The 141895-nt window shown below is 48.2% G+C and overlaps 2 protein-coding genes and 1 long non-coding RNA gene across 5 annotated transcripts; 2 read left to right on the top strand and 1 right to left on the bottom strand.

Annotated features, from left to right (window-relative positions):
- Positions 1-69025: 69025 nt before the first annotated feature.
- Positions 69026-82664, top strand: RNF11 (ring finger protein 11; the record flags this gene model as incomplete). The annotated part of the gene is made up of 6 exons (XM_074220849.1): positions 69026-69201; positions 71788-72153; positions 74845-74967; positions 77180-77345; positions 81789-82019; positions 82521-82664. Coding segments are annotated over 2 exons (348 nt in total), but the record flags the coding sequence as incomplete, so codon positions are not given.
- A 6974-nt stretch (positions 82665-89638) lies between these two features.
- On the bottom strand, positions 89639-134280 carry TTC39A (tetratricopeptide repeat domain 39A). 3 transcript variants are annotated; one of them, XM_074221476.1, is made up of 18 exons: positions 134163-134280; positions 128798-128902; positions 116989-117120; positions 110404-110480; positions 108486-108553; positions 107911-107975; positions 105857-105956; positions 104393-104458; positions 102758-102866; positions 101954-102021; positions 101525-101584; positions 97754-97915; positions 95939-96030; positions 94422-94542; positions 94086-94197; positions 93061-93175; positions 91824-91940; positions 89639-90577 (listed from the first exon to the last, which is right to left on the bottom strand). In XM_074221476.1, exons 1-18 carry the CDS (start codon positions 134198-134200, stop codon positions 90457-90459), a joined length of 1728 nt encoding a protein of 575 aa, XP_074077577.1. In that variant the 5' UTR covers positions 134201-134280; the 3' UTR covers positions 89639-90456. The 3 variants fall into 3 exon arrangements, with proteins under 3 accessions (XP_074077577.1, XP_074077578.1, XP_074077576.1); XM_074221477.1 differs by lacking the exon at positions 134163-134280 and adding an exon at positions 131941-132193; XM_074221475.1 differs by lacking the exon at positions 134163-134280 and adding an exon at positions 130709-130890.
- On the top strand, positions 130504-141559 carry LOC141512482 (uncharacterized). Its single transcript, XR_012475507.1, has 3 exons — positions 130504-130678; positions 131963-132105; positions 141021-141559. It is a non-coding gene; the product is annotated as an uncharacterized LOC141512482 (long non-coding RNA).
- The last annotated feature ends 336 nt before the right edge of the window (positions 141560-141895 follow it).

The raw sequence follows: 141895 nt of genomic DNA, 5'->3' as shown, positions 1-141895 counted from the left end.
CCTTGCCTTGCCGTGCATTGCCTAGCCCTGCATTGTCGTGCCTTAGCTTTGTTTCCCCTTACCGTGCCGTTCCTTTCGTTGCCCTTGCCTTCCCTTGCTTTCCCTTGCCTTCCTTGCCTTCCGTTACTCTTTGCTTTCCTTCCGTTCATTGCCTAGCCTTGCGTTGTCGTGCCTTAGACTTGCCTCGCCTGACCGTGCCTTGCCTTGCGTTACCCTTTCCTTGCCTTGCCGTGCATTGCCTAGCCGTGCGTTGTCGTGCATTTGCCTTGCCTTGCCTCACCGTGCCTTGCCTTGCCTTACCCTTTCCTTGCCTGGCCGTGCATTGCCTAGCCGTGCGTTGTCGTGCATTAGCCTTGTCTTGCCTTACCGTGCCTTGCCTTGCGTTACCCTTTCCTTGCCTGGCCGTGCATTGCGTAGCCGTGCGTTGCCGTTCCTTAGCCTTGTTTCCCCTTGCCGTGCCTTGCCTTTTGTTACACTTGCCTTGCCTTGCTTTGCCTTGCCTTCCTTTCCTTCCGTTACTCTTTCCTTGCCTAGCCGTGCACTGCCTAGCCTTGCGTTGTCGTGCATTAGCTTTGCCTCCCCAAACCGTGCCTTGCCTTGCGTTACCATTTCCTTGCCTTGCCCTGCATTGCCTAGCCCTGTGTTGTCGTGCCTTAGTCTTGTTTGCCCTTACCGTGCCGTTCCTTCCGTTACCCTTGCCTTTCCCTGCTTTCCCTAGCCTTCCTTGCCTTCCGTTCCTCTTTGCTTGCCTTCCGTGCATTGCCGAGCCTTGCGTTGTCGTGCCTTAGCCTTGCCTCGCCTGACCGTGCCTTCCCTTGCGTTACCCTTTCCTTGCCTTGCCGTGAATTGACTAGCCGTGCGTTGTCGTGCATCAACCTTGCCTTGCCTCACCGTGCCTTGCCTTGCGTTACCCTTACCTTGCCTTGCTTTCCCTTCCTTTCATTTCTTTCCGTTACTCTTTGCTTTCCTTCCGTGCATTGCCTAGCCTTGCGTTGTCGTGCCTTAGCCTTGCCTCGCCTGACAGTGCCTTGCCTTGCGTTACCCTTTCCTTGCCTTGCCGTGCATTGCCTAGCCGTGCGTTGCCGTGCCTTAGCCTTGTTTCCCCTTGCCGTGCCGTTCCTTCCGTTACCCTTGCCTTGCCTTGCTTTCCCTTGCCTTCCTTGCCTACCGTTACTCTTTGCTTGCCTTCCGTGCATTGCCTAGCCTTGCGTTGTCGTGCCTTAGCCTTGCCTCGCGTAACGGTGCCTTGCCTTGCGTTACCCTTTCCTTTCCTTGCCGTGCATTGGCTAGCCCTGCGTTGTCGTGCCTTAGCCTTGTTTCCCCTTACCGTGCCGTTCCTTCCGTTACCCTTGCCTTCCCCTGCTTTCCCTTGCCTTCCTTGCCTTCCGTTACTCTTTGCTTGCCTTCCGTTTATTGCCTAGCCTTGCGTTGTCGTGCCTTAGCCTTGCCGCGCCTTACCGTGCCTTGCCTTGCGTTACCCTTTCCTTGCCTTGCCGTGCATTGCCTAGCCTTGCGTTGTCGTGCCTTAGCCTTGCCTCGCCTGACCGTGCCTTGCCTTGCGTTACCCTTTCCTTGCCTTGCCGTGCATTGCCTAGCCGTGCGTTGTCGTGCATCAGCCTTGCCTTGCCTCACCGTGCCTTGCCTTGCGTTACCCTTTCCTTGCCTTGCCTGCATTGCCTAGCCGTGCGTTGCCGTGCCTTAGCCTTGTTTCCCCTTGCCGTGCCGTTCCTTCTGTTACCCTTGCCTTGCCTTGCTTTCCCTTGCCTTCCTTGCCTTCCGTTACTCTTTGCTTGCCTTCCGTGCATTGCCTAGCCTTGCGTTTTCGTGCATTCGCCTTCCTCCCCGAACCGTGCCTTGCCTTGCGTTACCCTTTCCTTGCCTTGCCCTGCATTGCCTAGCCCTGTGTTGTCGTGCCTTAGCCTTGTTTCCCCTTACCGTGCCGTTCCTTTCGTTACCCTTGCCTTCCCCTGCTTTCCCTTGCCTTCCTTGCCTTCCGTTACTCTTTGCTTGCCTTCCGTGCATTGCCTAGCCTTGCGTTGTCGTGCCTTAGCCTTGCCTCGCCTGACCGTGCCTTGCCTTGAGTTACCCTTTCCTTGCCTTGCCGTGCATTGCCTAGCCGTGCGTTGTCGTGCATTTGCCTTGTCTTGCCTCACCGTACTTTGCCTTGCGTTACCCTTTCCTTGCCTTGCCGTGCATTGCCTAGCCCTGCGTTGTCGTGCCTTAGCCTTGTTTCCACTTACCGTGCCGTTCCTTCCGTTACCCTTGCCTTTCCCTGCTTTCCCTAGCCTTCCTTGCCTTCCGTTCCTCTTTGCTTGCCTTCCGTGCATTGCCTAGCCTTGCGTTGTCGTGCATTAGCTTTGCCTCCCCAAACCGTGCCTTGCCTTGCGTTACCATTTCCTTGCCTTGCCCTGCATTGCCTAGCCCTGTGTTGTCGTGCCTTAATCTTCTTTGCCCTTACCGTGCCGTTCCTTCCGTTACCCTTGCCTTTCCCTGCTTTCCCTAGCCTTCCTTGCCTTCCGTTCCTCTTTGCTTCCCTTCCGTGCATTGCCTAGCCTTGCGGTGTCGTGCTTTGGCCTTGCCTCGCCTGACCGTGCCTTGCCTTGCGTTACCCTTTCCTTGCCTTGCCGTGAATTGCCTAGCCGTGCGTTGTCGTGCATCAGCCTTGCCTTGCCTCACCGTGCCTTGCCTTGCGTTACCCTTTCCTTGCCGTGCCGTGCAATTCCTAGCCTTGCGTTGTCTTGCCTTAGCCTTGCCTCGCCTGACCGTGCCTTGCCTTGCGTTACCCTTTCCTTGCCTTGCCGTGCATTGCCTAGCCGTGCGTTGTCGTGCATCAGCCTTGCCTTGCCTCACCGTGCCTTGCCTTGCGTTACCCTTTCCTTGCCTTGCCGTGCATTTCGTAGCCGTGCGTTGCCGTTCCTTAGCCTTGTTTCCCCTTGCCATGCCGTTCCTTCTGTTACCCTTGCCTTGCCTTGCTTTGCCTTGCCTTCCTTGCCTTCCGTTACTCTTTCCTTGCCTAGCCGTGCACTGCCTAGCCTTGCGTTGTCGTGCCTTAGCCTTGCCTCGCCTGACCGTGCCTTGCCGTGAGTTACCCTTTCCTTGCCTTGCCGTGCATTGCCTAGCCGTGCGTTGTCGTGCATTTTCCTTGTCTTGCCTCACCGTACTTTGCCTTGCGTTACCCTTTCCTTGCCTTGCCGTGCATTGCCTAGCCCTGCATTGTCGTGCCTTAGCTTTGTTTCCCCTTACCGTGCCGTTCCTTTCGTTGCCCTTGCCTTCCGCTGCTTTCCCTTGCCTTCCTTGCCTTCCGTTACTCTTTGCTTGCCTTCCGTTTATTGCCTAGCCTTGCGTTGTCGTGCCTTAGCCTTGCCGCGCCTTACCGTGCCTTGCCTTGCGTTACCCTTTCCTTGCCTTGCCGTGCATTGCCTAGCCTTGCGTTGTCGTGCCTTAGCCTTGCCTCGCCTGACCGTGCCTTGCCTTGCGTTACCCTTTCCTTGCCTTGCCGTGCTTTGCCTAGCCGTGCGTTGTCGTGCATCAGCCTTGCCTTGCCTCACCGTGCCTTGCCTTGCGTTACCCTTTCCTTGCCTTGCCGTGCATTGCCTAGCCGTGCGTTGCCGTGCCTTAGCCTTGTTTCCCCTTGCCGTGCCTTGCCTTTTGTTACACTTGCCTTGCCTTGCTTTGCCTTGCCTTCCTTTCATTCCGTTACTCTTTCCTTGCCTAGCCGTGCACTGCCTAGCCTTGCGTTGTCGTGCATTAGCTTTGCCTCCCCAAACCGTGCCTTGCCTTGCGTTACCATTTCCTTGCCTTGCCCTGCATTGCCTAGCCCTGTGTTGTCGTGCCTTAGTCTTGTTTGCCCTTACCGTGCCGTTCCTTCCGTTACCCTTTCCTTTCCCTGCTTTCCCTAGCCTTCCTTGCCTTCCGTTCCTCTTTGCTTGCCTTCCGTGCATTGCCTAGCCTTGCGTTGTCGTGCCTTAGCCTTGCCTCGCCTGACCGTGCCTTGCCTTGCGTTACCCTTTCCTTGCCTTGCCGTGAATTGCCTAGCCGTGCGTTGTCGTGCATCAACCTTGCCTTGCCTCACCGTGCCTTGCCTTGCGTTACCCTTACCTTGCCTTGCTTTCCCTTCCTTTCATTTCTTTCCGTTACTCTTTGCTTTCCTTCCGTGCATTGCCTAGCCTTGCGTTGTCGTGCCTTAGCCTTGCCTCGCCTGACAGTGCCTTGCCTTGCGTTACCCTTTCCTTGCCTTGCCGTGCATTGCCTAGCCGTGCGTTGCCGTGCCTTAGCCTTGTTTCCCCTTACCGTGCCGTTCCTTCCGTTACCCTTGCCTTCCCCTGCTTTCCCTTGCCTTCCTTGCCTTCCGTTACTCTTTGCTTGCCTTCCGTTTATTGCCTAGCCTTGCGTTGTCGTGCCTTAGCCTTGCCGCGCCTTACCGTGCCTTGCCTTGCGTTACCCTTTCCTTGCCTTGCCGTGCATTGCCTAGCCTTGCGTTGTCGTGCCTTAGCCTTGCCGCGCCTTACCGTGCCTTGCCTTGCGTTACCCTTTCCTTTCCTTGCCGTGCATTGGCTAGCCCTGCGTTGTCGTGCCTTAGCCTTGTTTCCCCTTACCGTGCCGTTCCTTCCGTTACCCTTGCCTTCCCCTGCTTTCCCTTGCCTTCCTTGCCTTCCGTTACTCTTTGCTTGCCTTCCGTGCATTGCCTAGCCTTGCGTTGTCGTGCCTTAGCCTTGCCTCGCCTGACCGTGCCTTGCCTTGAGTTACCCTTTCCTTGCCTTGCCGTGCATTGCCTAGCCGTGCGTTGTCGTGCATTTGCCTTGTCTTGCCTCACCGTGCTTTGCCTTGCGTTACCCTTTCCTTGCCTTGCCGTGCATTGCCTAGCCCTGCATTGTCGTGCCTTAGCTTTGTTTCCCCTTACCGTGCCGTTCCTTTCGTTGCCCTTGCCTTCCCTTGCTTTCCCTTGCCTTCCTTGCCTTCCGTTACTCTTTGCTTTCCTTCCGTTCATTGCCTAGCCTTGCGTTGTCGTGCCTTAGACTTGCCTCGCCTGACCGTGCCTTGCCTTGCGTTACCCTTTCCTTGCCTTGCCGTGCATTGCCTAGCCGTGCGTTGTCGTGCATTTGCCTTGCCTTGCCTCACCGTGCCTTGCCTTGCGTTACCCTTTCCTTGCCTGGCCGTGCATTGCCTAGCCGTGCGTTGTCGTGCATTAGCCTTGTCTTGCCTTACCGTGCCTTGCCTTGCGTTACCCTTTCCTTGCCTGGCCGTGCATTGCGTAGCCGTGCGTTGCCGTTCCTTAGCCTTGTTTCCCCTTGCCGTGCCTTGCCTTTTGTTACACTTGCCTTGCCTTGCTTTGCCTTGCCTTCCTTTCCTTCCGTTACTCTTTCCTTGCCTAGCCGTGCACTGCCTAGCCTTGCGTTGTCGTGCATTAGCTTTGCCTCCCCAAACCGTGCCTTGCCTTGCGTTACCATTTCCTTGCCTTGCCCTGCATTGCCTAGCCCTGTGTTGTCGTGCCTTAGTCTTGTTTGCCCTTACCGTGCCGTTCCTTCCGTTACCCTTGCCTTTCCCTGCTTTCCCTAGCCTTCCTTGCCTTCCGTTCCTCTTTGCTTGCCTTCCGTGCATTGCCTAGCCTTGCGTTGTCGTGCCTTAGCCTTGCCTCGCCTGACCGTGCCTTCCCTTGCGTTACCCTTTCCTTGCCTTGCCGTGAATTGCCTAGCCGTGCGTTGTCGTGCATCAACCTTGCCTTGCCTCACCGTGCCTTGCCTTGCGTTACCCTTACCTTGCCTTGCTTTCCCTTCCTTTCATTTCTTTCCGTTACTCTTTGCTTTCCTTCCGTGCATTGCCTAGCCTTGCGTTGTCGTGCCTTAGCCTTGCCTCGCCTGACAGTGCCTTGCCTTGCGTTACCCTTTCCTTGCCTTGCCGTGCATTGCCTAGCCGTGCGTTGCCGTGCCTTAGCCTTGTTTCCCCTTGCCGTGCCGTTCCTTCCGTTACCCTTGCCTTGCCTTGCTTTCCCTTGCCTTCCTTGCCTACCGTTACTCTTTGCTTGCCTTCCGTGCACTGCCTAGCCTTGCGTTGTCGTGCCTTAGCCTTGCCTCGCGTAACGGTGCCTTGCCTTGCGTTACCCTTTCCTTGCCTTGCCGTGCATTGGCTAGCCCTGCGTTGTCGTGCCTTAGCCTTGTTTCCCCTTACCGTGCCGTTCCTTCCGTTACCCTTGCCTTCCCCTGCTTTCCCTTGCCTTCCTTGCCTTCCGTTACTCTTTGCTTGCCTTCCGTTTATTGCCTAGCCTTGCGTTGTCGTGCCTTAGCCTTGCCGCGCCTTACCGTGCCTTGCCTTGCGTTACCCTTTCCTTGCCTTGCCGTGCATTGCCTAGCCTTGCGTTGTCGTGCCTTAGCCTTGCCTCGCCTGACCGTGCCTTGCCTTGCGTTACCCTTTCCTTGCCTTGCCGTGCATTGCCTAGCCGTGCGTTGTCGTGCATCAGCCTTGCCTTGCCTCACCGTGCCTTGCCTTGCGTTACCCTTTCCTTGCCTTGCCGTGCATTGCCTAGCCGTGCGTTGCCGTGCCTTAGCCTTGTTTCCCCTTGCCGTGCCGTTCCTTCTGTTACCCTTGCCTTGCCTTGCTTTCCCTTGCCTTCCTTGCCTTCCGTTACTCTTTGCTTGCCTTCCGTGCATTGCCTAGCCTTGCGTTTTCGTGCATTCGCCTTCCTCCCCGAACCGTGCCTTGCCTTGCGTTACCCTTTCCTTGCCTTGCCCTGCATTGCCTAGCCCTGTGTTGTCGTGCCTTAGCCTTGTTTCCCCTTACCGTGCCGTTCCTTTCGTTACCCTTGCCTTCCCCTGCTTTCCCTTGCCTTCCTTGCCTTCCGTTACTCTTTGCTTGCCTTCCGTGCATTGCCTAGCCTTGCGTTGTCGTGCCTTAGCCTTGCCTCGCCTGACCGTGCCTTGCCTTGAGTTACCCTTTCCTTGCCTTGCCGTGCATTGCCTAGCCGTGCGTTGTCGTGCATTTGCCTTGTCTTGCCTCACCGTACTTTGCCTTGCGTTACCCTTTCCTTGCCTTGCCGTGCATTGCCTAGCCCTGCGTTGTCGTGCCTTAGCCTTGTTTCCCCTTACCGTGCCGTTCCTTCCGTTACCCTTGCCTTTCCTTGCTTTCCCTTGCCTTCCTTGCCTTCCGTTACTCTTTGCTTGCCTTCCGTGCATTGCCTAGCCTTGCGTTGTCGTGCCTTAGCTTTGCCTCCCCAAACCGTGCCTTGCCTTGCGTTACCATTTCCTTGCCTTGCCCTGCATTGCCTAGCCCTGTGTTGTCGTGCCTTAGCTTGTTTGCCCTTACCGTGCCGTTCCTTCCGTTACCCTTGCCTTTCCCTGCTTTCCCTAGCCTTCCTTGCCTTCCGTTCCTCTTTGCTTCCCTTCCGTGCATTGCCTAGCCTTGCGGTGTCGTGCTTTGCCTTGCCTCGCCTGACCGTGCCTTGCCTTGCGTTACCCTTTCCTTGCCTTGCCGTGAATTGCCTAGCCGTGCGTTGTCGTGCATCAGCCTTGCCTTGCCTCACCGTGCCTTGCCTTGCGTTACCCTTTCCTTGCCGTGCCGTGCAATTGCCTAGCCTTGCGTTGTCTTGCCTTAGCCTTGCCTCGCCTGACCGTGCCTTGCCTTGCGTTACCCTTTCCTTGCCTTGCCGTGCATTGCCTAGCCGTGCGTTGTCGTGCATCAGCCTTGCCTTGCCTCACCGTGCCTTGCCTTGCGTTACCCTTTCCTTGCCTTGCCGTGCATTTCGTAGCCGTGCGTTGCCGTTCCTTAGCCTTGTTTCCCCTTGCCATGCCGTTCCTTCTGTTACCCTTGCCTTGCCTTGCTTTGCCTTGCCTTCCTTGCCTTCCGTTACTCTTTCCTTGCCTTCCGTGCATTGCCTAGCCTTGCGTTGTCGTGCCTTAGCCTTGCCTCGCCTGACCGTGCCTTGCCGTGCGTTACCCTTTCCTTGCCTTGCCGTGCATTGCCTAGCCGTGCGTTGTCGTGCATTTTCCTTGTCTTGCCTCACCGTACTTTGCCTTGCGTTACCCTTTCCTTGCCTTGCCGTGCATTGCCTAGCCCTGCATTGTCGTGCCTTAGCTTTGTTTCCCCTTACCGTGCCGTTCCTTTCGTTGCCCTTGCCTTCCGCTGCTTTCCCTTGCCTTCCTTGCCTTCCGTTACTCTTTGCTTGCCTTCCGTTTATTGCCTAGCCGTGCGTTGTCGTGCATTAGCCTTGTCTTGCCTTACCGTGCCTTGCCTTGCGTTACCCTTTCCTTGCCTGGCCGTGCATTGCCTAGCCGTGCGTTGCCGTGCCTTAGCCTTATTTCCCCTTGCCATGCCGTTCCTTCCGGTACCCTTGCCTGGCCTTGCTTTCCCTTGCCTTCCTTGCCTTCCGTTACTCTTTGCTTGCCTTCCGTGCATTGCCTAGCCTTGCGTTGTCGTGCCTTAGCCTTGCCTCGCGTAACGGTGCCTTGCCTTGCGTTACCCTTTCCTTTCCTTGCCGTGCATTGGCTAGCCCTGCGTTGTCGTGCCTTAGCCTTGTTTCCACTTACCGTGCCGTTCCTTCCGTTACCCTTGCCTTCCCCTGCTTTCCCTTGCCTTCCTTGCCTTCCGTTACTCTTTGCTTGCCTTCCGTTTATTGCCTAGCCTTGCGTTGTCGTGCCTTAGACTTGCCTCGCTTACCGTGCCTTGCCTTGGGTTACCCTTTCCTTGCCTTGCCGTGCATTGCCTAGCCTTGCGTTGTCGTGCCTTAGCTTGCCTCGACTGACCGTGCCTTGCCTTGCGTTACCCTTTCCTTGCCTTGCCGTGCATTGCCTAGCCGTGCGTTGTCGTGCATCAGCCTTGCCTTGCCTCACCGTGCCTTGCCTTGCGTTACCCTTTCCTTGCCTTGCCGTGCATTGCCTAGCCCTGTGTTGTCGTGCCTTAGCCTTGTTTCCCCTTACCGTGCCGTTCCTTTCGTTACCCTTGCCTTCCCCTGCTTTCCCTTGCCTTCCTTGCCTTCCGTTACTCTTTGCTTGCCTTCCGTGCATTGCCTAGCCTTGCGTTGTCGTGCCTTATCCTTGCCTCGCCTGACCGTGCCTTGCCTTGAGTTACCCTTTCCTTGCCTTGCCGTGCATTGCCTAGCCGTGCGTTGTCGTGCATTTGCCTTGTCTTGCCTCACCGTGCTTTGCATTGCGTTACCCTTTCCTTGCCTTGCCGTGCATTGCCTAGCCCTGCATTGTCGTGCCTTACCTTTGTTTCCCCTTACCGTGCCGTTCCTTTCGTTGCCCTTCCCTTCCCTTACTTTCCCTTGCCTTCCTTGCCTTCCGTTACTCTTTGCTTGCCTTCCGTTCATTGCCTAGCCTTGCGTTGTCGTGCCTTAGCCTTGCCTCGCCTGACCGTGCCTTGCCTTGCGTTACCCTTTCCTTGCCTTGCCGTGCATTGCCTAGCCGTGCGTTGTCGTGCATTTGCCTTGCCTTGCCTCACCGTTCCTTGCCTTGCGTTACCCTTTCCTTGCCTGGCCGTGCATTGCCTAGCCGTGCGTTGTCGTGCATTAGCCTTGTCTTGCCTTACCGTGCCTTGCCTTGCGTTACCCTTTCCTTGCCTGGCCGTGCATTGCGTAGCCGTGCGTTGCCGTTCCTTAGCCTTGTTTCCCCTTGCCGTGCCTTGCCTTTTGTTACACTTGCCTTGCCTTGCTTTGCCTTGCCTTCCTTTCCTTCCGTTACTCTTTCCTTGCCTAGCCGTGCACTGCCTAGCCTTGCGTTGTCGTGCATTAACTTTGCCTCCCCAAACCGTGCCTTGCCTTGCGTTACCATTTCCTTGCCTTGCCCTGCAATGCCTAGCCCTGTGTTGTCGTGCCTTAGTCTTGTTTGCCCTTACCGTGCCGTTCCTTCCGTTACCCTTGCCTTTCCCTGCTTTCCCTAGCCTTCCTTGCCTTCCGTTCCTCTTTGCTTGCCTTCCGTGCATTGCCTAGCCTTGCGTTGTCGTGCCTTAGCCTTGCCTCGCCTGACCGTGCCTTGCCTTGCGTTACCCTTTCCTTGCCTTGCCGTGAATTGCCTAGCCGTGCGTTGTCGTGCATCAGCCTTGCCTTGCCTCACCGTGCCTTGCCTTGCGTTACCCTTACCTTGCCTTGCTTTCCCTTCCTTTCATTGCCTTCCGTTACTCTTTGCTTTCCTTCCGTGAATTGCCTAGCCTTGCGTTGTCGTGCCTTAGCCTTGCCTCGCCTGACAGTGCCTTGTCTTGCGTTACCCTTTCCTTGCCTTGCCGTGCATTGCCTAGCCGTGCGTTGCCGTGCCTTAGCCTTGTTTCCCCTTACCGTGCCGTTCCTTCCGTTACCCTTGCCTTCCCCTGCTTTCCCTTGCCTTCCTTGCCTTCCGTTACTCTTTGCTTGCCTTCCGTTTATTGCCTAGCCTTGCGTTGTCGTGCCTTAGCCTTGCCGCGCCTCACCGTGCCTTGCCTTGCGTTACCCTTTCCTTGCCTTGCCGTGCATTGCCTATCCTTGCGTTGTCGTGCCTTAGCCTTGCCTCGCCTGACCGTGCCTTGGCTTGCGTTACCCTTTCCTTGCCTTGCCCTGCATTGCCTAGCCCTGTGTTGTCGTGCCTTAGCCTTGTTTCCCCTTACCGTCCCATTCCTTTCGTTACCCTTGCCTTCCCCTGCTTTCCCTTGCCTTCCTTGCCTTCCGTTACTCTTTGCTTGCCTTCCGTGCATTGCCTAGCCTTGCGTTGTCTTGCCTTAGCCTTGCCTCGCCTGACCGTGCCTTGCCTTGAGTTACCCTTTCCTTGCCTTGCCGTGCATTGCCTAGCCGTGCGTTGTCGTGCATTTGCCTTGTCTTGCCTCACCGTGCTTTGCCTTGCGTTACCCTTTCCTTGCCTTGCCGTGCATTGCCTAGCCCTGCATTGTCGTGCCTTAGCTTTGTTTCCCCTTACCGTGCCGTTCCTTTCGTTGCCCTTGCCTTCCCTTGCTTTCCCTTGCCTTCCTTGCCTTCCGTTACTCTTTGCTTGCCTTCCGTTCATTGCCTAGCCTTGCGTTGTCGTGCCTTAGCCTTGCCTCGCCTGACCGTGCCTTGCCTTGCGTTACCCTTTCCTTTCCTTGCCGTGCATTGCCTAGCCGTGCGTTGTCGTGCATTTGCCTTGCCTTGCCTCACCGTGCCCTGCCTTGGGTTACCCTTTCCTTGCCTGGCCGTGCATTGCGTAGCCGTGCGTTGCCGTTCCTTAGCTTTGTTTCCCCTTGCCGTGCCTTGCCTTTTGTTACACTTGCCTTGCCTTGCTTTGCCTTGCCTTCCATTCCTTCCGTTACTCTTTCCTTGCCAAGCCGTGCACTGCCTAGCCTTGCGTTGTCGTGCATTAGCTTTGCCTCCCCAAACCGTGCCTTGCCTTGCGTTACCATTTCCTTGCCTTGCCCTGCATTGCCTAGCCCTGTGTTGTCGTGCCTTAGTCTTGTTTGCCCTTACCGTGCCGTTCCTTCCGTTACCCTTGCCTTTCCCTGCTTTCCCTAGCCTTCCTTGCCTTCCGTTCCTCTTTGCTTGCCTTCCGTGCATTGCCTAGCCTTGCGTTGTCGTGCCTTAGCCTTGCCTCGCCTGACCGTGCCTTGCCTTGCGTTACCCTTTCCTTGCCTTGCCGTGAATTGCCTAGCCGTGCGTTGTCGTGCATCAGCCTTGCCTTGCCTCACCGTGCCTTGCCTTGCGTTACCCTTACCTTGCCTTGCTTTCCCTTCCTTTCATTGCCTTCCGTTACTCTTTGCTTTCCTTCCGTGCATTGCCTAGCCTTGCGTTGTCGTGCCTTAGCCTTGCCTCGCCTGACAGTGCCTTGTCTTGCGTTACCCTTTCCTTGCCTTGCCGTGCATTGCCTAGCCGTGCGTTGCCGTGCCTTAGCCTTGTTTCCCCTTACCGTGCCGTTCCTTCCGTTACCCTTGCCTTCCCCTGCTTTCCCTTGCCTTCCTTACCTTCCGTTACTCTTTGCTTGCCTTCCGTTTATTGCCTAGCCTTGCGTTGTCGTGCCTTAGCCTTGCCGCGCCTTAACGTGCCTTGCCTTGCGTTACCCTTTCCTTGCCTTGCCGTGCATTGCCTAGCCTTGCGTTGTCGTGCCTTAGCCTTGCCTCGCCTGACCGTGCCTTGGCTTGCGTTACCCTTTCCTTGCCTTGCCGTGCATTGCCTAGCCGTGCGTTGCAGTGCCTTAGCCTTGTTTCCCCTTGCCGTGCCGTTCCTTCTGTTACCCTTGCCTTCCCTTGCTTTCCCTTGCCTTCCTTGCCTTCCATTACTCTTTGCTTGCCTTCCGTGCATTGCCTAGCCTTGCGTTGTCGTGCATTCGCCTTCCTCCCCAAACCGTGCCTTGCCTTGCGTTACCCTTTCCTTGCCTTGCCCTGCATTGCCTAGCCCTGTGTTGTCGTGCCTTAGCCTTGTTTCCCATTACCGTGCCGTTCCTTTCGTTACCCTTGCCTTCCCCTGCTTTCCCTTGCCTTCCTTGCCTTCCGTTACTCTTTGCTTGCCTTCCGTGCATTGCCTAGCCTTGCGTTGTCGTGCCTTAGCCTTGCCTCGCCTGACCGTGCCTTGCCTTGAGTTACCCTTTCCTTGCCTTGCCGTGCATTGCCTAGCCGTGCGTTGTCGTGCATTTGCCTTGTCTTGCCTCACCGTGCTTTGCCTTGCGTTACCCTTTCCTTGCCTTGCCGTGCATTGCCTAGCCCTGCATTGTCGTGCCTTAGCTTTGTTTCCCCTTACCGTGCCGTTCCTTTCGTTGCCCTTGCCTTCCCTTGCTTTCCCTTGCCTTCCTTGCCTTCCGTTACTCTTTCCTTGCCTTGCCGTGCATTGCCTAGCCGTGCGTTGTCGTGCATTAGCCTTGTCTTGCCTTACCGTGCCTTGCCTTGCGTTACCCTTTCCTTGCCTGGCCGTGCATTGCGTAGCCGTGCGTTGCCGTTCCTTACCCTTGTTTCCCCTTGCCGTGCCTTGCCTTTTGTTACACTTGCCTTGCCTTGCTTTGCCTTGCCTTCCTTTCCTTCCGTTACTCTTTCCTTGCCTAGCCGTGCACTGCCTAGCCTTGCGTTGTCGTGCATTAGCTTTGCCTCCCCAAACCGTGCCTTGCCTTGCGTTACCATTTCCTTGCCTTGCCCTGCATTGCCTAGCCCTGTGTTGTCGTGCCTTAGTCTTGTTTGCCCTTACCGTGCCGTTCCTTCCGTTACCCTTGCCTTTCCCTGCTTTCCCTAGCCTTCCTGGCCTTCCGTTCCTCTTTGCTTGCCTTCCGTGCATTGCCTAGCCTTGCGTTGTCGTGCCTTAGCCTTGCCTCGCCTGACCGTGCCTTGCCTTGCGTTACCCTTTCCTTGCCTTGCCGTGAATTGCCTAGCCGTGCGTTGTCGTGCATCAGCCTTGCCTTGCCTCACCGTGCCTTGCCTTGCGTTACCCTTACCTTGCCTTGCTTTCCCTTCCTTTCATTGCCTTCCGTTACTCTTTGCTTTCCTTCCGTGCATTGCCTAGCCTTGCGTTGTCGTGCCTTAGCCTTGCCTCGCCTGACAGTGCCTTGTCTTGCGTTACCCTTTCCTTGCCTTGCCGTGCATTGCCTAGCCGTGCGTTGCCGTGCCTTAGCCTTGTTTCCCCTTACCGTGCCGTTCCTTCCGTTACCCTTGCCTTCCCCTGCTTTCCCTTGCCTTCCTTACCTTCCGTTACTCTTTGCTTGCCTTCCGCTTATTGCCTAGCCTTGCGTTGTCGTGCCTTAGCCTTGCCGCGCCTTAACGTGCCTTGCCTTGCGTTACCCTTTCCTTGCCTTGCCGTGCATTGCCTAGCCTTGCGTTGTCGTGCCTTAGCCTTGCCTCGCCTGACCGTGCCTTGCCTTGCGTTACCCTTTCCTTGCCTTGCCGTGCATTGCCTAGCCGTGCGTTGCAGTGCCTTAGCCTTGTTTCCCCTTGCCGTGCCGTTCCTTCTGTTACCCTTGCCTTGCCTTGCTTTCCCTTGCCTTCCTTGCCTTCCATTACTCTTTGCTTGCCTTCCGTGCATTGCCTAGCCTTGCGTTGTCGTGCATTAGCCTTCCTCCCCAAACCGTGCCTTGCCTTGCGTTACCCTTTCCTTGCCTTGCCCTGCATTGCCTAGCCCTGTGTTGTCGTGCCTTAGCCTTGTTTCCCATTACCGTGCCGTTCCTTTCGTTACCCTTGCCTTCCCCTGCTTTCCCTTGCCTTCCTTGCCTTCCGTTACTCTTTGCTTGCCTTCCGTGCATTGCCTAGCCTTGCGTTGTCGTGCCTTAGCCTTGCCTCGCCTGACCGTGCCTTGCCTTGCGTTACCCTTTCCTTGCCTTGCCGTGCATTGCCTAGCCGTGCGTTGTCGTGCATTTGCCTTGTCTTGCCTCACCGTGCTTTGCCTTGCGTTACCCTTTCCTTGCCTTGCCGTGCATTGCCTAGCCCTGCATTGTCGTGCCTTAGCTTTGTTTCCCCTTACCGTGCCGTTCCTTTCGTTGCCCTTGCCTTCCCTTGCTTTCCCTTGCCTTCCTTGCCTTCCGTTACTCTTTGCATTGCCTAGCCTTGCGTTGTCGTGCCTTAGCCTTGCCTCGCCTGACCGTGCCTTGCCTTGAGTTACCCTAGCCGTGCGTTGTCGTGCATTAGCCTTGCCTTGCCTCACCGTGCCTTGCCTTGCGTTACCCTTTCCTTGCCTTGCCGTGCATTGCCTAGCCGTGCGTTGCCGTGCCTTGCCTTGCTTTGCCTTGCCTTCCTTTCCTTCCGTTACTCTTTCCTTGCCTAGCCGTGCACTGCCTAGCCTTGCGTTGTCGTGCATTAGCTTTGCCTCCCCAAACCGTGCCTTGCCTTGCGTTACCATTTCCTTGCCTTGCCCTGCATTGCCTAGCCCTGTGTTGTCGTGCCTTAGTCTTGTTTGCCCTTACCGTGCCGTTCCTTCCGTTACCCTTGCCTTTCCCTGCTTTCCCTAGCCTTCCTGGCCTTCCGTTCCTCTTTGCTTGCCTTCCGTGCATTGCCTAGCCTTGCGTTGTCGTGCCTTAGCCTTGCCTCGCCTGACCGTGCCTTGCCTTGCGTTACCCTTTCCTTGCCTTGCCGTGAATTGCCTAGCCGTGCGTTGTCGTGCATCAGCCTTGTTTCCCCTTACCGTGCCTTGCCTTGCGTTACCCTTACCTTGCCTTGCTTTCCCTTCCTTTCATTGCCTTCCGTTACTCTTTGCTTTCCTTCCGTGCATTGCCTAGCCTTGCGTTGTCGTGCCTTAGCCTTGCCTCGCCTGACAGTGCCTTGTCTTGCGTTACCCTTTCCTTGCCTTGCCGTGCATTGCCTAGCCGTGCGTTGCCGTGCCTTAGCCTTGTTTCCCCTTACCGTGCCGTTCCTTCCGTTACCCTTGCCTTCCCCTGCTTTCCCTTGCCTTCCTTGCCTTCCGTTACTCTTTGCTTGCCTTCCGTTTATTGCCTAGCCTTGCGTTGTCGTGCCTTAGCCTTGCCGCGCCTTAACGTGCCTTGCCTTGCGTTACCCTTTCCTTGCCTTGCCGTGCATTGCCTAGCCTTGCGTTGTCGTGCCTTAGCCTTGCCTCGCCTGACCGTGCCTTGCCTTGCGTTACCCTTTCCTTGCCTTGCCGTGAATTGCCTAGCCGTGCGTTGTCGTGCATCAGCCTTGCCTTGCCTCACCGTGCCTTGCCTTGCGTTACCCTTACCTTGCCTTGCTTTCCCTTCTTTTCATTGCCTTCCGTTACTCTTTGCTTTCCTTCCGTGCATTGCCTAGCCTTGCGTTGTCGTACCTTAGCCTTGCCTCGCCTGACAGTGCCTTGTCTTGCGTTACCCTTTCCTTGCCTTGCCGTGCATTGCCTAGCCGTGCGTTGCCGTGCCTTAGCCTTGTTTCCCCTTACCGTGCCGTTCCTTCCGTTACCCTTGCCTTCCCCTGCTTTCCCTTGCCTTCCTTGCCTTCCGTTACTCTTTGCTTGCCTTCCGTTTATTGCCTAGCCTTGCGTTGTCGTGCCTTAGCCTTGCCGCGCCTTAACGTGCCTTGCCTTGCGTTACCCTTTCCTTGCCTTGCCGTGCATTGCCTAGCCTTGCGTTGTCGTGCCTTAGCCTTGCCTCGCCTGACCGTGCCTTGGCTTGCGTTACCCTTTCCTTGCCTTGCCGTGCATTGCCTAGCCTTGCGTTGTCGTGCCTTTCCTTTCGTTACCCTTGCCTTCCCCTGCTTTCCCTTGCCTTCCTTGCCTTCCGTTACTCTTTGCTTGCCTTCCGTGCATTGCCTAGCCTTGCGTTGTCGTGCCTTAGCCTTGCCTCGCCTGACCGTGCCTTGCCTTGAGTTACCCTTTCCTTGCCTTGCCGTGCATTGCCTAGCCGTGCGTTGTCGTGCATTTGCCTTGTCTTGCCTCACCGTGCTTTGCCTTGCGTTACCCTTTCCTTGCCTTGCCGTGCATTGCCTAGCCCTGCATTGTCGTGCCTTAGCTTTGTTTCCCCTTACCGTGCCGTTCCTTTCGTTGCCCTTGCCTTCCCTTGCTTTCCCTTGCCTTCCTTGCCTTCCGTTACTCTTTGCTTGCCTTCCGTTCATTGCCTAGCCTTGCGTTGTCGTGCCTTAGCCTTGCCTCGCCTGACCGTGCCTTGCCTTGCGTTACCCTTTCCTTGCCTTGCCGTGCATTGCCTAGCCGTGCGTTGTCGTGCATTTGCCTTGCCTTGCCTCACCGTGCCCTGCCTTGCGTTACCCTTTCCTTGCCTTGCCGTGCATTGCCTAGCCGTGCGTTGTCGTGCCTTAGCCTTGTTTCCCCTTGCCGTGCCTTGCCTTTTGTTACACTTGCCTTGCCTTGCTTTGCCTTGCCTTCCTTTCCTTCCGTTACTCTTTCCTTGCCTAGCCGTGCACTGCCTAGCCTTGCGTTGTCGTGCATTAGCTTGCCTCCCCAAACCGTGCCTTGCCTTGCGTTACCATTTCCTTGCCTTGCCCTGCATTGCCTAGCCCTGTGTTGTCGTGCCTTAGTCTTGTTTGCCCTTACCGTGCCGTTCCTTCCGTTACCCTTGCCTTTCCCTGCTTTCCCTAGCCTTCCTGGCCTTCCGTTCCTCTTTGCTTGCCTTCCGTGCATTGCCTAGCCTTGCGTTGTCGTGCCTTAGCCTTGCCTCGCCTGACCGTGCCTTGCCTTGCGTTACCCTTTCCTTGCCTTGCCGTGAATTGCCTAGCCGTGCGTTGTCGTGCATCAGCCTTGCCTTGCCTCACCGTGCCTTGCCTTGCGTTACCCTTACCTTGCCTTGCTTTCCCTTCCTTTCATTGCCTTCCGTTACTCTTTGCTTTCCTTCCGTGCATTGCCTAGCCTTGCGTTGTCGTGCCTTAGCCTTGCCTCGCCTGACAGTGCCTTGTCTTGCGTTACCCTTTCCTTGCCTTGCCGTGCATTGCCTAGCCGTGCGTTGCCGTGCCTTAGCCTTGTTTCCCCTTACCGTGCCGTTCCTTCCGTTACCCTTGCCTTCCCCTGCTTTCCCTTGCCTTCCTTGCCTTCCGTTACTCTTTGCTTGCCTTCCGTTTATTGCCTAGCCTTGCGTTGTCGTGCCTTAGCCTTGCCGCGCCTTAACGTGCCTTGCCTTGCGTTACCCTTTCCTTGCCTTGCCGTGCATTGCCTAGCCTTGCGTTGTCGTGCCTTAGCCTTGCCTCGCCTGACCGTGCCTTGCCTTGCGTTACCCTTTCCTTGCCTTGCCGTGAATTGCCTAGCCGTGCGTTGTCGTGCATCAGCCTTGCCTTGCCTCACCGTGCCTTGCCTTGCTTTACCTTTGCCTTGCCTTGCTTTCCCTTGCCTTCCTTGCCTTCCATTACCCTTTGCTTGCCTTGCCGTGCATTGCCTAACCTTGCGTTGTCATGCCTTAGCCTTGCCTCGCCTGACAGTGCCTTGTCTTGCGTTACCCTTTCCTTGCCTTGCCGTGCATTGCCTAGCCGTGCGTTGCCGTGCCTTAGCCTTGTTTCCCCTTACCGTGCCGTTCCTTCCGTTACCCTTGCCTTCCCCTGCTTTCCCTTGCCTTCCTTGCCTTCCGTTACTCTTTGCTTGCCTTCCGTTTATTGCCTAGCCTTGCGTTGTCGTGCCTTAGCCTTGCCGCGCCTTAACGTGCCTTGCCTTGCGTTACCCTTTCCTTGCCTTGCCGTGCATTGCCTAGCCTTGCGTTGTCGTGCCTTAGCCTTGCCTCGCCTGACCGTGCCTTGGCTTGCGTTACCCTTTCCTTGCCTTGCCGTGCATTGCCTAGCCGTGCGTTGCAGTGCCTTAGCCTTGTTTCCCCTTGCCGTGCCGTTCCTTCTGTTACCCTTGCCTTGCCTTGCTTTCCCTTGCCTTCCTTGCCTTCCGTTACTCTTTGCTTGCCTTCCGTGCATTGCCTAGCCTTGCGTTGTCGTGCATTCGCCTTCCTCCCCAAACCGTGCCTTGCCTTGCGTTACCCTTTCCTTGCCTTGCCCTGCATTGCCTAGCCCTGTGTTGTCGTGCCTTAGCCTTGTTTCCCCTTACCGTGCCGTTCCTTTCGTTACCCTTGCCTTCCCCTGCTTTCCCTTGCCTTCCTTGCCTTCCGTTACTCTTTGCTTGCCTTCCGTGCATTGCCTAGCCTTGCGTTGTCGTGCCTTAGCCTTGCCTCGCCTGACCGTGCCTTGCCTTGAGTTACCCTTTCCTTGCCTTGCCGTGCATTGCCTAGCCGTGCGTTGTCGTGCCCTTACCGTGCCGTTCCTTCCGTTACCCTTGCCTTCCCCTGCTTTCCCTTGCCTTCCTTGCCTTCCGTTACTCTTTGCTTGCCTTCCGTTCATTGCCTAGCCTTGCGTTGTCGTGCCTTAGCCTTGCCTCGCCTGACCGTGCCTTGCCTTGCGTTACCCTTTCCTTGCCTTGCCGTGCATTGCCTAGCCGTGCGTTGTCGTGCATTTGCCTTGCCTTGCCTCACCGTGCCTTGCCTTGCGTTACCCTTTCCTTGCCTGGCCGTGCATTGCCTAGCCGTGCGTTGTCGTGCCTTAGCCTTGCCTCGCCTGACCGTGCCTTGCCTTGCGTTACCCTTTCCTTGCCTTGCCGTGCATTGCCTAGCCGTGCGTTGCCGTTCCTTAGCCTTGTTTCCCCTTGCCGTGCCTTGCCTTTTGTTACACTTGCCTTGCCTTGCTTTGCCTTGCCTTCCTTTCCTAGGATTTGTGGCCTTGAAGTTTTATTTCTGTTACACAATGTACATGTACACCAAGTCCTGTGTCAGGTAAAATTCATAAAATTGACCCTGTTGTTGCCATTGAACTCATTGAGACAAAACATACTTGCAATACAATTATTATTTAATCTGTATACAAAATTTAAAAATAAACCGGTGCCATTTTGTTTTAAGTTTGCAGGTTGAGCAGTTTTTAAAATCAGTAGATAATATTATAGGGTCATAGATTTAGACCTGGAATGGGATAGGGAGAGGTTATTTTGTTCAGCTCCCTCATTTGACAGTAAAAAAACTCAGAGCCAAAGAAGGTGATTAATTTGCTCTACTTTACACAAGTAGTTAAGCGATGGAGCCAATATTTGAACCTGACCCACTGACTTCCAAATCCATCTGACACTTGCCCCTTGTATTCTCCTGCATTTTCCCAAGATTTGAATGTTTTTGGTCATATAATTGAATTTGCTGTCTTTTAGTCCTTTTTTCTAAGACCTTGTAATACAGAGGTTTTATTCTGAATATTTAAAACTTCAACTGCCCACTCCCTTCCCCCTATCCTCTCAACATCAAACATTTATTTAAATACTATAGTAAATAAGGGTTAGCTATATGGCCCAGTAAAGAGAGCACCAGCCCTGGAGACAGGAGGACCTGAGTTCAAATCCATTCTCAGACAACTTGACTTGTACCAGGTGTGTGACCTTGGGCAAGTCACCTAACTACTTAACTCTACCTTGAATTCAGGGCCATCTCTAGTCATCTGGATTCATATCTGGTCCCTGGACCCAAATGGTTCTGAAGAAGAAAGTAAGGCTGGTCTCCCAGCACATCTCCCCCCCCCCCCCCCCCCCAATCCAATTCACTTGCATGTTGTGGCATCACCTCCCCCACCCCAATGCCATGGTCTCCTTCAAGAACAGAAGGACAAGTAATATGTTATTTTTACGGTCTAGTAAATTAGAAGCTTCTCTCTTCTAGAATCTTGTACAGTCTAGGAGGGGGAGACTGAACATTTAAGCAGATTTTATTTCAGTTCATATGGAAAAGATATAAAGTGCAGTGAGATCAATTATAGAAAGTATTTCCAGGAAGGTTTGTTGCATCCAGTCACCCAGATGAAAGTTTGTTAATGAACATTTATTATCTAGGAATGAATGGTGCTTGGAGCATTCTCATAGGTATACTTACAATCTTCCCATTTGTGTATTGCAACATTGCAATAATTTAAAATTTACAAAAATCATTCTCTGACTAGTTTGTGTTCATATAAGACTGGTGGAGACAGATGTATATTAGAAATAGCAATTCTTGGGACAGCTAGGTGGTGCAGTGGATAAAGCACCAGCCCTGGAGTCAGGAGTACCTGGGTTCAAATCCAGACTCAGACACTTAATAATTACCTAGCTGTGTGGCCTTGGGCAAGCCACTTAACCCAATTTGCCATGCAAAAAAGGAAAAAAGAAAAAGCAATTCTCCTATGTGTTTGCTACAGCAATCAGCCATATCATGCCTTTTAAAGAGGAGAGAGGCCTTTGAAGAGTAGAATTTTGCATTTATGTGCAATCACATTATCTTTCTTCTTTAATCAATTTTATGTAATAAAAATAAATGTTAAATATTTTGTAATTTATGAAGTAATTATAACCCTCTCAACCTGGGAGACCATATATATTTTATAATGCATAGGAAGATTTTGTGACTTGTTCATAATTACATGATTACCAAGTGTTGTACATTTCTCTGATTCCAATACCAACACCAGGCTGCCTCTTAATATGATTTCAGTAAACAATTCAAAGTTTTCTTCTGGAATGTCAGAGGGAAAGATTTTTTTGTTTGTATGCTTTAAAATACTATATTGCTCATGAGGAAGAAGAAAAAAATTTGTTTTAAAAACACCATTCAAATAATGAATAGTCTAGAGTTCACTAGATTTAGGTATGTGGTTTCAGTGGTGAAGTAGAATTTACGACTCTTTTTAAAACTGTTATTTAGAAGTATCTAAACCCCCAGCTGTAAATTTTTAAAGCTGTTTTAAAAATAAAGGTCCTACATCTCAAGACAAAAAGGGACCTCAGAAGCCATCTAGCCTAATGCTTTCAGATTATAGATGAGGAGACCATGGAGGTGAGATGACTTGTCCAGGGTCACACAGTTAGCAGCAGGCAGAATTTAAATTCACATCCTTGGACTTTGGGAACATAAAATCATCTTTTCATTCTACCAAAGGGGGAGTGTTATCTGATCCTTGGATGTTTTTAGGAACTTTTTTTAAAGTAAATAATAAAACATTTCATTTTGAATGTTTTAAACTCTGACTTCCTTCAGCCTTCTTCAAGGACTTTTTTTTAAACATCTCTGCACTGCAGAAGTCTTTGAAGGTAATCGTTTTTCCTTTTCTGATCTCTAATGTATTCAGTAAGCATGCATATTTTTATTAATGCTGTAATTATTCAAAGCTTCCTTTAGCCAGCATATTTAGGGAATGATGAATTCCCCATAAGTGAAAAATCCAACTGAAATTTGCCCCTTTAGTCATCAGTTTCATTTTCTGTCAGTTCTTTCTTAAGTATATTAAACTTTTCCATTAAATAGGAGACTGAGCTGCTTCATTCATCTTTTTCTTACTGTTTCTCATGTCCAGAACACCTGCTACCTCCTATCCCACTTGTCATAAGCCTACTCTTCTTCCAGATATTCACTCCCCTCTATGAACCTTCCTCTCATCTTTTTACTAACAGCTCTTATTGACTCATGTACTGCTTGGTTTGGTTTATCTCTCTTCTGCTTCACTGGCTTTTCAACTTTTCTCGACCTCCCTCCCTACCTCTATTTACTGCTTACTTAACTTACTGTATACATGATAGGAGCTCAGCCATATTGTTTGACCCAGTGAGTTCATAATGAATTTTGGTTGTTGTACTCTGAACAGTACAATGATGCCCGGAGGCACTATTTTGCCCCATTAATAAAGGAATTGGGTGGGTGGGGACTCAGATTGCTGAACTTGAAAAACCCTCTGATTGTTAATAAGTGTGCCTCTTCCCTTGAGTGCCACTGTCTTTGTATCATATTGCTTCTAATGTCATGCCACATTTCACACACATATGTTTGAACAAAAAGCAAAGAGCAAGTCTTGTGGGCTTTTATGACAGCTGGTTGTGAAGCTGTGTTCTGGATGACTAGGGTGCTTGAAAACCCTATTTCTGGATAAGTGGGATGTTATTCTCTATGCTATTCATATTAAAACAACTCTGCTTTCATTGCCTGTGACCCCTTTGATCTTTGAGTGATGAGAATGCTTTTTCCCCTCTAGGATATGTTAAGGTGCAGTTCTGGATCTAGGCAAGAATGGAGAGTTGTTTTCTGCTAAAGGGCCTGAATTCACTTCAATCTTACCAGCATTTATTAAGTTCTTACTGTAGACCAGCCTTGTTTGAGGGGCCAGGGATACAAAGACCAACCCAGGATATCTCCATCAAAGAATTTGCATCATACGTGATAGAAATATACGTGTGTGTGTGTGTGTGTGTGTGTAGTGTAGTGTACACCCAAATAAGTATAAAATTTTTACAAAGTAGTAATGATAAAGAGGTAGCACTAACAAATAGGGAAGTAGCAAGAACTGATCTGACATTTAAAGGGGGCTAAGGATTCCAGGAAGCAAGGGTGAGAAGGGGAGAGCATTTCATCCTTAGGGGACTGTGAAATGAAAAGGCTTGTAGATAGGAAGGGATGTATCACATACAAGTAATAAACAGCAAATTCCAGTTTGGCTAGAATGAAGAATGAATAATTAGCTAATGGCTAGAATAATTAGATAGTTTGGAGAGAGATTGTGAATGGCTTTAAATGCCAACAGATGAATTTGTATTTCAGCCTAGAGGCAGTAGAGAACCAGGAGCTGGAGAGGTTACCTTAAGCTGACTTCCCTATTCCCTAAAAATATTACATTGCCACTTTGTGGAGGATAGAGGGGATGCTTTAGGATTAGATGTTAGGAAAATGGTTAGGTAGTTGTTGTGATAGTCCAGGCCAGTGATGATGAGAACCTGAACTAGGGTGGTTGCTATATGAATGGAGAGACGATCCCATAAGATTCAGAAAATGGTTGATGTGAGATATGAGGGAGGAGGAAGAGTCAATGAAGGAATAATGGAAGGATGGTGATGTCCTGTCATTAATATTACTACTTGACACAGTGGATAGAGAGAGCCTTGACCTTGGAGTCAGGAAGACAGGAGTTTGAATCTGACCTCAGACACGTAGTTCTTAGTAGTATGTGACATTGGACAAGTCAGTTAACCCTTGCATCCAGGACCATCTCCAATTGTCCTGATTCATATTTGACTCTGGAGGAGAAATTGAGGTTGGTGACTTAGCACAGCCCCCTTCACTCAAATTCCCATACAGGCATCACCTCCCTGATGTTGAGAACCTCAAAAATGAAGGGCAAACATTGTTATTAATGCTACTGATGATAAATATATATGCTTTAGGGTTTGTAAGGCACCTTCCTGTATTATCAGATTTGATTCTCATAAAAACCTTGGGAGGTAACCTTTATTATCCCCATTTTATGGATGAGAAAACTGAGGCTGGGAGAGGTTAATTGTCTGAGGTAGACATACCCAGCTGTCTGACTCTAGGAAAATCAGGAAGATGGGCGGTTTCAGAGAATAAAGATAATGAGTTGTGTTTTGAACATTGAGTTTGTGATGCTCTTGCTTCATCCAGTTAGCAGTTGCACAAGAAGGAGATGACTTGGATATCTAGGTTATCTTCCTAGAGATAAAGAAGCTGATGCAATCACCACGGGAAGAAAATAAAATCTTGGACAGAACCTTGGGGTTATATGCAACAGTGAAGGAGCTAATGGAAGAGACTAATAAATCTGTCTTTAGTCTAGATTTATTTCCCATAGCTTCCTCTCATATAATTCTAGATTTTGGTCACACTGACAAAAAAGGTTGAGAACCTCAATCTTGTGGTTGAAAAAGTGGTGCTTGAACTGAGCTTTGAAGTGAACTAGTGATTTTTCAAGAGGCAGAGGTAATGAGGGAGTTCATTCCAGAAATTGGGAAGGGGCCCAGAGACAGGAGATGGGACATCATGTATGAGGAATAGCAGGAAAGTCAGTTTGACAGGTAAAAGTGACTGAGAGAAGAACTACCTCTTACTCTAAGACAGGAACAGAAGAGGGAAGACAGTGGAATGTGATATTGAGGGACCTGAAGCTGTAGAGAAGAGAATTCATGATCTACAACCTGGAGTAAAGAAAAATCTTTTGCGAAGATTTGAGGAGTGAGATAGGGAAGGGATTAGTGAAGATATAGAGGATGACTGATGTTGCACAGTTGAGATGGGGTAACAGATTGCTGTGGACATAGTCGTGTGTGATTGCTTCTTGAGCTATTGGAGCATGGCAGTTTTCAGTCAGAAGTGAAAAAAGCACACCACCAATTTATCCTTTCCTCATCTTTTTTGCATGTTGTCTTCTCCATTTGACTGTTAGCTCCTAGAGAGCAGGACTCAGTTCTGTTTTTCTTTGTGTGCTTAGTGATGAGCATCTGTTGGGTGTAGCATCTTGTTTATAGTAGGTAATAAACAAAGAATTGTTGACATTCTTGTTGACCTTTGTGAGTCTGTGACTGGAGACAAAAATGGTGAGAGATGATGAAACAGAGGCATGTGGGAAAACAGAGGGTGGAGTTGTGGACTGATCCAACCCTTCTGGAGAGCAGTTTGGAAATAGTCTAAAGAGCAATAAAATTATGCATACTCTTTGAGTCAGCAATACCACAACTGGGTTTCTATCCCATTGAAAAGGGAAAAGACCAAATGTACAGAAATATGCTATCTTTGAATGTAATTGAAAATATAAAATAAAATAACACTAAAAAAAGATGTCATGAAACAGAGGATTAGAGGGTAAGGAGATTAGACAGGAATTTGAGTTCCATATTGGGTAGGGGGAAGAGGATCTTTTAGTAATAAGATAAAGAGTATGATCATCCTTGTGTGGCTGTGACTTGCCCAAGGTCATAAAGATAAGTAGCAAAGCTAGGATTAAGAACTAAAAACCTGACTTTTGGCCAGTGTACTTTATTGAAAGATATTTTTGCAAATCAAAGTTTTTGTTAATTGAATCATTCTCAATGTTCTGCAGGAGTTTAATATTTCATTATATGGTGTAAAGTTTATCATTATTTTCAAATTTCTCATTATTTCTTCTGATCTGGTCAAGTCAATAGACCTTGGTGACTTAGTTTGATTTTAGGAGAATGGAATCTTTAAAGTTGGGTTTTAGAAGGATTGCTCCAAAGAGGACAAGAATATTACCATTCATCTAGTCTTGAATTCTCATCTTTACCTGAATTCAAATCATCAATAATCTGAAGATGAAATTGTCCTAAAAACTTTCCCCTCTAATGTTAAAGCCTGCTTTAAAATCCCATTTTTTTTGCCTTAGTTTTTTTTCGGTGAAATGCAGAACATAAATCTGGATTCTATATGATTAACCCACCAGAAATTTCCCCTTCTTTGGCACCTTGCCCCTAGTATCTATCTTGCCCCAATTTTAATCTTTCTCAGGTAATCAACTTCTTTTTTCAGGACATTGTTTAAAATGTTCACTTTACATACAAAGACAGAAATTAATAGAAAATGACAGTTCAGAAAAATACTTTAGAAATCATCCAACTTCCTACAGGTCTTTCCAGGACCCTGTCTTCCATATTCAATTCATCCAAAGGGAATCTACATCCATTGTTGATGTTGAGTTATTTTCAGTTAGTCAGACTCTTCTTGACCCTTTTTAAGAATTACTTGGCAAAGACTAGAGTGATTTGCCATTTCCTTCTCCAGCTCATTGATAGAGGAGGAAACTGAGCCAAACTGGGTTTAGTGACTTGTCCGGGGTCCCACAGCTAGCAAGTGTCTGAGGCTGAATTTGAACCCCAGATCTGGAGTTCTTCTCTACTTGCCACATGGCTGTCCTGCCTGATGCATAGATCTAATCATAATGCCTCTTTCCTCAGAATCCTTCAGTGACTTTCTTACCCCTTGCAGAATCATAGAATTCATGGGCCATCTGGTCCAATCCATACTGACTTCTACTACATCACTGGCATGTAATCTCGCTCCTCCATCAAGATCTCCAACAGTGGAGAACTTTATTTTCAAAGTTAACCCAATTTCACTCTAAAAAGAATTTTAGGTATTAGAAAGATTTTCTCAATCATCATTAGAGTGAGTGCCCCCCCCCCCTCCAACTTTCCTGGCTTCCTACTATCTGCAAGAAGCCTTTCCCAATCTTTTTATCTTAGCACTCTCCAGTATCCTGCCCATGCCTTGTTTGTAGCTCATTTGCACATTTTCTCCCCTATTAGCCTGTGAACTCTTTGGGGGAGGGGCTGTTTTCTGCCTCTCTTTGTGTCCTTTAGCACAGTTCTTCTGCAAAGTAAGTGCTTAATAACTGCTTACTGACAAAACCCAGATTGACTTTGTCTAGGAATAGAAGACTGGATGAGCTAGCTTGAAGGTAAGTTTGAGGGAGCCCTTCATGGGATATGATGGGGCCTTCCAGTTGGGCAGAGAAGTGAGGATCCTAAAGGAGGGTCAGGCAGGTGATAAGCATTTATTAAGTGCCTACTATGTTGCTAGCACTCCATCAGGTGTTAGGGATACAAAAAAAGACAAAATGCCACAGTCCTGATCTCAAGGAGTTCCCAGTCTTAAAAGAATCGTAATGGTACATACAAAATATATGCAGAAATGATACAATGTGAAGTGAGTGGAACCAGGACAACAATGTACACAACATTAATATTATAAAGATAAGCAATTGTGAAAGACTTAGTAACACTGTTAAATACAGTCATTCTCCACTACTTAAAAATTTGACTCATGATTTAAAAAGTTGTCCACCTTCAGAGAGAACTGATGAGCTTGAAGTATATATTGAAGCATTTTTTTCCTTTCTTTTTTAGCTTTTCTAAGGCAGTTGGTTAAGTGATTTGCCCAAGATCACACAGCTAGGTAATCATTAAGTGTCTGAGGTCGGATTTGAATTCAGTCCTCCTGATTCCAGGCCGGTGCTCTATCCACTGCACCAACACCACCCTTTTTTTTTTAAAGCTACTGTGGAAACATTTTGCATGCTTGCATATACATATATAGACATCTTGCCATCACAGTGGTTAGGGTAGGGGATGGTAGAGAAGTTGGAACTGAAAATTTTTTTCTTTTAAAGAAGAGAAAATGCATGAATTGGGAGATAAAGTACGGGGAAATAACAAAGAAACAAAATGTCACGTAGTAAAATGTAAGAAGACTAGAAGATAGGAAGGGACCAGGTTGTGAAGGATTTTGACTGCCAAATAGAAGATTTTATATTTTATCCTCAGGGTGACAGGAAGCCATTAGAAGTTATTAAAGGATAGGTTGGGGTGGGTGAGGGAGGATAGTTAGATCAGTAGTGCTTTAGGAAGATAAATCTGATAAACAAGTAGAGGATGGATTGAAGTGAAGCTTGAGGTAGAGGGATCAGCCAGTAGGCAAGTGCAGCGATCCAAGCGCTACGTGATAGGGGGCCCCCAGACTGGGATAGTGCAGGAGAGAACTGCAGCATGTACTCAGATGTTATGAAAGTATCAATGCCAGACTTGGTAACAGATTGGATAAGAGAGATGTGAAAGAGTGAGCTTAGGATGACACCTAGATTCTCAACCTGGATCACTGGGACAATGGTCGTGCCTTCAACAGTAATAGGAGAGTTCAGAAAGAGGGAGGAGGGTTTGGGGGAAAGACAGGGAGTTCAGTTTTGGATGTGTTGAATTTAAGTTTGTGAATGGGATGTTTAGTTTAAGATGTCTGAAAGGCAGTTGGAAATAAGAATCAAGAGAAATGGTTTAGAGGGAGAAGAGAGAGAGAACAGAATGGAGAATAGTAGACCCAAGACAAGCTTTGGGAAACGCCTACCCAGTATATGAGACTGAAGAGTGGTCGGTCAGGTAGGAGAACCAGACTAGAGTAGTGTCATGGAAACCTTGAGAGAAGATTATCAACAATGTCTTAAGCTTCAGAGAGGTCGAGAAGGATGAGGATAAGAGACCATTATTTTTCAGTAAAGGGTTGAGAGGAAAAGAAGTTTTCCTACCCTGAAAACAGCCTCCTTGAGAAGTGTAGTCACAAAAAGGAGGAGAGATAAGGGATTTGATGACTAGTGGAGTTGGAAGGATCAAGTGAGGGTTTTTTGAGGATGAAGGAGACAAACATGTTTGTGGATAGTTTTGGGAAGCAGTCAGGAGATAAGGAGATTTTAAAAGATAAATGAGAATAGGATTGATAAAGGATTGGTAATCTGAGGATGGGATAGAAATCAAACAGGAGTCTTCACTGAGCAAAGTCCTGGAGGTAGGAAAACATAGGATTTAAAATGAAATTAAAAGGGGAGAGTTCTGGATGTTTTTAAATGTAGGAATCAAATAGGCAAAGAAGATGAAAATAGTATGTTCACATAAAGGTGGGATGGGCAATGAAGCAGCACTGGGTTCTATAGTGTATGGTATGTGGACTAATTTGACAGGAGATTAAGAGGAGAAGCAGAAGGTGCAGAAGCTCCCACTTAGCATTTATGAAGGTTTGCAAAGTAACACACAAATATTATTTATCCTTACAACCATCCTGGGATTTAGGTGCTAAATATTATCCTCATTTTATAAATGAGAAGCCTCAGGCCTGTTAAATTACTTGTCCAAGGTCAGACCACTAACTGACTCCAAGTTTGTATTCTCCACTTTGCCACCTGACTCCCTCTAAGATAAATAAGAGGAGATTGACTAGACATAATAGTTTCCTGATCTTGAAGCCGACATAAGTCTTGTTGAACTTCATGGAAAAGTTCTTGGAGAAGCAGCACATGTAGTGAACTGAGCCCTGGAATTGAAATTAGGAGAGACTGGGTTCAGATTTTATCCTGGACAAACAAGTAGCTTAACCTCAGAGGTTCAATTTACATTCCAAATTATAGATGAGAAACAGCTTAATAAAAGGGCTTAAGGTAAAGAGGTCAGCTTTGGTTTGGAGTCAGGAAGACCGAGAGATTTCACGTCATGTCTTGATACTAGTTATGTAGTCCTGGGCACTTCATTGAACCGCTTTGTGACCTAGGCAAGTCTTCAAAATTTTAGACTTTTTAATGCAATTTTGCAGTTCATGTACAATTCCCATTTTCTAGCCATCTTTGTGTATGGAAATATTCCTGTTGGCTGATGATTTGGGGCAAGTAGATGACCTGGGAAACAGTGTTGGACCTGTAACAAAGATGGAATTCTGTTTCTGCTATTTATTTATACTTGTGTGACTGAGAAAACCATTTAACCACTGTCTGCTACAGTTTCTTCATCAATAAAAATAGAGCATTATTAGCTGCTGCTTTGTATTGATCATAAAATGAGATAATTTATGTAAGACACCTTGCAAACCTCGAAGTGTTATATGTTATTCATAATTTTAAAAACTTGAAGCACTTAAAAACAACTAAAAGTTGGCATATATGCATCTGCAGAGGGAGTTGCCATTTATGAGAGTTACCTATAACAGGGTTCCCATTTAATGATTCGCGATGGTGGTCCAAGAGGTTTTCACTAAAAAAATAAACTCTTTAATGGCACTTAAAGTAGTAAATAATTATCTAGTTATTTTACATATATATTTTTCCTCTGTGACAACAAGCATGTTTTGAAGTATTATAAATTGTCAGGATTATGTTCTCAATGATTTTAGTGTTTGTACAAGTGATTACATTAACTCTAACCACTTCTCAGCACAACATATTTTTGTGGTTTCTTAATCTGTCATCAAATTGTTTCCAAACCAACCCAAGGATTTGATATTAAAAGTGCATATGGTTTTCCAGTGTGTTGAAATGTATGGACAAACCTCATTGTGTTCTATACACTCACCAGAATAGCTCCCTCTTTCTCCTGAGGTCCATATGAGGTACAACTACATATGATCAAATATGTTGTGGATGTTTCACACAGTGTTAGGCTGTTTGAAAATCATGAAATTTGGGAATGTGCTTTTGCAAGCCAACTAGAAAACATTAGAGACAGTTGTAGAAAAAAAAATTATATAATTTATTACAGTATTAAGGCTGTTTACCAGTACTAGTTTGGATTTATCCTCTGCTTATCCTCTGTTTTCTCTGGATTTTCAAGTAGATTGGTTGATAATAATGGTCAATAGAGTAGAGTTTCTGTGAGTGTGTTCCCTGTGTGCCACTGATCGAAGAAATTCTTTCCTTACCAGGGTTAGTTTATATATGAACGATTGTTAGAAACAAGCAGTTTATGTACTTGTACATTTATCACTTAATAAATATAGCACCTTTAATAAGTAGAAACATGTTTTGTATCTTAGCTATTTATTTTTATAAGTTGGTTAGGTGGGTCCAAATTTTTAAAAAAAAGGAATTTAAATCTCAGCAAGAACTTGTAAAATTATATCATTTTCCATCATACTTATGTGAGCAAGAATTTTCTTTTTTTTTGTTTTAAATCAAAATACAGAAATCAATACTAAGCAGAATCAGTTTTAAGATTGTATTTGCCTAGTCTTTCCAAATATTGAAAACTTTCTCCAAATAAAGTCTAAATTTGAAGTTGTTTATATAGGATTATTATTAAACATTTTAACTTGCAACTTATTTCATTAAAAATTCAGCAAAAACAAAATAAGAAATTTTACATGAAGTATATGGAGTCTTGCTAGATTACTTTTAATTCATTCAAAATGTCCCATAATTAGTTTTTAATTTGTATAATTTTCATAACATTTTATATTTGATAATTATATGACATAAATTTAAATTTTGGATATATTTTATTTTTAGAAAAGTTATTGTATTGTAAACACTCACTCAAAAATAAAGAATTATATTAAGTCACTCTAGAAGTTCATAAAACTTTTTATTATTGAAAGTGGTTTGAGGAACAATAAACATTGGAACTCATTGATTGACAATAATAAAATTACAAGTTCATGAAGCAACTGCAGAGGACTTCCTTCCCACTCCTCTACCAAGAGGATATTAATATTTACGCCATTTACCTTACCAAAATGAGGAAAGTACTTTGAAAACCTTAAACTCCTATATAAACGTTAGTATTTTTATTGGGCCTTAACTTGGGGAAAGTGTTTTCGTAAGTGTTTCATGATATGCCAAATGGAAAGCCCTCCTTATCATAGATAACCTGAGAATGTGCTTCATAGTGAAGCTTTTAATTAAGGAACCTAGTCTTTGGGCTAGGGAGATAATCATGTTGGTACTTAATGTGGCTAGGGCCCCAGGACAGCATGTAATAATTCAAGAAAGATATTGGAGCAGAGGTAGAGCTAATGGACCTCCAAACACATGGATATTTTTGTTGTAGAAAACTACTGTTTTGCACAGCAAGACTGTTTTCAGCAGGATGAGGTCTTCAGACAAGAATTGTTTTTGTTTTTGCAAGGCAATGGGGTTAAGTGATTTGCCCAAGGTTGAAAAGCTGGGTAATTGTTAAGTGTCTGATTTGAACTTGGTCCTCCTGACTCCAGGACCAGTGGGTACCCTATCCACTATGCCACCCAGCTGTCCCAATCATAAATTATCTTTTGGAAATAATATGTGACTTTATAAAATATGTTAACATCTCATCTGGTCCTTTGAGGTAAATTCTATAGGTGGGTAATATTGTCCCCATTTGTGAGGTGAAGAAATTGAGGTTCCTAGAAGTTAAATAACTTGCATGGTAATAAACAAGTAGGGGATATTTGGTGCCTGCTTGTGTCATAGAGTAATTATTTGTTTACCTTGGCCCCAGAAAACAGAACTAGTGACAATAGATAGAATTTCCAAAAAGGCACATTTAATCTTGATAGAGGAAATACTTCTTAAAGTTAGGATTTACCATCTCCATGCTGACAATTCTCAAATCTCCCTATCCTTCCCTGACTTCTCTGTTGACTTGCAGATATCTCAAAACTGGGTGACAGGTAGACATTTTAAACTCGGTTTGTCCAAAACGGAACTCATCTTTCCCCTTAAACCCTCTCCACCTCCTAATTTCTCTAATACCATTCACCCTCAGGTCCACAACCTAGGAGTTGTCTTTGACTCCTCATTCTCTCTTACCTCCTTATCCTTTCTATTGCCTAGGCCTCTTGAAGATGTTCCCTTCTGTCCTTTGATAGTACCACCACTGTAGAACAGGCATTCATCACTGCACACTTGAATATGTTGGGATGGCTGGCCAGTGAGTCTGACTACCTTCCTCACTCCAGCCACGAGTCATCTTCCTAAATAAAGTCTTACAGTCTGACCACATACACCCTAGTGACTTCCAGGTCAAATATAGCATCAGTTCTTCATGGCCTCGTCCTCTCTGACCCTTCCAGTCTTAGACTTTCTGCCCTGCTATGTGCTCTTTGATCAAGTGACCAGCTTGCTAGTCATGTGTAGAATACTCTTCTCAATCTGCTATCGGAAGTACTTCCTAATTTCTCTTCAATTCACATGCTTTCTCTTTCTACTTTTTTATATATTATTTTTTTGCTTGTTGTGAACTTCCTGAAGGCAAGAACTGTCTTTTGTCTCTTTTTTGTACCCTCAGTCCTTAGCATAATGCTTGGCACATAGTAGGCACTTAATAAATATTTACTTGACTAACTGAGATTGTGTTGGGAAGTAGTAGTATCTTCTTACCTCCACCCCGCAAAAAATTTTTCAGTAGATGCTGAAGGATCTTTTGTTCACTTGGTGGTGGAGGTTAAATATGTGATTTTTACAGTTGTATTTTAATTAATTTCATCATCTTTGATTTGTTCCAGGGCTCTGTTGTAATCGTTCTGACTCCTGACCCTCTCATCCAGTGTTTTAGTTATCTTTCCTAGCTTTATATTATTTGAGAATCTGGTAGACATGCCATCTGTCCAAGTTTATATTTGAGTCATTGATGAAAATGTTCAGTGGCCCTGGGCTAAGTTTAGATACTTAGGGCATGCCATTGGAGACCTTCCCGTTTGTTATCAAACCATTATTAAGTATAAGTTCAGCCATTCAACCAGTTTCAAATGCACTTAATTCTTCTACTGTCAAGTCTACATAGCCAGAGAAACAGATTGTTTTGCTGAGCTGAAAATAGACTGTAGATCTCCAGTTCTGTTACTTTAGTGACCCCATCAAAAATAAATGAAGTAGCATATACCCCCCTGACCTGTTCCTGAGAAGCCATGGAACCTCTTCTGTTTAATACTTTCTTTTCTTTCTAAATGTTCACCCATCTCTTCAATAATACACTAAAAATCAAATTCATATTCATTGGCCATTATTTGCAGGCATTCTGCTTTTCTCACTAAAAAAAAATATGAACTGAGGTATTCTACTCTCCAGAAAAATCAGAATGAAGTACAACTCAACCATGGTCACCAGCTCTGACAAGTCCACAAAAGTCACCCTGCACTTCCTGAGTCCCATGACTGTGCTCCTTCTTCTAGATGCCAGATGTCTCTGGGAAAAGAATTTTCTTGAAGCAAGGCTTGGGCCAAGTATTCATAAGAGTAAATGGGGCGCCCTACCATGTTAAGCCAGAGTTTATAGGTGACTCAAGCAGGAGAGATGGTTCAAAACCTGGAGTCAGCTTAAAATTGGGGAGCTGGAGACCTAGGCAGCAGTACAGTGATAGTTTAGTCTCAAATTTTCCCTGGGAGGAGCAGTAGCTGACTGTCCTTTGAATAACCTCATTTTTTTAACATTTGTTTTTTAAAATGTGAATTTTAATTTCTCTTCTTCCTTCTTTTCCCCCTCCCTGAAGTGGTAATCAATTTGATGTACAACCATGCAAAACATTTCCATAAAAGAAAATGCCCCCCCCCCCCGAAAAAAGTAAAGAACATGAACAAACATAATGCTTTGATTTGTATTCAATGTTCCATCAGTTCCTTCAATGGAAATACTGTTTTTTCCATCATGAGTCCTTTGGAATTTCTTGATTCACTATTGCTGAAAATAATTAAGTCTTTCACAGTTGATTCTTATATTGTGTTGCTGTTCACTGTGAGCAGTGTCCTGGTTCTGTTCGCTTCACTTTGCTTCAGTTTGTGTGAGTTTTCTAGGTTTTTCTGAAAACATCTCGCTCATATTTTAAATATAATAGTACTATATTACAGTCACATTTCATAACTTGTTCAGCCATTCCCCAATTAATGGGTATTCTTTCTATTTTCTACTCTTTGCCACCAAAAAAGAACTTCTATAAACAATTTTATATAAATAGGTTCTCTACTCCCCCCCCTTTTTTTTTTTTTTGGATCTCTTTGGAATACAGACCTGGTAGTGGTATTTCTTGGTCAGAGGGTACACAGTTTTGCCCATAGTTCCAAATGACTCTCCAGAAAGGTTGGAACTGTTCACAAATCCACCAACAGTTCAGTAGTGTCCCAGTTTTTCCACATCCCCTCCAACATTTGTCAGTTTCACTTTATTATATTGACTGAGATTATCCAACAAATCTAGGGCTCTCTACTTAAAAATGGAGATTTTCTTGTGGGACATAAGTGTCAACAAAAACAGACCTTTAAAAATTGTTTCATAGCTCACATTTATGTGATACTTTAAGATCTGCAAACCTTTAAAACAGAATCTTATTTGGTATAGATAGGATATTTTATTGAAGGTTTCAGAAGTAGTCCTAGAAGAGTACTAACTATAGAGAGATCTTTCATCAGTTTACTTAAAATGCACTTAAATTCATCATCCCAAAGGAGCTAATGAAGAACATGACATGAATAAAACAGAATTTTTTATTGAATTGTAGAGAACAAGGATAAGGTAGTAAATAATGATGGGCTTGATGTCAGAAAGCCCTGAATTCAAACCCCATTTTACTAGCTCTGTGAGCATGGGCAAGTCATTTAATCTCTTAATGCCCCAGTTTCTTCATCCATAAAATGGGATTAATAATAATCTTCTAATTACTGCTCATCCAAACTGCCCTTCCTTATATTAGCCCTCCTCCGTTTTCTTTCCCCCTTCCCATCCTAGTGCCTTATCTGTTAAGATATATTTCTATATCCTGCTGAGTTTTTAATGCTATTCACTCCTTGAACCAAATTCTATGAGAGTGGGGTTCAAACAATGTTGTTGCTGCATCCCCCCCCCCCCCACACACACACACAGTTTTTCTGGCAATGGGATTAAATGACTTGCCCAAGGTCACATAGATAATAAGTATCAAATGTCTGAGGTCACATTTGCACTCAGGTTCTATTGACTCCAGGGCTGGTGATCTATTTACTGTGCTCCCTAGCTTCCATCTTATCTTTTTACATATTCTTTTTTTTAATATACATCCTTCCCCCCACACACCCTTGTTGAAACCTAAACACAGAAAAAAAAAAACTGAAGCAAACTCAACCAGTCCAGCACCTATGCCTGGCATATACACCTCCTTCCACTTCTGTTGCCCAAGGAAGGAAGTGTGTTGTCTCTTCCTGTTGCAGTAACCTCTCAGATTCCAGGTACCTCCTTAGCATATCTATTACTTTTGAAAATATCCTGAGTTGTCTGTGGTTTCAGAAAGGACTCCTCTTCCCCTCAGCCCAGATAGTCTCCAAGCTGTTGTTTTTCTCTTGTTTGCTGCCAAGTGGAAGGACCTTGGCTGCTCTTATTTGCAGCTGACTCCTTCTTCCTCCTGGTGTTTGCCATAGATATATATATATATATATATATATATATATATATATATATATATATATATATATGTATATGTATATGTATATATATACATATATATATGTCTGCATTTTACAACTAGTCCCCCTGTTTTGTAATGAACCAAACTTTTTTCTTAAACATTTTAAAAACAAACTAAGCAGAGAAAGGCTTTTAAAATACACTTAGGAGCAAGCAATCACCATCTAACAGGCTCTGTGGCTTTCAGCCAGTCTGACAGTCGATAGGAAGGAACAAGGTCTTTAATTTAGCTGGTGGCACCATCAGTAATGGGGCAGGATTAGGCACCTCCTATTTGCCAGAAATTGTGCTAAACCCTTTTTATGTAAATCATTTCATTTGATGCTTCTGGTACTTCTCATTTTATTAATCAGAAGGGAATAAGAGGGAATAAGAGACCAAAGAGACTAAGGGGGGACAAAGGAGGAGACCGGGCCCTAGAGCCCTGTGCATTGAACCTAGCTAGTGAACTCTTCATTCTTCTTTTGCTACTTTTGTGAATATATTTGGTATGAGAAGTGATTCAATTTATAAACAAAATATCTCTTCCTACTTGACCTTTAAAAGATGTTTAGTACCTACCCATATTGAAAAAGCTAAAGTTGGAGTTTGAATTCTAGAAATTCAGTTTTTAGTGCTTTCCCTCTGCTGTCTTTTTTTTTGGGGGGGGGGGGAGAAGGCAGTGGGGTTAAGTCACTTGTCCAAGGTCACACAGTAATTATTGAGTGTCTGAGGCTGTATTTGAACTCAGGACCTCCAGGGCTGGTGCTCTATATTTTTGGGACACCACTCTGTCTTGGTTCTCTTTTGATCTGTCTGATCAATCCTCCTTTGCTGAATTCTTCTAGGCCTTACCTTCTAATTGTAGGTGTTTTTCAGGGTTCTATCTTTGTCTCTTCTCCCTAATCTGTACTACTTCATTGAGTGATTTCATTTGTTCCCATGAATTTAATTACTATTACGCTGATTTTTCAAATCTTCCTCTACTGCCTCAGCCTTTCTCCTGACTACCAATCTCCAGCTGTCTTTCAGATCTCTCAAACTGGATGTCCACATCTCCGAAATAGAAATCGTTATCTTTCCCCTTAAATCTCCCACTTCTTACCTTGAGTATTTCTTTCAAGAGTAACACCATTCTCCCATCATTCAAACTTGCAACCTAGGAATTATTGTTGACTTACAATCTCTCACCTCTTATTTCCAAGATGTTGCTGAGGCCTGTCAACTTTACCTTTGCAACATCTCTCAAAATATATGCCCTTTTGTCCTCTGACATTGTCAGCCCCTCGGGTGCAGGCTTTCATTGCCTCAGACCTGAACTATTGCAGCAGCCTGCTAGTACATGGTCTGCCTGCCTCTGGTCTCCCCTCCCTTCATTCCATCATCCATTCAGCCTCCAAAATAATAAAATATTAATGAAAAATACAGAATAACTCATAATTTCCAGCCCTAAAATTCTGATTACTTATTCCTGAATTTGGAAATACTGTACAATCATTCTGGAAAGCAGTTAAGAATTCAGCAAAGAATAAATGAAATATTTATACCCCTTACTCCCAGAAATGTCACCACTGGGTAGGTGATTACTTAGGAGAACCTACTATATCAATGTAAATGAAAAAATAATAGCAACAAAACAAGTGAAACTGAATACTACAACATTATAATGACCAAATATGACCCCAAAGGAGAGATATGAGAAGACATACCCCTCTTTCTTTGCAAAGATGGTAAAAACTTGGGTGTGGAACATTGCATCAGACTTTTTCAATAAATTAACTAGTTTTGCAGAATTTTTCATTTTCTTCATCTTTTTCCATTTTTTATTGTAAAGGGTTAGCATTTGGGGAGTTGTTGGAAGGGATATAATTAAGAAATATAAATTGTGTGAAAACAAAAGAAACCAATTTTAAATTACTTCCATATCATCTTTTATGTGCAGCTATAATGCTGTGTAGTGAATTTTAAAATACATTTCTAAAGATCTAAAATCTTTTTCTTTAAAAATTGTCAGTTTGCCACATAAAGAGCCATTAGAAATGATTCCTTCTAATGATTTCACAAAGTTAAAATTTTTCAGTGCAAACTAAGAATTAATCATAAATTACAGGATTGGATGATGATGATGATGTCCTTGTCCTTTGTTCTTGAAGACCAAACTGACATCATACTGTCTTTTCCAACTACATACATATACTTACACCTTGAAATGATCATTATCATAAAGACAGTTTCGATTTTTTTTTATTTTTTAGTTTTTTTTAGTTTTTGCAAGGCAAACAGGGTTAAGTGGCTTGCCCAAGGCCACACAGATAGGTAGTTATTAAGTATCTGAGACCAGATTTGAACCCAGGTACTCCTAACTCCAGGGCTAGTGCTTTATCCACTACACCACCAAGCCGCCCCAGTTTTGAATTCTTAAGAGAGATTATTAGAAATGTCAAATTCTAAATATTTAAAGGGATATTGAAAATCTGGTTTTTCTACCTGATTTTATACCTTGGAATTTCATTTGTGAAAATCATATTACCTCATTATTTCTCTTCTACATACTATTCATTGAATTTCCAGTGCTTCTTCAACTCATTACATTTCCAATGCTTCAATGGTAATTTTTCTCAATTTTGAATTGGGGAACAGTTCCCTTTAAACTGACTGTAAAATAGACCTCATATAATTTTAATTGAGACCTGCCAGTTTCCTAGAATGGAAATTCAGCAGACTTCCTGTCCTCCACACCTATCACTATTCTGTGGTTCAGGCCTCAAAGGTTTTGTGGTCTCTGGCAGTGCTGGTGGGAACTCCTGACCTGGAACTGACACATTCCTCTTTGTTTAGGCAGAACTCTGGAGTATGACTTATTTGTAAGTCATAGCACTTTATAAAGATATAGATATGTGTGTGTGTGTGTGTGTGTAAAATTTAACATTTTGAGAAACAGATAACAAAATTAAAGAGAACCAGTTCTGAAACCCACTGTCATCTACATATTGGCTGTGGTTTGTACTTAGTACATAGTGGGCACTGGATCGAAATATTGCATCTTAAGATCTCTTTACCTGGAAACCTGAACTATCGAGACTCCATGCAAACGTTTATTAAGCATTTATCAAGGAGAAACACAGATAAAGAAGGCAGGGTCCCTACTTTCAAGTTAACAGTATATTCGGGGGGGGGGGGGAGATAAGACTTATATACAGCCACTGTTTTCTACAGTTAGTGGAATATGGAAAATATATAAGAAAAGTATGGAATTCTCTAAACTTTCTGTGGTATGAGATACTTCTGGATGAAAACATCAGGAAAGCAGTATAGGCATGAAGGTGCTGTTTGAGCTGGTTCTGGAAGGACAGATAGGATTTTAACAGGTCAAGATTGGTAGGAGGATAGGCATTCTGGTCTAGACCATGATGGAAGGCAAGGCACCAAACTGGGAAAGGAAGCGACATGCTCTAGGCACAGTGAACACCAAATCCATAGGAACCAGTCCAATGAGAATTTTTTTTTTTGAGAACGACTCTCTGATAAGCAAAGGCTTATGCTACTCATCCTGCTTCTGATGGCCTTAGGAACTAGGACCAGTTCCCTTTCTGATCTGGACTGGTTTACCCCTCCTCGGGTGTCTCACCTTATTTGTGCCAGATTTAGTGACACAGCTCAGTTCCCCCAGCTGTGAGCTCCTTGGCTTAAGCAGTCCACCAGGCCCTGATTATAGACATGTACTGCCACGCCTGACTGAAAAGTCTGTAAAGGTCAGATTGGACCCTGAATTCTTAGAGTAAATAGACTGAATAAGGGCCTTAGGCTCTCCTAGTCAGGAAAGCTCTTACATGGATGTCATCACTATGTTAATCATCAAGAAAATGTTTGGTGTATGAGAAGTTGGGGGAATCTCCAGTCTCATTTGGAAAACTGTGTTCAATTCTGGGTTTAGCAGTTTAAGAACATTGACAAACTTGGGGGGGGGGTGTCTGCAGGAGGGCAGCCAGGATGGTGAAAGGCCTTGACTGTGTCTGTAATATATGGATTGGTGAAAGGAAGAGATTTTTACCTGGGAGAAGAATAGATTCAGGAGGGGACATGATTCCCATCTTCTTCTAGTGTTTGAAGGGTTCTCCTGGAGATGAGGAATTAGCCATCTCATTCTGTTTGACTCTAGTGTGTAGGACCTGTAACCAATAACGATAGAGCTGTAGAGAAGTAAAACTTGAGCTTTCTAACAGAAAACTACCCCTTAGGAGTTTGGACTGCCTAAAGAAATGGAGGACTCTTCAAGCAAAGGCTGGACAGCTACTCAGCAGATTCATTCTAGTGGGAATTCCTTCAGATGTGCATTGGAGGAGTTGGCCACTGAGGTCCTTCCTCAGTTCTCAAATTCTGTGATTTTTCTTTTTTACATTTTAGAAAGTTTTCCATTAGATGATTAAAACTTAAAATAAGCTTTTTTTGTTTAACATGGGGCTCTCTGGAAAAACTTTAGACTAGAGCATTTCATACAACACCAGATAAAGTGACACTTATACTAAATCTGCCACTAACTGAACAGAAAATAGATCACAGACTCCTACCAAGCTGTTGAATTAGGTCAGAGAGGTGTCTGTGCAAACCTTGTTAAAAACACTTTCTTAACTATCAACCTTACTTTATGAAAGCCACTTTAAAATATTTAAAATTCATCTTTCCCACAGAGACATGGGTTACATATAGGATCTGTATTCACCAGAGTCAGAATCAATATCAGGTCCAGTTTCAAACTTAATGAATGAACTCCTTCCTACTTGTTTCTGGAGAAAAGTAGCTTTCTTCAGATAGATTTGCATTAAATTTGGGTGTTACATAATTAGCAATTCCCTTAATAAACTATGAAGAAATAGTATTATAAGTAATTTTGTTACAAAAATTTTGCTGTTGTAATTAGTGCAGATCTTACCCCCTGGAAAAAATGAGGCTGAAGCTTTAAGCAACTTCTCCAATCACACAGTTAGTAGGTACTATAGCCAAGAATGGAATTTTAGTCTTCAGTTTCAAAGTTCATTTTGTTTGTTTTTTTCAGTATATCTCTAGGTCAGGGTAGGGTGTATATTTATATGACTTTCATTTCTATTTTCTTCCTCTTTCCTCTAGATATCCCTTCTAACATAGAATAAAAAATAAAATAAGCAGTTGAGTAAAACCATCAGTATCAAATCTGTATCAACTCTTTTCAGTGAGTTCATTCATATGAATGAAACCATACAAACTGGCCTTTTCTACTTGCTGTGAAGCTTCAGAAGATCCCTGTTCTGTTGGGCCTTTTTTGATACACAGTGAAACAGCCCCTTCTATCCTTGAGGAAACTTTTCTTAATCACTTTGGCCAAAAAACTGCCGAACTTAGCCAACTTATTACTAGCATTACACTCTTTCCACTTTTAGCTAAGCTGGCCTTCCACTGGCAGGCTTCCCATTCATCCTGTGAAGCCAGTTTGAAACCCACGGTCACCTTCCTACCAGTTTGAGGCACTAAAGGAGACTTTTGAGGTTCCCTTCTCTGTCTGATTTATTTTGTTAGTTATTTCCCAGTGACTTTCGTCTGGTTCCAACATTATAAAGTGGTCTTTGGTGTGGTGAGCATGGCACTGGCACATAGTTAGCATGTAACAAATGCTGGTTGACAGTTGAGTCTTTTTGGTAGGAATAAAAACAAGTGATCGTTCCTCCAGCCCTCAGGGATGCTTGGGCTCTGTGTGAGAAAGTTGGCTTTTGGGCCTTCAGCCTGTCAATCATTCCTCCTCTACTTCAGGATTGCCAAGAGGCTGTCAGCTGCCTGTGCTTTCGAAGGAATTGCTGATTCAATTGAAAACTTTATTAAGTGCCTCCCAGGGGCCACACCATTGTCCTTAGCACACCAGCCTCTCCCTTCAAAGAGGTTGTGAGGTAAAAGAAGGACATAAAGAATGTCAGGAAAAAGAAGAGAATTGAGCTTCACTTTGGGGGTGTAAGGAAACAGGAATCAAGGACTGTGCATTTAGTGGGTAGCACCTGGATTAGGGCATGAACAGGCAATGTAATATCTTGGAAAGAACTTTGAACTTAGAAGTCCAGAGTTCCTATTTAAATACCACCTCTGACCCTTAATATCTAGATGACCAGAGCAAAGCACTGTCTTGAGCCTCAATTTCCTCATTTATGAAATAGGGATGATAGCATTTTCACTATCTCCCTCACAGACTTGTGTTGAGGAGAATACTTGGTAAACTTTAAAGTCATGGAGAAATGTGAATTATTGTTTCCATAATCTTACCAGTCTTATAATTTCATCATGTTTCTTATCTAAGAGCAGAGTATATGCTCTTACTTATATTGAGAAACTCTTCTGTATGGAAAACTGGACCTAGAGCAAATCTTGCCTAACGTTTTGATACTCATGTCCAATACACACACACACACACACACACACGTAAGTCATTTCTGAGCCTCAGTTTTTCTACCTATTAAAAAATAAATATAATACAAGTGAGATACTTCATTATGTACTATGTAAACTTACACCAGTGTATCAGGTTTTCTCTTTAGTGGAACTGGAGTGACAGTCCAGTGTCATTCATTTATTAAAACATCTGTAAGTATCTGTCATTATTTGTTAGGGGCTCTTTTGATCAGGCAGCATCTGTATTTTTGTTTAATTCTGGTGCCAAATTTTTGGAAGAATATTGAAAAGTTTAACAGGGTCCAGAGGAAGGCACAGCCAGGATAATTAAGGGCAGCATGGTGCATGAAGAAGAATGCTAGCAAGAGGACCTGGGTTCAAATCTTACCCTTCTGCCTCTTAACCACTACCAGACCCTATTCCTTTTGAAAGTCTGCTCTCGAGGAGCTCAGAGTCTCATGGGGAACAATATGCAAACAATAGTGTGCAAACATACAGATAATTCTAAGATCCCTTCCAGCTGTAAGTCTGTGATAGGTAGATCCCAAAGATGAAGGAGCAAAGTGGTGCGGCGGAAGCATGCCTGATCCATAACCCAAAGGTAGATGAATAAAAATCATTCTCTGCTAAAAATTGATTTGTAGGGCAGCTCAGTGGCACAGTGGATAGAGCATTAGCCCTGAAGTCAAGAGGACACAAATTCAAATCTGGCTTCAGACATTTGACACTTAATAACTGGGCAGGTCACTTAATCCTGACTGCCTCACATCCAGGGTCATCTCCAGTTGTCCTGATTCTATCTAGCCATTGGGTCCACATGATTTCAGAAGAGAAAGTGAGACTGGTAACTTAGTACAGCACCCCCTCCACTCAAATCCAATTCATGTATTTGTCATGGCTTCACCTCCCTGATGTCATATTATGGTCTTCTTCAAGAATGAAGGACAGGGGCGGCTAGGTGGCGGAGTGGATAAAGCCACCGGCCCTGGAGTCAGGAGGACCTGGGTTCAAATTCAGTCTCAGACACTTAATAGTTACCTAGCTGTGTGGCCTTGGGCAAGCCACTTAACCCCATCTGCCTTGCAAAAACCTTAAAAAAAAAGAAGAATGAAGGACAAAACAACAAAAAGAAGTCTATGATCCTCTATTAGCCTAGAAACAAAGACAGGGTGAAATAACTCTTCTGATGGTGAGGACTGTCATAGGCAAGAATCAATTCAAGTCTACAACTATTTATTTGTGTACCAGGATTGCTTTAGTGTATTATAAATGTTAGCTCATTTAGTACAATGAGATAATGTTTGCTAGGGATTAGATTACCTGATTCTGAGTCAGAAAGACTCAACAATTCAAATCTGGCCTCAGATACTTGACACTATATGACCCTGGAGAAGTCATCTCTAAAATTATACAAGTAAACCACTACAGTATTTTTGTCTCAAAAATCCCAAAAAGGTCACAGAATTGAACGAGACTAAATATCAACAAAAACTATTTTGTTTAACATCAGAGGGCAGAACTAGATGCTTTGGCAAATTTAGGTTTGACCTAAGGAAAAATTCCTTACCATGAGAACTGGCCAAGTGGTGGCTGGGCTTACACCCTCAAGTGGTGATGAGAGCTGCCATTCTCACTAGAAGTCTTCAAGCAATGGTTGGATGATCATGCTTGACCGTGTTTTAGAAATGATTCTTACTCTTCTTCAAGGTCAGGAGGATGAGAACTGCCCTGAGGTCACACCCATTCCAGGTTCTGGGAATGCCAGATGTCTCCAGTGTTAGCTTGGGAGCAGTTTACTAGGGCCCCTCCAGAAGTCTGTTACAGCATTTCACATCCTGTTGACCTTTAAGGCTGGTTTAACTTGTCTTAATGTAAATCTTCAATTGCCCTGAGGAGCAGCTGAGTTCACAGAGACTCAGAGTAGATGCTTTTTAACTTGGCAAAACACCACCTGTTCAGGTTTTGTGGCTTCTTACACTGAGAAATCTCAGGATTGGGAGGGGAAGTGAGAAGGCTGCTCAAAGCAACTACAGCTGGAGCCTAGGAAGCACATGAGGAAAGAGGTTACCTTCACCTAACAGAAGTCTTCTGCCTTCCCCATGGCCTCTTCAACTTATTTTTCTATTCACGTGAAATCCCTTTACCAACGTTAATGATAGGTTTTTAGCACTGATCACATACGAGTCCAGACAGTCCAAAATCACAGAATCTGAGAGACTGGTCTTTATTCCTGCAGGGACTCTGGGGTAAAGGATGAATACTGAAATTGTTGGGCCAACTTTGGGAGCAAGAGCTAGAACATGAGTTCCTTGGATTGTCCTTAAATGACTCAAAATTCTGCAGGGCGGGAGTGGCCTTGAGTATCTGAAGTGAAACCCCATCATGCTGCTTCCCAAATTCAGTACTACAAACATTGAATTGAATTCAGAAATTTCTGTTCTCTGTTCACTTGTCATCCTGAGGTCACCAGAATATCATATAACCTGAGAACCAGTTTTTTTTTTAATTACAGACTCGACAGAACTCCCCATTATGGGATTTCTCTTTGATTTTTATGTTTTACAGTGAAGTGTAGTATCCATTTATTCCCTCAATGTATATAAATATGATAAAATGTTCTTTGATTTACATCTGGTGTAATTAAATGCTGCTTAATTGCAACGGGACTGATATTTGTCTTCACCCCCCCCCCCATTTCTTCTCTCCCTCCCTTATATGTGTTGAATTTCATTTAATATTTATTTGGTGAAATGAAGATACTATCATTCCCAGCAACTTAAACTATAAACTATGTGAAAAGATACAGGAATAATCAAGTAATTGCCTAAGAAGAAAAATCAGTTTTCTCAAATGACAAGACTTGAACTTTCTGTACCACAAATTGAACTTCGATCTGTTTTTGAGGTTCTTCCAGTGTTTTATATATAATTCTGAAATAATACTATTCTCTTTCTGAAATTTTTAGTTATGACTGCTACAGAGTTCTTTGGTGTGGAGCTTTTTACTGCTTCATCTTTTCATGAGATTCTTCTGTCTATGCTCATATTGCCTATTACTTGATAAGTGTTTAATGTTAAGTAGACTGGCAGAAGGCCAGCATCATACTTTTCGTCTTCTTTGGCTATCTCTTTTTTCCTCCATTAGGCTCCCTCAGCATAGCTATGATTCCCCTTTGTTTCCTTCCTACTACATCCCCTTACTAAGGATTGCAGAAAGTTTTTTCAGTGGAAAATTGTAATTTTAGTTTTTTTTTCCCTCTTTCAAGTCCTTTGTTTTTTGTGAGTTCACTACTCTGCTTAAGAAGACTTCCATTGTAATGTAGTGGCAATCCTTAGATTGAGAATCAGTGGACCTGCTCTAGTAGCTTTGGATTTTCCCTTCCATTCTGTGAAACTCAGTTTTCATCATCTGCAAAATGAGGGCTTAGACTAGCTGATCTGCATCCTTCCAGCTTTGAATACTGGGATCCTGGAAAATTGTGAATAGGGAAAGAAAAAAATAGGGTCTGAAAAATGGAGACATGCTAATATTAATATAAAGTAGTTTCATTTGTGTGTGAGGTTTGTTTTTCCTACTGTATAAATTCCCTCTCTTCCCCTAAAATTCAAGTTTATAAGACAAAGCCCTTGGTGTCTTGTATATGGTATAGACTTGATAGCATTTACATTAATTACAGAATGAGTAATTGTTTTGGCAAGACTACGAATGTGTACTTGTAATGGAATTGAACTCTTTACCTTTCTTCTAAAGCTTAATTTAAGATTACTATGAAAATTACCCAGTGATAATAGATTTTCCAATTCTAAAGTTTTCTGTATAAGGTTCAGACAAGTGGCCTGGTTACAGTCATGTCCAGAATTTCAAGATTGCATAATTTGTGTTCTTCCTGAATGAGACACTGGGGCTTTGATATGCAGCCAGACTCAGTGCAAGAGCCCTTCTGACTGAAGAAGATTAATTAAATTTCATCTTTTATTTCTTTTTTTCAGTTTTTCAAATTTGTTTCAGGCAATGGGGTTAAGTGACTTGCCCAAGGTCGTATAGCTAGGCAATTATTAAGTGTCTGAGGCTGGATTTGAACTCAGGTCCTCCTGACTCCAGGGCCAGTGCTCTATTCACTGCACCACCTAGCTGCTCCCATTTATTTCTTAAGATGAAAACATTAGAAGTGAAAGTAAGAGTTTCTTTACTGTACTCCCTTGGCTCTGCCTGCATACTCACCATTGGTGGAGTATATTGAATTTCATACCTGGATTTTCTCTGTTTCTTCTTTTTCTGTAAAACTGGGCTAGATTTCTGTCTACAAACCACTTTAGTGGAACTACAGTATTGGGAATACTCTATTGCTCTTCTTCCCTTTAAATAATTTATCTGGTTAGGGTTTATCAAGTGTATTTCTCACAATTATCCTGTGGCATAGAAAGTGCTAACAGTTTTCTGCATTTTACAAATGGGAAACATGATGAGAAAAGTAAAGTTTCTTGCTCACAGTTACCCAATTAATGAGTGTTGGAGCTGAAGCTCAAAACAAAAGCTAACATGGACATTTTTATGTAAATTGAATATGGTAATCAGTTTTCTCCCACTTGAAGGTGTTACAGATTTCTCAAAACAGAGGAATACAACATATCATACATAACTTACCGACTTAGAAGCTAGCGAGGTAATGGAAATTTCAGTTTGGGGGCAGCAGTTGGGCGGATAGTGACAGTAGTTGGAGACTGATAACTAATGATTTTGTGACTGTAGGCAAGTCATTTGATCTCCCAGTGTATCCCCAAGTCAGCTGTTTAAGTCTAAAACTTGCAGAAAAGATGCCTACCTGCATTGGTAGAGAGAGTTTGATGACATCACAGATCTGGTCTCAGTCCTAATCCGTGATTTGAAGAAAACCCATTTTTCCAAGTATAAGCTAGTCACGGATTCAGTTTGTTTGGTTTGTATTTTCCATATGATAGTTCCAATTGTATTTGGAAGGTCCCTTTCTTTTTTTTAATTTATTTTTATTTAAGATAATTGAGTATTATAATTCCCCCCCATCTTCCCTCCCCCCCACCCCCACGCCCGGAAAGCAATCTGTCTTTACTTTGTTTCCATGTTGTACCTTGATCCAAATTGGGTGTGATGAGAGAGAAATCATATCCTTAGAGACAAGAATTCTAAGAGGTAACAAGATCAGACAATAAGATACCTGTTTTTTCCCTAAATTAAAGGGAATAGTCCTTGAACTTTGTTCAAACTCCACAGCTCCTTATCTGAATACAGATGGCACTCTCCTTTGCAAACAGCCCAAAATTGCTCCCGATTGTTGCACTGATGGAATGAGCGAGTCCTTCAAGGTTGAACATCACCCCCATGTTGCTGTTAGGGTGCACAGTGTTTTTCTGGTTCTGCTCCTGTCCCTCCTGGTTTCTAATAGAACAATAGTGTTCCATGGCATACATGTACCACAGTTTGCTAAGCCATTCCCCAATTGAAGGACATTTACTGGATTTCCAATTCTTTGCCACCACAAACAGGGCTGCTATAAATATTTTTGTACAAGTAATGTTTTTACCCTTTTTCTTCATCTCTTCAGGATATAGACCCATAGTGATATTGCTGGGTCAAAGGGTATGCACATTTTTGTTGCCCTTTGGGCGTAGTTCCAAATAGCTCTCCAGAAAGGTTGGATGAGTTCACAGCTCCACCAAGAGTGTAATAGTGTTGGAAGGTCCCTTTCAAAGATTTTCATCAGTACTGAGCCCAGGAGGCCCTGATGTATGTAGTATAGGGAAGGCAGACAGCTAGGTCAATATTAAGTGTCTGAGACTGGATTTGAACCCTGACTCCAGGGCAGGTGCTTTATCCACTGAGCCACCTAGCTGCCCTGTTTCCTTTTCTTAAAGAGGTTGGACTAAGGTGTCCCTTCCCACTCTCAACCCATTGCCTTAATTTCAGATTTCCTGCTTAGTCATTGCATAACAGAGGATGTGAAAATGAGCAGAAAAAGCATTTGGTTAATTGATAGCGTGACAGTTTTATTATCTTGGCCAATCAAAGCCTTTATTTTTTTTTGATTCATATTTAATATTTATTCTCATTTTGTACAAATGTTTTGGTTGATTTTTTTTTAAGGTTTTTGCAAGGCAATGGGGTTAAGTGGCTTGCCTGAGGCCACACAGCTAGGTAATTATTAAGTGTCTGAGACCGGATTTGAACCCAGGTACTCCTGACTCCAGGGCTGGTGCTTTATCCCTACACCACCTAGCCTCCCCCCTCCAATAATTTTTTTTATACATTAATAAAATATTCTTGTTTAAGAGTAAACAAAATACCCCCTCCCCCCAAAAAATAAAGACTTGCTTGAGTGATAAAGTGAAGGGGAGAGAAAAAAAATTAAAATAAAAAAATAATAGTAAATAATTGTAGGTATGGCCAGGTGGCGCAATGGATGGAGCACCAGCCCTGGAGCCAGGAATACCCGAGCCCGTATCCGGCCCTGTACACCCAACAATCACCCAGCTGTGTGACATGCAAGCTACTCCAACCCCACTGCCCTGCAAAAACCAAAAAAAGAAGAAAAAAGACCCAAAATAAAATAAAATAGTAGTAATAGTGGGATGGCTGGGTGGTGGACAGAGCATTGGCCCTTGAACCAGGAGCACCCTAGTCCAAATCCAGCCTCAGACACCCAACAATTACCCTGCTATGTGGCCCCAGGCAGGCAACCCAGCCCCATTAGCCCTGCACCACCCCCAAAATAATAATAATAATAATAATAAAAAATGTGCTTCAGTCTTTGTTCCAATACCAATAACTCTGTTGTGGGTGGATCACATTCTTTTTTTTTTTAATTAAAGATATTATTTGAGTTTTACAATCATCCCCCCCCCCCCCCCGCCACGGAAAGCACTCTGTCAGTCTTTACTTTGTTTCCATGTTGTACCTTGATCCAAATTGGGTGTGATGAGAGAGAAATCATATCCTTAAAGAGGAGAAGTCTAAGAAGTCTAAGAGGTAATAAGATATCTGTTTTTTTCTAAATTAAAGGGAATAGTCCTTGAACTTTGTTCAAACTCCCCATCTCCTTATCTGGATACAGATGGCACTCTCCTTTGCAGACAGCCCAAAATTGTTCCTGATTGTTGCACTGATGGAATGAGCAAGTCCAACAAGGTTGATCATCACCCCCATGTTGCTGTTAGGGTGGATAGTGTTCTTCTGGTTCTGCTCATCTCACTCAGCATCAGTTCATGCAAATCTTTCCAGGCTTCCCTGAATTCCCATCCCTCCTGGTTTCTAATAGAACAATAGTATTCCATGACATACATATAGCACAGTTTGCTAAGCCATTCCCCAATTGAAGGACATTTACTTGATTTCCAATTCTTTGCCACCACAAACAGGGCTTCTGTAAATATTTTTGTACAAGTGATGTTTTTACCCTTTTTCATCAACTCTTCAGGGTATAGACCCAGTAGTGGTATTGCTGGGTCAAGGGTATGCACATTTTTGTTGCCCTTTGGGCATAGTTCCAATAGCTTTCCAGAAGGGTTGGATGAGTTCACAGCTCCTGGATCACATTCTTAATGATAAGCCCATCACAAAAGTTACTTCCCTCCTTTCTTATTTCTCCACTACCATGTACTATATTTTCTCTCTCCTTTCACTCTGACTCTGCTGTAGGGTAGCTGAGTGGCGCAGCAGACAGATCCCTGGTCCTGGGGCCAAGAGGCCCCGAGCCCCCATACCACCCCTTAGGCCCAGCATCCACCTGGCCCTATGGTCCTGGGCAGGCCATCCAATCCCAGCCCCTTGCAAAAAGTAAAAAAGAAAATGTGTTATATCTGACCACTCTCCCCCCATGGTCCATCCTCTCCTCCATCACTCACATCTCCCCTTCCCCCTGTCACCCTCCTCTCCTTCTTACTCCAGATGCCTATACCCCATTGAGTGTATATGCTGTTTCCTCTCCTAACCACCTCTGATGAGAGCGAAGATTCCCTCATTCCCCCTTGCCTTCCCCCCTTCCATATCATTGCAATAGCTCATTGTAATAAAGAAAAATCTTATTATATGAAATATCTTGGCCTATTCCCCCTCTCCTTTTTCTTTCTCCCATTACATTTCCCTTTTTTCTATTGACTCCATTTTTATACCATATTTTATCTTCAAATTCAGCTTTCTCCTGTGCTTCAATTATAAAAGCTCCCTCTACCTGTTCTGTTAACTGAGAAGGTTCATATGAGTATTATCAGTATCATTTTTCTATGCAGGAATACATGCAGTTCATCATCATTAAGTCCTTCATATTTCCCCCCTCTCCTCCAATCTCCATGCTTCACCTGAGTCCTGTATCTGAAGATCAAACCTTCTGTTCAGCTCTGGCCATTCCAACAAGAACATTTGAAATTCCCCAGGTTCATTGAAAGTCCATCTTTTTCCCTGGAAGAGGACATTCATTTTTGCTGGGTAGTTGATTCTTGGCTGCATTCTAAGCTCTTTTGCCTTCCGGTATATTATATTCCAAGCCCTATGAGCTTCCAGTGTAGTTGCTGCTAAGTCCTGTGTGATCCTGACCTGCAGCTCCATGATATTTGAACTGTGTCCTTCTGGCTGCTTGTAATATTTTCTCTTTGACTTGGGAGTTCTGGAACTTGGCTATAATATTCCTAGGGGTGGGTTTTTTGGGATCTCTTTCTCGGGGGGATCGGTGGATTCTCTCCATTTCTATTTTTGCCCTCTGCTTCTAGGATATCAGGGCAATTTTCCTGTAGTAATTCTTTGAAAATGATGTCAAGGCTCTTTTCCTGATCATGACTTTCAGGTATTCCAATAATTTTTAAATTATCTTTCGTAAGTCTGTTTTCCATATCAGTTGTTTTTTCAGTGAGATGTTTCACATTTTCTTTTAATTTTTCATTTTTTTGGTTTTGAAGTATTGAGTCCTGATTTCTCGTAAATTCATCAATCTTCCTGAGTTCTATTCTATGAAGGATTTGTTTTCCTCAGAGAGTTTACTTATCTCTTTTTACATCTGGCCAATTTTGCTTTTTAAAGTATTCTTCTCCTAAATAACTTTTTGAACTGCTTTATCCATTTGACCTAAGCTGGTTTTTAGCATGCTATTTTCTTCAGCATTTTTTTTTTTTTTTTTGGATTTCTTTGACTAGGCTGTTGACTTCATTTTCATGTTTTTCCTGCATCTCTCTCATTTCTTTTCCCAGTTTTTCTTCTAACTCCCTGATTTGATTTTCAGAGTCTGTTTTCAGCTCTATCACAGCCTGAGCCCAATTTCTGTTTTTTTCTTGGAGTCTTCAGATGCAGGAGCTTGTGCTTCCTCATCTTCAGACTGAGTATTTTGATCCTTCTTGGGCTCCATATGCAAAATATTTCTCAATGGTGTTCCTCTTGTTTCTCTGCTTGCTCATTTTCCCAGCCTATACCTGTTTTGGGGTGCTTCCTGAGCTTTTGGGACACTCCCACAAGGGTCTCAGTGTGTGAGGCTCTGTCCTCCCTCCTGGTCTGTGAATGACCATATGCGCCCCCCCCCCTGCCACGGGGCTGAGATGGGGGGGGCCTAGACTGGGATCAGGATCTGAATGTGGTCAGAGCCCCAGAGTCCTGTTCCAGGGGCAGAGGACAGAGCTCCGCAGTCTCTCTCTCCACTCCCCTCCCTCAGCTCAATGGGCTCATGCCCTGGGGGCTCCTGCTTACCACTGTTCCCTCAGTTTGTGCCGATGTTCCCCAGGGTGCAGCTCAGGAAACTCCCCCGCTGCTGTGAGCCTGGGGCTCCCCAGCACCTTGGGGCTGCCTCCGGGAGGCTGAAGTTCTTTGGCTCTGGCAGGCCACCCCTCCAATCCCGGGGAGCAGAGCCTTTCTGCTCTTTTCCAGGTTACCTTGAGTAGGAGAACTGCCTCACTGCGTCCCTCTGTGGGTTCTGTCTCTTGGAAATTTAGTTAGAGCCCTTAGTTTATGAGTTTTATCAGAGAGCGCCTAAGACAGGAACTGGTCTTGTCATCTTGGCTCTGCCCCCAATCACAGCCTTTATATTGTTTTTCTTTCCATCAAACAGTATGTACAAAAAGTCCAAGAAAATTATAATTCCACTCTTAATGTTCATTTAACAGTTAACTTGTTTCCCTGTGATTCGTTTTGTTTATTAAATACTCTTATGTTTGAAGTATTATTTTTGCTTTCAGTTTTCTTCTGCTTCTAGTTCTTATGAAAATAAAAAACAAAAAAATGGAGTCCTTTCATCCTTTGCAATGTTAGAGCCTCTTCTGGAGCACGTGGTAAATGTTCTATTATTTGGTATACAGAGAGAAAAAAGCAATGCTGTTAATAAAAATAAAACTTAAAAATTCCTACCTAAACCATTAGCACACTAGGCCACTGAACCAATGAATGGAGAAAAAGGTCATTTATATAGAATTTTCCATTTCTGTTTCCTTGTGAGACAGAACATTTCCCACCAGATATCTCAAACTCAGTATTTCTAAAACAGTACAAATTACCTTTCCTCCCCAATCTGCCCTTCTAACCCTTTTTTGTTGAGGATATCACCATCCTTCCAGTCACCCAGTTTAACAACTTTGAAGTCACTGAAGATTGCTCACTCTTTTCCTTACCTCCTTATGTTCCAGTCAGTTGTCAAGTCTTATTAATTCTATCTTTACAATGCTCTTTCCCCTCCCAGGACCACCACTCTCTTCCTCTCTTTCCCCTTCACTTCTTTCTTTGACTATTATTGATATCTTCTTCATTCATCACTATACACCCTGCCCAGAGCTCTCCAATCTCTCCTTTTGCTAATCTCTGCACAGCCATTCTGATAATACGCAAATGTGACTGTCACTCCCCTGACTGTCTCTGTGACAGAATAGGGGCTCTCTTGTAAGGCCCATAGAGCCATTCTCAACAAACCCTACATTTCCAGGTTTATTAAAAATTATTTCTTCACCCACACTGCATTCCAATTGAATTGAGCATCTTGATGGGCCTTATATGCATCCTTCTGTTTCTGTGCTTTTTACACAGCTTAAGTCTAGTCAGTAAGCCTAGTCAGTGTTTCAGTGAGAAGGAGACAGTGAGCAAAAAGTTGGTCAGGACCTGTTCTCAAGTAGCTTTCAGTCTAAAGGGTGAGACACCATGCTAACAAGTCTGCCCCTTGATTGAGCCAGAGGGAAGGAAATATCTGTGGATGGTGGAATTTGAGCTGGGATGCAAGGAGGGAAGAATATTACAGTGAGGAGGCACAGCTAACCAGTGTAGATGTCTAGGGTCAGGAGAAGGAATGACCTGGGGGACCTGGGACCCCCAGGACCCCCAGCTAGAGGGTGGATTTAAACACCCACTGGAGGCCAGACTGGGAGTAGTGGGGTATAAAGATCTTAGAAGACAGGAAGAGGATGAGCCCCTTAGAGAGGTGGTGAGTTCTTCCTCACGGAAGGACTTAAAGCAAAGATCAGATGACCAATTATCCAGTTTGCTGTTTTCCTTTTTAGGTATTGAACTAAATGGTCTGTGACTTCTGCCTATGAAATTCTGTAATTTTGGGAAGTGGGTTTTTTTTATTATTTTTTTAAGATTTTATTTATTTTGAGTTTTACAATTTTTCCCCTAATCTTCCTTCCCCCCACTGCCCCCACAAAAGGCAGTCTGTTAGTCTTTACATTGTTTCCATGGTATACATTGATCTAAGTTGAATGTGATGAGAAGTTATATGCTTAAGGAGGAAACATAGAAGAGATAGCAAGATCAGACAATAAGATATCATTTCTTTTTTTCCCTAAATTAAAGTTAATAGTCCTTGGTCTTTGTTCAAACTCCAGTTCTTTCTCTGGATACAGATGGTATTCTCCATCGCAGATACCCCAGAATTGTCCCTGATTGTTGCACTGATGGAATGAGCAAGTCCATCAAGGTTGATGGTCACCCCCATGTTGCTTTTAGGGTGTACATTGTTCTTCTGGTTCTGCTCATCTCACTCAGCATCAGTTCATGCAAATCTTTCCAGGCTTCCCTGAATTCTCATCCCTCCTGGTTTCTAATAGAACAATAGTGTTCCATGACATACATATAGCACAGTTTGTTAAGCCATTCCCCAATTGAAGGACATTTACTCAGTTTCCAATTCTTTACCACCACAAACAGGGCTGCTATGAATATTTTTGTACAAGTGATGTTTTTACCCTTTTTCATCATCTCTTCAGGGTATAGACCCAGTAGTGGTATTGCTAGGTCAAAGGGTATGCATAAATTTGTCGTGCTTTGGTCATAATTCTAAATTGCTCTCCAGAAAGGTTGGATGAGTTCACAGCTCCACCATCAATGTATTAGTGTCCCAGATTTCCTACATCCCTTCCAACATTGATCCTTGCCCTTTCTGGTCATATTGGCCACTCTGAGAGGTGTGAGATGGTACCTCAGAGATGCTTTAGTATGCATTTCTCTAATAAGTAATGATTTAGAGCAATTTTTCATATGACTATGGATAGCTTTGATTTGGGAAGTATTTTTAAAGGGGAAAAGTTGGTATAATGGAAAGAATATTTACTTGGAGACAAGGGACTTGGGTGTTTGTTTTGGGTCTGTCCCTAACTGGGTGATCTTAAGTAGGTTATTTAACTTTTCTGGACTTGTGTCATTAGTAAAGTACATCCATATTTACACTTGCATATGTACCTGTTTTTGAACCTTAAGAAAATAGAAATTTTAGCTTTCATTCTAAATAACTGAAATCTCTTGTCCCAACACCATCTTTGCCAGAAAATGGTTATCTAACTTGTAATATTTTCAGACTTCTAGAGACACTTGACAAGTGTAGCTTAATAATGGTACATAATTTGGTCCATGAGTGGGATTGTTGGTAAAGTCATATTTGAGATGAGAATCATTCTTTCCTTATTTCATTGAAGGATGTCAGGATGTAACTGATGTCACTTAACCCAGAGAGTGTTAGGAGAAAAGACAGTATGACCTAATCTTCTTCCAAGAAGTCCATCAGCCCTAGGTTTGACACAAACCTTTTCTACATTCTTATCATATAATACAGTTTCTACCAACTTTGTCCTGGTATATTTTTGTTCCTTGGGATGCTGGAGAAAATGGCAATTTGAAATATGAGTTAAAAATTTTTTTAAAGGTATATTTTTTATTATATAAATATTTTGTTTTCTAGCTATATACAATAGTAGTTCCTACCAATCATTTTTTGTAAGGTTTTAAATTTTACAACCCCCCCCCCAACAGAAGGCCATCTGATAGTCTTTACATTTGTTTCCATGCTATGCTTAGATCAAAATTGAATGTGTTGAGAGGAAAAAATATATATATCTTTAAGGAAAAAAGAAAATATTAGAGATAGCAAAATTATGTAATATATGAGACAACTTTTTAAAAATTGAAGATAATAATCTTTGGTCTTTGTTTAAACTCCACAGTTCTTTCTCTGGATACAGATGGTATTCTCCATCACAGTTCCCCTAAATTTGTACCTGATTATTGCAGTGATGGAGAGAGCATGTCCATCAAGGTTGATCATCACCCTATGTTGTTGTTAAGGTGTTCAATGTTCTTCTGGTTCAGCTCATGTCATTCAGCATTAATTCGTGTTAAGTCTTTTCCAGGCTTTTCTGAAATCCCATCCCTCCTGGTTTCTAATAGAACAATAGTGTTCCAGCACATACATATTCCACAATTTGTTTAGCCATTCCCCAATTGGTGGACATCCCCTCGTTTTCCAATTCTACACTACCCCCCAAAAAAAGCCACTACAAACAAGAGCTGCTATGAATATATTTGTACATATGGGGTTTTAACTCTAAAAGGTATATTTAAAAAAAAATTTAAACCCTGAAAAATCCTATCATTTTCTTGCCAAAATCAGCATGGTGTAATGGAAAAGAGCATTGGATTGAAGGCATGGACCCTAGGTTCAAATCTTGTTTCTGACAATTATAATATGTTCTGTGACTTAGGGCAAGTCATTCTTACAACTCGTCGGAGCTTCAGCATATGTCTTCATCTGGGAAAAAAAGGATAGTAAACAATAGTGTCAAGAGCCTTGGACCAAAGAGTCCAGTTAAGGTTTAGCTTTGAGTCTTGGCTCTGATATATATGACTTTGGCCAATTCTCTTCCCCTCCCTGGGCCTCAGTTTTCTCATCTGTAAAGTTGGACTTAGCTCTCGAGACCTCTTCCAGCTTTCAGTCTGTGGCTCTGTGTCAGCTGAATCTGAATTGAAGGAATATGGAGGCTTTGTTTTTCAGAAAACAGAGATCTGAAGCCCTGGCACTTCTTTCGACTTGGCCTTTTACCAGGCTTAGTCATTTAGAAGAGCCAATGTGCTTTAGTGGAAAGAGGATTGGATTTGGAATTCTGTTTGAATTTGAGGCCTTGCCCTGCTGTCCTTTTGAGTCCTCTTCAGGAAAAGGGGGCATACTTCTATTACCTGCTGCTTTTCAGGTTTGTTGGTGAGGAAGTCACATTGTAAACTATAAAATGCTATGGAAACCAGCTTATTGGGTCCTGCTTGTTGAGGAGAAGCTGAAGCCTAGCCGAGACCCAGGGCTGCTGCCCGTGGTTGTTCCCAGAGGGGTTTACCTGTTACTGAAGAACACAAGGCTGGCAAGCATGGGCTTACTTTGGCACTAAAGAGAAATTCCCTTATGTTAATAAGAAGCTTTACTTATTCTGAAGCCCAGAGATTGTCATAAGAAATTTGTTTCACCTAATATTTATGTCTAAACTGAGGCATAGTTTTTTCTCCCACTCAAAAATGACCCCTCATGTTAAGCAACTGAATTAACAACCACTTATTGAACACCTTCTGTGTGTATGTGCAGGAAAAATATGCAAAAATAAGATAACCCTGATCCTAAAAAGAAATTAAATTTTGCTGGGGACAAACAACCAATTTATCTTTAAAATGCAGATAGATACATCTCTATATCAAAGCAGTAAGTCATTTTAAGGAACAGGGCAGAATATTCACAGGAAAAATCGGGAAAAAGCACACACATGTGGGCTGAGCTTTGAAGCCAGCCAGGGCTTGATTCTCCAAAGAGGCGTGGTAAGGAGAGTTAAATTAGATGTTTTCCAAATGGAGCCAGCTTCCAAAGGGGTACAAGGTCATTTTAAAAAAAAAAACCTCCATGTCCTGAGGATCTGTATTTGAAAGATTGTGAAAGATTTTTAACTTATAAAAAAAAGATTGTAATTTTTGGCAATAGGTTAGGAAGTTAATTGTGTTCATTTAGACTTTGGGCAATCTTTGAAAACTTCAGAGCTTATTAGCAGGTGAAGGAATGTTTTTCCTGGAAGCTGCTTGTCTAACTTTGCCTGTTATATAACAAATCATCTGCTGTGGATCTCACTAGCTCCTTGGAAAAGATGGTACATACAGGCGTGGCCTTTGTTGGAAGGAGATTTCTGCTGAGGGGGCTGCCAGTGCAGGGGCCTTGCTTTTGAGTTCATTACCCAGGACTGTGTGTAATTATGGGTTCAATAATGACTCTTTGGGAATGTACTTAGTTCTTATGACTGTCTAAGGGACTGGGAAGTTGGAGCACCAATCTCTCTACTCTCAGGCAGGCCCTGAAGAAGGAGTCCTAGTCCTAGCCTGGTTCTAAAACTACAGGGTTTGTGTGACCGTGGCACATCACAGGATTGTAGAATTCAGATTTAGGAAAACCTAAGAGCTCATTTCCTCTAGCCCTATGTCTTTTAATCATCTCCTTTAGTCTCAGTCCTCTCAGCTGAAAATGGATTTAATAATAGTTGTGACACCTATTTCATGGGGTGTGAGTTGTTATGAGAACAACACTCACTTTAGAAATGTGAGCTGTTTGTCTTCCCAGGTCAGTCTTTGAAGATAATCACTGAAATGGAAGGTACAATTTTCTGGTGGTTTGCTTTGCATTGAACATTTAGTACCCTTAAGGTCAATGCCTATTTTAGAACCTTAACTTTTAGTGAGTTTTGTAGATGTCAGTTTTGAATTACTGTGGTAGAGATGTGGTTTTTTGGTCCCTTCTGCATGTGCTTTTTTCTGTAAGTTTTCATATTCAGGATATATTGCTTAGTAATAATGAAGACTTTGCCAGCGCTGACTTTTAAAGACTAACTGTAGCAAGTTGATAAGAGGCTACTTTTTGGCAAGCAACTTTAGCTGATGACTGATCCCTCAAGAAATTCTAGGCCAAGACTGTGTTCAGTTCACGTACTTGAACCATGACGTATATGGGATCTGATGTCCTTTAGCAGCCAACCAATTAGGTTCTGCCAATATTGACACTTGTTTTCTTAGCCTGATACCTTCCCTTTTTATTTGAAGGGCTGTTGTTTTTAGATGTTCTTGGATCATCAAAAGTCTGTTGTATTTTAAATTTTATTGATGTTTTTGCTTAGTTATTTCTGTTTATGCCCCACAGACTGCTTTCTCCCAAACTTCTGAACCTTTCCTTTTAACAGTTAAGCAAAACCAAATGACACAGTAATGGTATTTGGCAGTATAGAGTATATACAACATTCTGCACCCATAATTCCCCACTTTTCCATGGGGAAAAAAAAGATCTATTTTTCACTCTTCTCTGACCAACATAGACAGTAAAAATTACACAGGATTAGAATTCATTTTAATGTTCTTTTCATTAACTATTATAGTCACTACATATCCTTTCCTGTTTATGCATAACTGTATCAGTTAAACTCTTCCCATATTTTTCTTACTTCATGTTTTTCTTTGGGCACAGTAATATTCCATTATAATTCATATACCACAAATTGTTTAGCAAATCCCCAATTAAAGGGCAACAGTTTTGTTTCTAGTTGTTTGCTACCACAAAAAGTGTTGCTGTGACTATTTTGGCATGCAAATAAGCGCAGTTATATTTTAAATTGAGTCAAAAGATAGCAAACTTAAGTCACTTTTTTCCTATAAAATTTTAGGTCACAATTTTGCCTTCTTTCCTTTTTAGTAACTATTTCTGTCTTTTGCTATTTTTGTGAATTGCTATCTCTGAGGCAAAGTTTCAGTGGTATTTTAATTTATGTTTTTCTTACCAGTCACTTGAGTTTCCATATGGTTGGATCATTTGCAGTTCCTTTGAAAACTTTGTTCAAATCCTTTGCTTATTAGGAATGAATGACCTCCAGCAGTAATTGTGTCAGTTACTTTTAGATTTTGGAATTAAAACTTTTAGTAGAGGTATTTTCCTTATTGACAACTTCTCTTACTATAACTACATCTGCATTGATTTTGTTTACACAAGACATTTTTAACTTTTAAGATAGTAGATATTGACTTTTCTCTATGTGTTTATCTCTATTCATTGCTTAATTAAAAAGTTTTTTAGCCAGAGTTGTTAAAAAAGTATACTTCCTTCCATTTTCCTCTAATGTTTTCTGTGATGTGACTTTTTATATTTAGATTTTATATCCATTTGGATAAGATCTGTTTAAACAAGGGGAAAAAAACATTGAAAACAAGGTGAAGAAAATAATTTATCACCTTGTCAAATTCTGTAAACTCTCTCAATAGTCTAAATTAAAAGCATAATATACCTTTAGCTTATAAAAGTTATCACTCAATCATTCTTCACAATCCTGCATCCAATATAGCTTCTATCCTCATCACCATTTCTGAAACTCCTACCTCCAAGGACTCCAGGGATCTCATAGGACAAATCCAGTGGGTTCCACCCCCCACCCCCCTTTGACTATTCTGCTATATTAACACTCTTGAAGACTCCTCACTCTGGCAACTTTCCCCTTCCTTAGCTTCTATGGCACTGCTCTGTCCTGGACTTCTCTTACTAGGCTCATAGAGATAGGAAGTGTCAGGACATCTTGTGCTTCCACAGCAAGTTCACCTTTCTTGGTGGCTCAGGTTCTTTCCTGAAATTTCTTTAGGACAAAGGACTGATTAGCTATGCCTTCTTCATGTACTTGTCAAGTTGATTTTTATGAACCCAAATGTAAGACTATTTATCCCTCTTAAATTTTACCTCATCAGATCCTCTTTTATCTTAGCCTGTTAAGATTTTTCTGAATTCTTAACTTTGTCTTTGACTTATTAGATCCTTCCCAGCTTTTGTCATTTGAAAATTGAATAAGCATACCATCTGTGCCTTTATTCCAAGTCTTACAATATAAGGCCAAGTAGATCCCTAGGGCATTTCTTTGGAGACCCCTTCCAGATTGGCAATAAATGTTAATGATCTCTTTAGAACCTGCTATTCAACCAGTTCCAAATTCCCCAATGTAAAGATATGGTCTAGTCCACATGTCTTCATTTTTTTTCCACAAAAAAAGTATAATTATTCTATTAAAGATTTGCTTAAAATCAGGTAAACTATACCTATAACATTCCCCTAATCTTCCAATCAAACGTTAATTTCTTTTTTTTAAGTTATTAGACTGAAATGACCAGTTTTTGAGAAAGACATTCTAACCCTTTCTTAACATTATTTCCTTTTCAAAATGTTTACAAAGCACTTCTCTAACTAGAATTTTGCCAGGTTTTCTCTCTTCCTGCATTTTTTTCTCCCATCCTGCAGTACCACTTTTTCTCTCTTCAAGTTTACAAAGATGATTAATAGTTTCTTATCAAGTAACTTAAGTTTTTTTCTTATCAAGTAAGCTTAAGGTTTTTTTTTATCTTAAGGGAAAAAATTCGATTTTGTTGAAGACACAAGAATCAATACTACAACAGAATTCTTATCAATAGATAAGGTACAATTTACATACATAATTCAACATGACTGGAATGGACTCAATCCATGCCTGAAGAGCTCAAGAGCAACCTAAATATAATACTGATCCTTTTCCTTCTTTTTCCTCAGTTACAAGTTGTACTTACCTCCTTTAATCTTTAAAGTCACTATGAACTCTTAACAGTCATTTGTGTGTACCTCATTTTCTCTCTCCATTAATCCTACTAGAATCTTGAGGTCAAGGACTGTCTTGCTTGGATGTTATATTCCTAGAGAATAAACATTTGATATTTGTCTAACTGAATTAGAATGACATACTATAGATTCATTTGAAGTAAATTTAAGAGGTGGAAAGTGGACTGCCATAGACTTTAAAAGGCAGAGTCTTCAGGTTGGACACTTTCTCATGTAGACCAGTTCCAAAAAGCAAAAAATGCTTCACAGAAATCTTGGAATAAATTATTTGTGGTGACTAGGTAAAGATGGCAAATCTTGGCAGGCGCATACCCTTCTTGGACCATTACATGCCATAAGTCATGCTCCCTAATTCAACCAGAATTCTTTGTGATCAATAAATCTAGATGTACATCCTAGTCTTGGCATTTTACATGATGCAATTTTTCTAAATTGTTGTAGGCCATAATTAATTATGATCAGTGAATGTCATCTAAATTGATTCAGCCAGAATGACACCGAGTACACTGGCTAAAATAGATGTTACATAGGTCCATGAAATATTTTCCAAAATTTTATAACTTGAGTTTATATAGTAATTATTTATGAATAGTTAAGAGAAAATTATCTGTTACTAGGAAGAAAAAAAAATTTTAATTCCCTATACTATGCTCTTTTGCAGTCAATTTAAAATAGGACATTTTGACTTCCTAGAGTAGTGCTTGTTAGGAAATAATAATGTTCAGATTTCTGTAAATAAAGGGAAAGGGATTAGAAGTCAGATTACATCAGCTCTGGTCTTGATTCATCCATTAAACTACTTGACTCTTTAATGTTTTGGGGAGTGTCATGTTCTTTGTTATGTGAGCATCTGGATGGATGCCTATCTCTATATAGATCTATATAGGTTTGAATTTCTTTGCTGCCTCATCATCCATCTACCACCAGTTGTGGATTATTTCCTATGGCTCTGTCCTAAGTTTTTCTTCTCTTTTCTCTCTTTAGGGTCTCAATAGCTTCTGTGGGTTTAAATTATTTCCATGCAGATGACTTATTGATGTCTCTCCACTGGAAATTTGGTCCTGTATCATCAACTGCCTAGTAGACATTTCCAGTTGACTATCCCAGAGACATCTCAAATTCAGCATGCTTAAAACAGAACTCATTATCTTTAACCCAAAATCCATTCCTCTTATAAACTTGGTTGTCAAAGGCACCATTAGTATTCCAAGTTCCAAGTTTATAACATCAACATTATCTTTAACTCTTCTTCACCCCAGAGTTTCATTTAGATACGTGCTATTTTCTTCCTACATAATCTATCTCACACCTGATCCTTTTTCTGTACTCAGATACCACCATCCCAATTCAGATATCCATTAACTCCCCACTCATTCTACAAGGTGATGTTTCTATAGTACAGATTTTATTTTATTTTATTTTATTACCTTACTCTATAAATTCCACTGACTCCCCATTGCCTCCGTTTGTCAGTGAAAAGCCTCTCACAATATGACCTGAGCCTCATTATTCATTGCTCTTCTTCCTGTACTCTTGATCCTGTTTGCCTCAGTTTCCTCTTCTGTAAAATGAGCTGGAGAAGGAGAAGGAAATAGCAAAGCAATCCAGGATCTCTGCCAAGACATCCTCAGATGGGGTGATGTTTGTTGAAAAGCCTTCCTGGAGTTGTCTTGTTCTTACACACAGCTCCAAGATTCAATAGGCTAGATGTGGGGAGATATCCTGGAAACTTGGTTAATTTTTACCAACTTCTTGCTGAAATTCAGTGATGACTTTTTTTTTATTTCTAGAAAAAAGGTCTCTAGATGCCAAAGGGGCCCATGGCAACCCCTGTTCTGCTAAAGCCTCTCCTAATCTAACTCAACTATTGCTTTCTCCTTGAACTAGTTTGTTTTCATACTTTATTATTTATTCCATATATAATATACACATCGCCTCCCAAATTCCTTGAGAATAGGGGTTTTGTTTTTGTTTTTGTTTTTTTTTGGTCTTTGTATCTCTGGTGCCTAGCAGAGTCCTTTGGCATACACAGTAGGCACTTAACTAAATGTTCATTCCTTGGTTGGCTGTGTCTTTTATCTTAGCTGGCATTCCTGTCTCCTTGTCATTGGTGTTCAAAGCAGAGGGATAATGTTTAGACTAGTGTTTAGAAAGGAAACTCAGGAACCCACTATCCAGGTCAGGAAGGCAATGTGATGGGTAATCTACTAGAAAGAGCTCGGGAATTGTCAGGAGATTGGGGTTTTAGTAATGAGGGGTCTTGGAACAGATATTTCCCTCTGTCATACTTGTCTCTTCTCACTTTCATCTCTTAGAACCATTAATGTCTTTTGTGTCTCATGCAGGATCTGTTTACTGATTGTTCACATACATGCACACACACACACACACACACACACACACGAGTGCAAATAACCCTCTGAAATTTATTTGTCTATATGTTCTTTTTAGCTAGTAGAATATGCTCTGTTTGAAGCAAAGCATTTTTAAGTTATCTTTGTATTACCAGATTCTTATGTGAGGCTTATTATATAATTCTTTTTTTTTAGAATTTTGTAAGGCAAACGGGGTTAAGTGGCTTGCCCAAGGCCACACAGCTAGGTAATTATTAAGTGTCTGATACCAGATTTGAACCCAGGTACTCCTGACTCCAAGGCCCGTGCTTTATCCACTATGCCACCTAGCCGCCTCTTGTTATATAATTCTTAGCACATAAGTATGGAATAAATAAAATCTTTTCCCTTCCCTTAAGTTATTTTCTTAAAACAAACTTTTTGGATTTACATGATCACTAAGGATTTAAAAAAAACTTTTTATTTACATTTGTGTAAATAAATTAGCATTTTAATGCTAATTTTATCCTTGAAATAAATAAAAATGCCAGAATGTAATCCAGATTTTCCCAAGCCTGGCATATAATTTTCTTTTTTTTTCTTTTAGGGATTTTTTTTTTTTGCAAAGCAAATGGGGTTAAGTGGCTTGCTCAAGGCCACACAGCTAGGTAATTATTAAGTGTCTGAGGCCAGGGCTGGTGCTCTATCCACTGCACCACCTAGCTGCCCCCGGCATATAATTTTCAAAGACTTCCAATAACTCTACCAATGACTTGAGATAGACATGTTAATATCTTTCGATTGAATTTAGCCAAGGTAGGGGCAGCTATGCGGAGCAGCGGATGGAGCACCGACCCTGGAGTGAGGAGGACCTGAGTTCAAATATGGCATCAGACACTTAATAATTGCTTAGCTGCATGACCTTGGGCAAGTCACTTAACCCCATTGTCTTAAATAAAAAATTTTTAAAAAACTGGATTTAGCCAAGCTTAAGGAAATAAAAGTGTCTTGTGAAAGGGCATGTGTTGACAGGTAAAAGAAGCCTATTCTGATTGTGCTTTCCTCTAATCTTTAGTATTATGGTCATATTTTCTTGTAGTAAGTAATTATAAATTTTATTTATAAAAATTTGTATCAGAAACCTTTGCCTTATGAATTAAATGATATGTGACTTTTCCCATTTTGTCATAACAGAAAACAAATTGCCAGGAAAAGATAAGGTAACAGCTTTATCTTGTCTGACCCTGATTTGGAAATCCTGTAGAATAGTACTTACTGAACATCCCTAATGTAGAAAGACAAATTTAAACTCAACTGATGTTTGTTAATCTGGAACCCAGGAATGAAATATGTCAGAACAGCCATCTCTTCTTCAGAAGGTGCAGGATCAGTAAAGGGCAGATTACCCTTGTTCTACACTCCCTTAAATCCCAACCTGAGTTCTCCTACGGGAACCATTTTGTTCATTAGATTGGGCATGTACTTAAACACTGGAAAATTGATTGGAATGCCCAGTAAGCTGAAGGAAAAACTATGGGGAATCTCTTCCTTCTTGTTGGACCTCAATTCTCCTCCCCTTTCAGATAGGGGTTTGAATTAGAATACCTCAAATCTAAATCTGTGATTAAATGAAGAAATCCTGTTCTTTGTCAGTGGTGGAGTTAGAAACAGAAGCAATTCAGTCATATTTGATCCCAAAGATAATAGGAACCCAGTAGAGTTTATTGAGTTGCTATTTGTGAATATTTGGGTGAAGAGAAAGTTTGATATAGTCAGATTTATACTTTAGGAAAATTACTTTGACTACATTGAATAGAATATGTAGAACTATTTATAGCAGTTTTTTGTTACAGAAAGAAACTAAGGGAGGTTTAACCATTGGAAAATGAATGAACATATTATATAGTATATGAATGCAGTGGAATATTATTTTGCTGTAAAAAATGATGAAAGGGGGCAGCTAGGTGGCATAGTGGATAAAGCACCGGCCTTGGAGTCAGGAGTACCTGGGTTCAAATCCTGTTTCAGACACTTAATAATTAGCTAGCTGTGTGGCCTTGCCTTGCAAAAAAACCTAAAAAAAAATGATGAAAGGGATAGCTTCAGAGAAACTCAGTAAAACTTATATGAACTAATGCAGAATGAAGTGAACAGAAACAGAAGAATTTATACAATAATGACTTTGTAAAGAAAAACAACTCTTTTTTAAGACTTTAGAACTTTATCAATGCAACAGACAACCTCAATTCCAGATTATCGGTGATAAAGCATGCGTTTTACCTCCTGAAGAACATGATAGACGAGATTCAGAATGAGACATACATTTTTCAAACATGGTTAATGTGGGAATTTGTTTTGCTTAACTTTGTTTATTTGTTTAAAAAATGTTTTGTTCTTTTTATTTATGGGAATGGGTCAGTAGAGAAAAGAGAGGGGTGGGTTAGCAGTAGGTTCCCCAAAAAACAGATAAAGAATATCACTAAAGTTACAACAAACTTTCAGATTGGGAGTAGAATGAGAACAGAAGAAAGTCCAGAAAGAAATACAAGTAGGATAACCTTGAAAGTTACATGTTGAATTTATTATATACTTAAAAGAAGGAAGTTATACATTGTGATTCACAGTTTCTTGTACAATACTTTTTTTTGGCCTTCTTTGCTCATAAAAATACACATTTTATTTGATGTTTATTAAATTCAGATTTTTATTTAAAAAAAGACAAAACAGCAAAAATAGTATGGACAGAAGCATTACTAAGGGCCTTTAATAGGTTAGTGGTTGTGTAAGCAGAAACAAAAGGAATTAATTAAAAAGATGTTATGGAGGTAGAAATGACACGATTTGGCAACCAATTGAATATGTAAGGTACACTGAGTGAGAGTAAAGAATCCAGCGCTGACGCAGGGGTTGGTAGAGCTCTTAACAGTATAAGGAAGTTTGGAAGAGGAGAGTTGTGGGGGGAAGAGAGGTAGTAAAGATAGCCCAACAATATCAATTGCTAAAGAAAGTTTGAGGAAAAGGTCCATTCATTGTATTTGGCCTTTAAAATTTTAGTTGAATGATAAAGTTGGAAACCATATTGCCAAAGGTTTAGATTGGAAGAAAGTGAGAGGAGAGGAAGAGGTGGAAGAACCAAATAGAATCCTCTCAAGTTTAGTTGAGAAAGGAAAAGAGAAATGGGATGATAGTAAATAGGTTTGTTAAGAGAGTGAGGATGATAGTAGAGAAGCCAGGAGGGATTTAAGACACGAGGTGGGGAGAACAGTGGAAGAAGCATCACAGGTGTTGTGAGACCCCAAGTTGTCCCAGTCTTCCCTACCACCACCACCTTCACCACCACCCCCACTTCCAGGCCCTAGGCAGTGAGCTTAATTGTGATTCTTGGCAAATTTCAGAACATATTATTAAAGGGGTGTCGTGAACACCATGGAAAGGAAACAGTGATTATAAAGATGCAACAGGGCTCTTAATTTCTTTTGACAGATTACTAGACTAGCATATCAAGAAAATGCTGTCTTATGTTACCACTACTACTACTACCACCACTCTTCCCCCAAAACTTATCATTTTTATGATGTTACAAAGTTTTTTAAAACTACTTTAAATATATTATGTATTTTTAGCATTTTTTCTTTTAAAATGTTGAGTTCCAAATTCTCTTCCTACCCAGTGAGAAGATGAGAAATATTTCAATTATACATGTGAAATCATACCTTTTTTTCACATTAGAATTAGGGGGGGGGGGTTGCAAGGCAATGGGGTTAAGTGATTTGCTCGAGGTCACACAGCTAAATGTCAGAGGTCAAATTTGAACTCCTGATTCCAGGGTCGATGCTCTATCCACTGTGCCACCTAGCACCCCTTAGAATTACTTTTTTTTTTTTTAAGAGAAAATTATACTTCAGTTTGCTATCTGTTCATTACTTCTCTCTGGAATGGATAGCATTTTTCATTATAAATATTGGAATTATCTTGGGTCACTGAATAAGAGTAACCAAGATTTTCCAGAGTTGATCATTATTACAACATTGCAGTTACTCTGCATAATGATCTCTTGGTTCTTCTCACTTCAGTTTGTATCAGGTCTTGGTCTTGCCATGGTTCTCTGAAACCACCCTTCTCTTCATTTTTCACAACACAGAAGTACTTTATCAAAATTATTTCACAGCTTGATCAGCCATTCCTCTCGATGAAAAACTGGAAATTGAGAGGATGTTCATCACAAATAAAGCTGCTATAAATATTTTTGTTCATAAAGCTTCCTTTCCTTTTCTTTAATCTCTGTGAGATAGACTTAAGTAATGGTATTGTTGGATCATACAGTTTTAGAGACCTTTGGGCCTAGTTCTAAATTGTTCTCCAAAATGATTAGACCAGTTAACTACTCCATCCAAGAGTTCATTGGTGTATGTATTTTTCTGTCTTCCCCTCCAGTATTTGTTATTTTTTTTTATAAGTACCGTAGAGTTTTAATTTGCATTTCTTTGATCATTAGTGATTTAGAGTATCTCTCTCTCTCTCTCTCTCTCTCTCTCTCTGCAAGGCAATGGGGTTAAGTGTTGCCCAAGGCCACACAGCTAGGTAATTATTAAGTGTCTGAGGCCAGATTTGAACTCAGGTACTCCTGACTCTAGGGCTGGTGCTGTATCTACTTGCACCACCTAGCCACCCCGATTTATAGTATTTTTTCACATGACTTTAGATAACTTTGATTTCTTCTGAAAACTGCCTGTTTATATCCTTTGACCCATTTGGCAATTGGAGAATGGCTCTTGTTTTTATAAATTTGATTGAGAGTCATATTCATATATTTTTTGCAAAATGAGTTCTTTATTAGAGAAACTTGCTGTAAATTTTTTATATTACTACATTGTCTTTAGTACCTTTTGGCAAAGTAGTTTCCCTGATTACTTTTAGTTCTATCAGTCTTTGGTTTGTATGAGATCATGATTGTTTCCTCTGCCTTTTTTTAGTTTAACTGAAGCATATTAGATTTTGTTCCAGCCCTTTATTTAACTTTGTGTGACTTTTTGAATGTTTGTAAATTGAAATATCCATGCTTTTCTTATTGTCCTTTTAATTCTTTGGGATTGTAATTCCTCTGAGAGGATTCTGTTTCATGCATATAGGGGTAACATCACCAAGAGAATTTTGTGGGGGTTTTTTGGTGGGTTTTTTTTTTTTTTTTTTTTTTAGGTTTTTGCAAGGCAAATGGGGTTAAGTGGCTTGCTCAAGGCCACACAGCTAGATCATTATTAAGTGTCTGAGACTGGATTTGAACCCAGGTACTCCTGACTCCAGGGCTGGTGCTTTATCCACTGTGCCACCTAGCCACCCCTGTATCTATTCATTTTTACCATTGATTTATTTGAACACCAGAAAGAAATGTCTTAAGTTAAAGAAGTATTTCTTACAGGGAATCACTTGAGTAAAAATCCTTGACAGTTTTGGTTAGGAGTTTGTTTTATGCTTCATAAGTAGGTCAAAGATCTAATGAGAGAATCATTTCCTGGCTTTTAGGTTTAGGTTGGAGAGAAGAATAATATATCAGCAAAAAATAATGACTTGTCATAGGTAAATGACTAATTCTTCTTCTCTTTAAATTCAGGAACAAGTCCCTGTCCCAGTTTATCATCCAACTCCAAGCCAAACTCGACTGGCAACACAGCTGACTGAAGAAGAGCAAATCAGAATAGCCCAGAGGATAGGCCTGATCCAGCATCTGCCTAAAGGAGTATATGACCCTGGAAGAGATGGGTCAGAAAAAAAGATTCGGGAGTGAGTTGTTACTGTATTTTTCTACTGTAGATGAGTGGGAAAGGCCTCCTTTCAACTCTTGGTTACTGGGAATAGTCTAGTCAACTGTACAAGACTCACATGCTTTGGAAAATCACCTGTCTCACATTAAAAAAAATTTCACATCTAAGGGTATGTGGAGTGGGCAATGAAAATTTTTATCAAAATAACCAAAACTCGTAGCATTTGACATGTATTCCATTTGAATCTTAGAACAAAGAATGAACCTGAGGTATGATCCCCATTTTATATTCCAAGAAACTGAGACTTAGAAAGTTTCAGTGACTTGACCATGGGGCACACAGCCACTAAGTAGCAGAGGTTGGATTTGAACCCAGATCTTATTGACACTAGATTTAATATTATCCATTATGATATGCTGCCTCAGAAATCTTGTCAAATGCTTCTTTGATCTCCCAAACTTGTCCCCCTACCTCACATGAATTTCTTCCTCATCTTGGGGAGACAAGACCATCTACCTTGTAGGATTCTCTTTCCCTAATTAGCTTTTTTTAGCAGATAAATACAATTATCTTGCGCATGTATGTGCTCACACACACACACACACACACACACACACACCTCTTACCTCATTCACTCTCACTTCCCTCCTAGGTTGTAAGGTTTTGAGAGTAGGGGTTGTTTCATTTTCTGTCTTTGAATACATAATGCCAGACACATACTAGATATTATATAAATACTCATTGATCAATTTATAATTTTATAAGTAAGAAGTGACTGCCCCATATTAATTCCTTTTCCCTGTTACAGTGGGAAAGTTTACTACAGTTCTTGGGGAAGAAATGAGAATAGTTTTATTGTTGGACGGGAAAAAAGGTAACTCATTTAAAGATTCAGGCAAATAATTGATGAATTATACTTCCTGGGTCTTTTTGGTTTTTAAGACTGAGATTAAAAAGAAAATGAACTACCACATACCCTTTTGCTATAAACTAGGAGCCCTTAATAAGGACAACTATCAGAATCCATTAAATAGACTTGTAGGTTGAGAATAAATTTGTCAGCAGAGCTCTAATGTCGTTTTGCCTCCTGTTGCTAGACAATGCTCTTTTTACTTGAGCCACATGAAACCAATTAAAAAAAAATACTGAGAATACAGAACTGTCAGGCCCGATAGGATCTTTCTAAACCAACTAAACTATATGTTCTGCAGCACACCTAGCCCAGCCCTTTTTACCTGAGGACTTTTAAGTATCTCTGATCAGAGAAAATTTTCCTTTTCTCCTGTTCCTCAGATACACAGGGATTATTACGCTGCTTCATTAATCGAATCTAGTAGAGGTTAGTGGGGCTTTACAGATTAAATCCATGAAGTATCCCCTTCTCTATCTCTAGGGAAGTAGGTTAAAATGAGCAGCTCAGTTTTTATGAATAATTTTTAAATGATACTTGGAGGGTCAGGCACATGAAAGGAGAACTTAAGTTTTCTTTCAGTCCAGTACTTTCTTTTGCCTTAGGTTCAGATAATAGTAACAGAGCTTTTTAAAAAATGTTTTCTCACTAATTGATATTGAAAGGTTCATAAAGCACTTTTATAGTTAATTGACTTCTCTCAAATAGGCATCAAAGCTGGTGATAGTTTTATTTAATCAGAAAAGCTAATAGATTTTGGAGGCAAATTTGAATCCTGAACTGAATTGATTATGTCAAGTGTTTTTTTATATTGTATTTTAGTTATTTTAAAGAATTTCATTCCCTAGTGAATATTTTTGATTAAATTAAATAAGATCACTGAATTAAGATCTTCCTTAATAAAGTCTTATAGTGTTCTCAGTTCTCTCCAACTGTAGCTGCTTTCTGACACCCAAGTCACCTTGACTTGAGCGACATATTGGCTGAAAAAAATGTAATGTGTTGACGTTGGAAAAATAACTTGAGATGTGATCTTTCAGAAATGTCACACACAGGAAGTGACATGATTTGAGAAATTTTAGAACTGAAAGGATCCTCTTAGAAATAAGGAAATTAAGAGGGCAGCTAGGTGGCCCAGTGGATAGAGCACCAGCCCTGGAGTCAGGAGTACCTGAGTTCAAATCTGGCCTCACACATTTAATAAATTACCTAGTTGTGTGGCCTTGGACAATCCACTTAACTCCATTGCCTTGCAAAAACTAAAAAAAAAGAAGAAGAAAATTAAGATCCATAGGGATCAGTCACCTCACAGACCCTGGTCTTCACATGGGAGAGAGGTTGGACTTGTTCATCCTAGAGGATGAAGCCAGAAGTCATGGTGGATGGAGACACTCTATATTGTAAAGAAATGTAATTGGTAGAGGTGTCCAAAAGTGAAGAGGGTAGGCTTTGAAGACTGTAAGTTCCCTGTCACTGAGCCTCATTTTTATAGAATAAGTACTTGAAGCTGGTCCCCTCCTTGGATGGGCATTGGGTGTCTCATGGGATATTTTTAAGATGAGAAAACTGAAGCTCAGAGGGCCTGGGCTATCTTTTCAGATTCTATCACTCAGTATCTCCATTTTCATCCGCAGACACAGGATGCTCCTAAAGGAGCATCATTCTCCAACCTTCTTTCTTATTTCTTTGTCCTAGGTGTGTGATCTGTATGATGGACTTTGTTTACGGAGACCCGATCCGGTTTCTGCCGTGCATGCACATTTATCACCTGGACTGTATAGACAACTGGCTCATGAGGTCCTTCACGTGCCCGTCCTGCATGGAGCCAGTGGACGCAGCACTGCTTTCCTCATATGAGACTAACTGAGCCTTGGGTTTCTCTTTTGACGAGTCAAGGGAACGGCGGCTTTGGATGGTTTTGATCTTTTGTCACTGAGCCTACAGAGCCAGGGAGCAGGAATTAAGATCATGCACAAAAGTCATTTCCTAAAAATTCCTGAATGGCTGCAGATGTTGGAAAAAGTCCATGATATTTTAGAGTCCAGAGGAACAAGTAGGAAGGTATTTTTACATAAAGCCTTGACCCAATGTTTAAACTATAATTGTACTTAGTCTTGTTATTCTTCCAGTGCATAGGAATTGTGTAAAGTGTTGCAGCAGCTGTAGATGTTTAAATTGTGTGTATTGAAGATTTTATTAGGAGCAAGGTAGGGGTTATTTTTCCTAAATGAAATAACTTTCATTCCCTCCCCCCCATTCTTTTCACAAGTTGCTAGCATTTGGGTCAAGGTTTTCTTAAAAGCTACATTTTATAACACTGGCACAAAGAAGTAGTTTTAAGCTTGTTTGCACAGTTCTTTTTTCCATTGGAGATGGAATCCATTGCCTTAGGTCTTTTTAAATAGTGTATTGTTATTGTTGGGGCTGCCTCTATGCTTGAAAACCAGTTTATTTATAACCTGTTAAAAGTGCTATGTTCTGTTTGCAGTTAGGATTATGCAGAATTTAAAGTGATCTCCTAGCTCTTAAGCAAACTGAGATGCACTATCCCTTTTCTATTTTTTGAAAAAAAGAAAGTGATTTAATATGAGGACAGATCTCAACCCAAGGAAAATAATTTTAATTTTACTCAGTCCAGGGTTTTGCTTAATTCATTTGATTATTTGCATGGTAAAAATGAGCAGACTTAAAACTGTTAAGACTTTTGAGTTCTAATTAGACCATGTGTTGTAAAACATGAAGGAAACCCCATAGGGATGAGTCTTAGAAGAAAAAAGATTACCAGTTGTGACTTGGGTCATTTCTTCCTCCCATTCTCAGAAAGACTTATTGTCTTGGACCTTAGTAAAAGGATACTGCATCTCGAATTACTGTAGTTCTGAGATTATTGAAATTAAATAAACCATATCTCAATCTCTGTTTGGAAGGTATCTGTTTAGTCCTGCCGACTGACCAAGTAGGCAGGTGGAAATCATAAGGTAGACGTTTCTCATGTTTTTTTGCACACCAATGCCGAGTTTGTATAACCACATGACTTCATAGTTGTGATCTCAAGAAAGAAGGAATTTCTCCTTCATTTGTTTCTTGCATCTGGTGAAAGAATGCAAGAACGCTCTAAGCTCCTGAAGTGTTTCTAGTAGAGACAGTCTCGTAAAGATGTGGTCGTCATCTTTTTCTCCAGTTAGCATGTGTTTGTTTTTCCTTATTGTATTCTACTGTGACTTGTAGATGTTCGGCTCACACTGGCCCTGCAGTTACCCATCCCAGCTGAGCAGAAAGAGATGCAGTCTCAACTTAACCCAAAGGAATCAGGAAGTGTTTCTGACTATTTTGTTTGGAATTGAATCCTTTACCTAACATTTTTATATTGTGAAACACACAGACTTTTGAAGGAGCCTCTGTGCTTAGATTCTAGAGGAGTGAAATATAAGTACTTTTTTAAAAAGGTTTGTTGTTTGAATGCAGGAGGGTCTTATTACTCCATAATGGAAAGACATGAAGATGAATTTGAGAAAAGTTTAAAGGAAATTCTACTTATCAGGTCCATTTAAATTCTTATCCTTGTCTTGGTTGAATTTTTTTATTTATTAATTCAAATATACCCAATTACATAAAGCAAATCTGAGAAGAAACAGCTGAAGTTGTGCAATATTTTCAGTGATGATACTTTTTTTTATCATTGTGTGTTTTTCTATATAAACGTGATGCCCATGTCATTAAGTATTATAGCCAGACTTTCTTTTTCTTGATTGTTAAAAATTGGCAAAAATGAACTTTCATTTTTTTAAACGTCTTTTATGTTGCTCTTAGTCTTTATTTATTCTAAGGCTTGATTAGGAAAAGTTTGGAAGTCCTATTGAAGTGACTGATTCCTGAGTTGAATGCTTTTTTTTTTTTTTGTCTTTAGGCACTTTGTATCGTTAAACTTTATTTTGGTCTTCTTATACCATGTTAAGAACCATAAACCTCTGCTTTACTAAGTTGTTAAATAAAGTTATAACAGTTATAAAGGGCTAAAGTTAGAATTGATTTCATAAGAATATTTCCTTCCCCCCTCATAAAAAGCAACCCTTCAACTTCAAACAGTGGTATGTAAATTTAACCAATAAATTAATTGCTTTCAAAACCCTAGATGCAATGCTCTTGTATAGTAGCCATTCCATTTGTCTGGCATGGATTATAGAGCCACTAAGAATGTAGATCCTATAGATAGATTTAGAAATTGTCATTATCTTCAGTGTATTACCACCCTTGGTAAAATAAGGTTAGGCCTAATTAGAAAACTAAATTAAAATGAACTCTTTATGAACTGTTGCATGTAAAAAGGTCTTGGGAAAATACACAATACATGAAGAGTAAAATCAGCTAAGCCAGCATTTTCACAGAATGAAACTGAATCTAGAGGGTCCTATGCAGGACATGGGACAGAAAACATTCCTGAGGCTTAAATAAATCCTTTTCAGATTTATGAATGAAGCTAGAAATGCTTTTGATACCTAAGTATCTGGACCATATATACCTTCCTCTGTCTTGTAAAAAAACCTACTTTTGCACAGGCTAGACTTGGTAGGTAAACGCATACATATGCACATAGTCCATTCACACTCATTTTATAGTAGAGAAAATTCAGATCCTGCAAAATGAATTGTCCAGAGACTCCTAGTTAGCTATTGTTTAAACTAGGACTAGACTTCAGGTGACTCCAGACATTGTTACCCTAATAAGAAGTCATTTTTATTGTATTGCTTACAGCTTTTCTTGTGGGACAGGCAGTGGAAATGGCCATCCCTTCTACTGCAGGGATACAGTCAGTGCCTACCACGGACCAGGAAGTATGGTAGGAAGACAACAGCAAAACGACCCCTGGGGAGAAAAGTATGTACCCAAACAAATATATACATAGTAGTTTAGGAATGAGAGGGTTAGAAAAGGCTTGTGGGAGAGGTGGCACCTTTGAAAGAAGGGAGACACCCAAGGCCCAAGTGATCCTCAGGGCTAGCCTATGCAGAGGGATAGGGGGAAGGGGGGGGTGCCATATATAGGGAACAATAAAGAAGCCAATTAGAATGGTGGTGGCCAGGAGTAACATGAAGTCAGGCTAGGAGGCCATGGCCATACACATTGGAAGAGACAAGCTGGTCTTTTTCAGGTTTACTGTTCTCTCTACCAGTACCACTTGGTATATACACTAATGAAGGCTCTGTTTGGCATCAGCTTAATTATCAGAGTATTTTATATCTTTGTCTCTCAAATATAAGAGACTGTAAAATGTAGGGATATGTTATTTACTGAATCTTTTAGGAACAAAATGCTGGCAAAAGTAGCTCCATCTGTGCACATCCCTGTGAAAGGCAAGGACCAACCCTAGGCAGATTGTGAAATCTATGGAAAATGGTGAGGGTCTCCATCTTGATCCCTTTGCCCCTATTAAAACAAGTAAGGATTTTTGATACCAGTGATTTCTACTTCTTGATTGACACAATTTAACATTTCAGTTATTTTACTACTTTAAGCAGTATTCACATTTTAAAACTTGAATTTTGTGTATGTAACTGCCCTCAGCTAACCCTTGCAGTTAAAATATTTTGTATTCTGCATGAAAGTAAAGTCTGGGAGTTCTCTCCTTTTCCTCTGACCTCCTGAACACTTATTTTTCCCCCTAAGCTAGATAAGACTGTTTTCCAAGAGTGGTTGAGGATCCCAAGCCTGGTCTCAGGCTACATGCAGGAGGACATGAAGACTTAGCCTTGCTGTTTTACTGGTGGGAGGCTGTTGGCATCTGCAGCTCCTTACTCTAACTGATCCTAAAAAGCTCTCCCCTCTCTTAACCTAGCTCAGAATCACAACACTTTAGCATTGGAGTTGACCTGAGGGGTCATCTCACCAGACTCCCCCTAGTCAAAGTGGGCAACAGCTTCTACTTAAAGACCTCTGGTAAGGTAGAATCTCTTACTCCTGAGGTGGTTCATTCCACAAAAGCTAAGCTTATCAGGAGACACTGATGGTAAAGTTAAAATGGCTCTCTTGGCCATTTTCCATTGTTATCCTGGTTCTGTCCGTACCCCTAAAGAGAGCAAATGCCAGAAAATCTTCAGATAAGTTCAGATCTTGTATCTACAAACCAAAAACCTTCCCTTCTTCTGTCTGTCTATCTGGTTGACCCTCTATGTTCTTCCTATCTTATCCATGCCCTTCCTGACATGTGATGCCCAGAACCAAGCACATCTCCATATGGAGGCAGCAGGGGGCACAGCTGTCTCCACCTTTGTCTTCTACGTATCTGCATGCCCTGGTCCTCAGAGCAACCTCCAGTCACCTGAAATTTCTTGGTGTATCCCCTGCTACGGGAAGCACAGTTTGAGTTTCTACCTATACATATCCTGTGTCCTAGGAAGCAGACTTTGGGCTGCCATTTTCATTACTATTTAATATGATTGTCCTACAAAGCCCATTTTTTTTATATTAATCTAAATATTTATGACGGATCTGGTAGGTGTTTGGTACTACATGAAGGTCTGTGAAAACAAGTACAAAATGTTTTGGCTTCATTGGTCAGTCAAATAGTAAATGTTTACTATGCATTATTACTACTACTGCTACTACTGCTAATGAAATTCTTGGCAAAAAAGAGTTCCTTCGTTATGTTCTCTTTGTTCATCAAGTCGACTATATTTCAAGCTGCCTATTGGGAAAGCATTTTGATCTAAAGAATCAGGCTTTAGAATTCTGCTTGTAAATAGTTATGGCCAAATCCCAGGGCCAGAAAAGACCTTACACAGTGACCAAGAATCTGAAGCATCACTAGCCAGTGGTCAGTCATTCTCCACTTGGAGTCCTCCTAGGGGAGGAAATCCATTTCTTCCAGAGGCATCCCATTCCATCTTCAGCTAACTCTAATTGTTAGGAAGCATTTCCTGATAATAAATTGAAATGTGTGACGTCCTTCAAGAAGCTGAATGCTAAGGATATTTTTCCCCCCTGATAATCAGTGTGAAAATTCATCAGTGATGTGTAACTGGCAGTTTTTTTTCAGTATAGCAATCTATTTCATTTTCTTCTCAATACCCTCTCCCCTCTCTTATTCTAGGAGTGAGTGTTCTGGAAACATCAGACCAGCACTTAGGAGCTTCATCCTTCTGTTTTTAAATCAAGTGTTGTCTGGCCCAGACAATTTGAGAAACACTCACCTGGAGAGAGAACTGCATGAATTGGCCTAGATTGAGAATTGACAAACCTCCCACTTCTGTGTGCCTGTGAGCTATGAAGGGTTTTTCCGTTCTAAAATTAAGCTTGTACTTAAAAAATGTAAAAATCATTTTTAGCTAGTAGTTTGCAGTCCTGGGCTTTAAAAAAAAAGGGATTTTTTTGGGGGGGGGGCAAGGCAAGGGATTTAAACGATTTGCCCAAGATCACACAGCTAGGTAAATTATTAAGTCTCAGATCCTCCTGACTCCAGGGCCAGTGCTCTATTCACTGCGCCACCTAGCTGTCCCAAAAGGGAATTTCAGTGGAGGTTCTCAAGATTTCAGAGCTGGAAAGGACTCCAGAAATCATTCAGGCCACATTTTAAGTTTATAGAAGCTGAAAATTAAAATGAAAACTGTTCACAGTCTTTTCCCAGGTGACAGTTCTGGGTCTCCACGGGCTCTTTGTACAACACAGCCCTATCTCCCTCCCCTTGCTATTAAGCACCCAGTTTCATCATCTTAAATCTTCTCTGCCCCCCACCTACCCTTCCAGTTAGTTAGCAGGTTGTATCAGTTCTACCTGCAAATCTGTTTTCTTCTTTCTGTTCAAAGCCACAACCAAGATTCAGAGTTTTATCACTCTTCCCTTGGACTGTTTCAGTTAATTGTTTTCCCTGTCCTCAGTCTTTCTCCTCTCAATCTAGATGTCAAAATAATCTTCCCGATTTTGGGCAGAGACTTGCCATAGTGTAACACAGGCCTAGCCATGTCTTTTTTCTAGCCCGAGGACTTCTTTGGTCTTTTGATTCTTGGCACACTGGGCAAGCACTCTAATACTCCACTCAATAGTGGTATTAGGTATAGGACCCCATCTACCCACAGCACTCCAGAATGTGAGGAGAACCAGATTAAAGTATAATGGAAAAATCAATAAAATGCAGTAGAACATAGATGAGGTTACATTTTAAGTCTATGTCAAAATGTAGTTGTGGGTATCTATGTTCAGATTAGTTACCTCCTATTTCTGTTGAATTTGACACCACTGCTGGAGAACATGCTGCCTCACAAAAAGGATTTTTATTTAATAACTTTTTGTGTGGATTGTGGGACCAAAAGAGTACTCCAAAAAGTTGTTTACACTAAGAAATAATCTGAAAAAGTTATTGCAATTTTGCTCACTCAGCTTAAGGAAAATGTTTGGATATGCAATTTATTTAAAGGCAAGTATGAACTAGAATAGATGCCCCTCAACATAGCAACCTTGGACAACCCAGTTAATAAGATACTTGGAAATGCCCAAGATCTTGCCCCAAAGAAGCAATTCGTTGGTCTGAGTACTGAGCCCCTTCCACTAGCCCCAGTCAGCTGAAAGGTGGCTCAAGATCTGAAGGATGCCTAAGAAAAGTTTGAGATTAATGGTGCTATTGCAGCATTCTCTACCTGGAGATTAACAATATTCATATTCATGATGAAGGACAAGAGAGTGAATTGACTGTTTGGACTATGCCCAGAGGCTGGTGAGTACATTATGATCAAGAGGGAGGTGCCAGTTGTTAGTGTAATAAACTTATGTGTGGAGTCATGCCCGCTATTCCCTGTTGGATGGTAATTATCTTTTTGGTCAGTAGTTATAGAACCTGCCCAACCCATTCATCCTGCATCACTAGCAGTTGGTTTTGGGTGAAACCCCAGGCACAACAGATATTTTTATGAGTCCTAGGTATTATCAGAGGAGGTTCCCATGTTTGATCTGGAGTACCTGAATCTCTTCAGAGATTCACTTGACCAGACAGTAGACATGAAAGGCATAGAGGAGATAAAAACATTTGTTATAGCGGTCCTCATAGCCTCTTAGGACCCACTGGACTTCACAGTTCACCTAATTCTATCTTAATTGTATTTTCTCCATTTCCACAAGTTTGTCCTTTTTTTCCAAATGGCAGGCAGAACTTCTCAAAGATGCCAGGAAACAATGCTGTGCCCCTATTAGGAACCCGAGGACCACAGGTTGGAGCCTTGTAGGAACACACTGCATTGTAGACCCCCATCCATCCTACTGCACTATTGTATAGACAATGACAAAAATTGAAAAGGTTGAGGAGGGAATAGGCTTTTAGCAGTCTAAGTCACCATTAGAAAAAGATGGCAGATATTTATGTGTCAGTGCCTTAAAATCAGTCCACATGCACCTTGAGCTGGTCAGGATTATCCACAATGTTCTGGATAGCATCCCCCTCTTATTGGTGTGAATTGTTATTCCTTTGGAGGGATCATAACAGAGCTTCCCCACTAGAGTTCAGGTATCTTCAGGGTATGAAAATGAGACAATTCAGTTTATTTGTGATAACCAAACAGATAAAAGGGAACCCTGACCTCCTAATCTCTGAAGTTCTTGAAACTAGCAGGAATGAAAATAAAATTGTGTAGAACTGATGGCATCTATCTTGAGGAAGACTGCCCGGACTATGCAGAGTCAATGTTGATACATCTCTACCAGCACAAGTGGCCACAAGCCTCCCCAAAGCCAGCAATATTATGATTGGTATTCTCATTCTGAGAGCAGATGAAATCATAGATCTTGCCCATCTCTATAGAAAGTTTCACATAGTTTGTGAATTTTGTGGCCCAACCACAGTAGCTAAAGTCCTTGGGGGAGGGGAAAAAAAGTTAGATTCCAGGAGGACACATCCAGCCCCCTGAGACCTGACCTTGTTGACTTAGTCTCATTGAGCCTAACCAACCGACCATTTCTGGAGCCATCTCATTCTCATCTTGTCCACATCTAAAAGTATGAGAGGAGTATCAACCGATATTGTGAAAATCTAGATTTAAGATGCTGAAGCTATCCACAGCATTGCCCTCATCAGTTTAGTAACCCTGGCCAAAAAAAGGGGGGGGGGAGTATTGAGTCTGGCATGCTTTGTTATTGATGGTCATCAACTCCCCTTTCTATATGGTCACCAATTATTTCTTATTGAATTGGCAGGTTATTCTTTTTTAGAAAATCAGAATATTTAGCCTTCAGTATTGTACCTCTTCCATTTTCCTTGGTCTTTCATATATCACTGACACTAGCCCAGTAATCTCATTTGTCAGTACTTTCAGGACCTAAAAGTATTGTGGGTCAAATGACCTGAATTCAACAAGTAAACCAGGTACTCTTATTGTCCCCTCCTTTATTGTGGATATCAGCTTCCTGTTTTTGTTCCATCATCTCTAAACTTTAATCTATTTGTCAGAAAACAGAAGCAAAATAGAGAGCAGCTCATCTCTCTCTCTCTCTCTCTCTCTCTCTCTCTCTCTCTCTCTCTCTCCTTAGATCATCCATCTCCATCCTTAGTATGTCCTATTCCATTGATCATCCTTTAACTCGGAAGTAGTGCTTCTTTTTGTTGTCTTTAGTTTCCCTCACCTTAGCTCCTTGTGAACTTCTTATTCTTGATGTTATTTTTAGGTGACAACGTCACACTTTTTGATTCATTTCTGTTCCTTGGTCTTGCATATGTCAAGGAGTTAGATGAGTCACTGAGTTATCTGCTGTGCTTTCAGCAGAGAGAGTGAGCAAGAGAGGATGTACACTTGAGCAAGTGTACCCCCACTACACTATTAAACCATGCCTCTGTTCCAGGCATTTGCTCTGTTCCCCAAAATTCTTCATTCATTTCCTCTTTTTCTCTGGGCGGTCTCTGATATACGCCAGTAACAAAATCAATTTTGTTTTTCTCTTCTTTGACTCTTCATGTGCTTTCCTACCCTGTTTCCTTTATTTCCTCACATATTTACCTTCTCATTTAAAAAATAATTTTTTTACTTCTCTTTTGTTTCTATCGCCGTTATCTTCTGTATCATATTTCCATCCTTCTCCCAGAGAGCTAACATCCTTTTTTAAAAAGAAAAAAGAGAAAAAAATTAGCAAAACTGTTCAAAATAATGAAAAAAAAATTGACAATACCCCTGGGTTTTACTCCTGAACCTTGTCTCCACAGTCACCTCTGTTCATATCTCTCCTTGTAATTCTGCAGCATGTTTTTCTTCCCATTTGCATCGTTGTAGTCATCATATATATTTGTTTCCTTGGGATTGCTTGCTTCTCATTGCATCAGTTCACATAGTCTTCCCAAGATTCTCTGTATTCCTCATTCATCACTTCTCACACCAAACAGCAGTTTATTAATTCGCGTATCACGGTTGATCCCTTACCTTTCCTTTTTCTTTTGAATAAGATAAAGTACATCCTCAGCTTTCACAGGGGTGGCCTTCCTAGAAAACAGTGAGAAAAATCAAACACTTAGGCTGATGCATTCAACCAAGGAGAAACAGAGGGTTAGGTTCTTATCCTTCTGTATACAGTTCTTTATAGAAAAATATTATTTAAAATTGGTAACATGCAAAACAGTTTTTCTCACTAGTAATTCCCTAGAATTCCATGATCCTTTTGTGCTAGCACATCACTAAAACAAACCAAATCAAAAAACACTAATTTTTGACAATTCACTTTTTAAAATACAGACTCTATAATTACTATACAGCCAATGAAGTTCTTAAAACTAAAGCATTGTTTAACCTGAATCTCCTGTGGGTGGAATGATGATGTGAGTGTATTATACTATCCACTCTACTGCTGGGGACCTCTCTACCTGGACCGCCCTCTGAAAACCAAGGGAGACGTTGCTGCTGTCAGATGACACTGAGACCAGCCAGGTCCTGACCGCCCCTTCAACATTCTGTCCTTCATAACTGGTGGGTGGCACTGATGATCGTGAAGGATGCTTTAGCTTGAATTTAATCTGTTGTTGGCTTCTACTTCATGTGCCAAATTCATTAACACTAAACAGTGTCAAGAATGCTGCAGACATTATTTATTTATTTTTTTGGCAAGGGAAATGGGGTTAAGTGGCTTGCTCAAGGCCACACAGCTAGGTAATTATTAAGTGTCTGAGGCTGGATTTGAACCCAGGTTCTCCTGACTCCAGGGCTGGTGCTTTATCCACTGCGCCACCTAGCCGCCCCTGCTGCAGACATTCTGTCAAGAATCTTATGTAAGAATCTTTTGCACTAAGCCACCTCGGCACTTTTGCACACCAGGGCCCAGAGCCCAGAGGACTTGCTACACTTTGAAGGTCCAATTGCAACATGGAACTTGAACTTACAGGAGGCCTAGGGGGACTGGGACCAGTGAAGCACCTAGATGGAGACTGGCTGTTCCCCAAACTTGCTCATCTCATTTTCTCTACTGTACAGATGTGTTTGTGGTTGTCAGCACAGAAGTGAAAACGAGGTTTCTAATAAAATCCTGAGAAGGCTTGAAGTTGCAAAAGTCAAGGACTGACTGCTCATCTGAATCTGTTACATGTGGGAGTTGATCCTATAAAATCTGTGATGATACCTCTGCCCATGGTCCCTGTTGTCTTGGGTGCCTGAATGTTGACTGAAGGGATGTCGTCTGATTCCATCCAATGCAGGTGGTGTTAACAGCCTCTAACTCAGAATTAGTACATTTAGGGACCACCCGAGAAGGATTTATGAGATGTGCCAGAGTTCTGCTCCTGATGGGTCAGGAGGGAATGTCCACTTCAATGAGACCTCAGAACCAGATGGCGTGATGGCCTATTTAACTTGTCAAGGATTATACTCTGGGTGACCAGGATGGAATATTTCGTAGAAGTTTTTCCAAACATGGGTGATTTAGATTTCCCCTAAAGATTTACTTTCTTTAGAAAAGCCACTACCATAGCCTATTGATTCTCTGCCTTCCCCTTCCCCCAACCATAAAACATTGCATGTTCTTCAGGGTCTGCTCTTTTGTGTCTCCTGAGTTTCTTGACCAGAAGAACCTTGGTGGTCAGAGTTACTGTAAAACCACCGTGTCCAGACTGCTGATTTGCTTTATGGATGTTGCCTTTCCTACTTCCCCACCCTGAGGCAGACTCTGAGGAGGTTCCCACAGAAAATCTCATCCCTTCCTCCCACCTGCCCTAGCTCCTAATGGATCTATTTAGTCATGTTACCCCAGAACCTCAATGGCTCCCTGTTGACTCGCTTACAGGGCGGAGCTGCTTGTCTGCCTGTGGTGTCCACTGGTCACCCACTGCTCACTTGGGCCACACCCCAGTGAGCCCCTGGACTTGGATGACTCTCTTAGAGACAGGGGGGCTGGTGACTTGTACACATGTCATCGATCCTCTGATAATGGATGAACACCACCAGCTCCAGGATCCCATCAAGTTCTCTGACACAGAAGGCCCCTTCCCGGCTCTCCACTCTTTCTGCACCCTCCACCTCCTAATGCTGTCCTGTACCATGCCCTGAAGTCTCTGCGTCCTCCCTGGCCCCTCCTGGCTTCTTCCTTTGCTCCAGACAGCCCCCACCTCTAGTTGATCCTATTCATGTCCTGCTGGGACAGTTCTGCTTTTCTTTGCACCCCTATCAATCATTTAGCACCTAATCTTAAATGAGAAACAGCAGTTTGTTGACTGACAAAGGAAGTGGCAGATTGGCCCTTCTGGGCTGTTTCTGACAGCCCCCTTGGGACCCCTGTAGACAGTACTGGGGCGGCTGCTGAATTGGCATGGGCACTGCCATCCAGGGGGTCGGGCTCTGCAGTCAAGAGGAGCTGGACTCCAGTCCACACTCAGACCCTTCTGTGACCTGAAGTCACTCACTGGCTTCTTTCCTGTAAAATGAGGCTTGGAACAAATTTTGGGGTAGGAAGACACAAGGAATGTACCCCCCCCCCCCAGGTGACCTCTAGCAGCATCCCTTGAGGTCTAGAAAGAGCTAATCCACCCCTCCCTTTTTTAAAACAGCTAAAGAAACAGTTGATGGTCTTCAGTGGCAGACGGAGCGTCTGAATCCAGCCCTTCTTGGGCCACCCTGCCCACTTCCTCTTGTGACTGCAGCCTTCCATCACTCGCCTTCTCTATCCTAACCTTGATTCTGGGCAGGGTTCTCTCAATTCTGACACTGCACATGGCCTCGTGGCTCCCTTCTAAATCTCTTCAGATTCATTTCCATTTGCTGGTCGCTGGGCCACGGTGACCCCCAAAGAGGTCCATCCTCCTGGAAAGTGGGATCACTGAGTCAGGGGGCAAGTCATTCTGGTCAGGCTCCCATCTGCTGCAGCCCCTTCTGGAAGCCTTTTCATCCCCGTGGTTTTTCCTGTTTAGAATGCTCCTGGGTCTCCCTGAGGAAGCCCTGCAGGACCCCCGTGTCACTCACAGAGGGTCTGGGGACCTCGCTGTCCAGGGAACCTCTCTTCTCTAGGCCTCTTCTCCACACGCCTCAGCAGGAGGAGCATTGGACCTCTCACCAGTCCCCTCTCCTGGGCCCTGGCCTCATCCCTACCTAGAGGGCAGCAGATACCTTGGCAGTAGTAGCTGTGTCCATGGTCTACACCTCACTTGGTGTGAACAGCCTGTCTGGGAACCCAGGAGCACCCTCAAATAGGCCCAAGGGGCTCTAGTTTCAAATAAGTATCAGTGCCTTTTATAACTAGATTTTTTTTCCCCTGGATAGATTTCTCACCTTTAACTCACAAGTAAAATCTTCCCATAGAACACAAAAACAGATGAGTCGACCCAGTCTGTGCTCACGTCTCACCTCTAGGCAGATGTTCTACTCCCATCTTCCCGGACGACAGCTGGTCAATAAGAATCGATGAAGGAGCTCCGTGAGGCTGTTTGCTTGCTGAGCCCAGGAGATGCTCATCCGCACAAATCCCAGGTCTCCGGCCCAGTCCAGAATCACCTGTTCAGGGAAGGCACTGGCTATAGGGAGGGATTGGCAATGGGGAACGAGAGAGCAGTGAGGCACAGACCCTAAGAACAGGGCCATGGTGAGTCCTGTGTTCTGGGGGGAGCAACCAAGAGGTGGGGATGGGGGTTGAGATGCGAGTTCTAAGGTAGGAACCTGGGGGAAGGGGTGCAGATTTATCTTTATCCTGAAGGTGACTGGGAGCTACTGGAGGTAGTTGAGTAAGCAAAAGAGAGGGATTTGTGCTTTAGGAAGGCCAGTCTGATAACTGCAGGTGACTGGGGGATGCTCCAGGGAGACCCTGCCGAGTCCAGCTGGGAGGTGGGGAAGGCTGCATGGAGGAGAGGGGAAGCAGATACTTGGTACCAGTGGACGGGGAGGGTGAGAGTGAAGAGGATGGGAGCCTAGGAGACTGCAAAGCGGGAAGGCAGGCTTGGGGAAGGGGGTAAGGAGAGTTTGGGGTCCTGGAGAGTTGAAGATGATTAATATATCCAGCAGCCAGTTGGAGATGCAAGCTGAGGTCAGGAAGGCTGGAGAAAGATACCTGAGAATAATCAGAATAGAGATAACCGGTGTATCTAGGGGAGCTAGTGATCACCAAGGGAACGCCAGAGAGGGGGAGGAAGGGAAAAAGAATGAAGCCTTTATCACGGGTGCAAAGTTAGCAATTTTCGAATATTTAATCCTCAGGATAACCCTGGAAAGTACATGCTCTAGGAGCGGCTAGGTGGAGCGCCAGCCCTGGAGTCAGGAGGACCTGAGTTCAAATCCAGTCTCAGACACTTAATAATGACCTAGCTGTGTGGCCTTGGGCAAATCACTTAGTCCCATTGCCTAGCAAAAACCTAAAAAAAAACCCCGAAGTACATGCTCTGAGGCTCGCCAAGGGTCCTATCGCTAATAAATATTTGAGGCCACATTTCAGCTTGGGTCTTCTTGACTGCAGACTTCGCTTTCTCCTTGCACACCTGGCTGCCCCTCCCCCCAACAGTATCAGTGAGAAGAGGGCCCAGGAAGATCCAGCCAAGTAAACCGAAGAAGCAGTCCGAAGTAGGAGCGCCGGAGAGGGCAGTGCTCCGGAAGCCTGGAGAGGAGAGATTCCTGAGGAAGTGAGTGAAGGGCAGGTCCAAGGCCAGTTCAGAGGGGTCAGGAGGGATGACTAGGCAGCTAGGTGGCACAGTGGATAGTGGAGTCAGGAGGACCTGGGTTCAAATCCAGTCTCAGACACTTAATAATTACCTAGCTGTGTGGCCTTGGGCAAGCCACTTAACCCCATTGCACTGAGGGGGTAAAAAAGGATGAGGATTGAGAAAAGGCCACTGGATCTAACAATTAGATCATCACCTGGAAACTTTGGAAAGAACAATTTGGTTGAATGAGGTCAAAAAGGCAGATTACCACACAGAAAGACCAGAGTGGCTCCCTTCTCAAGGGGGTTACCCCAAAACTGAGAAGAGATTTGGCAGCAAGCTCAAGGGAATGGCAAATGGCAGCTGGAGGACAGAGACTGAAGCTAAGGGAGTGAAGGTGAGAAATCTGGAGGAAAGGGGTGGGAACAGGATCCTTGCTGCCTGAAGAGGGTTTCCCTTGGCCAGGAGAAGGGGGGGCAACGGCAGAAGGTCTGGGAGATGAGAAGGGGGAGAATGGTTCAGCCTCCGCCCTCAGCGGCAGAATGATTACTGCGTTGTTGTCACTGCGTCTTCCGAGTCTGCATCCTTCGCCCTCCATTGATCCATCCTGCTCTCTGCTTCAGTTCGCCCTCTTATTTGTTCCTGCACAAGATGTTCATTCACATACTGTCTGCGGTTGATGGGCAGAAATTTCTTTTCTGTTTCTTTGTGAAAACAGGCCATTGCCAGGGGGGAGCTGGGTGGCACAGTAGAAGAGGGCTGGGTCTGGGGGCAGGAAGACAGCCTCAGACACTGACTGTCCAGGTGACCCTGGGCAGGTCATTTCACCATTGGCCTCATTTTGTCATCTGTAAAATGAGCCAGAGAAGGAGGGAAGCGTCTCTAGTATTTCTGCCAAGAAAACCCCAAATAGGGCCTTAGAGAGTCAGACACAACTGGAAGAGCCTGGAACATCACCAAGCCTGGGGTCACAGGAAAGGACAAAGACCTCTTACCCTCAAGGAGTTGACAGTCTAAGGTGGGAGACAATGGACAGGAAGGGGGGGTTAAGAAAAAACCATGATGCCTCAAGCCAAATGTTCCCTTCAAAGGACCTTCCCATGATGCGGCTCTGAGGCCCTCCCAGAGGAAGCCGATTGGCACAGGGAGGGGCCGGGACCCCCATGCCACTCAGGTTGATGTGGTTTAGTGCTGGAGGCTCAGCTCCCTCCAGATCAGCAGAAGAGTCCAGCCCAGGTAGAGCAGCATCTGATCCAGGCCTTCTCTGGAGCTGGATGCCGGCCCGCCTCTGAGTAGTTATCTCTAGCTGCCAGCTGCAACCTGGGAAACCGCCCTGGTGCTGCCCCTTATTGGGGAGGGCCAAGGCTGCTGCCAGCAGGGTGGGCAGTGAGACAGAAAGGGAAAGACCTGGGGGGTGGCTGCCACTGGCCTCCAGTGTTGGGAGAGGCTGGGGGATGGTCAGAACAGGAAGGGCACTGGGGCCTGGAGGCAGGAAGACCCAGTCGCCTTTTGCCTCCGGCTCTGAGTCCAGGGCCCTCTTTCAGAGAAGCCAGAGTTCCAGGGGAAGGACTTGACTCACCTGGAGCATCTGGGGGCAGAGCCCTATTCAGAGCCTGGCATTGCTGGGCCCCGGTTCTGCTGTGGTTTCTGATCCTGGTCAACCTCCCTCCCCCCACCCCCCGAGATCAGGTCATAGAAGAGTTGATCATAACAGTGTTGAGCTCCTGGAGCTCAAAGCCAGTGTAGACGTTGTGCTAGCTAATTATTATTAAATAACAGCGTGACTTGGCAGGACTCTTGCCCTGTGTCATCTCATTTGGTCTTCGCAGCAGTCCTGGGAACTTCTCCCCATTTTACCCATGAGGAAACAGAGGGACTTGTCCAGGGTCACCCAGCAAGTGAGCCAGGCTCAGGGCTGAACTTAATCCTTCCTGCCTCCAGCTACCAGAGGAGGCCTTTTTCTCCTCCCTTCTCTTAGGATCCTGGAATTAGGATGACTTAAGAGCTATTCATCCCAGGTACACTCAGCGTGGCTCCCCAGCCTCACCTGGATGGGTCATGGCCGTGGGCCCAGGCCTCTGCCAGTTGGGCTCCTGTTGGAGGCTGTGTAGACAGATTCAGTCTCTAACCCAACACCCGAACAACCTCAGGCAAGTCCCTTCCTGGGCCTCAGTTTCCTTCTCTGTTAAAGTGAAAGGATAGGACTCGATGTTCTCTGGGCCCAGCGTTGCACTTAGCGTCCGAAGTCAGCCTTGGCCTCATGAGAAGCGCTTCCATGGAAGAAGTCATTATCTGAACAACTCTGCTCAGCCCTGCCCCCTGGATCCACCTACTTATCTGGGGTTTCCTGAGGTCTGAAGGGGAAGGTCAGGATGGGTGAGGATGGTGCCAGGGGCTTGGGGGGGTCGTTAAAACTCTGACTTCCTCTCCTTACAGAGCAGGAAAGTCCAGAGAGAGTGGGGGTCTGCCCGGCGTCCCACAGCCCCACAGTCACCCAAATAAGAACAGAGCCCCAGGGCGCAAAGCGCCATGTCACAGACACTTGACTCAGTGGGTAATAGTGAATTTTGATATTAAGATAGGACTCAAGTTCAGCATAAGGACAATTCTGGCAGGAATGGGATCGCTTGAGTTAGTGATAGGGTACTGTGGCCTTGCAGTGAAGAGACCCGGGTTCAGATCCTGCCTCTCTCATAGCCTTTAAGACTTAGGGCAGGCCACTCAGCACCCCCAAACAGAATAAGATTGGGACTGATGAGTGTCCCGGGGAGGCAAAGGGAAGGGTCCAACGTGGGTCTGAGGTCACACACGTGGCAGCCCAAGGTGAATGGTGGAGGCAGAGATGGATGTGGTGACTTCTCAAGGAGGAGCGGGCTGGGGCCGGGGGAAGGAGCTCCTTCTGGGATGTGTTGAAATTGAGGGGCTGGTGGCATCCCCAGCTATTGGCAGTTAGAGAGAGGTCAGGGCTGGAGAGTCTTAGACTGTCTAAGTGATCAGGCAACAGCTCCTTCAGGTCTCACACCCTCATTCCAACAGTCCCTCTCAGTTTTTCTCCACTCACAGGATCCTGATGGTTCTGCCCCTCGCTTCTGTCACAAGGCAAGTGCCCCCCCCCCCCCAGAGTCCAATAAGCTGGGGTTAAGAAAGAGCTGTGTTCCCCTAATATACAACCCCCCCCATGAAACAGGGCTCCCATACATCTTTCAAAATGTGGAGGATCCTGGGCAACTAGGTGGTGCAGTGGATAAAGCACTGGCCCTGGAGGCCGTGTGGCCTTGGGCAAGCCACTTAACCCCATTTGCCTTGCAAAACCTAAAAAAAAATGTGGAGGATCCCCTGAGGATAGAGGGAAGGAAGGCACCAGCAGATGTGCCCTCTGTGCCATCTGCCCTCACAGGCACCACCTTTCTTTTGTCTATTAAGACATCCCATCCCCACCAGGGCCCCCCAAAGTAGGACTGGTCAATGAGACGAGTCTGGTGGCAGAAAGAAGACGTCCTTTATTGAAATTCCCATGGTATTATTTCTTGAATGGCTAAGTTTTATTACTGAAAAAAAATCTTCTCTCAACCATGAAAAATCACAAATGTGAACAGGCCACGGAGAACCACGACTTCCAAGGAAACAGACTGTCATTAAATAAACTGGGCGACTTAGAACAAAATCAAGAAGACCTCTGCTTTCACAAATTCGCTTTTCCACAGAGTCGGGGCAGGACGGGGCAGGTCCTCGTGGGAGCCCCTGCCCATTGTGCCCCCGGGTGCAGAGGCTCCAGGAGCTGGAGGTCAGGTTGGAAGAGCCTCGAGGAGCCTGCAAGGTTTCTAGATCGGCTCTAGGTCTCGGCCCCAGTCTAAAGAGGTGGGTCCCTCATGGAAGGGGGGGCCATCCCTGGCCCGTCCACTGCCCCCCGGGTCTGGCTACAGAACATAAAGACTGGAAACCTGAAAAGCCTCCTAAGTGAGGGAGCAACATTTCTGACTAATTTGGATTCAAGGTGGAATCATGTGGTCTGGGCCCAAGTGACCCCCATGGCGTGGTCATGTATTTCTAAGGAAAATGTAAACTTTAAACATTCTGTTAAACATCACAGTGGAGAATGATTACCCGTTTGGGGGTGACTACAGGCTCTGGGCCAGGAGCCGGGGGAGCCCCCAGGCCCAGCTGACTCGATTCCAACTAGGTTTCACTGCCCACCCCCTGCCATCTTCCTTCGGGGACGTCGGGGCTGATCGTCCTGAAATGTTTCCTGTCTTCCTGCCTTCTGGTCATCCCGAGGTCAGCCCCGAGACCCACAGCTAGAGCTCCTCGGACACTTCGGGGCTGGCCCCGTTCTTGGGGGCTGCCTGGGCCTGAAGCATGGCCGCTTGGATCCTGAAATGCGTCCTCGACTCCATGGAGTAGTTCTTGTAGTTTTGTCTAGGACCAAGCAGAGTGCGCACATTAATGACGAGACCCCCTGGGCCCCTGCCCCCTTGCCCCCGGGCAGCCATCTCCATGGGCAGGTAGCAGAGGCAGACGGACAGAACTCTGTAAGCTTTAGGTCACGTCACCGCAGAGAAATATGGGTGGAATGAAGAATTTAGGTGACAGAAAGCCACATGGCGCATAGATAAAACCATGCCAGAAGCCCCTTCCCAGTTCCGTGATGGATAACCTCAGAAAGTGGGCCGTGAGAAAAGCCGCGGGTCACCTCAGGCTGGGGATGATGGAAAAGGCCAGAAACCTTTGAGGAGGACTCCTCCCCCTCCCCCAAGACAGGACACAGAGATGACGGTGAACCGAGCTGACCCCCGAGATTCACTAGGGCACACCCCGGTGTCGCCCAGGAACGACCCCCCCCTGGGCCCTGCAGTCTGGACGCGAACAGAGAAAGGCAAGGAGGCCAGAGGCGGAGGGGGCGAGGGAGAGGGACAGCGGGGGTGACGCTGGGGAGGACCCCCCAAGAGCGAGGCAAAGGCCCCAGTTTTCAAGGAAACGCCTTCAGAGCAGGCCGGGGAACTTGACTTCAATTTCTGGCAAAATTCTGGAGCCGAACACGAAAGGTGCTCAGGAACGTCTAGAGCAGGTAAATGGTCGCCAGGAGCCGGACGGCGTCGCCCCCTCTTGTTGGGGCGCCCGAAGGTCTGGGGCTGCCCGGAGGTCAGCTTAGAATGGGGCCCGACACGAGGGAACAAAACCCCGTAGAGAAATGTGTGGGTTAAGTGGTTTTTCTAAGTACTTTGGGGAGGGGGACTAGACAAAAGTTCATCTAAAGATCGAGAGGAAGAGGTCTTAGTGGACCACAAGCCCAGCATGAGCCCTGGTACCCAGCCATGAGGGGTGGGGGCCCCTCATCCTCCAGCCCGGGCACACCCCACCCAGAGCCCCTCTAGTGAACTCTAGGACAGACTGACAAGCGGGGGAGCTGGGTAGGGAGCACCTCGCACCCGTGCCCGGTGTGAATTGACCCACGGCCTCGGCCTCAGGAGCTGCGGGAGGGATGCTGGTGGGCCCAGCCAAGAGGCGGGGAGGGGGCTGCCCTGGGCCCCGGCCCCCCGGAGCCCAGCTTGGTGTCTCCGGACCCAGGGCTCTGGGGCGAGGGGCACAGGTTTCCCGGGCCCTTCCCCTGCCGCCCCTCCGTGCTGAGCAGCCCTGCGGGGGGGGGGGGGGGGGGGTCTCTTACTTGGCCATTTCCAAGCACTTGGAGGCTTCCTGGGGCCGCCCCTGCTCCAGGCACAGCAGCGAGATCTCCAGGAGCGCGTTGGGGATCAGGTAGTGGTCGTACTTGATCTTCTTCTCACTGTGGGGCAGGGGAGGCTGACGCAGCCGCCGTGCCAGCTCGGGCCTTCCTGGCCCCCCAGCCGCCGTGCCAGCTCGGGCCTTCCTGGCCCCCAGCCTCCCTCAGGCCCTTTCCTCCCTCTGACCCAGGGGTCCCCCATGGTCCCCCAGGGCTCCATCCTGGACCCCCTTCTCCTCTCCCTCCTTGCTGCTTCATGTGATCCCCTCGGCTCCCAGTCCTACCCCAGTCTCTCCACAGACCTCAATCTTTTTTGGGGGGGGGCACTCAGGATTAAGGGACTTGCCCAGGGTCACTCAGCTCCTGTCTCAGACTGAATCTGAATTCAGGTCCTCCTGGTTCCAGGACCGTTGCTCTGCCCACTGCGTCAGCTAGCCACTCCTGACCCCCCCCCCCATCCTGCCCTTCTCAAGGTGGACCCCAGCGGGCATCTTCCTTTCACCTCCCACCCCTCGAGTCCTCCTGGACGCCCCCCTTAGCCCCCAGCCCCCAAGTTGTTGCCAAGACCCGTCAGTTCCCTTGGCAGCATTGCTCCCCTGGACTGTTCCAGAAGCTGCTGGCCCTCCCCACTCCAGTCCATTCTCCCTGGAGGGTCCGGCTGTGTCCCCTCCCATCTCAGGAGCCTCCAGTGCCCCCCCATCACCTCCAGGATCAACACCAGGCTGCTGCCTTCAGTGCACTCCCTAGCCCGGCCCCTCTTCCCTTTCTGGGCTCCCCCCATACTCTTCCATCCAGACTTTGGCCTCCTCACTGTGCTAGAAACACGACCCTCCATCTCTCCCTCAGGACGTTTGACCCCTGGGCCACAATGAGAAGAGCAATGACCACTCGAGTCTAGTCGTCTAGGGGCCGCTCCCAGACTGGAGCAGGCTGGGCCAGGCCCCCACCAGCCCCACGTCTCATGGGACTTTGTATAAAGGTGAAAAATGAGGCCAGGACCTGCCTTAAGCCAGAGCCAACCCCGTAGAGCCTGGACTCGGCGGCCCTGGCTGGACCCTCTGGGCAGCCCCCCCAGGACAGCTCTCCCCTCCTCTCTGGCCACGTCCCTTCCCCCCGAGGCTCCAGGCTCCACCCACCCCCAGGGCCATACCACCTCTCCAGGAGGGGGCAGGGGACCCCTCACCTGGTGTGGATGAAACGGAAGTTCTCCTCGGCCTCCTTGACCCGGCCCAGGTGCTTCTGACATAGGCCCTGCAGCAGCTTGACCACGCACAGATCGTCCATGGAGAAATCGTTGGCTGAAATCAGAGAGGCCTGGTGAGGCTCCCGCCACAGCCAGCCCGGCCCGCCGGGCCATTTGATGGATGGTGACTGTTGGACCTGGTCCCTGGCGGCCATCACGCTTTCATTCTGGTCGTGGAGGGCCTCCCAGTTACCCCAGGATGGGGGTCAAGAGGTCCTGGGGAGGGCCGTGGGCAGCGGGCAGACACCTTGGAACAAGTCTGGCATCTCTGGGCCTGCTGTGTATACAGTCGGGGGCATTTAAATGCTTGCTGAACAGACGAATCCTGAGCAGTCAGGCCCCCAGTCTTGGCCCAGCTTCGGGCAGCCCGCCAGACCAGACGCCAATGATGCCTCCAGCCCCCCCCCCCCCCCCTGCCACACTGGACCCGGGCCATGTCACCCTCCTCCTCAATAAACTGCCTCCTGCCTCTGGGACACACATTCTCTCTTTGGCATTTAAAGCCCATTTCTGCCTGTCCAGGAGGACCCCGGCCCCTGGGGGGTCCTCCTCCAGACTCCAGACAGCTCCCCCCGCTGTGGCCCTGGCCCGGAGCTCTCTCCCCCCTCCCCTCTGGCTCCCCAGGCTCCCTTCCAGTCCCAGCTAAAGAAGCTTTCCTGCCCCCACCCCCAGCTGCTCTTGCATCTTCGGCCCAGCTGCAGGCGTAGTCTGCCTGTATGCAGCAGGCACTTCATAGATGCTTGCTGCTGGGAGAGGGGGGTGGGCCTGCAGTTGCCCTTCTGGCCGCCAGATGGCCCCCGTGCGCCAGCAGGAGCGCCGCTGGCTCTGGGCCCGCACAGGGCAGAGGCCAGGCCGGGCAGAGGCCAGGCCGGGCAAGGCCTGTCCCAGAAGGCCGCGAGGCAGGCGCTGCTCTGGGCCTGGGCAGGGTCCGGGGGGCCCTCACCCCCAGCACCCACTGCAGTCACCTGGGGCCTTCTCCACAGTCTCCTGGGCCTTGACCAGGATTCCCAGCATGCCCTCCGTCAGAGCAGGCTGCTTCCCGATCACTGCGTAGCCATTCCAGATGTACATCATCTCCTGCAGGAAATGGGGGGACACGACCCCCGTCAGCCCCTGTAGACTCACCCCACCCCAGCTCTCTCTCCCCTCCCTTTTCTAGGTCTCAGTTCCCCCATACATGAGATGGGGCCCTCTGGCGCTGCCCCGCACCCCGGGAGGCTTGGGAACTTTTATAAATGTTACCCAACGATCCCTCTAGTCCAGGGCGGCCAGGACCTAGAGGAGCAGGATAGGAGCCCTACCAGAGCCGGCACAGGCAGCGGGATGGGGTTGGGCTGCAGGTACCGTCGTGACTTCCGGATGGCAAACTTTTCAGTTGGCAGTGACTTCCCAGCGATCTTGAGCTTCAGGCCTGGCACAGCCCTGCCAGGGAGAGAAGGCTGAGGTCAGGAAACCTGAGTGGGTGAGAGGGGGCAGCTCCCAGGGCACCCCAGGGAGAGACAAAGGGGAGAAGGGCCTCAGGGCTAGGCAAACCTTGGCTCAAAGGGACCTCAGGTTCTTCCCTGCTGGGGTTCTTTTGAGGGAAACAAAGAGGTGATGGAGGAGGTACTGGAGAGAATATGAGGGAGGTGATGGAGAGAACATGGGGAGGCGATGGAGAGAACATGAGGGAGGTGATGGAGAGAACATGGGGAGGCGATGGAGAGAACATGGGGAGGTGATGGAGAGAACATGGGGAGGTGATGGAGAGAACATGGGGAGGTGATGGAGAGAACATGGGGAAGTGATGGAGAGAACATGGGGAGGTGACGGAGAGAACATGGGGAGGTGATGGAGAGAACATGGGGAAGTAATGGAGAAAACATGGCGGGGCAATGGAGAGAACATGAGGGAGGTGATGAGAACATGAGGGGAAGTGATGGAGAGAACATGGAGGAGGTGATGGAGCAAGGCTTCCTGAAGGAGAACAGATTTCAACTGGGTCCTAAAGGAAGCTGGGGCAGAGGTGAGGAGGGAGATGGTCCAGGTCTGGATGGGGAATAGCCAGGGGGCTGATGGACAGGCAGGAGGGGGCAGGTCATGAGGCACTGGGGAGCCCCTGGAGTTTATGGAAGGGGGGGAGGAGAGACTCCTGGATCTGGCAGCTAAGATGAATGACTGTCATTGGTCACTGGGTGGGATGAGAAGGTCCCACTCCTGGCTGCGGGGGTGGGGGGGTGAGAAGAGGGAGAGGAGAGGAAGTGGAGGCATCTGAGGGAAAGCCACGAAAGGCAGGAGAGACAGAGACGATGCTGGAGGGGCTGAATGGGGCCGCTATCTCAATGGGGAGATGGGATGGGGGAGTCAACTTTGGAAAGGAGGTGGGGGCAGGAGGGGGTTCCCCCGAAACAGCCTCAATCTTTCTGCAAAATAGGAGGCAAGTTCTGAGCAAAGGGGAGCCAGGGGGGTGAAAGGGGCTGGAAGCCCACCAGGGTGTCCATGTGGAAGGTCGCATAGATGGTTTGCTATGTCCCGGTGTCTCTCCTCCTTGAGTCAGCTGGTATCCAGGAGGGGCGGCTGTCTTGTCTTTGAACCCACTGGGCCTAGCCCAAGGCCGGGCAGACAGTCGGTGCTTAATGGATAACTTGCTGGCTGATTGCCTCAGGAGGTAGTGAGCTCCCCATCACTGGAAGTCCCCATGCCATCACTCAATGACCATTTATTAGGAAGGTCAGAGAGGGGATCCCCACTTGGGTACAAGGGACCAAAGTAGCCCCACAGGCCAAGGGGGGCCTCCAGACCTGGGGGGCAAGATTAGGGAGGAGAGCAAGGGTCTCACCGAAACAATTCGACTTCATCGTCTCCGAAGGGCTTGTAGTCGTCCTCTCCGAACATGCTGAGGTAGGCGGCTTTCATGTAGATATACGTGGCCTGGGGAGGGAGAGTGACCTGCTCTGGCTCCGTGGCTGACCTGGGCCCAGCCTTTCAGGGGACTCCCTCCTGGGGCCTGGAGGGGCCCCCACTGTGGTCTGGCCTCACCGCTCTGGCACCAGCTACAAACGCCTCCCCAGGGTGCTCGGAGCTGCCCTACAAGCCCAGCCAGACTGGTCTCACTGGTCATCTCCCACCTCCACACCTTTGTATCACCCGGGCCTGGAACACTCTCCTCTGACCTCCCTCAGAATCAGCTCAAGCATCATTTTTCAGGGGAAGCCCTCTTTGATCTCTAAGCGACCAGTGCCCTCCCGATAGTTGTTCCAAGAGGGAAATGCCCCTGGGAATGCGTCCTGGTAGAGCCTGGGGGGCCCGATGGGGGCCTGAGGAAGGGGAGGCCACTCAATGTCCCCTGAGTCAAGGGGCCGGCTCTGAGCAGGGACGCCTGGAGACAGTGGACAGGAGGTCTTGTCTGCTTCCACCTACCCCCATAACCTCCTCCTCCTCCCTCAGCCTCAATTTACTCATCTGTCCAGTGAGGGACTGGACAAAACCAGAATCCTGGGACCAGAGCCCGACTCCGTGGTGCCCTCTGGTGGCCAATCTGGGAGCAACATGGATCCCCCCTCTCCATGTAGAACCCCAGGGGGCCTCTGTAAACACCCCCCCATGCCCCAGAGCCTTCCCTGAAGTCTCTGTGGGTGGGCCTGCGGGCTCATCTGCTGGGCCGCTTCTCCCAGGCCTCATTCTCTCCTCTTTCCCAGTGGGATGAGAGACAGTTGGACCAAGCAAGGATCACTCCCGGCCCATTGGACAGCTGTGTCTGGTGGTCTGAGGACTTTTGGTTGTTTGTTTTTGCAAGGCCATGGGGTTAAGGGACTTGCCCAAAGCCACATGGCTGGTGATTATTAACTGCCTGAGGCCAGATTTGAACTCAGGTCCTCCTACCTCCAGGGCTGGTGCTCCTTCCACTGCACTATCTAGCCGCCTCCTGGTCTGAGGACTCTTTACAGGGGCTGAGATAACTGTCTTGGGGGGTGGCTTTTTTCATTTGTTCATTTATTGTAAATCAATTCTGTTTTTAATCCTGGGCTAGACCTCTCGTCTAACCCCTGTCCAGATGGGGAAGCTGAGGCCAGGGAGGGACTCTCACAAGGAGTAAGCAGCAGAGCCAGGACAAAGGCCTTGACTCCCATCCTGCCGCCCTGCCCCCACCTCTCCTCCCTAGGGACTCAGTAAGGGAGGGAGAGTCATCTGGCCAGCTCCACTGTCCAGACCAAAGTCCCCCCCACCCTGGGATCCTGCCTTCAAGTCCCACACTTTTCCCCACCATCCCCCTGACCCTAGGAGGAGGAAGTTGGAGCCTTCCTGGTTTTCCCAGAATTTCCTGGAGGGGCAGAATCCTGGGCTAAACCCACTTGGGAGGGCAAGTCCCTTCCCCTTTTCTGTGCCTCAATTTCCTTCACTGCAAATTGGGACTAAGGAGGTTTGCTCTTTGCCACTTCAAGAGGGATACCAGACAGCCAAGAGTGGTGAGATGAGGCGTCTTCTGGAGCCACGTGTCGCTGGGAGATAGGGGTGTTCCAAAAAGAAGCAGGGAGCCTGAAGCAGAGGCCCCTGACTTCCCATCCATAACTTGATTGCTCCTACCTTCTGAGGACTCTGCCCCCACCACAGCCGAGTAAGTGGGACCTCCCCAGGCTCCGGCAGCCGCCCCTACCTTGGACCAGGAGTTCTCTTTGCTGAGCAGGTCGGCGTAGAAGTAGGCCATCTTCCACTGGCACTTGTACGTGAAGCACCACATGAGCTCCCAGTAGCACATGTGGTGAAACTGCTTCCAGTGCTGCTGGGCCTCGCAGCACTCCTCGAAGCGCTGAATGGCCTGCCCGGGCAGACAAGCACAGTTGGGGGCTCACCCTTCACTCGCCCCCGTCATGGCCTGGCCTAGGCAGACAAGCACACCTGAGGGTTCACCGCTCCCTGGGTGCCCCCTCCCCTCCCTTCCCTATTTCTGGTCTCCCAAGAACAGACATACTCATTGGTGAGGGGGCACATGTCCCTGTCTGCTCAGCCCCCCTCCTTCTCTTTTCCTTTTTTTTTTTGCAAGGCAAATAGGGTAAGTGACTTGCCCAAGGCCACACAGCTAGGTAAGTGTCTGAGGTCGGATTTGAACCCAGGTCCTCCTGACTCCAGGGCCGGTGCTCTATGCACTGAGCCACCTAGCCGCCCCCCTTCTCTCCTTCTCACCTGTTCTTCTGGAGCTTTATCTGACCAGGCCCCATGTTCTGCTATACTATGAGGAAAGAAACAGCCTGAGACATAAGAAAACGGACTAGTCCTGGCTCTGCCCCCAAGCTGTGTAGCCTGGACTGAATCATGGCCTCCTCTGGGCCTCAGTTTTCACGGCTGTAGAATGAGTGTGGAGGAGGGAAGGGAGAAAATTGGATGAAATTCTCTCTAGGGGGCCAGGGTGGAGATGGAGAGGAGGGGTTCTAGGCCCTAAGCCAGCATCCCACTGCCCTCCGAGGGAGGCTGAGGGAACAAAATGTGTGGTTTGGGCCAAAGAACTGAAGGGTAAAACCTCATGGAAGTCTGGACCTTGAAAGTCTTATAAAATGTAGGCAGATAGTCAGGAGGGTTGGGGAGGCAGCTCAGCAAGGCTCAGGGCAGGCCTGGTGCCAGAATGATTTCCTAATCGTGTCTCTGAGCACGAGGCGTTGCCTCCAGAGGGCCCTTAGACCCCCCGTGCTGTAGTGGAAATTCATTTTGAGCACGGCTTAGACTAGAGAGCATTGACATCCTGGTCACTCCTCTGCTCCTGTGACTGTGAGAGGCTGGAGCAGAGGAGAGCATTACAGGCCCTTTCAAAGGCAGGGAGATTCTGGTGCGGGGAGCCAGGGGAGACGCAAACTGTGCCCTCTGCTAGGGAGAAAGGCCCCTGGGAGGCAAGACCACCAGGATGCAGAGCTCCTTTCCTCCACCACCTCCCTACCGGGGGCCTCAGCTTTATTCTCAAACTGACTCCCAACTGGTTCCCAGCTAAGGTGTTAATGGATCACTAAGATCTTATGAGACTGGGGCGGCTAGGTGGCGCAATGGGTAGAGCACCGGCCCTGGAGTCAGGAGTCCCTGAGTTCAAATCCAGCCTCAGACACTTAATAATGACCTAACTGTGTGGCTACTTAACCCCCATTGCCTTGCAAAAACCTAAAAGAAAGAAAAAGAATGCTCTAAGAAGCACCAAAGGGGTCTTTGATAGTCATACTGGGGAAAACAGAAGGATCAGAGAAGGGATGGGACCACTGCTAGGGGATGATGAGAACGGACAATGGAGAGAAGGTGGGGCAGCTCAGTGCTTAGATGGTTTCTGTTTCCTCTCCCAAGGAGAATGAATGACCTTTGGCCTGGAAAAAGCAGACCAAAAAAAGTTGATAGAGTTGAAACCCAATTTGAGTAAGGATCTGGGCCTCAGAAAGTGCCTATCTGCCCTCAGTGAGGTCAAGACACAAGGCCTGGACAAACCCACCCCAAGGACTGAAAGATTTGGGAGATGTGATTGCTGAGCCACTATCCAGAGAGGAAAGATGCCGCCACCATGGAGATGGCAAATGTCCCAAAGAGGATGGAGACTGCATCAGGGAGCTTGGCCAACGTCCAGGCTGCAATAGGAAAAGGTGGTCTGAGCATTTAGAAAGGAAGCAGCAGTCCCAAAGGGCCAGGACGGCTTCGGCAGCAACAGGGCAGGCCGGACTAACTTCATTTTCTTGTGTGACAGAGTAACTGGAAGATCAGGAGAAGGCATCTGATGAAGTTTCTCCTGCCGTCTCTTTGGGAAAGAAGGAGGTGAAGGGAGGGAGAACAGTGGAGAGCAGCCTGGCTTTGGAGTCACAGAATCTGGGTTCAAGACCTTCCTCTAAATTAAGTTCCCTGTGCCTCAGTTTCCTCACCTATAAAATGAAGGGGTGAGGATGGATTTGGTGAAGTCTCCAGCTCTAAACCTACAGTCCTAGGATTTAGAACTGGTTAGATGGTCAGATGCCAAAAACAGTCACCTCAATGAGGGCCTGTCAACTTGGAAAGAGGTCTCCGTGGAGCGCCCCGCAGGTCTGTTCCAGGCAAGTTTTTATCAGTGACTTGGACAAAGCTGGGAGCGATTGCCAACAGAAAAGACAGAGGCTGGACTCCCTCATCAGGGGGGTCTCACAGGGTTTCCCTTTGGGTTTGGGCTGGTCTTTTTTTTTTTTAAGGTTTTCTTTGCAAGGCAAATGGGATTAAGTGACTTGCCCAAGGCCACACAGCTAGGTAATTGTTAAGTGTCTGAGACTGGATTTGAACCCAGGGACTCCTGACTCCAGGGCCGGTGCTCTATCCACTGCACCACCTAGCCGCCCCGCGTTTGGGCTAGTCTTGAAGCCAGCCGAGGGCACCAGGCCTTCCCGCCCCGAGCCTCCATGATGCTGAGACTTTATAGCTTTGACATACTAATCCTAGGTACCAAATAAGGATGCCATGATGATGGAATGACAGGTTGGGGCAGTCTTTCTGGAACCTTGGGGGGCCGGCGGGCCCAGGTCAGGACTCACAGATGCGTCAGGGCAGAGCAGACAGCACCTCGGATTTGGAAGGAGAGGGTCTGGCTTTGAACCCCAGTTCTGAAATGCTCTCAAGATGGGACCTCAGGTAAATTGCTCCACCTTTCCATGCCTCAGTTTCCCCAAGAATAAACTGAGGATAACAAACATGGTCTCTGCCTCCTAGCCTGTCACGAAGATGGTGCTGATGAAACTAAAACATTACCAGGACAAAGGCCTGGCTCTTTGTTAATGGGCATAGTGTCAGCTCGCTGTTCCTTGTTTAGAGCTGGGGATTTGGCAGCAGCCGCGAGGGGGACCTTCTGTCCTCTGCATCCCGCCGGCCCTCACTAGTCCAGCCACAGGCAGCCACCCCTCCTCCTCTCCCCCTCCCAAGCTGTCCTGTGGGGGGTGGTCTACTCCAGACTGGGAATTTCCTTGAGGGCAGAGCCTCCTCCACTCCCCCATTGAGAGTTCCGGGTCCTACCTCTGGGGTAGGACCCCCAGGCCTCTGGGGACTGACCACTGTCCATTGTGGCCCAGGTGAGGGCACCTCTCAGAGGCGTTCAGGGCACTGAACTTAGAGGCAATTACCACCTCAAACATGTCTTAACTCTGGATCCCGGCAAATCTCCTAAGCTCTCTGCCTCAGTTTCCTAATCTGTAAAATAGCACCTATCATGTCTATAGCACTTTAAGATGGGTAAAGTGCTTTATGTTCTTCATCCCATTTGACAGTAGTGGTTAAGTGACTTGTCCGGGTTCATTCATCTAATCAGTGCCTGAGGCAGGACTTGAACACAAGTTTCCTGACTCCAAATCTAGAGCTCAGTTCACTGTTCCCCACCCCCAGTTGCCTCGATGGTCTTTTCTAGATCTACATTTATAGTCCCAGGACCCCGAAGGCTTCGGCTACTCACTGTGTCAATGTGGCCTTTGATGGCTTCGATCCGGCCGGCAAAGAAGAGGAAGATGGCACCCTGAAAACAGAAGCACCCCCAGAACCCCCTTGAGTGGGGGCAGGGTTCCTCAGGAAAGCCTGTTGCAGTCTTCAGTAATCTGAAGGCTGACACAAGAAATGAGGGACAGATGTGTTCTGTTTGACACCAGAACTAGGACTAGTGGAGCTCAAGTATCCTAAAGTCACATAAGGAAGCAATTTTGGAGCAGTAGTGAGCTCCCCATCACTGGAAGTGTTCAAACAGAGCTGCTTGAGAGCCTTCCTGCACCGGGTGGGATGTGGGTCAAGTCCTTGAGACCCCTCTGGGATTCTGTGAGTGCCGAGGGAAGCTCGTGAGCCCCCAGCTCCTGGTCCGGGGGAGACACAAGGGACAGGAGAAGCAGCTTACCTTGGGGTAACGTTTCAGATAAGGCTGGAGGAGCTTCTCGGCCTCTTCGATGTTGACATTCCCTGTGCCTGTCACAGTCCCAAGGAGAGAGACGGGTTCAAGTTGGAGGTGGGGGTGCCATTCTGCACCCCAGAATCTGGTCCAGTTCCCTCATTTTACATCTGAGGAAACTGAGGCCCAAGGAGCTTGAGCATCTCCAAGTTCATGCACATCCTAATTTGAACTCAAGTCCTTGGGTTCTGAATCCATGCAGCTCCCCAGGCCAAGAGGAGCAGGGCTAGGCACATAGCAGGCTTGTCCCTGATAAATGAGCAGCACCCACGCTGGAGTCACCCCCTTGGATGAATTCAGCCCCTGCTGCACAGCTACCTTCCTCTCTCCCAAAGGGGCAAGGCTGTCTTTCACAAGCCACCATCAGTGTGCTTCCACCATGATCATCAGAGCCCCCTCGGGGTGCTTCCACCAGAACCTTCAGAGCCCCCTCGGGGTGCTTCCACCAGAACCATCAGAGCCCCCTCGGGGTGCTTCCACCAGAACCGTCAGAGCCCCCTCGGGGTGCTTCCATAACCATCAGGTGAGAACCATCGAGTCAGCCAGGCTCAGCTTTGGAAAGGGGTGTTTTCGGAGGTGGAGGATGAGCCTCTCCCCCAAAATTCTTGGGGCCCTTTCCCAGAAGTACAGAATTACCTAGTGGATTTTTTCTAAGGGTTTGCCTACTCCCCCCCCCAACCTTGGCCCAGGAATCAGATGGGGGAGCTGGAAAGTGGCGGGGAGACTGAGGCCGGTGAGGACATGTCTTCTTACCAAGGACGAAGCTGAGGAAGGTGTGATAACAAAGCAGCAGCATGGTGCAGAGCACGGCCCGGAAGTTGTGGACAGAAGCCCCCTCCTCCAGCTGCAGCAGCCCATAGTCCTGAGCAGGAGGGAGGGGAGAGCTGGAGAGCCCGGCTGGGGGGCTCCTGCGGGGGGAGCGGGCTGAGGGGTCACCCCCCCCCAGGAGTGGGAGGCGTCCAGTCCCGGAGGGTAGGGGCCTCATGCTGGGAGACGGGCAGAGGAGAAGACAAAGGGGCACCCCGGCGGCAGGGCCGAGGCCACACGGCCAATGCATAACTGAGGACCCAAGCGTAACGGGGGAGGCAGAGAAAGGATGAGAGAGAAGGGAGAGGCAAGAAAAGGAGGGGAGAGAGGAGAGAGGAAAGAAGTGATGGAGAGAAAAGAGGGGAGAGGGGGAGAAGATGGGGAAAGGGAGGAATGAGAGAGCCTGAGCGGAGGGGTGAGAGGGGGTGGAGGCGAGAGGGGAATTCAAGAAAAGGGACAGAGAGCAGAATAGAGGAAAGAAATGAAAAGGAAGAAGAGAGGAAGAAGAGGAAGGAGGCAGGTGAGGGCCTGGGGAAGAAAGGGGAGCTAGAAAAGGCGGGGGAGGGGAGGGGACGCCCTCACTCAGGACCCTCAGACACCATCTGGTCCAGCCTCTCATTCTGCAAACAAGGAAACTGAGGGCAGAGAGGCTTAGTTAGGCCCAAGACCACTCAGGACACACGGAGAGCTCGGATTTGAACTCAGATCCTCCGAGTCCACATTTTACCGGCTTTCCTCATGGTCTCCCCCATTCTGTCCTAAGATTTGTACAATTTCTTCTGCTACTTCTTGTGGGTAAATAGGCATTTGCTCAGAAAAAGGAGACGAGGACCCTGCTGTCCTCATTTAGGGAGGCTGTTGGTCCGCTGGAGAGCCCCCAGAGGAGGGAGGGCAGCCGGCACTGGGATCTTGTGCCCATCTGTCATGGGCAGATTAGTCGAAGGAACTAGGGATGTTTAGAGAAGACTTGGGGGCACATGTCTTCTAGCAGCAGATAGGGCGCCACCGCTAATGACCCCAACACAACTACAAGGAAGAAAATCATGTCCCGCCAACTGCCCACCAACAGAATGGGCTGCCTCACAGGGAGGGGACCCCTGCCACTGGAGGTGCTGGCGCTTGGGCTGGACGACCAGATTCACAGCGGGGGACCAACAACAGTTGGTGATTCTCCTACAAGTTTGTAAGAGGGGAGGCCGGGATGGGAGCAGAGGGAATGGGGGTCTTCCTTTTGGTAACCAAGGTCAAGGCTTCCTAGGGGGGGGTTTCCTCTTGGAAAATCCCAAAAAATCAAGAATTGGGAAAGACTGCGAGGTTGCCTCATCCCCAGAGGCCTCCTCTCCATCCCAGGAGAGTCCCCGACTAGTCTTCTCCAAGGCCCTGCCTCCAGAGAGGCCCAGATAGAAGAGCCCAACACCCCAAGGGGGGGACTTGTCCAATCGAACTTTCATAGACCACGAATTCCACATTTGCTCCATGGAGTTGAGAGCCTGGGTTCGAGCCGGGCTGGTCCTGGGACCCACTGAGGCTGGGGCGGGGGGTCGGAGGGGCCTGAAGGCAGTTCAGGAGCAGAGACTCTACCTTGTTTCCAGAGATCCCCACGAATTCCAACAGCCGCAGGATCCTGGCAGGAAGCATGGACAGTGTCTGAGGGGTGGGAACACGGGTGAGCACAGGTGGGAGGGAAAGGACTCGCCCTCCTTCAGGGTCTCTCCGTCCCCTGGCTGCAAACTCTCCCCTGCCCACCGGCACACATGGACCCTCCTCGCCAGACCAGAACGCACCTGCCCCATCGAGGGTCTGTGCGGGGGGTATGAGTGTGGGGGGAGCCTCTAAGCCGCCTAGGGCAGCGTCTCCAGGAGGGTCCCTCTAAGAATGACCCGCGTCCCCGGAGCCCCATGGGAGGGGGCCCTCCATTAGACCAGGGGCCCCCCTCATGGATGATGAGGGGGGCACACCTTGGGGCAGGTCACCTTTGTGAGGGCAGGGAGGGGCGGAGGCCAGAGGAAGCAGGGGAAGGGGCAGCAGAGCCTGGGCCAGAGTGGGCAGGCCCAGATGAGACAGCAGAGATGGGCTCCTGATGCCAAGAATCAAAGAGAATGGGTTCCCTGGGGTCCCCTCCCACCCGCGGACCCTGCCGGAGAGTCAGCCTCCTGCTCCTGGGATGAGGTGAGGCCCAGGGCCCTGGCAGTGGCCTCTGGGGGCCCAGGCTGGCATGTGCCCACCCAAGTGAGTGGAGGAGGTGGTTTGATGCGAGGGGTTCCAGAAAGGCCCCGAAAAGCCCCCCCAGCCCCTCAAGACTAGAAATTCGTCCCTCAGTATTTTTATCCATCAATCATGAGCCTTCCGCCAAGGGCCCACGAGGCACCAGACCCTGCTAAGCACAGGACTGACTCCTGGCCGTTGGTCCTCTGGAAACAAGAGATGCACCCCAGGCCCAGCGGGGGGGCACCCCAAGTTCCAAGAGCTAATGATGAGTGACCCAGCTGAGACCCGAACCCCGGGCTCCCGGGGCCTCCTCCCCCTCCGCCTCCTGGAGGACGTGAGGAAGGGGCGAGGGGGCAGGACCCACCCCAAGCACCTACCAGCTGGGAGACCTCGAGCAAGTCTGGGAGGTCCGAGCCTCAGCCTCCTCGTCTGCAAAACTGAGGCCCCTCCCAGCTTTAAGCGTGTGGCCTGGCCGGAGGCCGGAGCCAGGGAGGAGGGAAGCCGCTTGCTCACTGATTCTTGCTCACTATTGTCCTGAGGTCATACTTATGTCATACTTACGCTTCTGTCTACACTGCCAAAGCCCCCCCCCCCATAAGGGGCACCAGAGTCGGGCTGCGCCCCTCAGAGACTGGGTGGGGAGGCATCCCGTGCCTCCTGCGGACCACTAAGCGGACCCTTTCTAAGGGCTAGAGGTGGGGGGGCCCTTCTCCCACATGGGCCCGGGGTCGCTGGGGGGGCCTTGGTGTCTGAGCGTGAAGCCCCCAGCCCGGCCCTGGCTGTGCGGGGGGGGAGGGGGGCAGATGGGCTTCCTGGGGGGCCCAGGCTGGCACTTACCAAGTTAAAGGCTCCCACTCCCAGCTTCACCCCTCCTTCGAAGTGGCTGTGGTTTTCTCCCCTGGAGTAGTTGGACGACTGCACCAGGCTGTCCAGTTCCCTGGCCACACGGAGCCCCCGTTCAGTCACGGCTCATGGCAGGGCTCCGTGGGGGCCGCTCCCCCTTCCCCGGCCCCGGCCCACCTGAGACACCCAGATCGGGTGGTGCCCCGGGACCCCTGGGACACCTTGGGACAGGTGACATCACGGTGGTGAAAACAACCGGTCCGAGTGATGATGCCCGACACGGGGTCCCTCGGCGGACCCTCCACTGCTCAGGCTGGGAGGCGGGGGCTTTTATTATGCCTAATGGTGGTTGAAGAAACCAAGGCAGGCAGAGGCAGAGTGACTGGCCCAGGGCCCCCCAGCTGGGAAGTGTCTGAGGCTGGATCTGAACTCGGCTCTTCCTGACCCAGGCCCAGGGCTCTGCGCCTGCCCCTGAAAGGAGCCTTAGAATGCCAACTCCCAAGACTGGTCCTTAGAAGGTCCAAGCCGAGAGGGGGCTCAGAACACAGAACGTTGGGGGTGGGCAGACCCTAGAACTTGGAACATCAGGCCCAGGAGGCACCTTAGGGCTTGTCTAGGTCCCATCCTTCCCTTCTGCAGATGGGGAAACCGAGGCTGAGAGGGGGATCACAACTAGTGAGCAGCAGAGACTGAGCGGGGCCAGACCTCCACCAGGCAGGCTTGCGTCCTGCGTTCCCCATTCATGGGCAGGGCAGCCCTGCTTCAGGGGTGGCAAGCCTCACCAGAACCCCAGCTGATGAATGGGGGCTGCCCTCCCTTGACCCCCAGGCCCTGCTGAGAACAGGGCCAGGACACAGACTGCAGAAGGCCAAAGACAAGAGGCCCCCAGAGACCCAAAATACCCCCAGAAGCATTATTTTTTTTTTTGGTTATTCTTTTTAGGCTTTTGCAAGGCAAATGGGGTTAAGTGGCTTGTCCAAGGCCACACAGCTAGGTCATTATTAAGTGTCTGAGGCCGGATTTGAACCCAGGTACTCCTGACTCCAGGGCCGGTGCTTTATCCACTGCACCACCCAGCCGCCCCCAGAAGCATCATTTTTGTGGGATCAAAGAACTGGGGGCAATAAAAGGATGCTCATCCACTGGGGAATGGCAGAGCCCAAAGAAGTCTGGGGAAACTGCAAAGGGATGACCAAGCCTCAAAGTGAGACTTGACCGGCCCGGAGAAAATCTGAGAAGATGGGGCTCTCTTCCGCCATGAGGACAGAACATGGCGACACTGCCCATCCTGGCTGGCGCCAGGTTGCCAGAGCCCTCTTTCTATTGAATCTATGCTAAACCTAGGAGGGAGGGAGGGCCGGAATGAGGGGAAGGCAAAGATATAGTAACTGAAAAAAGAAGAAGGAGGAAGAGGAGGAGGAGGGAGTGGGATCACGCCTCTGGCTTGGTGTCCCCGATAGCTGGCAGGCTGCCAGGCCGGAGACCAGCCTGAGATGAGCCCCAACCAGCTCCTTCCAAAGGAGACTGTCTGGGCTGGAGGCCGAGGGGCCACGGCCCTGTCCAGAAAGGGAAGGGAGGCCTGGACGGGGTCTCAGCTCATCTTGCTCCCTTCTTCAAAGAAATGCCACTTCCTCCATGAAGTCTTCCCTGATCTGCCCAGGGAATGCCCCATCTCCATCCCACCAGCACTGTTTGCACCTCTCTGACCTGGCAAATGAATGTATGAAGTCATGGGAGAAGGTCCAGGATAAGGACACTGAACAACTGCCTTGGAGTGTCAGGGGCAGAGGAGGCAGAGGGGCTAGCCTTGTTCTGCTTGGCACGGGGGCAGAGGGGCAGAGGGGCTGCCTTGGGGGGGATGAGCTCCCCATCCCCAGAGACCGATAGATCAGGGATCGATAGTTCAGAGAGCATTCCTGCCCGGCTTGGACCAAAGCAACCCGGTCTTGGATGAGTGACATAAGGCCAGGGCTGCCCTCGTCCATCGGGCTGCCCCAGCCTGAGGCCCGCCCTTGCCCTCTGCGCACCTTGGGACGCTGCCCACTCACTTGTAGGTCTGGTAGCTGTTCCGCACTCTGATTCCTCCTTTGATGAAGCTGACCATGTTCTCGTCCTGTGGGAGGGAGGTCCGGGGGAAGGGATTCAGGGAGGGGCTGAGGGAGAGGCGGCGGTCAGTGGCCCAGATGCCCAAGGTCAAGAGCAAAGGCAGACACGGCATCACACGGGACGATGGTACAGGCCCTGGGACCGCCCGGCCGAAGGGCCTCATACCCAGTCTGACCACAGAGAAGGAGTTCCATCCACCCCAGAAATGCTGGGGCTGGCTACCGAGTCTCGGGACGGAGAGCGACCCCTCTGGCTAGAAGGGAAGGGTCTTAGAGGCCCCTCATCTCACAGAGGAGCGAACTGAGACCCCAAGAGGGCATGGGACTTGCCCAGGGTCTCACTGGGAGTAACTTGCCACAACTGAGATTTGAACCCAGGGCAATGTTGCCGGGGTCAACCACGCTCTCCAGCCCCAGCTGGCACCGCATCCCTTGGGGCCTGGGGGCTGTGGTGCACACGGGATGTGAGCAGGAAGGACCCTCCCCCAGGGTGAGGGAGGCCGGCGGGCCCCACCTACCTGCAGGAAGGTCAGAGCCGCTCTCTGCAGGAGGCACTCGGCATAGCAGACTTCAGCATGAATCTCTTCTGGGGGAGAGAAAACCCCCGGGTCGGGATGCGTCTGTGTATCCTGCGGGATGGCGCCGGGGAGCCCCTCACCACTAATATGGGGCCGCCCTCTGTCCCTGGCTCTGCCAAGCCCTGGGCACCCTTCAGAGGAGGGGGCTGAGGGCTTCATGTGGACACCAGATGGGCCTTTGGGGGCCAACCTCCTAAAGGGAAGCTGGTGCCTCCCCATGGAGTCATGAGAGTCAGCAATCCTGAATGGACTGTAAGAAAGGACCTCGCCAAGTGCTGGCGGCAGAGCAAAAGGGTCCGGGTAGGAGACCGAGGCACCAGGGCCTTATGGGACCCTCCAGCTGAGACTGGGCAGAGCCTTTGGCTCAGTCTGATCCTTCATGGGACGGAGCCGGGGCAGCAGGACCGGGCCTGCGACTCAGAATCCCCCCTCCCTCCACTGGCACCATTGTCTCCTCCCACACCCTCATCTTTTTGCTCTTTGATAATGAAGCTTTTTGTCAACCGAGTCGGGCATCCAAGCTGGGTCCTCATTTTACAGAAGAGGAAACTGAGACCAGGGAGGTGAAGGGGCCGGCCTATACTCACAGGTAACAACAAACAGCCAAAGACACAGAATTTGAGCTTGGACAGGAAGAGGTGGGTCCCCAGCCTCTAAGGCGAGGGCCTGGCCCACAGTCCCGATAGCCAACCTCCACGTGCCTCGGCCCCTCTCAGTCCCCCCTGACCCCCTCCCCCGGCTCCAGGGTCTGCCCACAGCCCATCAGACCCATGAACACAGCCACCGTGCACCCCGAGCCTCCTCAGCTCTAGACTCTTCCTCTCATGGTTCCCCCCACAGGCCTCACGATGGCCCCGAGTGGCAGAGGTGGCCTCCCAGAGAGCGGCGTCCAGGACAGGCCCCGCTGCTCACCCAGGGGCACAGGGGCACAGGGGCAGAGGAGCTTCCTGAGGTCTCTGGACTCTAAGACCACAGGAATTTTGGCCCCACACTTCATTAAGACAACCTGGCAGGCAGAGAGGACAGGACCGGCCTCTGGCATCGTGGCCCCCAGGCCCTTCTTAATGACTCGGGGATCATCTCAAGGTGCCTCAGCTTCCTCCTATCATGTGACCCCACAGGCTAAGGCCCCCCTCCCTGGGCCTTGACTTTCTCCCCTGGAAAATAACACCGGGTGCTCCCGGAAATCCCTTTTGGCTCTGAGGTTCTAGGATTCTGGGGTGGCCGCAATGTGTTGAGGAGTGGGGGGGGGCTGTTTGCCGCCACTCTAGTGGTCCCAAATGTCTCTCTTTGAACTGCCCTGGGCAGGGCTGGTACCCCTGCCCTGGCTGCTGTTTCTCAGGGTGGGCTTCTAGAGGCCTATTTCTTCCTTTCTCCCCCAACTAACATTTTCTTTTATGTTTTTTTGCAAGGCAGTGGGGTTAAGTGGCTTGCCCAAGGTTACACAGCTAGGGAATTATGAAGTGTCTGAGGCCGGATTTGAAATCAGGGACTCCTGACTCCAGGGCCGGTGCTCTATCCACTGCGCCACCTAGCCGCCCCAAGACCCCAACTAACTTTGAAGGGATGCCAATGATAATCTTGGGGATCCCAGAGAGTTGGTCAAACTTGGCTGAGACCCAAGAGTGAGCCTTGCTCTGGGACACGGGCACTGCCACATTACCACAGGAGGAACGTGCATGGGCTTCATGACAGCTCTTCCCTTCCAGCTCCTCAGCTGGGCTCTGGAGGGTGGAAATGGCTGGGCCTCTGGCTTCTGGATGCCAGCAATAGGGGGCGCCTCCCCAAAGGTCTGGGCAGCAGCGCTCAGACCTGTTAGACCCTTCCCTTGCCCCAAAGGGCCCTGGTGGGACCTCACCTTCGGTGAACTGGTCCAGGGTAGGCCGATGCATGAGGTTGCTGAAGGAATCTGCTACGGACAATTTTTTTCGGTGCCTGCGGGGAGAGCAGAGGGGTCCCAGAGCTGGGGGGGGGGGCCCTCTCAACTTGGACATTCGCTGCCATCATTCCCCATGCACCCTCCAGGTCCAATGGCTCCTGTCCCAGTCATTTCGACCCACACTTCTTAGGGGGCTGGAGCCAGTCCCTGCCCCCTCTGGGCCTGGCCCACTTCTGGTGGGGAGAGAACCTTTCGGGCAACCGCTTCCTTCCTGTCAGCATTCTTGGCTTCTAGCACATCCTAGACCATGGGATTCCAGCCCTGGGGGGGCAGCCAGGGTGGGCCCCCCCACCCAAGGGAGAGAAACCACAAGTCTTTGGGGCTCTGCCGTTCTCAGCCCAGTCCAGAGGCACCCGACCAGACCAGATGCCATCTGGCTGACTAGCGGGTGACCCCTGGCAATGGCCAGCTGGGGGGGGGGTCTTCCCCAGGCCGCGCTCCTCTCAGTGTCCGACTCCTCCTAAAGCTCAGGCTCAACCACGTCCTCCCCACTCCTCAACAAACTCCTGGAAAGACCACACTGAAAACTCTATAATCTTCTCGTTGCATCGTGTCAGACTCTCCGTGACCCCATTTGGGGTTTTCTCGGCAGAGATACTGGAAGGCTTTTGCCATTTTCTTTTCCAGTTCATTTTACAGATGAGAAAACTAAGGCAAGCAGGGAGAAGTGACCTGCCCAGGGTCACACAGCTGATTATGAGTCTGAGGCTGGATTTGAACTCAAGATAATGATGAGTCTCACTGACTCCTGGCCTGGCTTCTGTGCCCTTTCTAAATGGGCTCTGTGGTCCTGACGCTGGCCTCATCTCCCACCTCTGGGCATCTTCTCCGGCTGTGCCCCCTGCCTGAAATACCCTCCTTCCTCATCTCCTCCTCCAGGCTTCCTTCGGGTCTCAGGCAATCCCCCTCCTCTCCCGGTCACCCCTCAGGCCGGTGCCCACCCTCTGCTAATTATTTCCAACTCATCCAGTCTCTCCATCTAGAAAGGAGCAGCTGGTTTGCCGGGTCCTCGAGGGCAGGGGGCTGCTTCTGCCCTCCTTCGTCCCAGCTGGGGGAGACACTTCATAAGAGCTTGTGGACAGCTGGGCTGACCTCCAGGAACCTGTTTTCTCTCCTTCCAGAAGGCAGATGCTAACCCTCCCCCAATCCCCCCCCTCAAGGAAGCCCCAGCGGAGCTGGAAGATGGGGTGGCTAGACCCTCGGGGGCACACTAGAGAAAGAAGAGACCTAGAAGTCAGGAAGACTTGAGTTCAAATCCTGCTTCAGGCTCTTTCTAGTGGGGGACCCTGGGGATTCACTGAACCTTTCAGGATCAACATCCTCACTTGTAAAAGGGAGGTAGGGGTGGATTTGATGATTCCCAGGGCCTCTTGCAGCTCCCAAGTCTCCAAGCATTAACACTACAGCTGGGGCCCTAGACAGGTCACAGACTCTAAGCCTCATTTGGACCATCTGCATAGTGAGGGTAAAGGTTGTTTGAGGTCCCGGTAAGGGCCCTGTCATTTTAATTTCTCATATAAATGTCCCCTGCTATTGGAATGAATTCCTCAAATCCCAGACTCTGGGTAGGGGGCTAGGAAGGGGTTCAAGCTGTGCCCCAGGGGCAGCTGGGTGCTGCAGTGGATAGAGCACCGGGCCTGGAGACAGGAGGACCTGAGTTCAAATTCAGCCTCAGCCTCTTACTAATTACCTAGCTGTGTGGCCTTGGGCAAGTCACTTAAACTCATTGCCTTGCAAAAAGACAAATCAAAAAAAAACCCCAACCAAACAAGCTGTGCCCCAGGCAGCCCCTGCTTGGTGGGGCGGGGGGGGGGGGTGAAATAAGGCCACAGAGAGCAAGTAAACAAAGTTGTGGGCATCATCAGGCCCATGCCCCTTAGAGTAGGGCAAGGCCAGAGTAGAGGGGCTTTTATCTGGGGTCCATAACCTTGCTCTTTCTTGGTTTCTTTGGTCAATTTTTGCATCATTTCATTCATTACAGACCATTACTGTGAGGCCGGGGCCTGATACAACCCAGGCTAGGGTTGCAAAGTCTTACACATGAAGTCCAAAAAGTCAATGACTGCCAGCCTGGGGGAGTTGGACAGCAAGTTTGTCTGAAGATGGCCAGGGGAGTTGAGTGGACACGTCGGAGGGTGAGGATGCAAGCAGGAGCAATAAGAGAAAGCTGGCACCTGGCCCTCAGGAGGAGCTGGTCCCTTTGCCCTCAGCAGAGGAAGGTCACTGATATATAGCAGATGGGGATTTATGGGGGAGGGTCCTGAGTCTGTGCCAGTTTGTAATAATAATAGGCCTGAATTTATAGAGCCTTAAAGTTTGCAAAGGGTTGATGATCTCCTGAGAAGTAGGCAGGATGGGGATCCCCAGGATATAGAAACCGGAACCTGAGGCAGACAGCAGTTGAAGTGACTTGTCCAAGGTCACACAGCAGCTAAGGGCCAGAGGCAGCATTTGAACTGGGGTCTGTCTACTCCTCAACTGTAAAGAAGGATCCCTTGGACTTCTGTGCATGTGACCAAGGCCCTTCCCCCCAGGAAGCCTAGTTGGGGTGAACCAGGCAAGGCCTTGCAGGGAAGGCGACCTTTGAACTAAGCCTCAGGTGAGGAGGGAGCAAGTTCCAACCAAAGGCCTGGAAGTAAGAGATGGACTATAGGGTGGAGGATGAGCCGGAAGGCCACAGGGCTGGACCCTGGGTAGGGAGGAGAGCCATGGGGGGGGGCAGGTGGGCCTGCAGCCCCAAGCCCCAAGGTCAAGTCTCACCCCTCAGCTAGGTGACTGCGCAAGTCCCATCTTTTCCAGCCTTAGTCTCCCCATCTGTCAAATGGGTCCCATACTAACCAGATAAAATGTAGGGGAAAGAGCTTTGGAAACCAAGGTCAGAGGCTTGACCCATAGTTTCACGGTCATGGGGAGCTTCCCCCCCGTTTTTAGCAACTGAGAGTTCCAGAGGAGTTCAAAGCACTTGAATGTTGTCACTTGCCCAGGGTCACACACATGATATGTCCTACCTAGGTTGGGTGGACTTGAACCCAGATCTTTTTTTCACTGATATTTATTTGCTTTTTCCAGTTACATAGTATGATAGAACCCAGATCTTAGCTCTAAAGCCAGTTCGTGACTCAGCGGGTTACAGAAAAGCAGGCCTTAAGGCAGAGGAATCTGGATTCAATCCCACCTCAGACATTTACTAGCTTTGTGACTTTGTGCAAGTCACTCAATTTGCCTCAATTTACTCATCTGTAAAATGATGATAAAAGCACCTATCTCCCAGAGATGTTATGAGGGTCAAATAGGGCATCACTCAGGACAGTCTGGCACATAGTAGGTGCTCTTTAAACGTAAGTGATTATCATTACCCCATCTGCCTTCCTGCAAGTGATATGTAGGTGTGCCTTAGGAGGATGATTATTCTCCAAGCCTCGGTTTCCCAGGCTAGCAGCACAGGGGTGTGCTGGGACCCCACCACCTTGGAGAGTCCATTAGGAATATTGGGGTGAGCTTTTACAACTGAGAAATCACTAAGTGCCTCAGTGGGGTTTGGCTGACCGAGCAGGTTAAACTTTAAGTATGCCCTGCCTTTTTGGACAGCTGTTTGTTAAACATTTACCAGCACTCCCTATCTATAAACTGCCTCCTTCACAGGCTCATGATGAGGAAGGAACTTGGCGCACCTGGAAGGAAGTTGCTATGGAGGTCATCTGGACAACCCCTCGCTCTTCCCTCCTGAAAGGTCCAGGGCCGTCCCTGGCTGGTGCAGGGCACCCCACTGAGCTGGCGCCAGGAGGTAGCTCAGAAGGCCACCAGGGCCAGGCTCCTGATGATCAGGAAGCCACTCCATGACTTGCATCAGCAAACAACTCTGCCCTCTTGGGGGGTGGGGGGGTGGGGAGGTGGCTATTGACCTGCTTGCCAGGCAACCACTGACCTTCCCCAGGAGTTGGGGCACCTGGGTCCTCCTAGGGTGGTTTCCTAGGCTGGAGCTCACAGTTGGAGGGCTGGCAGAGGCAGCTGGCTGAAACCAGTCAGGGCCAGAGCACAGAAGGGCCCTTGGGGGCATCCTCCCTCTCATTTGACAGAAGAGGAACCCAAGGCCCAGAGAAGACTAGGAACTGGCCCAAGTAGCGGGGCAGGAATTTGGCCCTCACTTAGAGACTCCACAGTGAGGCCTGTTTCCCAGGATGCCTCCCCAAATCTCCCCAAATCTGGCAGAAGCACAGTGTCTGGTGCAGAGTAGGCACTTAAGAAATACTTACTGATGGACTGATCGGCTTCCCGGTCAGCCAGCAATCATATATTACCACTTAGCATTTTCCAGACACCGTGCAAGTCCAGTTGCCGATAAACTGGGCTGCCTCCAGCAGCTGCCCCAACTGTTTCAAAACAATCTGCTCTACTTGGACCAGAGAGTCCAACCCATCTGCTCTCTGGGGTCAAGCTGAAGAAGTCAAATTCCTCTTCCCAGAGTCTTCTCTTGTCTCTCTGGGGTCAACCCCCCCCCCCCCAGTACCTTATGCAGGTCTAAGTGAGGCCTGTACTCTGACGTGGCTTTCTCTTATTACCCAAGATCGCCTTTTCATGGCTCCAAAACTCATGCTTGTAACCCCCTGCAAGGCTCAGATCTTTTCCAAAGGTAGGACAGCTAGGTGGCACAGTGGGGAGCGCACTGGTCCTGGGGTTAGGAGAACCTGAGTTCAAATTTGGCCTCAGATACTTGATACTTACTAGATGTGACCTTGGCCAAATCACTTAACCCCATTGCCTAACCACCAACAACAGAAACGATCTTTTCCAAAGGAACTGCTGCCTAACCACATCTCTACCACTGTATTTGCAAAACTGAATCTTTAGATCCAAAATTTATCTTCTGTTTGTTCCACCATGTTTGCCTGCAGCCAATGTGGTACTTCTCCCAGGTTTTAGCCATGAGCAAAAGAGCACAGAATCTGAAACCCAAGGACCTAGATTTGAATTGCTGCACTAGTGACCTTGGGCAAGTCTTATCCCATTATGGGCCTTGGTTTTCTCCCTTATAACATGAGAGAGGAGATGATGAAGGTAACTCTGCGTAAAACATCCAGGTCTATTCTAGGTCCTATTCCCCTTCATCCCAGGCTTATTTCATTTTAATATTTGTGTTCATCCGGTATTCCAGATCACTAAGCTATTCCCAGCCTGCTTGGCTCTATGCCTTTGCACAGGGCAGACCCCTTGCCTGGAACACCACTCTTTATTCTTTCAGGCCTCTGCTCAAGGCCAGCCTCCTTTAGGAAGCCCTCCCTGGTCCACCCTGATCCGACCGAGTGGTGTCCCCTCCTTTTCCAGTTTTCTCAGAGCCTTTCCTGACTCTTGACCTTGGATCCTGTTCTGGAGCTTTTCCTGTCTCTCCCAGGAGACTGTAAGTTCCCTGAAGGCAGGGCCTGCCTGCCTGAGTAAAGGACCCTGCACACTGCAGACATTCAGTAAATGTTGGCCGAATTGAGTCAAACTGCCTTGAACCCAAAGGCACCTCTGAAGCCCAGTCAGAATCTTCCACATGCATTTTTCTCTTGCAAGAAGCAGTTAGCTGGCACAGTAGATAGAACCCTGGGGGTTCAAATCCAACTTCAGATTCTTAATACTTACTTAGCTGTGTGACCTTGGGCAAGTCACTTCACCCATTGCCTTGCAAAAACAAACAAAAAATTCCAGATGGCTCAGACATCAGAAGAGAAGGCTAGAACAGTAGGAGCACTGGGCAGAGCCAGAATTAGGGCAGGTCAATAGGGCACAAAGAATGATAAAGCAGCTGAGCATAATAACTTCTTATTAAAATAATTAATTAATTAGGAGGCTAGAGGACAGTGTCGCACCTGCAACCCTGAGGCCTCTCAAGCTACCTTGCCGAGAAGGCTCAGGACCCCCGGTTTCACACTCCACCTGTGTTTGCCTGGTACATTTCATGGGACAACTTACTAGTTCTAGTTCTGGCCATTGGCATCTCGTGGTGATTTGAGGCTTTAGGGCCTCAAAGAGTAAGGATGAGGCAGGGGAACAAGGCAGGGGGTTTGACTTCTGGCTAAGGCTGGGGACAAGACTCTTGAATTATTAGTGGTGGAATTTCAGGCATGGCAACAGGGATGAGACTAAAGAGGGTTTTGAGCAGGTGGGTTGGTTTTTTTGTTTGTTTGTTTGTTTTAGGTTTTTGCAAGGCAAATGGGGTTAAGTGGCTTGCCCAAGGCCACAGGGCTAGGCAATTAAGTGTCTGACACTGGATTTGAACCCAGGCACTCCTGACTCCAGGGCTGATGCTCTATCCACTGCATCTCCTGGCTGCCCCTTGCAGGTGGGTTTTTAACTTACTCTGAAACCACATCCCTTTGGGCAGCTGTCTGTCTGGTTGCAGAAGGTCAGGTTCATGGGAACATGGAATGGGAGGGGATGCCTGCCAAGACCCTTTCCACTGTCCTGCAGCAGGAGGGATCCCAAGCCCCAGCGCCTCGGCCCCCCATGCTCCTCGCCCCTTACTTCTGGCACAGGGTCTGAGCCTCCTTCATCATGTTGCAGGCGTTCAGGATGTCCTGAGGATCAAAGGTCATCATGGCTTGCATCTCTAAGATGGTGGCATAAGTCAGGGAGTGGTACATGCTCTCCTTGGTTCTGTGGGGAAAGAAAGAAGGTGGAAGCTGTGGGAATGAGCTGCATCTCCAACGGGAGTCGGGCCCAGGGTTCCACGGGACGTTGGAGAGAGTGAGTTCCAAATGGGGCAAGCTCAAGACCCGGCATCCGACAACAGGCATTCTCATCCGCGTAGCGCCCTTAGGTTGTGAGGTGCTCCACACACATGGGCCTGCAGCCCACTCAGATGGGCCGTGGCTGCCTCCATTTCACAGATGACAAACCTGGGGCTCAGACAATCCAGGGTCTGAGGGACGGTCTGAACCGGGGTCCGCCTGGACCCAAGCCTAGCTCAGAGTCCCCTGAACACACAAGTGTTTGCTCTCATTAACCATCAAGAATTTGGACAGTCTGAATGTAAGGTCCTGGAAGGCCAGGGCTGCTCTGCTCCTGTCTTTGTATCCTCAGCACCCGCTGACACCCAATCAACTGACTGCTCCCATATGCCAGGCCCTAGATCCCAGGGGTGCCAGGGGCTAATAGGTGCCTACTAATGGCTTGGCCTTCACCACCTGCTCGAGGGCTCTCCCTCTCCTTTCCCAACCTCAGAGAGCAACCCTGGCTGCCCTGGAGACCACCTTTATCATCAGCCTTAGGTGGAGGGGGCGATAGGAGCCAGATAAACAGTAGGTAGCTCCAGGGGGCCAATATGCCAAGGGAGGGGCTGCATCCCAGGAAAAGTGGCATCAGAGAGCCCACCAAGTCCTGAGAAACCTGCTCACTCTCTCGACAAGGGTTTGCCTGTGGCCAAGACTATCACAGAAAACAACAGACTGGGCCTGGAGGCCCGGGTCCCAAAGTGACCAGAAGAAGCCTGGGCCGATCCCTGCAAAAGAAATACCAGTTGGTTGGGGATGGAGAGGCTCCAGCAGCTCCAGGAACTCAGGGGCCTGGGGCTGAGCCGGGCTTTGGAAGACGCTGGGAATTGGAAGAGGTGGAGGGGAGGAGGGATGGCCTTCCAGGTACAGGGGACAGCCTGGGCAAAAGTCTGGAGGTGGGAGAGGAAGAGATGGGCAGACCAAGGGCAAGGATGCTGGGGAAGAGGACCTGATGCTCTAGGACTCTGACTGGGAGGGAGGGGGGCACAAGGAGCATAACAGACTGTAAGGGGGGCCAAGTCTGGGGCTACCTGGGCGTACTTGAAGGCAGCAGGGAAGCGACTTGGAGGGAGGGAGGGGTGGGAGAGGAAGACGCAATCCTCCTATTGGCCTTGGCCAAGACGAGGAAGGGACGAGAGGAAGAGAGAAACCGAGGGCGAGCAGTCACGAGAGGGGTGAGGAGCCTCGAGTTGCTCAGCTATCATAATAATCATAAAAATAACAACGTGCTCCTGGGCCAGGCTCAGAGCCTCGCCACAGTCCTGCCAGGGAGTCTAGCGGCTGTGCCCTCTTTACAGATGAGGAAACCAAGGCAAAAAAGAGAGGAGTGCCCGGCCCAGACTGCCCCGCCAGGCAGTATCTGAGGCTGGATATGAACGGAAGGATCCGGGCCCCTCCACTGCACAGTAGATGCGCCCCCTGCCCCGCCACCCCGCCCAAGACAAAGCCTTGATCTGGGACAGGAGGAAGAGAGAGGAGAGTATTTGGAGCCGCTACTATAGAGAATGAATGAATGAATGAATGGGCAGTAACGGAGGTGACTTGCTCAGGGTCACACAAGCAGCATGTTCTAGAGAAGAAGAAGCTAGTTGCGGGGCCCAGAGAGCTGGGTTCAAGTCCTACCACATTTGTGAGTCACAACCTTCTCCTCATTCAGGTGAGGGCTCCCCCTGGCAGCTATGACCTTGCGTCTCAGTGCCAGAGCCGGGGCCTGGGGCCAGAGCTCACGAGCGCTGGGGGCAGGTTCCCTGGAGGAAGGACTGAGCTGGGGGGAGAATGAGTGGGCATCAGGGGTTCCCAGAATCCTTGGACCCCCCCCAGCTGTCCTGACTCAGAGCGGACCTCAGAACTCATCTGGTTCATCCTCGGTTTGTGAAGGAGGAGACTGAGGCGGGGGGAGGTGATTTGTCCCAGGTCACACAGACGGGTGCTCTGCGCCGCACCACGGGGTGATGCTGTCGAGCCCACCGCCGCTCCCATCGTGAGAATTCTCCGGATCCGACAGGGAGGTGACTTGCCACCCTCTCACACCCGGGGACTCTGGCTGCCAGGCTGGGCCCTTCTCCCGCCTCCACTTCCCTGGAGGGGTGGGGCTGGGGTGGGCCCCCATCCCCAGGGCTCTGCCTGCCCGTATGTACCGAGCAAACACAAGTCCATTTGTTTAGCTCCAGCCCGGAGCCTCACCCGCCTCACCCTGACAGGCCCCACCCATGGGCCAGACGGCTGTGGGACCCCGGGCAGCAGCCCCACGATGCCCAAGGGACAGCCAGAGCCTTCGGAAACATCCCGGAAACCCTCAGCAAGGCCTTCTTGAACCGGGATAACCCTCCAACTTTTTGTCTCACTGCCAGAGACATCTCTCATCAATCCTTGGCAAAGCAAATAGTCAGGAAGACCTGAGTTCGAATTCTGCCTCAGACACTGATTGGCTGCAAGTATGGCCCTGAGCAGGCCACTTCACCTTGTGCTAGCCTCGGTTTCCTCATCTGTAAAATGAGGATAATCATAGCACCTCCCTCCCAGGTGGTTGTGAAGACTAGATGAGATCCCCTTTGTAAGGCACTGTGCCCACCCCAAGTGCCCCAGATGCCACCCATGGTGACGGTCAGTGTCTTTTCTCTGGGCTCCCCAGCACGATCCACCTGGGCCTCCAGGCAGGCCTTCACTTAGCTCCACAGGAAGCTGAGGCTCAGGAGATTTGAGCCTGGTTTAGGTCCAGTCCTTCCCCCAACGGGGGCAAAGAGCATCCCTTGTTCCCCTCCCCCCTCTGCACAACACCAGGGGCGCCTACGTCCAGAGTGAATTTTGGAGGGGTGACCTATACTGGACCGAGAGCCTGGAACTTCCCGGCCCAGGCCGGAGCAGGCGGCCAAGGCTGGGGGCAGAAAACCAGGGCTTGAGCTGTGGTCGCCCACAGACTCGCTGCGTCTTTGGGGAAAATCCCTCCCTCTTTGTGCCTTGGTTTCCCGGTCTGGTAAATGGCACAATAATAGCTGCACAAAGGCGACCGTCTTCGCTCCACTGAGGCAGCGGATGGGAGAGTCCACTGGAAAACTGGGAAGTCCTGGGGGGGACCCAGCCCCCCACCCCAGGCCTACACTCGGGCTACTGAAGAACAAGGAAGAAAAAGGACCCAGCCCCCCCCCCCCACCCAGGGCTCAGTCTGGGGGGCGAGGAGGAAGGAGAAGCGCCTAGTGTTGGTGACGAGTGGCTGCAAAACGCTCCCTAAAGATTGTCTGTGGTGGGGGCGGCCAGGTGGCGCAGTGGGTAGAGCACCGGCCCTGGAGTCAGGAGGACCTGGGTTCAAATCCGGTCTCAGACACTTACTAATTACCTAGCTGTGTGGCCTTGGGCAAGCCACTTAACTCCATTGCCTTGCAAAATCTAAGAAAAAAAAATTGTCTGTGGCCAAGCGGGGGCCCAGAGGAAGACTCAGGCCCAGCCACCGAGGACCCGACTGGCCGCCAAAAGAGTGACTGAAGGGCCGGAGCTGTGTCCTGGCCTGGGCCTGGGCCAAGAGGAGGTGGGGGGCCGGGGAGAGGAGAGACAAGGGGCTCGGTGCGTGATCTGCCCCAATACCCCCTGGGGGGAGAGGTCTCTGTCACCCGCTCTCTGTCTCTGTCTCTCTGTCTCTGTCTCTGTCTCTGTCTCTGTCTCTCTCTCTCTCTCTCTCTCTCTCTCTCTCTCTGTCTCCCTCTCTCTCTGTCTCTGTCTCTGTCTGTCTGGCCCCCCCCTCTCTCTCTTCATCGTGCCACCCCCCTCACAGGCCCCTAATCCAACCCCAGGAGGGTGACTTCCTCAGTCTCAGTGATCTAAAGCTCCCACGTCCATCCAGCCCAGGCTCTTCCCTGGACATCCGGCCCCCCTTCCCCTCCCCCGCCTCACCATCAACACGTCGAACCCCATGTGTTCCAAATGGAGTCCTGGGTGGGAGTGGGAAAGAGGGTCATTCGGGTGGGATGTCAAGACAGTCTTGCTAACAAGTAGTCCCAGTGTGGAACAGGCTCCTCCTCCTGGGCGGTCGTCAAGCGGGGGCTGGATGACCACCCAGCAGGTGAGCTTTGGTGGGAATTCCTTTTTCCAGATCGGGGGGCTGCAAAGACCCACCCCCGATTTTACTGTGTCCCAAGGGCTGTGCTCACCCCAGAGCAGGCAGCCTTCACAGACCGAGATTCCTAATGGGATCCCCCAAGAGGCTGGCCTCCTTCTGTCAGGGCAGTGTTACCCTTGCCCAGCAATCCCCGCTTCCCCAAACACCCCAGTTCAGGCCCTGGAGGCAGAGGGAAGAGCCTCTGAACTGGGTCCCTGCCTCCAGTGCGGGGCTGGCCAGGGCAGTCCTTTGCTCCTAAGTTTTTGGGGCTCCCATCACCTCCCCGTCTGCCACGTAAACCTTCTGGACTGATTTCAAATCATTCCCTTTCATGAACACCACATGGCTATCCTCCAGGCTGGACACAATCTCCTCCCCGTGCCTTTGACCAGGCTGTGCACCCTGCTTGGCATGCCCTCCTGTCTCCTTGCCCTCCTTCAAGGCTCAGTCCAGCTGCTGCCCCCCCCAGGAGCTTCCCTGGTCTCCCCTCTGGTTAGTGTTCCCGCTCTGTATTTTGCTGTCTATCTTCCTGGGCATCTTGGCCTATTTGTCTCTGGCCTTGTTCAGAGGAGGCCTGGGCCACAGGAGGTGGGCTGCTTCACACCCTGACAAGCCAGAGCTGGAGGGGCCCCAAGAAAGCCTCCCAGGGATCCCCTTCCTTGACAGGAGGAGGGGGAAGAGACCGAGGCGGGTCACCCTGGAGGAAGCCAAGGCCCGTCGGGGGCTCAGCAGAGGAGAACAAATCACGGGACTCCTGCTCTCAGTCTAAAACTGAGGCAATTGGACATATGCAAACAAATAAAAAGCAAACAGACTTCACTGGACTAAGACGCTCCTCCTCAGAGTAAACAGATCTGGGTGGAAAAACCAGTCCGTCCCCTGGCAGGAGGCAGCTGCCAAACCGTCTATGCCAACCAACAATGGACACCCACCCGAGCCAGGCTGGGAAGGGACCGGAGCTCAGAGCTGGCAGACTGGGCCCTGGCATGGGCAGAAGAGTCACTGCTGCCTCTGGGCCTCCGTTTCCCCATCCATAAAATAGGGGCCACAATACTCCCCTCACCACAGTTCAGTGAGAAAAGAGCTTTGGAGATCTTCAGGGTGGGCTCCCCAAAGCAGTCTGCTGGGCCAAGGACCTTGTCTCCCCGCCTGGCTCTCTTGGCATCCCTAGAGTTACTTAGAGGTCTGGCCCTTCTCATCTGTTTCCCTCCCCCTCCCTCAGGTCAGTCCCTGGGCAAGGGGAAGGCACCCCTGGAAGTCACTGGACTTTCCCATCCTTGGGCAGAAACCCAGGGGCAACCCGCGGTCCCAGTGGGTCCTGGAGGTCAACTGGATCCAAATCCAGAGCTAGAAGGGACCAGAGAGATCATCTGGTCCTGTTGCATTATTTTACAGTGAGGGAAACTGAGGCCCAGGGAGCTGAAGGTACATGGAATCACAGAGCCAGAAAGGACCTCAGAGGTCAGATTTTATACATGAGGAAACTGAGGCTTGGAAGGGTTAATTCTCTTTTCTAGAGTCCCAGAGTTAGCAAGTAGCAAAGTTGGGCTATAAGCCCTGGTTCTGTGAAGCCAAATAGTGTGGTTGGTGCGTACCCTCTCTTTCTCCAGCCCCCCCCCAATGGCCCTGATAAAATACTGAGATCTGCCCGGCCTTTACACACACTGCTGCACGGGATCTCACTACATCCACACGTTAGATTGTCTGATTGTGTAGGGGGACCCGGGGAACCTGGAGCTGGGGCTGGGAGGGCCTCCCACGGGGCAGCCCCCAATGCCACCTGAGCCACATTAAAGGGAAATCAGGGACATCATTTTTAAAAAATACAATAAAACCTAGATAATATCACACTTTCAAACTAAGTCAATGGGGAGCCTGTGAGGATCCTTATATACAGATTAGTCTCCTTTTTCTCTTTGAATTTGACACACTGCTCTAATCTAATCCATTTTATGGAAGAGGGAACTGAGGCCCAGGACAACATCCTTTGCTCCTTCGGCCGATCAAAGATCTTGGCCTGCCGGCTCCCATGCTGCCGTCCACTGGCTGCACAAGAATGGAACCGCCCATAGACCTGGGCTCCCTGGGCCCCTCCAACTGACTGTGCCATCATCTCCACTGGGCCCTCACGATGGCAAGACAGCCCTTTCACACCTCCCTAATTGGCTCTCTTCCTCACCAAAGGGATTTTTCCAAACCTTTTTGTCCCTCCTCAGAATTCCCAGGGCTCCCTTCCCCTCCCAGACAGCAAGCCTTCTCTCACTTTTTACTGACAAAATCCACTCAGAGCTCCCTCTTCTCCCCTTTGCCTCAACCAACATCTCTCACCTGCTCCTGCCCCTTCACATTGGCTTCTCCTGCCCAAGGTGGGCCTTCCACATGGACAAGGGAGCTCGTTCCGGTCCACCTGCTCCGGCAGATTGTCGCCTCTACTGCCCCCCAACTCTCTCATCTTCATTCTCTCCATCTACGGCTGCTTCCTCCTTGTCTCCCCCCACCCAAGAGTCCCTCCCCAATGGCTAGTCTTCAGAACAGGTGCTCCCTTCCCTCTCCATGCCACAGTCTGGCTTCCTGCCTCATCCGACCCAAACTGCTCTTTTCTCTCCAAATTTTCCAAATCCAATAGCCAACAGCCTCAGAGTCTCCATCCTGTAGCCTCTGACACAATCCCTTCATCTTCTCTTCCTAGGTACTGCCTATACCTTCCTCTCTCTCTCTCTCTCTCTCTCTCTCTCTCTCTCTCTCTCTCTCTCTCTCTCTCTCTCTCTCTCTGTCTCTTTCTCTCCAGGTTCTGCATTATTTCACTTGGTGATCTTCTCACTCCCTTGGATTCAATTCTCGTCCCTCTGCGGATGGTTCTCAGGTCTACTCATCCAGCCCAGACCTCCCTGCTAATTTGTCTCCAAATGACTATTGGCTATTTTGACCTGAATATCCTAGAAACCTCTTCGTTAGCTGTGTGACCCTGGGCAAGTCACTTAACCTCTGCTCAACTTTCTCATCTAATACAAGGTGATGAGAGCCTGGAGCTCAGGTCCTCCGATCCCAGCCTATTCTGTCCCAATTATGAAGTGCTGCTGCGGCTGAAGGCCTTTCTTAAGAAATTTAAAAGACATGAGAGGCCCCATCAGTGTGGATGATGATGGCGATAATAATTATCGGAATGGTAATAATTAGCTTGAGTGCAGCCCTCCGCTATTAATAGCCAATGACTGAATTAGGACTAAGGTGTTGCCCCTTCCTTTTCTCATTTAGAAATCAGCCTAGAAGTGCAGGGCTCGTTAGGAGATGAAATCTGGGACAGACTGACCCGACGGGAAAACCCAGCGCTGATCAAGAGGTAAAGGTGGTTCAGTTTAGGCGAACTGGTGCGTTCTGGTGCAGTGTTTTACTCTGACGGCGCTGGGTACAAGCGGGTCCCCCTGATCACTCTTCGACCCGGGCTGAGTGATCCCAGGCTTGGGCCCCTGGACCCTCATTACAACAAGCCCACCTCTCATTGTAATATTGATTTATTAACCAGTCACCCCCAGGATTGTTCCCCCCCCCCCAGGAAGGCCCACTCTTCCAAGGGCATATAAGCATTGAGTGGGTTCCATAAGGGGTCTCGGGCATTCAGGTGCCACTGACCCATTTTATTAATTATCGGCTACTATGGTTACTATTTCTCTCAACCTTTTTATACCTACTGAACTTTAAGGTTTTCAAAGTACATGACATATGTTAAAACAGCTCTGGGACTGAGGTGCTGTCATTATCATCACTTTACAGATAAGGAAACTGAGGCAGACTGAGGTTAATGACTTGAACTCAGGCCTTCCTGATTCCAAACCAAAGCTCCAGGTTGGGCTCACAAGGACTATTACAGCACAGGCCCATGGAGGCAACTAGGCCTTCATTTTTTTTTTTTTTTTTTAGGTTTTTGCAAGGCAAATGGGGTTAAGTGGCTTGCCCAAGGCCACACAGCTAGGTTATTATTAAGTGTCTGAGGCCGGATTTGAACCCAGGTACTCCTGACTCCAAGGCCGGTGCTTTATCCGCTACACCACCTAGCCGCCCCGGCCTTCATTTTTAAGAAATTATATTTTATATATATAAAAATTATATTTAAGAAAACCCTCCAGCTTATTGCCTAATTTTCTTTTGGTCTGGCCTGAACTGTTGGGTCATTGGGATCAGGAAGCCGACGTTCCACTCAGGTTAGAGTGACCTCTGCTTGGCGGTCTCCCAGCATGTCTGATAGCCGGGGGGCCAATCTGAACATCCTCCCACAGCTTGGGAGACCTCCCAGTTTCTCATCCTCTCTGGGGAAGACTCAAGCACAGGGTCAGAGGAACCTTAAGACACCAGGCCCAGGAATGTTCCCCACCAGCATGGCAATGGGAAAGTGTGGGGAGACCCAGGCACTCGCTGAGGGCAGGGGCTCCTTGCCTCTCTGGACTTCTTCTCCGAGGTCTTTCCCCATTAGAATATAAGCCCATCTGTGGCAAGAAATATCTTTCTTTCCATTTGCATTTGCGTTCCTAGGGCTTAGCACATAGTAGGCTAATGGACTCCTGAGCCATCCCCAGACTGGAACCCCCCTAGCTCCCCATGGGCCTTCCTGCCTTACAGCTCTACCTCCCTGAGGACTCTATCAGTCTAAGCACAGAAACAAGAGCCGGATGGTTCTCGGGTCAGTGACACCTGTGGGCATCTCCTGGGCGCCCCTGTCTCCTCTGGGCCAAATCTGAGCTTTTCATCTCCTGAAACAGCTCCCTGTTCCCATTTTGCTGCCCTCAGACCCCCTTCTCCCCCTCAGGGAGCCCACTCCTAGTGATTTTATCTCCACCATCCTGCTTCTCTACCACCATCCCATCCCCACCCACCCTGGCTACCCCAGAGCTTCTCAGGCAGCCTCCCTGCCCTCCACAGGCTGCCAGCTCAGTGCTGCCAGGGCCAGGTCTCATGATGTCCCTCTCCAGCTCAGAGCCCAGTCGTGGCTTCCCAAGGAGTGCCAACTTCTAGGCCTTAGGCTGGCACTCCTCAGCCTGTCCTCAGAGAAGCAGCTCCTAAGTCATATTGCTTCCCCTCCCTGTGCGTCACTGTGTCCTGAAAGGTCTGGAATGCCTTCCTCCCCCACCCCCACCCCCACTGCCCCTTGTTTCAATCATAGTCATCTCCGTGAAGCCATTCTCCTTTGTATCTCAGTGAAGTGACTCTGGTTCAATGGGGAGACTGGCCAAGAAGGGTCATCTTCTGGAAAGTGAGGGGCTGGACTCTCCAAGGTCCCATCTCCAGGTCCTACACCCCTGCTTTTGGCCAAGGCTCTTCTCTGTCAGAGGCCGAGGCCCCCAGCTCTTCCCTTTCCCTAAACTTCAGGCCCCTGTACTAGGATGGGCAAAGGTTGGCTTTGGGTCCCAGGGTCTGGGGGATCTGGGGATCCTGAGGTGACTCCCTTCACCTCATCAAGAGTCAGGGTTGGACGAGATCGTTCCTCAGGTCCCTTCCACCAATCATCCCTGTGACCCCAAAGGGTTTGGCTATAGTGAGTGCCATGACATTGGGGCGGATGAATAAAGATGCCTCCTGTTGCCCAATGGGGGCTCAAAGTTTAACCTTAAAGGAGCAGTTGGGAACCAGGGGCCACTAGGTTGGTCTCTGCCCCACTTGCTAGGCCAGACTCCCAGGAGGCCCGATGGGACAACTCCCCATGGCCTGCCTCCTGCTCAGGACACGAGAAAGCAGAGCGAGGAGGGCGGAGGGCACGACTATCCACAAACCCACTGGGTCAAGTCTTCAGGGCTTCCTCCCCAAATGACAAAGAGATAAGATTAGAGAATCAGAAAGACTTCGACTTGGAAGGAACCCCAGGTGCCGCCTGGCCCGGCACCCCACCATAGCACCCCTGACAAGTGATTCTCCAGCCTCTACTTGGAGCAACCTCCAAGGACATCCCCTGGCAGGCCAGTCCTCTCCTGAAGAACTCTCCTAGTTCTTCCACTCCCCTACCATGGGCTCTACTTGTGCCCTCCTGGTTCTGCCCTCTGTGTCCAAGCAGAACTAGGCTAATCCCCCCAAAGAATAACCTGCCAGACCCCTGGAGACCATTCTCTTGTTCTATCAGTTAAACACCCACAGGCCCTTCAACTGATCCTCCAATGATAGACTCTCAAAGTACTGAGTCAGGAGAAGTAGGTTTGGATCCCAACAGGACCCTTCCTAGTTACATGACCTTCTTGCATGCCCCTTCACTTCATTTGGCCTCTTTCTGCATCTCTAAAATGGGTGTAATAATCCCCACCCTGCCACCTCCTCAGGGTTATGTGAAGAGAACCTTGTCAGATGCCCCAGGAAGGGGGGCTGCTGGCATCCCTCTCCTGGAGCCCATTTCCTCCACCTCCCCTCTCCCCCAGAATCTGTCTCCAATGGGACCCTGCTAATGGGAGGGCACTGCCAGTACCATAGGCTCCTGAAAGGGCCCATCATGCCAGGCCCAACCATGCCAAGACCAGAGAGGCTCGGTGTCAGGTCAACTTCCAGGAGATGGACACTCACAAAGATTGTTTACTCTGTCCACAGAGGGACCTTGATCTACAGCAGTCAGGACTGGCATCCAGGTGGGCATGAAAGGAAGCAGGTGAGCTACTAGCAACATTACAGATAAAAGCACTTCCTTCAGTGTGTCCACTGGCACACACTCTTTCCATCTCTCTGTCTCTGTCTCTCTGTCTTTCTGTCTCTCTGTCTCTGTCTCTCTCTCATACACAAGGGTCTGGCGTGTAACTTTGGAAAAGCCCTCAGTTCCAAGGACTTTACATTCCAGTCAAAATGGCCCTCCTGGCTGTTTTTTCCTCTTCCCATGCCACCTCCCATGGCCACACACCCCTTGCCTGGGATGCCCTCCCTCCTTCCTTCCTTCCTCCCTGTTTTCCTTCAAGACTTGGCCTAAGGACTCCTTCCTCCCTGAAGCCTCCCAGCCCCGGTGCTCACCATGTCCCCATTCCCTCTTGTACCTGTCATTATACCTGCCGCAGCCCCCAGGGCCATAGATGGGCAGGCAGGTCCAGAGGGGCTGCCCTCAGTATCAGAACTAAGATTCCTCTGGAGCCAGAGGAATATTTAGGAATGATTCCCCCAGAAGCAGACAGAGACTTTGTCGTGTCATCATCATCATCATCATCATCATCATCATCATCATCATCATCATCATCATCATCATCATCATTGCCAGGATCTAAACTGAACTGATTAAGTGCATTCAATCCTCACAACAACCATTATTATCCCTATTTTACAGATGAGGAAACAGGTTCAAAGGTGGTAAGGTGTCCAGCTGCTACAGAGCTCTCAGGTTCATTGGTGCTACCCTTTCCCGAGTTGAAACATTCACAGAGAAACAGGCCCACTCATACCTCCCCCCTTGCCACCTCCATCCCTCCGGCGCCCCTCCCCAAGCCCCCACAAACTTGTCAGGGAGAGTGGCTCCTACTTGGGCTGCAGGTAGGTGAGAGCCTCGGAGAACTGGTTGGTGAGAAAGAGGTCAAGGGCCGTCATGCATTCGTCCAAGGCCACGTTCAAGTTGGACATGGAAGGTCTGTACCAAAGAGATACTGGATGTTAAAATGGAAGGGACTTCAGCAGCCCCCTACCCAGAAACAAGAATCCTTTCATTCCCCTGACCCCTGACCCACGGGCATCAAAGGAAGACCTCCAGGGAAGGGAGGCTCACTCCCTTGCCCGGCAGCTTAAGGTCCTGTGACCCTGAGGGCAGCTCATGGACCAGTGGCCCTGAAACCCGCCCACTTGACTCTTGTCCTTATCCTGCTTACTTCTGCCTCACCGAGTCAATGCCTTGTCTTCCTTAGACCCCTTTCTACAGGGCACCCCAACTGTTGTGCCCCCTTCTACCTGCCACTGATGTGCATCTCCCCAACAGGGGCTAAGCTCCCTGAGGGCAGGGACTATGGTGTCTGGTGCCTAGCAAAGCCCCCGGCCCATAATAGTAGTTGAATAAATGTTTGCTGATTGATGGATCATCTGAGAGAGTCAGACTTCACACCTGTGGGCCTCTGGGTCCTCCTCCAGACGTTGAGGGGGCTGGGCTTATGGGACTCTGAGGGCCCCCAGCGCTAGGTCTAAGCTTGTGCCATAGGCCCTGGGCCCAGCAGAGGGGACCCAGCCACAGGCAGGTCCCGCCTCTGCTCACCCCGACCCCCAGAAACCACGGAGGGTGTGGAGTGGGGGGTGGTCTGCCCCAGAGGAGGGAGACAATCACAGATCTGGTGGTCCTGGGAGCAGGGCTGTCCCTCGTCCGGACCATGACCTCGGCCGAGGAGAGGCTTAGGACAGGCTTCTCCTGGAGCCAGGACCTTCAACCAACCCCTCTTCATCTCTTTTGGGCCATTCAGGGTCTGGGAGCGTCCTCCTAGCTCTAACAGCTTAAAACTAAAAAAGCCTCTGATCAAGGGAAACTTAACGGCTACAAATGTAAAGACCCACGCTGGGGTCCAAAATGTCAGCAGCGCAAAAAGAGTCTGGGGAAGACAATGTTCATGAGAAGAAAATCTGGAGGGCTTAATGGACCTCGAGCTAGGAGGGGAGGATGCTAAAGGAATGTGACCTTCACCGTATGCAAGGGGCTGGTGCTTAGAACCAGGAGAGGGGAGTCTGCTCCCAGAGGACAGGGACGGGCAGCGGCCTTGGTCTGAAAAGGCAGAACTGAGTCAGAGGGTCCCAGTGGGGAACTGACCCAGCGTGAGAAGGGCCGCCTCTGGGCGGGACTACGGCCCCCCACCTCGCGGGTCCTGGACCACGGGGTGTCAGGCCCGGAGCCCAGACCCATCGCCTTGACCGATTTTTAGGCAGAATATTTTGATAACCGTGTTTCTCCAGTCTTCATTTCCCTCGTAATCCTGTGTCCTTTGTGTAGGCCCTCAGCACCCTGGCTCTGAGGAAGCACCGGTTCTACTGGACACACGGGGGGTCGGGGGAGAAACTGAGACCCAGGGAGAAGGAAGACTGGCCCACGGTCACTCGGAGCGGTCTCTGCGCCTCTGTTTTCCAGCCTGACCCCTGACCCTCTGACCCCTGACCCCGGCCTGACCCCTGGCTGGAGGGTCCAGTCTCTAAGTTAAGCCCTGGACCTTCTTTCTGCTGCCCTCCCCCACCCCACCCTGCCCCCGCAGCCCCCCAGGGGGCTCTGGACACAGGCCTCAGTCAGTTGGGGTCTGGGGGCTCCCCTGCCCCTCTCCCCAGGTGGTCCCCTCCCAGGGGGCAGCACCAGGGAGGAGGGGGCTCCTCCTCCGCCCCCTCCTAAGGACCAGCCCCACTTCCCAGAGGAGACTCGAGGCCCAGTGGCTCCAGGCCCGAGGTACCCCCCACCTCCCCTCCCTGGGGCTACCTGGGGCTGGGGCTGGGGCTGGAACTCGAGCTGGGCCGCCCAGGTCTTTGGAGGAGGGCCGCCAGCCTCTGCATCGGTCATGCCCTTCAGCCCCCCTGCCGCCGGGGGCCGGCCCATGCCCGGCCGGGAAGAAGGCCCCACACAGGCCCCGCAGGCCAGAGAGGCCAGAGAGGCCAGGAGAAGCGGAGAGCCTGGGCCGGCGCCCCCTGCTGGCCAGCCTGGCTGGGGGGTGCTGTCCTCAGCAGGGCCTCTGGCCTCCTCCTCCTCCCTGTGCTCATCCTCCTCCTCTCCTCATCTCTCCTTCCTCCTCCTCCTCCTCCTCCCCTCCCCTTGCTCTACCTCTCTCCTGCCCTCTCTGAGCCTTCCAGCTCTGGGGTCCCCCTTATCCCTTCCCCGTGGGTTGGGGCGCCCCCGAGGGCAGCTGCGCCTTGCTTTGTATCTCCAGCTCAGCCCCCCTACAGCTGGCGCCCCATGAGCCTGGGCCACTGCCCGTCTCTGCCTCCTTGCTTTTCCAGAGTCAAAGCCTCCCCAGCGGCCGGCCCTCTGCCCCCCAACACTGACGGCCCCCAGCCTGCCTCTGTCCCGGGGTGCGGAGCCGGGCACGATTCTCTAAGGCGGCTTCCTTTGCATTTTTCTCCTAGCCCCTTGGGAGCCTCTTTCCTGGGCCCTCTGCGTTTTGGGTCAGCCGCTGCATGTCCCGCTGCTCGGCTCTCCGGCCACTGGATTTTTCTTGCTTATCAGAGTCTAATCAGAGCTCTGGCACAGCCCCCCCCCCCCCCACCACACAAGGCTCTTCTCATTCAACACGACTGACTTCACTTGTCCACCAGCCTTCCCTCCCAGGCGTTTGTTCTTTCCTCCCCAGCTCCCCTGGCCCCTGCCGGGTCCTCCTTTCCTCCCCCAGGCTCCTTCAGGGCCCCCACGGTCCCCCCTTCCTCCCACCTTCCTCTCTCTCCCTCCTCATCCGTGAGCTCCCCGAAGCCTTTCTGATCCTCCCATGACCCAGATTTTCAGGGCGTCCCAGCTTCTGAACCCCAGAGGGGGCAGGGCCAGGGGAACAGTTTGTGGCCACAGGGCACATTTTTAGTGTGGGATTAGAATTGGCCCAATCCAATGTCTTCAAGAAACTGAGGTCCAGAGAGGTAAAGCGGCGGGGCTTAGGCTCCCTCGGTCCCTCAATCTGGTCCCTTTCCTGTGTTTTGGCATCCAGTCGGTGCTTAATGAATGCTTACTCTGCCTCTTCTCTTTTTAAAGGTCCAGAGTCCAGGCTATGCTTTAGAAGGACATGGTGAGTCCAGTTCTTGGGGAATCGGGGCAGAGTGTCGTAATCATCGCGGCAGCCAGGGTGGCCCTCTGTGGCGTCTCCTGGTTCACGAGTCAGCCTTCACCAGCCCTTGGTAAATACCGTCCCGGGGTGGGTAAAGAGCAGGGAGAAAACTCAGCCGAGCCACAGGCCCAGCCCCAAGACGGGTCAGAGGGCATCTCCTCAGCCCAGATGTCTGCCAGAGACGTCGGACGTGCCAAGGCCTTTCTCCACCCCTTATGGACATCCGACCGGCTGGGTCCGGACCTCCTCACACCCCCCTGCTGACTGACCACTGGGAGTGCGGCGTGGAACCACCATCCGCAGAATGGACAAGCACTTAGAAAACGAGTCAGGGTGACAAGCATTCATGAAGTGCCTACTGAATACGAGGCTTTTCGCAAAGAGTTTGGGAGACAAAGAAAGGAGGAAGGACTGAAAATATCAGACCTGGGAGAGGCCTAGGACAGGGCATGTCAGGGCTGGGTAGAGCAAAACAGAGAACTGTCTTCAAGCATGTTTTTCTACCCAAAATGAGAATGTCCCAGAATGGGATGGGCCGACTCAGGGTGGGGAGCTCCTGGGAGTCAGGACAATGTCCAGGTAGACAGTCCTGGAGACGTCTCATGCCACTCTCAGACTGGGATTCTCCCCCATTTTATCGATGAGCAAACTGAGACCCAGAGAGAAGTTGTCTTGGAGCCAAGGCTGGACCCAGGGCTCTTGACCCTCCGTTCGGCACCCTTCCACCCTCCTGCCCAACAAGGTCCCAGGAGTCCTCATTGCAGATCAGGATTTGGCCCTGGGCTCCCCCTCTGGATTATAGCTCTAATTTATTTGTTCAGTTTATTATTTGTATGTAGTTGCTAAATAATATTCATAAAAAAGCTTAGCATAGTCCCTGGCAACCAGTAGGCACTTAATAAATGCTTGCCTCCTGCCCCCCACTGGGTCCTCAAGGACAGGGCTTTCTTTCTAATCCAGGTAGCTCATCCAAGGCCTGGAGCTCAGATTCTCCCCTGCCCCTGTTATGTAAAAGGGGGGCCGTGGGCACAATTACGACATCCTCATGTTACAGAGGGCAATACTGAGGCCTGGCACTGAGCGGGATACTTCACCCGTCTGGGCCTCAGTTTCCCCTTGTGTAACAGGAAAGGGTTGGGGCGCATGGAGTCCCTGAGCCATAATACAGGTTGACACATCTGAAGCCCTTTACGCTTATTCTCCTATAGGATCCACCCAACAACCCCGGGAGATGGGCTTCCATTAAGAGCCCTGTTTTACAGACGAGGAAACTGAGGCAGGGGGGAGTGACTTGCCAGGTCTCCCAGCTGGAGTGCTGGTAGATGTTTGACTGTCAGGATTGTGCATCAAACAGTCCTCATCTGACACATTTGTCATTTTCTGGGGTACAAAAATTTAACAGCAGGCTCCAGCACACCCCGACCCCCATCTTCCTGGCTCCACACCACCACCCGCCTCCCGGAATCCTATCTGAGAGGCCTTGGCCAAGTCTCTTCACCTCTCTAGACAGGGAGTCGGGGAGACCTGAGTTCAAATATGATCTCCACCATTTACCAGCTCTGACCCTGAACAAATCCACCTGCCTCAGTTTCCTCATCCATAAAATGGGGATAAAAATAGTCCTTAGCTCTCAAGGTTGTGGTGAGGGTGAAGTGAGACAACAACCCTAAAGCACTTAGCAGAGAGGCAGGTACCCAGTAGGTGCCTCATAAGTGCTTATTTCAGTCTGCCTCTTTCCTCGGTGCTTAGATTGCAGGGTCTCTGACGTTCCTCTCAACTTCTAATCTCTGTCTATGATCCTATCCCTGTAGCCCTGAGACTCAGTTTCCCCATCTATGGAGGGGACAGATTGTTCCGTCTCTTGCCCCCGAGGAAGCTCCTCCACACACACCCACCTCCCTTCCTGGCCAGTCCAAGGGCTTGGCTCTGGGAGAAACAAGGCACAGGGGTCCGGGGCCCCAGAGAAACCGCAGGGCCTCCGTGGGACGGGGGAGGGGGCCCCTGTCCAACTACCCCCTTGGGCCCAGCCCCCCATGATTAGTCATGCTCGGCCTCTCCTTTCCAGTTCCAGCTGGCACATCCCTGCCAGCGGCGGCTGCCCGAGCCCGGGCTCTGGGAAGCACTTACCCGATGGGCAGGGAGGCTTCATCCCCGGCTGTGCTCATTGGGGGGCCGGGCAGGGGCTAGTCCGGCTCCAGGGAATGGCACGGACTCCTGCCTCCCGGTAGCTGCCGAGCGGCGACGGGGCAGGGGCCCCGGCCTCCTCTGATTGGCCACAGGGGAGAGCTCCACGTTGTGCCAGCCAGGCTCAGGTGCAGGGACGGGCTGAAACCTGAGCCCCATCTGTTTGCTTTGTTAAGTCATCCCTCCTGCCTCGGGGAAGGGCGACCAGATAGGGAGAGCTGGGCTGGGGGAGGGGGCCCACCGGGAAGGGACCCCCCTCAGGTGAAGCGATCAAGGGCAGGGCAGGGGAAGCAGAGGGGCCAAGGCGGGAGGGGGTCGCAGCAGCCAGAGACACCGGTGCCAACCTTGGCCTGGCCGTGACCTGGCCCGGATAAAACCCTTCTTCCCCTCCTGGGCCTCAAATTTTCATCTGTCAAATGGGTGGAGAGCCCCCCTCCAGGAGGAGGGATCCCCATGGGCACGCTTCTCCTAGAGGCATGTGCCCCCTGCCCACACCGGCCCCCCACCGCCTCTTTTTGACAGGTGAGGAAACTGAGTCTCAGAGAGGCCACTTGCCTATGGCCACATCTGTCTGAGGCCCCTTCTGTGAGTCTGGGTTTGTCTGGGGTGGACGGCGATGAGGCCGGAAAGAGGACAGCGGAATCGCAGAAAACTGGACCGTCCCACTGTGGAATGTGGACTCGGTCCTGCAGGCAGCGGGGAGCCACGGAGGCTCCAGAGCAAGGAGTGAGCGGGCGAGGCAGGACGGCGGAGCCACAGGGGCAGCCTTGGGCTCCGGGCTCTGCCCTCTCCAGGCTCTGCCCTCTCCAGGCCAGCCTCCGGCTTGTCCCCCAACACAGGTTTCTGCCCTTCTGGCCTCCTCCAGTGGACTGCCGTCCAGGGCCTTGTGTCCTGCCCCCTCCCACCCTGGCACACGATAAAGCCTTGCTGGCTGACGATCAGCTCCAAGCCCTCCCCAGAGAGTCATCCACCCCATGGAGACCCCAGGCCTAGGGACAGTCCCCAGGGGGCTGCTATCGCTCACTCCCGGGGCCCTCCCGTCCTCTGGTCCTCTGGACTCCCTGGTTATCTGCATCTCGGATGATGTTACTTCTTGAACCCGAGTGCCCCTGGGTCACACGTTCACACTGCCAGGCCCGTGCACCCGTCGCCCAGGTTCTCCATAAATAGCATCTACCGCGGCTCAGGAGCCCCAACCCCTCAGCATCCCCACATTCAGGGCCCCCCACTAGCTGACGGCGGCCTCCCCAGCCCTGGGGGGCTCCTCGAGCCTGAGGCACGTTCAGGCCTCCTTTCTGCCTCCTGAACCCTCCTTTTCCTTAATTGCGCAGCTCTGGGATCACCTCCCCGCTGCAGGCCCCTGCAGCCCCCCAGCCCCAGACCTCTCTGTGTCTCTCTCCCCTAAAACCTTTCCCAGATCACGTTGCCTGTCGCCCAGGGGGCCTCGTCTGGCTCTTTCCGGGGCCCTTGCGGTTCCTCTCTGAGGCCTTCCCGCCTCAAAGTCCGTCTGTCCAAGGCCCTGCTCTGCGGCTGTCCAGCTGCCCTGCCGTGACCTCTTCGGGGCTTTCCTTGGTGAAGGGGGGGGTGGCTTTCCAGGCAGATGGGGCGAGGGGCTCGCCCAGGGTCCCGCAGCACCTAGGAAGGGTCTGGGGCCGCGTCTGAATTCAGATCTGCCCAGCTCCAGGTCTGGCATGGTTTCCACGGGGTCACTGAGCTGCCCTAAGGACCTGCCTACCCAGCCCGACCACCCCGCACAGCGCACACTCATTCACACAGACACACACAGCCACATGGCACACTCACACATGCCTGCACTCAGACACACAGCACACACCCTGACACACTCACATACACACAACACCCACCCTGACACACTCACAGACACACCACACCCCTACACACACTCAGACAAACCACACCCACCCTTACACACAGACACAGAAAACCCACCCTGACACACTCACAGACACACCACACCCACTCTTACACACTCACAGACACAACACCCACCCTGACACACACAGACACACCCACTCTTACACACTCACAGACACACCACACCCACCCTGACAGACAGACACACAACACCCACCCTTACACACTCACAGACACACAACACCCACTCTTACACACTTACAGACACAATACCCACCCTGACACACTCACAGACACACCACACCCACTCTTACACACAGACACACAACCCACACCCCTACACACTCACAGGCACACAACCCACACCCCTACACACTCACAGACACACAACACCCACTCTTACACACTTACAGACACAATACCCACCCTGACACACAGACACACCCACTCTTGCACACTCACAGACACACCACACCCACCCTGACAGACACACAACACCCACCCTTACACACTCACAGACATACCACACCCACTCTTACACACTCACAGACACACAATCCACACCCTTACACACTCACAGACACACCACACCCACACCCCTATGCACACTCAGACACACCACACCCACCCTTACACACAGACACACCACACCCACTCTTACACACAGACACACAACCCACACCCTTATTCACACTCAGACACACAACACCCACTCTTATACACTCACAGACACACAACACACCCCCTACATACTCACAGACACACAACACCCACCCAGACACACTCACAGACACACAACACCCACTCTTACACACTTACAGACACAATACCCACCCTGACACACTCACAGACACACCACACCCACTCTTACACACAGACACACAACCCACACCCTTACACACTCACAGACACACAACCCACACCCCTACACACTCACAGGCACACAACCCACACCCCTACACACTCACAGACACACAACACCCACTCTTACACACTTACAGACACAATACCCACCCTGACACACTCACAGACACACCACACCCACTCTTACACACAGACACACAACCCACACCCTTACACACTCACAGACACACAACCCACACCCCTACACACTCACAGGCACACAACCCACACCCTTACACACTCACAGACACACCACACCCACCCTGACACACTCACAGACACACCATACCCACACCCCTATGCACACTCAGACACACCACACCCACCCTTACACACAGACACACCACACCCACTCTTACACACAGACACACAACCCACACCCTAACACACTCACAGACACACAACCCACACCCTTATTCACACAGCCACATGGCACACTCACACATGCCTGCACTCAGACACACAGCACACACCCTGACACACTCACATACACACAACACCCACCCTGACACACTCACAGACACACCACACCCCTACACACACTCAGACAAACCACACCCACCCTTACACACAGACACAGAAAACCCACCCTGACACACTCACAGACACACCACACCCACTCTTACACACTCACAGACACAACACCCACCCTGACACACACAGACACACCCACTCTTACACACTCACAGACACACCACACCCACCCTGACAGACACACAACACCCACCCTTACACACTCACAGACACACAACCCACACCCCTACACACTCAGACACACCACACCCACTCTTACACACTCACAGACACACAACCCACACCCCTACACACTCACAGACACACAACACCCACTCTTACACACTCACAGACATAACACACACATACCCTCTCCCACACACTTGCACAGATCCATATATTTACACTCACACTCACACATAGACACACTCACAGGGACTTGGGGGTTAGAAGAGGCTGAGGTCTGGAGGGGTCCTGGTCTCCCCCCAACTCTATTTCCGGCTCTGTGCACACACTCAGCCTAGTTCATTAAGACCAAGGGCATCTCCCATGTTGGTGGTCTGTGGTGGGTCTGCCTCGGCTGGCCAGTGTAGACCAGCCCTCTCCCCCTCATAGATCTCTGCCCCCCCCTGCCCCCAGCCCCTCAGACTCTCCACCTCTCCTCATTAGCCAGCTGGGGCAGAAGCAGTGAGGACAGGACAGGTCAGAGCCTGGGGTCTGAGACTGGACTCAGGCCGTTATTAAGGTCCGGCGTTGGGGGGCGCCGGGAAGACCTTGGCTGAAGTCCCACTTCACCCCCTCCCCATTCTTGGCCACCTGCTCGTTTTAGTGACTTCTGCTGAACTTGGGGTCCACTGGAACTCCCAGAGCTTTTTTTCAGCTGAGCTGCCCTCTGGCCAGATGTCCCCTCCTTGTATCTGCAAAGTTGACTCCTTGAACCCAGGTAAAAGACGTTCCACTCGGGACCATCAGAGCCTCACTGCTCAAGGCTGCCACCCCAGCCTCGTCCCATCTGAGGCAGGCCAGTGGGCTTCTCAGGGCTCTGGGAAAGAGGGTCAGGACCCCAAAGAAACCCCTCCCTTCCTCCGGGCCTCAGTTTCCTTCTCTGTGAAAGGGGCCGGCACATGATGTCTACACCCAGTGGTTGCCATGACCAGCCAGAGAGGCTGCTGGGGGGGGCAAGGAAGGGGTGCTTCCTGGGGACGCCCCAACACCCCTCCCCAGTCCAGTCCTGGCTGGATTCCCACTGCCCTGCCACACCTCTCGGCCACACCCTGGCACCAGATGAGGTATGGCCCCGCATATGAGTCACGCTTCTGAGAATGTTCCCTGGCCTCCTGGAGGCGGAATGACCTTGGGAGAGAGCAGCAAGAGAAAGGGCATCCCAGGGAGGAGGCAGAGGATGCCTGGGAGGGAGGGAGGGAGGGAGGAAGGGAGGAAGGAAGGAAGGAAGGGAGGGAGGGAGGGAGGGAGGGAGGGAGGGAGGGAGGAAGGAAGGAAGGAAGGAAGGAAGGAAAGGAGGGAGGTAGGAAGGAAGGAAGGGAGGAAGGAAGGAAGGGAGGAAGGAAGGAAGGAAGGAAGGAAGGAAGGGAGGAAGGGAGGAAGGAAGGAAGGAAGGAAGGAAGGAAGGAAGGAAGGAAGGGAGGGAGGGAGGGAGGGAGGGAGGAAGGAAGGAAGGAAGGAAAGGAGGGAGGGAGGAAGGAAGGAAGGGAGGAAGGAAGGAAGGAAGGAAGGAAGGAAGGAAGGAAGGAAGGGAGGAAGGAAGGAAGGAAGGAAGGAAGGAAGGGAGGAAGGAAGGGAGGAAGGGAGGAAGGAAGGAAAGGAGGGAGGGAGGAAGGAAGGAAGGAAGGGAGGGAGGAAGGAAGGAAGGAAGGAAGGAAGGAAGGAAGGAAGGAAGGAAGGAAGGGAGGGAGGGAGGGAGGGAGGGAGGAAGGAAGGAAGGAAGGAAAGGAGGGAGGAAGGGAGGAAGGAAGGGAGGAAGGGAGGAAGGAAGGAAGGAAAGGAGGGAGGGAGGAAGGAAGGAAGGAAGGAAGGAAGGAAGGAAGGAAGGAAGGAAGGAAGGGAGGGAGGGAGGGAGGTAGGAAGGGAATTGATTTGGTTTAAGATGGAATCTATTTGACTGGCACCATGTGCAAATCTAATCTCAGTACCAATAAAAATGTTTATAAAAAAAACAAAATATAAGAAGGGCAGAGATGGGAGAGGCCTTAGAACAGGGCATGTCAGTGCCTCTCAGGCTCTGGTGACATCAGTATGATTTACAGGAAAGAGGTTTAAACCCTACCACTTACAATTTTTAGCTGGGGGTGGGAGGGTTGCTTTCTCCCTTTGAGCCTCAGTTTTCCTCTCTGTCCACTGAAGCACCCCTGTAGATCTGCCTCATAGAGCTGGAAAGCTCAGGTGAGACCTAGTCCCCAAAGCTCTCTGTGATGGGGCTGCCCTTTCCAAGGCTCAGGACAGCTGAGTTCCCTCCCAGGTCTCAGTCAAAGAGTCCAGAACCTTCCTTCAAGCTTGAGACAATGATGGAGCCCAGGCTGAATGGAAAACTGGAAGAGACCCTCTAGTGTAAGCCCCTCTTCTAAGAGAGAAAAGAACAGTCCCCGAGAGAGGAAATGTCCCAGCCCCATCCATTCTTTGGCCAGGATTGTGCCAGGGAAAAGCTGTATCAGGTCAGTGAATGAAAAAAAAAGACAGGCTACCCTAGGGTGAGGGTAAGGGAAGACAAATGAAAAGTTTGGTTGTTTCAGTGATGCCCACACAAACATCAGGAGACATTGAGGACACGTATGCAACATGACATGGACTGCAGTCCCATAGGGTGGGCTGGCATGAAGGAACTGCAACTGGCATCACCGAAGTGGTCATCCCATCTGAGTATTGTTTCTAATCACATACACACACACATATATATACACACATACACATACACACACACACACACACACACAAACACACACTTCCAGTCTCCTTGGTGTGATGACTGCTTCACGTTTGCTAACCTTCTGTGAGAAGCACAGTCTGTATCGATATCCATTCCTCCGTCTGTTAGAACTCTCACTCCTTGATAGTTTGTTCAAATTGGTCATACAAACTATACAATACAGACTAGAATTTTTCCTCTTAGTTTTATTCTCCTTTCCAGTTGGATGTTGATTTTGATCCTTGCTCTAACAAATCAACGGGCTCATTGCACACAGATAAATGCCTCCACACCAGTTAATCGGTTGGTTTTTCTCCATTAAGACAGATGGCTCTGGAGGAGAAATTGAGGCTGGTGACTCAGCACAGCCCCCCCTCACTCAAATCCGTGTGCTTGTCATGGCATCGCCTCCCTGATGTTGGGTTTTTCTTTGAGAGTGAGGAACAAACATCATCATCCATTAAGCTAGGCCTGTGATCTGCTATGTGCCAGTCCATTTTCCCTGATCTTTTTTCTGAAAGCATGGTGAACCATTTTGGGGGGAGGGCACCCACACTTTGCCCACCTTTACATATTGATTTAATTTGCAGGCTGTTATCCAGTTTCCTGTAGAATTTCATCCCCGCTTCATCCTCAACAGCAGCTACTGGAGCATGAGCTGCCACGGCTTTCATTGCGGTCTTGCGTGGGTCTGGCAGGAGCGCGGGGGGAAGGAGACCAACAAGTCCAAGGAATGTGCCTCTTGCGGACTTTGGTCACAGCCAATCAGAGCATCTCACGGTCGGATGGGGACAAGCCCTGGCTGGATGAGAACCCTGGCACGACATCCCAAGTGCTCTGAAGATGCTCAGCAGGGGAGCTCTCCACTTCTCCACTCCACCTCCCCATCTCTCCACTGCACTCTCCTCCAGGAAGTCCATCCACCCCAAAGTGCACATCGCTAGGAGCTGTCTTCTCTTGAATCAAGCCAGCACTCTCACATCAGGGCCATGTACGGGGTCATAGATTTGGAACTGACAGAGACCTCCAAGGTCAACTGATCTAAGGTGACAAACCTGTCCGGGCAAAAGGTGCTCCAATCCAGGTTGAAATGTCATTGGAAACTACTTAAGAGAATAAATAAAAATACAGGAGAGGAGATAAGGAAAAGCATGAGGAGGGTTGTGTGGATGTGCAGTGATACTCATGACAGCGCATGACGTCGAATGACATTCCTGATATTCGTGATCATGACTGAACCAAGGCTTTAGAGTTTGCAAAGCTCTCCCGGGGTAACATCTCATCTTACAGAAGTGATCCAAGGTGCAGAGATATTCAGTGATTTACCCCACAGCCCCACAGCCCTGAGTTACTAAACTTTACAAAATGACCCAACTTGAGAGTTGAGCCAGAGTTGGAATTGAACACAGGCCTCTCCTAACCTCTCCTGAACTGGGCTCTTTGCACTGTATCAACCTGGAGGTCC

The sequence above is a fragment of the Macrotis lagotis genome, chromosome 2 (genome assembly GCF_037893015.1).
Source record: "Macrotis lagotis isolate mMagLag1 chromosome 2, bilby.v1.9.chrom.fasta, whole genome shotgun sequence".
NCBI classification, from domain to species: domain Eukaryota; kingdom Metazoa; phylum Chordata; class Mammalia; order Peramelemorphia; family Peramelidae; genus Macrotis; species Macrotis lagotis.
This window is presented reverse-complemented; position numbering and strand designations above follow the sequence as displayed.

What these genes read in the sequence shown, in the direction of transcription:
- TTC39A (XM_074221475.1), bottom strand. Translation starts at nt 130,782, where the DNA reads ATGCAGAGGCTGGCGGCCCTCCTCCAAAGACCTGGGCGGCCCAGCTCG. An exon ending in TGGGGATCTCTGGAAACAAG is followed by an intron (nt 102,867 to 104,392) that starts GTAGAGTCTCTG and finishes CCTCCTGCTCAG; the next exon opens with GACTATGGGCTGCTGCAGCT. An exon ending in TTCCGTTTCATCCACACCAG is followed by an intron (nt 91,941 to 93,060) that starts GTGAGGGGTCCC and finishes CCTGCCCCACAG; the next exon opens with TGAGAAGAAGATCAAGTACG.